General features: G+C 43.7%; 3 protein-coding genes across 3 annotated transcripts in view; 1 reads left to right on the top strand and 2 right to left on the bottom strand.

The window, feature by feature from the left end:
* The window catches only part of LOC137645682 (ubiquitin-protein ligase E3B), a 210,052-nt gene extending 173,567 nt beyond the window's left edge, over window positions 1-36,485 (top strand). Inside the window, exons 18-20 of the mRNA XM_068378530.1 lie at window positions 142-306; window positions 13,304-13,403; window positions 35,167-36,485. Of these exons, the coding sequence (XP_068234631.1) occupies window positions 142-306; window positions 13,304-13,403; window positions 35,167-35,351 (450 nt within the window). The 3' untranslated portion in view covers window positions 35,352-36,485. The remainder of the gene's footprint in view (window positions 1-141; window positions 307-13,303; window positions 13,404-35,166) is intronic.
* A 10,611-nt stretch (window positions 36,486-47,096) lies between these two features.
* Cdc37 (cell division cycle protein 37) lies at window positions 47,097-134,098 on the bottom strand. The gene is made up of 7 exons (XM_068378529.1): window positions 133,943-134,098; window positions 127,068-127,201; window positions 105,257-105,410; window positions 78,578-78,778; window positions 74,189-74,379; window positions 56,300-56,489; window positions 47,097-48,335 (listed from the first exon to the last, which is right to left on the bottom strand). Exons 1-7 carry the CDS (start codon window positions 133,973-133,975, stop codon window positions 48,192-48,194), a joined length of 1,047 nt encoding a protein of 348 aa, XP_068234630.1. The 5' UTR covers window positions 133,976-134,098; the 3' UTR covers window positions 47,097-48,191.
* Window positions 134,099-139,867: 5,769 nt separating this feature from the next.
* Window positions 139,868-144,179, bottom strand: part of LOC137644845 (arrestin homolog) — a 12,036-nt gene continuing 7,724 nt past the window's right edge. Inside the window, exon 3 of the mRNA XM_068377736.1 lies at window positions 139,868-140,863. Coding sequence (XP_068233837.1) covers window positions 140,108-140,863 — 756 coding nt within the window. The 3' untranslated portion in view covers window positions 139,868-140,107. The remainder of the gene's footprint in view (window positions 140,864-144,179) is intronic.

Raw genomic sequence — 144,179 nt, 5'->3', positions numbered from 1 at the left:
ATTTTTATCGTAGTACTGTACCTGTCAGGATTGTGCTGGATGATCTCATGCTATGATAAGGGGTTTGTATAAAAAAAATTAATTTTATTAGAAAATTATTTTTTAAACTATTAGCTGATGCTAATCTTCTTTCCTTTACAGTTTCAACGTTTGATATCTGGAGATAATGTCGCTGTAGACTTGAAAGATCTTCGCCGGCACACTCAGTATTATGGAGGATTTCATGATAAGCATCGTGTTGTATGTTGGCTGTGGGATATTCTTGAGAAGGATTTCAAGGAAGATGAAAGGGCTCTTTTCTTAAAGGTATGTTCACTGTATTCATACTAAGAACCAACTTTTTATACTATCAAAGTCCTTTTCGACGAGTCACGTACACTGTTTAATGATACATTGGTACAAAAGTGAATGCTAAAATAAAGCTTCCTTTTTTCTTAAATTCAATGTAAAGATGGCTGGAGATATGTCTATTCTAATTGACTGATGATCTGAGGCTCACTATTTCGCAAGACCAGCTAATATACTGAATACTATACAAAATATACAAAATTTAGAAAATAATTTCTTTATATTATATAACTACAATATAGTGCTGCATTAACACACATTTAGCAATTTCTATAGATACAAGAGTTCTCTAGAAGAAACATATATGTAACATTTATTATGCAGGCCTAGAAATTCATATTTTTTATGCCAGCCAGCTGGACTAGTTACCTAACAAAGTTACTATCCAATCAGAAAACTGACTAGCCAAAATTTGTCTGATTTCTGTGAGTTCAACCCTTGGTAAAAATGACACAGAAGACTATATTATACAATTATTCATAAGTAATATGCATTTATTTCAAGAGTATTTGATACTGTTGTTCAATAAAAAATTAAAACAACTTGGAGCACCAAAATAAAATAAAAAGTAATATATTGCAAAACTTAGCAAATGAATATCAAATAAAAACAAATATAATAGAGGACCAGAATTAGTCAACAGAATGACATACATTTAAATGCAGAGTCCTGTCAGTTTCATGTTGCTACAAAAATGCATTAATTAAGAAGCATATTTACTTCACTGAGGTACTTCACATTGGAGTGGAAACTTACTAAACAACAATGTAATTCTATACATAAAAATACTGTTATGATCCTAAGCACCACAATACAGTATTGAATAATTTGAAAATATTTAGTGCAAAAAATATATAATGACTGGTGGAGCAGTGATTTGTGTAGAAGACTTAAATTAATTATGTTCATCAATCTCTTCAACATCAGATTTATCCGAGTCAGACTTAAACAACTTTTTCTCTTTTCTTACTGGGCACATGTGTTGGTCTCCTTTGTGACAATGCATTGAATTCCACAGATGGATAGCCTCAGTTGGGTCATCTGTAGAAACACTAGGAAGATATAACTTGATTAACATCAGATTTGAAAGTGTATTGATTTGTTCCGTAACTGGAATAAAAACCACGCTAATTAATAGGGGTATTACTTTTGGCGTAGCTGAAATGACGAGCCATTAATTTTTAACGAGGGTTTACTACCCACACCGCTAGTTAGCGGGGGTAGGGGTGGGTAGCTTGCTACCGCCCCCTCTCACACACCTGTGCTTGAGCTCACTTTGCTCTCGGCTTGGATGGTGGTCGGACGTGTCCATTCTCATCCTCGCCGTCATTTGGCAGCCATTTAATTGCATTTGTCTTTTCTTTTTCTAGTTCTGTATATGTGAAGTTGGCCTCTGCGATCATGCGCACCTGCCCTGGGTTTCCCGACCACCCCTGTGGAAGATTCATGTCGGCAGTCGAGACTGATCCTCACGCCCTTTGTCCTTCTTGTAGGGGCCAACGGTGTGATAGCAACAAGAGGTGTACTGTAGTGAGTGTAGGGAGTGGTTTACCTCCCAGTGGGAGAGGTTTTCGTGACGACGGAAGAAGTCCAAACAGGATATTTCTCCTTCGAAGGTTGCTTCGAAAGGAGAAAAACCCAAGGCCTCTTCTTCCGTTACCCAAACCTCCTCCAAAGCTCCCACTCGGTCGAGTGGTAGTGTAGACCGATGTATTGTTAACCAACCTCGGGTCTCGAGAGATGACATTGCTTCTCCATGCGAAGCAGCTCCACCTCTCCCCCTGGGGGAAGATATGTCACAAACCTCCTTATTTCAGCTTTGGTCCTCCTTGGGGCTTAGGGGATCGCCCTCCAAGGAGGTTTTGCTTAAGTACATCCGATTGGGTGCCGCTGTCAAGCAATCGTCGTCACCATCAGAGGTTGACCCTCTGTCTCTTGTCGACGTTGTGGTGTCAGAGGTGTCCAATGCGATATCACCCATCACCTCTGCCACTCCAAACTACGGTAGCTGACGGCTTAGTTTCTCCCGTTCCTGTTCAACTACGAGGGAGAAACTAAGTCCACCGTCAGTCTCTCCTGCTAGTGTTTCTCTCCCTCGGGGGAGTTCACTTACAGAGACTCCTCTTCGGAGGACTGCAGAAGGTCAGCTTGCTGATCCAACGGCCCCCAGAGGGCGCATGCGTCGGAAGGCTCACCTTCCTCTTCGCCATAGAGGCCTTCCTTCACCTGCTGTGAGGAGGCGCCTCTTTGGTTCAACATCTTCGATGCAGTCCACCGCAGAGAAGCCTCGAGACCAATCATCCATCACTGCTCCTGCATTGTTCCTGGACCTCTCTGCAGATCGTTCACGATCTCTTTCGGTGGAAGGTCGTCTTTTTGAAGGACACGTCAACCTTCCATCCGTCAGACCTGCCGACCTGCCGTCGCCGTTTCTACATGGGCCTAACAAGGCTCCACCAAAGCACGCTATTGCGTGCCAACAACATACGCGCTACGCGCCAACGAGACCTGACGAACGCTCCTTAGTAGCTCGTCAGGCCCCGTCATTAAACCCTAACACAGGGCATCAAGGGCGTATGAGCTAACATGCACATACGCTCCAACAGGAGCACAGCTCCTTCACGTGCTATGCGCGCCCTCATGCACATATGCGCCTTCATGCACATATGCGCCCTCATGCACATATGCGCCCACGTTCTCCTGCGCGCCTGGTCTTGCCTGCGCAAACTGCGCCCACGCGCCAACATCCTCCGACGCGCCCGCGCCCAGCTGCGCGCCAACACTCACCTGCGCACCATCAACTTCTTGCGCAACGGCGCTCTCCCACGCGCATACGCGCCCTACATTCAACTCTCCTGTGCGCCATGCAGCGCATCATCATACGCGCCAGGTAAAACCTGCGCGCCAACGATCTACTGAAAGCAGTACTTCTGGAAAGTCAGCAAAGCTGACTTCTCCCACTCGCCAACCAGTACCAACGCGCCCTGCGCACACTCGCCCATCCTCTCCAAAGGATACGCGCCAACATTCTCCCGCGCTCCCACGCGCCCCACATGATTCAACTGCGCACCCACGTGCTAGAGATCTTTCTCCCCCTCGCGCACGCCCTACGGCTGGCATAGATGCACGCGAACTCTCTCCCGCACACTCGACGTGATCATAATGCGTGTGCGAATACACTCCCCCGCGCGCGCCAACAGTCTCCCGTGCGCGAGCCCCGATATTCTCCCTCGCGCGAGCGCCATTATTCTCCCTCGCGTGAATGTCAATATCCTCCCGCGCGAGACTACTGAACGACCCACGGTAAGGTCGACATCGCCTCATTCCTCTCCCCGCAAGCGCATACCACCGCACATTGTGGGAGAAGGGAAACATCCAGAGGGGTCCAGGATCCCAAAGCCACCACAGGCAAACCCACCAGTGATGGTGACTCCTCCCAGGGATCCTTCAATCCCTGTTCCTTCAAAGGGTATGTCTGACAGCGCGACTGTCAGCCAACAGCCTTGGTTCGGTGCACTGATCAGAGCAGTAATGCAGGCTTTCAAGCCTGTCTTCTCTGAATTGGGACACAGAACTATGGCTTCTTCTACCCCTTTGAAGAGAAAAAGAGGAGTTCCAGACGCGGTCACTTCCCCAAGGGCGAAACTGACTCCACGCAGACCTTCGAGGCAGGTTCCTTCCTTTCCTCAGACTGCCTCTCCTTCCCTTTCGGACGAAGATTTCCCGTCCCCATGGGAATCACGCGAAGAGAGACTTTCCCCCATCGCACCAATGGGGGAAACCTCTCCTCACGCCGAGGGGTCTACTCAGTCGGCGATTGAAAGGAACATGCCACCCTCGTCAATGTTAGAGTCCTACATCCTTTCCAGGAAGGAATCTAAGGACTCCAAAACATTGCCGAAGTCCTCTACCAGGACTAGGATGGAGCCAGCTAGCCACTCAGGATGTCCGCGACTCTCCCCAAGAAGAGCCTTTGGAGATAGAAGGAGACTTCACTGCAAGTCCTACAGCAAGAGGACACCAGCAAGAGTCAGAACATGCGTTTTGGCAAGTTCTGACTCTAATGAGGGCTCTCAACCGGTTTTCCGACCCAGAGATCCCTCCTCGAGAGGGCAAGAACACGGTCTTGGACCGTGTCTTTGGTACTCAGAAACCCCCCAAGACCAGTGCAGCACTGCCCTGGTCTCAAGGGGTTAAGAGTACCAGGGACAAGATCTCACAACAGCTCTCCAAGATGTCCTCCTTCAACCGTTCCGGTGCCACCAACAAGCTCCTCCCACCTCCTCGCGTACAGCAGAGGAGCTACTTCGAGATCCTGGAGGAGCCTTGTTTAGCTCTTCCTCTTCACCACTCACTGGAAGAGCTAACCAGGGAAGTCCCTCTTGAGAGACTCTCCAACCGGCAGGTCTCATTCTTGGCAGCCGAGATCCTCAACCAAGAGAAAGTTGCGAAGTGTGCTATGCAAGCCACTTCATGGCTCGATATCTGGTTGGGGACCTTAGGTATCCTGATACGTTCTGAGGACTTCTCCAAAGAACGTACCAGGAAAGCTATGGAAACCTTCCTTCTCTCAGGTACTGGCACGATCGAATTTGTGGCCCACCAAGTCTCGAACTTGTGGGCAAATACCATCCTGAAACATCGGGATGCAGTAGCTGAGAGATTCCATCAAAAGGTCCCTGGCACCGTGATCATTAGGTTCAGACATTCCTCCCTGGAGGGATCAGTCTTGTTCAAGCCTAAGGATGTGGAACATGCCGCTGAGAGGTGGAGGAAGTCTCATCAAGACTCCCTCCTTCATAGGGCTTTAACATCCAAGCCCTATAAGCCTCCAGCACCACAGCAGTCCCGTCCAGTCAAGACCACTACGACGACAACAGCAGCGAAGACCTTGGTGTCTAAGCCCTTTCCTGTCAAAGAAAGGAAAGGCAAAAAGTCCTCCTGGGGAGGCAAGAATCCTAGAGGGAGCAGCCGAGGCCGCAAATGCTAGGATAGGCAGTCCCCCTGCATGTCCACCAGTAGGGGAATGTCTACAAAGTTGCTCAAACAGGTGGAAGCAACTCGGGGCCGATTCCTGGACAATCTCCGTGATCAGTCTGGGATATCGCGTCCCGTTCATAACATCTCTACCTCCCCTGATGACGAATCCAGTGTCATTGAACTCCCTTGCCATGGGATCGGCAAGGGGGCAAGCCCTTCGGGCAGAAGTCCAGACCCTGATGAAGAAGGGCGCTCTCCAAGAGGTCCTCGACGAATCCCCAGGCTTCTTCAGTCGACTCTTTCTTGTAAAGAAGGCGTCTGGAGGCTGGAGACCAGTCATCGACCTCTCGGCTCTGAACAAGTTTGTCAAACAAAGTCCGTTCAGCATGGAGACGGCGGACACGGTCAGACTAGCAGTAAGACTGCACACTGGACCTAAAGGACCCGTACTTCCAGATCCCAGTCCATCCGTCTTCAAGGAAGTACTTAAGATTCTGCCTAGACAACAGAAAGTACCATTTCAAGGTGCTGTGCTTCGGTCTCTCCACAGCACCACAAGTCTTCACTAGAGTGTTCACCCTAGTATCATCTTGGGCACACAAATTTGGCATCCGTCTCCTCCGTTATCTGGACGACGGGTTAATCCTAGCAGACTCGGTGTCAACCCTTCTTCAACACCGAGACAAACTTCTGAGACTTTGCCAAGATCTGGGGATCATGGTAAATCTCGAGAAGTCTTCACTGCTTCCCACTCCTGCGGTAGTGTCTTAGGATAAGTGTACAGCCTTGGAGATCCTATGGGGAGCTCCCGAATGCAGTTCACTACCCATCACCCTACCCTGGTCGAGACAGGCTGCTCGAGCATTGGACCGAGTGAGTGACCAGATCGCAGGACCTGGTGACTCGCTTAGGAGCCAAGGTTCGAACAAGCTTCTCCCTCAACCACTCCAGCGACAGAGGAGGTACTGTACTACGTCACAGAGTCTTCTGTGCCTTGTCCTCTCCCTCTCGACCCCGAGGTGGAGTCGCCGTTCCTAGAGGTCATTAACCTCGTGTGAGATTAATGTCCTCAGGGCTCCTCTTGCGGTAGTGTCTGAGGATAAATGTACAGCCTTGGAGATCCTATGGGGAGCTCCCGAATGCAGTTCACGGCCCATCACCCTACCCTGGTCGAGACAGGCTGCTCGAGCATTGGTCCAAGTGAGTGACAAGATCGCAGGACCTGGTGACTCGCTTAGGAGCCAAGGTTCGAACAAGCTTCTCCCTCAACCACTCCAGCGACAGAAGAAGTACTACGTCACAGAGTCTTCTGTGCCTTGTCCTCTCCCTCTCGACCCCGTGGTCAGAGCGCTTGCTGGGGGTTCCTCAGTCGAGAGTTTGAAATCCCAGAGTGTCTCCTTCTCGGCCTCTGAGATTTCAACTATGGAGTCCATCTCTGTAGTTGCTCTCCATGCTGCTTCGTGGCTCAACCACTGGTGTGGTACGGCCACATTGTTCGCGTGGGACACCAAGCTCGCCACCCCCGAACACATGGGGCAGTACAGGAATCTAGCTTTGTCTTGTGGAAAAGCTGTTGCTTTTCTCTTGGACCAGCCTGCTACCCAGTAAGCCAATCTGATCCTCAAAAAGTGCGAAGCAGTAGCCGCTCGTTTGGGCTTGACAGATTGATTCAGGAGAGGCCCTGGCACTTAGAATGCTCCTATTAGAGCTGCAACTTCTCTCTTTCCACCAGAGAAAGTTTGGGCCGCGCGGGATAAATGGCGCCTCGACTCACAGGACTCCATTATTCACCAGGTGCAGGCTGCGAGTTTCAAGGGACCAGGTCGAGTCAGGCCAAGCCCACGGGAAGTAGCAAGGGTACCGCTGGTCGTGCTCCAGCCGCTCCTGTGGGGCCGAGACCTGCTCCTGTTTAGAAGGGTTCTGCCCCCAAACAGACCTTTCAGCCTCCCTCGGGAGCTCCTTCACTTCTGGGAAAGAACAGGGGCAAGTGAGGGAAAGAGAAACACTGAAATTGGCTTTCCCCTTCCCATGCTGCCAAAGATAGGGGGATGCCTATCGTGCCATTAGGCGATGTGGCAGCCCTGTGTTGACCCTTTGCGAAGGGTACAAGCTCCCATTCGTGCTTCATCGGCCCCCCCTATCCTCCACTCCAATAGCATTCCACACGTACGCTCCAACATCTCCGAAGGGCCTGGCCTTGGAGGCGGAGGTCCAGGAAATGTTGGAGAAGGATGCGCTAGAAGTCGTACAAGATCAGTTGCCAGGGTTCTACTGTCGTCTTTTCCTGGTCGCGAAGGCGACAGGAGGTTGGAGACTGATCATCGACCTTTTGCCATTGAACAAGTTTGTTCAGCAAACTGCGTTCAAGATGCTGACAGTTCACACTGTGCTGTTAGCTATCAGGCAGTACGACTTCATGCTTTCGATAGACTTGAAGGATGCATACTTTCAAGTACCAGTTCATCTGTCGTCTCAAAAGTACCTCAGATTCACCTTCCAGGGCGCGGTGTACCAGTTCAAAGTCCTGTGCTTCGGATTGTGCACAGCTCCCCAAGTGTTCACCCGAGTGTTCATGATGATAGCAGCTTGGGCCCACTCGAGGGACATCCGCCTACTGATGTACCTCGACAACTGGCTGATTTTCGCTCCCTCGCAGGAGCAGTTGATTTAGGACCGAGACTTGCTTCTGGCAGTTTTTCGCGATCTGGGGATCATGGTGAACTACGAGAAGTCGAACCTCATTCCCAAGCAGAAGGTGAAGTATCTGGGAATGCTGATCGACTTGGCAGCAGCTCGCATTCTTCCCTCAGAATAACAGATCAGCAGACTCAGAGAGGTTGCGCAGCCATTCCTGTCCCAGGAACAACCTCCAGCCCTCCAGCGGCAAGCTCTTCTAGGTCACCTCTCCTCGGTGGAGAAGCTCGTTCCTTTCGGGCGTAGCCATCTTCGCTCCCTTCAGTGGTGTCTGAAGGAGTAGTGGTCGGTAGCCACCGATCCTCCCTCTCGTCCGGTCCTTGTGAAACACAAGGTAAGGGAGGATCTCCTTTGGTGGCTAAACGAGGAGAATCTCAAAAGAGGGTTTCTCATAAACCCTCCTCCACCTCAGTTCCGTCTGTTCACAGACGCGTCCACGGAAGGTCGGGGTGCACACCTGGACGACTTAGTCGTGTCAGGTGTGTTGTCGGAAGAGGAGAAACACCTGCACATCAACGTGCTGGAAATGATGGCAGTCTCGACAGCACTCATTCATTTCCAGGCCCGTTTTAGAGAGCACTCGGTAGTGCTGATGAGCGACAACACCTCCGTGGTCATGTATGTCAACAAGCAAGGGGGCACGCTCTCACGTCCCTTGCAGCAGTTGATGAGGCAGGTGTTTCTATGGGCAGAGAGTCAACACGTAACCTTGTCAGCCAGGTATATTCCAGGCAAGAGAAATATTCTGGCAGATGCCTTAAGTTGCAGAAACCAGGTAATAGGGCCAGAATGGTCTCTTCACCCTTGGGTAGCGAGTCGAGTACTGGACCTCTGGGGAGAATCATGCATCGACCTAATCGCAACACGGCACAACGCCAAGCTTCCCGCGTTTTGCTCTCCAGTACCAGATCCCGCGACTGCGTTCGAGGACGCACTGCAACATCCTTGGGATCGACTGGATTGCTATGCGTTTCCCCCCTTTTGCTTGCCTTGCGCAGTCCTGTCCTGGGTCCTAGTAACCCCAGGACTCAGGATGACTCTCATTGCTCCACTGGGGCCACACTTGGAGTGGTTTCCCGATCTGTTGTCACTCCTGGCCGAGGCACCGAGAGAGCTACCACTCTGGCCCAATCTCCTTCAGTAACCCTTGTCGAGCAGGTATCACCAGGCAGTGCAGTCGCTTAGACTTCACGCATGGAAACTATCCAGCATCTCCTCAGAACGCGAGGCTTTTCGTGACTCGGTGCGAGAGAGATGTCAGGGTACCTTAGAAGATCCTCCTCCTCAGTCTACCAGGGGAATTGGTTGGTGTAGTGGAAGGGGTATCTCTCCGGTCGGAGCCTCTCTGACTCAGATCGCAGACTTCCTAGTCTTTCTTCGCAGAGATAAGCTCCTTTCGGTTTCTGCCATTAAGGGATACAGGTCTGCCCTTGCAATGGTGTTCCATCTGAAGGGCATAGATATCTCCAATGCCCTGGAGATTTCTATGCTCATTAAGAGCTTTGAACAGTCGTGTCCCCCGAGGGAACTTCGAGTTCCCAAGAGGGATGTCACTCTAGTTCTTGGGTCTCTTACTCGTGCTCCGTACAAACCCTTGAGCCGTGCCTCAGACAGACACTTGATTCTTAAGACTGTTTTTCTGCTAGCCTTAACATCGGCGAAGAGAGTCGGGGAGTTACACGGCCTCTCTTATAATGTCACTCACGCAGAGGGTTGGAAGGATATCTTGAGTTTTGTGCCAGAGTTCGTGTTCAAGACTCAGAACCCAGCGATCCACGATCCCAGGTTCGAGGCCTTCACTATTCCTTCCTTACCGGATGCGGCGAGTGGCGGTTCAGATGAGAGGCTTCTCTGTCCCGTCAGGTGTCTCCGGCGCTATCTTAAGCGAACTCTGCATCTCAAACCTGAATGTCGACGACTCTTCGTTAGCACCGGCAGAGCCAAGAGGGAGGTGTCGAGGAACACGATATCCTTCTGGATCCGTGAAACCATCCGTAAGGCGTATGAGACTTCCTCATGAGTCCAAACACCAGCGAGGCTTAAAGCTCACGAGATCAGGGGCATTGCCCCCACACTTTCTTTCAAGAGAAATCTTGCAGTGAGCCAAGTGCTGAAAGCTGGCGTTTGGAAACGCCAGACCACCTTTACAGCCTTTTACTTGAGAGAGTTTACGCACAAGTCCTTGGACACCTTTGTTCTTGGCTCTATGGTAGCGGCTCAAGCTATTGTCTGACCTCTCCAGTTCCTCCTGGACAGGGAAGTCTCTTGTCTTGATTTTTATGTTATGTTTGGCAGTGTGAAAGCAGTCTGCATGTGATCCGCCTTTCTCTCTGTCTCCTCCTTTAGAGTTCCATACATCAAGACAAATCTTCCCAGGTAAGATTGATAGAGTTTGTTTACAGGCATTCTCCCCCCCCCCATCTTCTGCTAGGCAGGGAAGACGGTGGATGTATAAACCCTTTGCCTTTTGGTTATGGAGGTTCTTCCAGTCACTGAGGTTCATCCAGTCACTGTGACCCCAGGGTCGAGTGTCTCTTACATTCACGCTCTCAGGTCGCGCAATACTCTTACCCATCACGCGACCCGGCTCCCAGTCTCTCAGACCCCACCATCATCATGTCGGGTCAAGAGACAGGGGTAGGTGGATTTAGTCCTCTGCTCTCATTCGAGACCATGTCTATATCTGGGCAGTTAGCTGTCCACAAGCAGCAAAGGCAGACCTCCCACCAACCAGTGAGTCTTCCTATATTAAATGATTACGAGGTTTGTATATTGCATCGGAACAAATGACAATTTGTCCTAAATTGTATTTTTCCTAGCTATACAAACCCATAATCATTTAATATAAATGCCCGCCTCTACCACCCCTCTCATGTTCCACATTGAGCCTAAAGCGTTTGAATGAGGAAAGCGGGCTGGCGGTGGGGGTGTGGCGGAGCTAAGCTCCGCCCCATACTGCCAGCCAACCAATCAGCACAACTGCCTGGTTTTCTTTCTCTTCGGCTGTTTCAGCTGAGCTGAAGCGAATTCCTATATTAAATGATTACGGGTTTGTATAGCTAGGAAAAATACAATTTAGGACAAATTGTCATATCTTATCTCTGGTTTTATTAACTCTTCAACCCTCACTAGCTCCCTTTTACATCCTTTCACTCTTTTACTACAACTAATTTCCCTTCCACCAAAATATGATCAGACATACTGTTAGCCATACTCCTAAACACACGCACGTCTTTCAATCTTCCAAACATTCTTTTAGTTATCAACACATAATCCATTAACGCTCTTTCTACCACTCTTCCATTTGCCACTCTTACCCGTGTATACTTGTTTTTATCTTTCTTTTTGAAAAAGCTAGAACTTATCACCATCTCCTGCTCAACACATATCTACTAGTCTCTCACCACTCTCATTTTCACCTGGTAGGCCATACTTCCCAATGGCACTTTATATATGACATATCTGTTTTTGACGCTGTTAATAGTTTATGTAGGACATAAATGTTTTGATGTTGTTACTGTTTTTAGAATGATTTATTGTTAATTTATTCTCATCATTTATTTATTTCCTTATTTCCTTTCCTCACTGGGCTATTTTTCCCTATTGGAGCCCTTGGGCTTATAGCATCTTGCTTTTCCAACTAGGGTTGTAGCTTGGCTAGTAATAATAATAATAATAATAATAATAATAATAATAATAATAATAATAATAATAATAATAATACCTCTCCAGCACCCACTCTAGCATTTAAGTCATCCATGACAACTACATAATTCCTTCTACCCAATCCTTCTACACACCTAGTTAATTCATTCCAAAACTCATTCCGCTCTTCTTCACTTTTCTCACAACCTGGCCCGTATGCAGTAACAAAAGCCCAACATTACCAAATGTGTTAACTGCATTTTTGGTGTTTTATCAAAACTTTTTAACAAATTATGAATTGATACTTTTCTTTTGGTAAGACTCTTCTTAAAGATTTTTTTTTGTAAAAATACATGTACAGCACATGTTTTTTTATAGGAGTTGGGTGAGAGCATGTGTAAATAAAGTAACAAAGGAAAGTTACTACCTTGTTTGGTAAAACTATTCCAGTGCAGTTAAACAAAAATGGAACCAGCACAATACATGGGATGTATCATAAAATCATTGATTGGCATCAAAATTTTAAAGTTTGCATGGTATTGGAGGTTATGTATGTTACCATGTATAACAATACACAAGGTGGTCTTAAAAGTCAGTGCTCTTATATGCAACACAGCTTACAACACTGAAATTAGTCTGAGATAATTGTGTTGGCATTTAGTGGGAACTGTGCGATTGTTTACTTATGTTACATGCCAGATCCATACTGTGATATGAAGTTATATGACCTGCTGGGATTTCCCTTAGCAATTACTTAGTGAATTATTGCTTTAAAATAATTGCATCACAAATTAGAGGAACAGTTTCAAAGAATTATTGAAATAAAAGAATATTAGCTTCATGCCAGAAAAATCAGAAATATGGTAACCTTAAAAAATGTCACATGTGGGAGAGGTACCATGCAAATAAAAAGATGTCATACAGTACATATATTATATTTGTGGGTATTGGAAAGTTATTGCACAACTAGTGTGCTTGTGATACTAAGTTACATGTTGTCCTTTCCAAAGTGATACTAACTATTTATAGCAAGGTGTGAGTTCCATGCCCTTTCCCAAGTTTTTTGCATATTATTTGACTTTTTTAAATAAGAAGTATTAAGATACAGTATATTGTATAGTGATCTAGTTCATACATAAGATGTTACCATCTCACATTCAGTTTGACACAATTTTGATTGAGCGTTCTATGATATACAAAAAAATGTCAAACCTCAAAATTCAGATAACTCAATTGAAATTTCCTTAAATCAGAGTCAGATAGATAAACTTTACTGAAATTACTGTAATGGAAAAAACAATTTTGCTTCATTTTAGTGAATTCTTAATTGAGTGGCCCTCTAAATTGACCCCTTATGGTGGTAAGGACATTAGTGTACCTCTTGTGGTGCACTGAAGACATTGCTCAAGTTCTTTTCAGCATCTTCCCAGTCCTTATCTGCACCCATAATTAGCCTTCTACTTTAACTTCACTCCCTCTTTTTCTTCATCTTGCTATCAAGGCTCTTTAACTTTTACCTTATGTGGAAATTGGTGTTGGGTGCTGAAAGCCCTCCCTGGCCAAGCAGTTGGCTGTATATATCAATATCATATCAAAGCATAATCATACAGTGAGCCAAAGCTTTCTTGTTTTCCAGTTTGTAACCAGTTGCTCAAAACCTCCACTGCTGGGATTTACACACTTGGAGCCACCTTTTTCTATTCGTTGTGTAGAAGTTGGTGATGATGAAGACACAGGTAAGAACAGAAATATATTATTGGTGTACTTATAAGGGAAGGGATTAATTGCTCAAAGTCAAATTTTACCATCATATTTTAATACTGTACAACACATTATTTACGTTTAAATGACCACTCTGGAGAGAAGTGCACCTTTAGGACAATTACTTTATTAAAAGGAGTATATTTCATCTAGGATTAAAATCCATTTGATATTCATTGTTCTGACACAAATACAAACCTTTGTTATTTACATAGGTGATAGAAAATAGGGCAAGCTTGGAACAAGTCCATAAAATCCTTTAACAAGGTGTCAACAGATAGCGGGAAAGCACCCCCCAGCTCACTCACAAACACCCCACTTTGATTTTGTCTGTGGTTGAGAGTGGATGTTCTCTTCCATTTTCCTGAAACTGACTTTCTTAATAATGAGTTTAATCAATTTCCTTTTTCTCTTTCAGAAGTAAGTGGTTAACCTTGAGGCTGCTGACATGCAGGTGTGTTCTGGCATAGCGAATCCTCACTGACTTTGACCTTCATGCAGAGGACACACCTGCACAGATGCGTCTCCATGTGCTGATTATCGGGAGTGGTCATCCTTCCAGTGAGAGTGGTATGGCAGGAGGAGGTATAAGAAGTCTACAAGGGATTCTTTACCTTCTGGATCTTCCTTAAAGTCCAAGAAATCTTGACAAGTTCTCCCACTCATGGTACCCTCCCCTCTGCTTTTTCTTGTTCGGCCTCCTCTAGTGGTTGATCGAACAAGAGTGGTGACCCTTTAACTTTCGGGCCAGGGAGCTCTTCCCGTTTCCCCTAGTGAGACGGTGAAAGTTTCCTTCCCTGGGAAGTCTACAGCGCAAGATGCCTTGCGTCTGCTCTGACCTTCACTGGGACTTTCAAGTTCCCATTGAAGAACAGGTTTCTGCAGGGATTGGTTTGTGGGAAGCAGGACAGTTCATCTGTTCCTACTAGGGTAGGCTTCAGCATTTCCCCCTCCAGAGCCAACAGGAGGGAGTCCCTTCTGCTCGCTCTCTTGCTCCCCCTGGACCTTCATCGACGGTAGCATATCTTCTCCCATCAGAGGGTCTGCGAGTTAGAGCTTGCTTGCCCTCTCAAGGGTAGCACTCAGGCAAGCATTCCCTCAATGTTCGCACCCCTCAGGGCGAGTTCGCATGAGGGGTGACGCTCAGGCAAGTGTTGCCACAGCTCGCTCACCACTTGGGGTGGATTTGCACACTGAGCTTCCTCAGCGTGAGGACGGGCTTGACCATCCTCCCCTTTCCAAACGCGCCAACCCTTAAGGGAACTTAGTGCCCTTAGCAAGTGCAAGAGATTGACCCTACCTGGAAGTCCATCTACCCAGGTAGTTCGGAAGTGCCAGTGCGATTTGTCGCATAAGCGCTATAGCCTTTTGCCTCTAATCTATTTGGAGCTCGCTGATGATTCCTTTAGCAATCATCCAGCAAACAGGTGTTTCGTCCAGTGCAACTAGGCTGTTTCGCAAGATTCGCCGAGTCTTCAGTGCACACAGCACTAGGTGCATTCACCATTGCATTGCACTCACTTGGATGGGTCTAGAGCACCAGATACTGTACACCTATCTGTGCCTCGCACTTGCTCTCAACATTTTAATAGCCTTTGCCTGTTCAGTCAGTGCACGATTTTCACCCGTGCGCTCCTGCACAAGGGTGTCCAAAGAGTAGCTCTTAATGCAGGAGATCTTTAAAGTGCCTTCTGCAAGCATGCCAGCTTTAAGAGATCCTATAATCCTTTCTAACTTGATAAAGACATGGGCACATCCTGGGTAGGGTACAGTGTCCTCCCAAGTCTCAGAGGCTTCTGACCTAAGGTTTCGCCACTGCGAAGGGATCAGAGTTACTTCTGTGAGCAGTTCCAGGTCTATTCCCCTTCAAGAGCCAGTCCTTCCGGTTCCAGTGCACGAACATGCTCCTGTGAAGGACGTTTTCTGGCTGCAACATCACCTGGAAATGCAGAGGCTCAAAACAATAGCCCACAAGCTTGAACCTTTTTGGGAAAACCTATGGGTTTATCCCATTAAGTTAAACCCAAAACATCGGAATAAGAGGCAAGTCATGCCTCTTATGCGAGACACCTTTTACCCCAGGACCCACTGGGATTGAAATCTCTAAGGGAAGTCTCTTTTGTCTACTCTTACAGGCTTACACCAATCGAGATTGTAGAGAGGGCTCCTCCCTCAGGAGTGTTACAAATGAAGCCCAGTCCAGTTCAAGCCCCTGCTAAGCCTTTTGAGACTAAGGGTCAGAAGGAAGATACCAGCATTGTTTCTTCCTTTATGGGTAAGGCTCACAAGAGGAAAGACGTGAACATGCTTCCGAAGAATTGAGCAAGGCCCCAGTCTTCAGAAGAGAGTTCAACAGGCAGTAGCCTCTCTTTTATATCGATAGACAAAAATCAATTCACTCAGGCCTCATTCCCTTGTAGCTACAACTGAACGCGACGACACCCCATCTTGGTCTCAACTGGGTTCGAGTCTAGTGATTGAAGATTTTGAATCAGACGATTCTGTTGGTGAGCTATCAACTCCGGTCAGTCCAAAGGCTCCTGACACGCAGGAGGTCGAGTCAGAATCTACATTTTTGCAAGTTCTAGTATGCATGAGGAGAGTTAACAGTCTTGGTGAAGTCTTTTATTCCCCTCCTAAGAAGAAAGATGCTATTATAGCTGTCATATGCATGCTCCCAAGACCAGTAGACCAACTTTAGAACTACCACAGTCTAAGTTTGTTGCCAGTGCAATTGCAAAGATAGACTTAAAGATTTCTGCAAGGAAAGACTCCCTAAAGGTTGGGCCCTACTATTCTAGCTATGAAAGAGGTATCCACCAGAAGGGCAGGCATACCTAGTCCAAGTGGCTCGGTACCCTGCATAGTTGAACCCTGACCTGGATCAGACCTAGGCAGAGGCGTGGTCATTGAGCTATCCCCTGAGGGATATTTCTCCGAACATACCTAGTCCAAGTGGCTCGGTACCCTGCATAGTAGAACCCTGACCTGGATCAGACCTAGGCAGAGGCGTGGTCATTGAGCTATCCCCTGAGGGATATTTCTCCGAACAAGCTATGGGCTCCTCTGCAGACCCCAAAAGGAAAGTTTCCTCCTCTGCAGGGTCTTAGTTAACCTCAGATCCAAAGTCAACAACCTAGATAGGGGCCCAGTGCACTAGGGCCACATTTCCAAAACCCCTAACTGCTGAATTTGGTATATCAATACCAAGTAGAGCTCTGAGGTCCTTGTGGAGTAAATACTTGGTAGATCCCGCAATCTTAGAAAATCCTTTCACCCACCTAGAAAGGAAGAAAATAGTCTTGGCTTTGCTATGTTTTGCCTCAGGATCCAAATTCTGAGCAGCACTAACCCAGTCCAAACAAATGAAACATCTCTTAGGGTTCCAAGCCCTGCCCCAAACAGAACAACCACTATGAACCCGACAATACTTGTGATCCCAATTAGGGTTATCTGGGTTATCATATCCTACGTGGATGCAGTTAGGCTTAATTTCATTCATCTGTAATAGAAATAAATGAAAACACATGAAAACTCGGTTGAGTCCCTTGTCAGGCTGGGAGGAACATAGAGAGGAGACGTCCCCTTTTTTGTTTCATTTGTTTGATGTCGGCTACCTCCCAAAATTGGGGGACGTGCCTTGGTATATGTATGTATGTACATTATATCAGGACAACATACCGCATTACCGGTGACAGTCCGTAGACCCCTCATATAACCACGATCACCAAGCTGTGGGATGAAGGTCCTACACAAGTAAACCTAATCAGGCTTAAAACGGAAAATTATGTACTGTGATACTACCAATGGCAAAAAAATGAGATCTGACTGATTTCAATAACTACAGTGGCATCACGCTTATGTCAGTTGTCATGAAAATTTATAGTTTGCTTATTCTAAAGAGGCTAGAGAGAAAGATTTATGAAAAGCTGAGAGATGAACAAGCAGGATTTAGAAAAGGTAGAAATTGTACTGAAGAAATTTTCATTTTAAGACATGATGTACAGAAATGTGTAGAGTATAGGAATCCACTGTTGATGGCATTTGTGGTCTATGAGAAAGCCTTTGATAGTGTGCACTGGCCAATTTTTTGGTGTGTCCTGCGTTATTATGAAGTTCCTCTTAAATATATAAATTTGATTAAGTCTGTTCTTGAGCATAGTAAGTGCAAAGTTAATGTTAGTGGAGTCCTATCAAATTAATTTCCAGTGAACAGTAGAGTACTCCAAGGGAATGTGTTGTCACCTATGTTGTTTATCCTCTTCAGGAATTTTGTAATGCATAGAACAGTTGGAGATGGTGGAAAAGTATTGGACTGGATTGGTAATAGGAAGTTAGCTTACCTAGAGTATGCTGATGACGCTGTCCTTATTAGCAGAACACCACAGGATTTGCAATCCATGCTTACCAGAATGCATGAAATATCACAGGAGGTTGGGCTCAAGATAAATAGAAGAAAGGCAGAGATGATGAGAACGTAATGTGCAATGGAAGATGAAATATCATTGGAAGGAGAAAGGATTTATGAGGTAGAATCATTTAAATATTTAGGAACTATGATCTCTAATACAGGGTCTTTAGAATTAGAGTTTAATGAAAGATTGAAAAAGCAAATCAGACAATGGCTAGGTTAAATAAAACTTGGAAAACAAATTGCCTGAAATTATACAAAAAAAAATCAGGCTATATATCAGTTTAGTGATATCAGTGTTACTGTATGGACATGAGTCATGGTATGACAAGGAGACAATATCCAACAGGTTTTGTAGATTTGAGAACAAAGCCCTCAGAAGAATATTTGGAGTTGAATGGCAGGACAGGATTAGAAATGAAACAATAAGAGAGATTACTGAATTGCCAGGAGAAGGACACTCCAAAATCAAACCATTGTTCTCTATTCCTGGGTAGTGCCATAGCCTCTGTACCATGGTCTTACACTGCCTTGGGTTAGAGTTCTCTTGCTTGAGGGTACACTTGGGCACACTTTTCTATCTAGTTTCTCTTCCTCTTGTTCTGTTAAAGTTTTTATATTTTAAATAGGAAATATTTATTTTAATATTGTTACTATTCCTAAAATGTTCTATTTTTCCTTATCTCCTTATTTCCTTTCCTCACTGGGCTATTTTCCCTGTTGGGGCCCCTGGGCTTATAGCATCCTGCTTTTCCAACTAGGGTTGTAGCTTAGCATTTAATAATAATAATAATAATAATAATATGTGGATGAGATAATGATGAGGGGCAGATGGAGGTGGTTTGGGCATGTTCTTTGCACTCCCCAAGAGAGATTATTGTAGTTCACCAGACTTTCAACTGGGCTCCACAAGGCACTAGAAGAGTTGGAAGACCCAGACCTATAAGGCTGAGGACTATGAAGTGTGAAGTAGGAGATGACGAATGCAGAAGTATTGATATAAAAGGTCAAGATAGAGACACCTGGCAAAATCTAACTGAGGCCCTTTGCATCAATAGGCATAGGAGGAGATGATGATGATACTACCAAATCTGTCTAGACTTAACTTTGGCAGAATAATATAACATACAAGGCTATCTAAACCGCCAGACTCCTTCCAACACCCTTATCAGATGAATGTGGAAGGGAGAAGCACAAAGAAAGGCAGACTACCCAGTCAGACTTCCTTACATCAACATTCACTGTAGGAAGGCGGGACCTCATATCTAGTCTTAAAATAGGACAAAATACATAACATGTGGCTATGGCATATGTGGAGCTATCTAACTCTCCATACTTCTTCCAATGCCCACATCAGACAAGTATGGAAGAATAAAACACAAAGAAGGCTGACTACCCAGTCAAACTATCTCCTCCTCCTCCTCCTCCTCCTCCCCCTCCCCCTCCCCCCCGGGTAGGAGGGTCGGCATGCCTATCGCGTTTTGAAATAGGGAAAGTTTACATAACATGTGGCTTTGACTAACCTCGTACTATGAGGTGTGTTGTGATACCCATCAATAGTGGAGCCAACCTCGACTGTGATTCTATGGTTGCTTCCTTAACCCTGGAAAGGTATGATGGGTCGTATGGGACCCCTACAGCATTTTCAAAACCTGTTTTTTCCCTATAAATCATCAGCTGTCTCGAATATGGAAGTGATCGACCTGCAAGGGGTGACTATTCTACATGCCATTGTCTGCTTTAGTACTGATTTTCATCTAACTTCCCTCCTTCCCCGTTTTTTTTACCCCCCCCCCAGGGGTCGACCTCGACCCTGACATACCTTTATAGGGGTAAGTGATCAAACAGCAAAGTTATTACATAATTATAAATTGTCGAACAGTGTTGATACTTTTTTGGTTCTTTATAGTTGGAAAGTGTGGATGCATGGTGTGTCTACCACTTGCATGACATTGGTTTTGGCTTAGATGCCATATATTACCATGAGGTCCATTTTCCCTCAAATGCTAATTTCTGAATTTTTTTTATTTTTTGCAATTTTGATTTTTTTCTATTTATTTTGAATTTATCTTCAATAATGGCGAGCAGGCAGTATTCCCTCGGCATGAATGTCATCAACACACTTCTAATGGAGTTAAAAAGAGATGTTGATGATAATATGGAGTTTGCAACCCCATTCTTCATTTCAAGTGGTAGATTGGGCTGTAAGAGTTTTTGCGGTCTGCGGCCATTTTGTTGACATACCCGAAAGGTAAGTTGGCATATCTCTATATATTCTTGTTCTGTATAGAATTCGTGATATTTTGGTATATTTTAATGCATAAATATCATATATTATAGGATATACAATGATTTTCATAAGAAATTTACATTGTGAAACTAGGCCGTCAAAAAATGACCTTTAGATTTCGCCCCTGATATAACAGTAAATTACATCTTAGTGCACATTTTATTATGTATTTCTGTTCTAGGATAATATGAGTTTATTCTATAAAAAAATTAGCCTCTTCCTATTACATATGGGTACCCCAAAAAATTCATGAAATTTGGACAAATTTTTTTGGCCAAAAAAAGTTACCCTTTTTTTCTCATTTCAGATCTTGACTTCTATGGGTCCAACTCATTTCCAGCAATTACACGCTGTTGCTTTGCCATCTAAGAAGGTGTCCCTAAAGGGATTTATGTGTATATGTATATTTCTATTTTTTGTGAATATTTACGTCAAGTCTTTTTTTTTTTGTATACTTAAATTTTTAATATATTTCCAATAAATAGTTATTTTGTAGATGGGTATCATTTATATTTTCAGTAGTTTTTAGCATTCTTTGAAGTATTTTTAGCAAGTCAAACAATACAGATTGATGCATAATTAAATTTTTCCTGAATTTTTTTCGGAGTCGGGGTCGCGCGCGACCGAGTATACCCTTAAAGGGGTGTCCGAGGAGCATACCTATCCAGGGTTAAGTCCATCTTACTCGCAAATAATTTCAATGACTTTCATCAAGGCGAAACCCAACTCCAGATTCTCTTAACACTTTAGGTTCCTGCTCACGTCCCTTGAAAATTAGTCAGTCTGCCCGTAGGATTGTTCTTACTCCCTTAAACTTTTTTGTACTCTCGAGAGCCAAAACTGGATGGTACCACAAAGGTTTCCAATCAATATCCAAACAGTCCTTGGCATTGCCGGCCAATAGAGAAATAGGATAGGTGTCAGGAACCCTTCCTTCTGGCAAACGGTTGTGCATATCCAGCCTTGCTGGATGCTTGTAAACACCTTGGACTGGGGAAAGGTTATGCAGAGGCCTGGAAATTTTTCACCTTCCCCCCATACAAGCAGAGGGCGGTTAGAAATTAGACAGTGCCAGTAAATGCCACAATGTGGAGAATGGGCAGCCATCGTGACAGGGATGGAGGAAGGTGGCGCCCAATTTTAACTGGTCTACTCTACTGTTGCAACAGTTGGGTTGGCTCGCACTCCACTTAACTGACTCCAATATTACCAGTCAATGGATGAGCTCCATTACTCACTCTAGGAGGGGAGATCCAATGGGACATTCTTGTGAGTTGTTCTTTACCTTTTTCATAAGAAGCTTTTAAGGAAGAGAAGGAGAGGCTGGTAAGAGAGGAAGAAAAGTGAGGAAACACTACTCTTTTCCACTTTGCTACCACCAGAGGTATTAAGAGGTTTCAGTGGCTGACAATGATGGCGCTCATATGGAGGAGGAAACTAAAAGAGGTTGTGTGCCAGTAGAAGGAACTATAATACAGGAAGATACTATTACAACAAACACTCACCGACGCTGGTACCACATCACACAGCACAGGGTTCATCATAGAGAACACACTGTCAACTGCCAGGTGTGATTTCAGAGCACTGACAGATGGAGTTCTTGGAATAACTAGAGTCACCGTTTCCTGACTTTTCATCTAACGGACATTTCGTCCAACAGCCGTTTTGTCGAAAGGGCATTTAGTTGAAAGAGTATTTTCATATTAAAAATTTATATTGTTAACAATCAATCAGGTTTTTAAAAAGTAAGTTTACCATTAAAATAAAATGCATTAAATAAAACTAATAAAGATTTTTATTTTTGAGGATTAACAATACAGTAATAGAATACAGAAATTAATAAAATAAAATTCAGTAAAAAATGGAATAAAATAGATTTCTAGCTTTTACAGGCCATTTAAAAATCCATCCGAATGTCATTAAAACTCACAAATTATATGCAATGGATTTTAAGTACATTACTGTGGTCTTATCTAAGTTTTCATAGTCATCAGAGAGTTTTTTAACCTTTCATTAACCTTGCAGAATATAATTTATTGTTTTGAGTTGCCTTTCACATCTTCCTCTTCCTTCTCATATCCAGTGTGTAATGTCATCCCTTCTTTAGGTATCTGTATAAGCATACCCATTGTGAAGTAGCTTCCTTCCACCACGTTGAGTAACAGTAAACTCCATGGGCTCTATATAAAAATTTACGTAATATAAAACTCTATAATTTCATGATTTTATCAACAAACACGAAGATATGCGGTAATTAATATTATATTCATAATAATGAATTGTGAACTCTTACCTTAAGAAAAAATGCAGTCCTTTACAGTTTGAATCTCTTCACTCTTACAAATTCTTTGATGAATAAATATGACAAACTCTTAAGTAATTACTGTACCTGGTTGACTATTAACAATATAAATTTTTCATTCAACACTTTTTTAAGTACAGTCATACCTCTATTCACGGAAGACTGCTTACGAAATTTTCAAGCTACGAAACAAGATGCGATTATTTATATGACTCACTTTACAAAAAATGTTTCACTTTAAGAAAAGAGATTTGCCAGCCAGGCCTAGAATAAAATAGTCACCCATCACAGAATTGAAGAAAATGAGTTCAGACAGAAAATGTAGTTGTAGTCTATAATAGGGGTAACTATATTAGTACAGTATTGTACTGTATGTATTGTATTATTTTCCATTTATTATTACATTGTTGTAATGACTACTTAATTTACAGGTAATAACATTCAGTTTAGGTATATTGAATGGTTCAAATGTATTTGGCTGTACAGTATTTCATTATGATTATACTGTAGCTTTATAATGAGACTTAATGTGGTGTTTTGTAGGGTTTGGAACAAATTAGGCAATTTGCATGTGAAATGTGACTCACAACACGAAAAAATCACTTTACGAAAGCCACTCCAGAACGAATTAATTTCGTGTTGTGAAGCATTACTGTAATTACCTACTTGACTGTTAATAATATAAATTTTCATATAACAATACTCTTTCGACAAAACGGTTGTTGGACGAAATATCATTTGACGAACTGCCCGGGGACCAATTGTACAGGGACGAAAAGTCTGAGTACCAGTCACAAGTCTTCAGGGTGCGGGACACAGACACAGTTATAGGCAAAACTTGGGGCTGAACAGGGGTAAATCATTTCCTGGGGGAGAAAACTACCAGATTGAGGGAGTAAGGAACATTGAGTTAAGTAGGGAGTAAGGATCTGACAAGGTCTTTCATAACAGTGGAGGGATACTCACACCAACTTTATGGGAGAATGCCTCCTAGGCTTCTTCCAACTCTTCCTGAACTTCCTACCCCCTGCTGTTAAGAAGAACACAAAAAATACTTGTCACAGAGTAAGATGAACAATCATGGCACATTACTATTACGATTCACAGAAATCGAACATAAACCTACCCCTTACATTTTAAGGCAGTATTGCATGTCACAAATGAGTATGTGTTAATAAAAAACAAACACTCAAAACAAACCAAAGTAAAAATAAATATCGAACAGCAAAAATGAAAGATGAAGAGCAAGAGCAACGCATCCTTTAACATAGTGGGTAAAATCAAAAGTGGCTTGACTCAGATCAATGGAGATATTGGAAGGAATGGGCACTCAGACCTCAGTGTCTAAGGAAGGTTTCACTCCAAATCAAATAGGAAGTTCTTGTTAAATTCCAGAGAAGAACTTGGCTATTCCCATACAGGTAGACTTCTCAAGGTGCACCCCAATGTTGGCACTTCACTTGGCCTAAATCAAAGTGGAAATTATTCCTTTTTACTGGTGTTTAGCAGCCATGAAACCTCTTTCATAGCTGTGTTCTAGGTAATATAGGTAGAACAGTGAGCTATTGTAATAGACCTTACCAATTTCATGGGGCTAAGATTTACAGAGATCATGGTGAAGTATGATAGGCTAATTCTGACTGGAGGAGGGCATCAGACAGCGTGGGCTAATTTGTTCTAAAGAGGCGGGAAGACCTCAAATTGCACTTGACACATTAGCCTAGAGTAGTATTGTGACTCTGCTGAACAGATAAAATACTGGATTCCCTGATATTTCCGAAGGGAGACGATGTTGGTTACTTCATTGTTTACTTCAATGTTCCTAAGCAGTAGCTCTTCATTACATTTATCTTCACTTAAATCACCTTTCCTATGCTTAGCATCCCAAGTTTTAATACAAATTTCTACAAACTTAAGCTACTCAGATACCTGCTTATTAGAAAAACTAGATAGTTGGTGACAGGAAATCTTTGTCATGACGAAAAGAGCAAATGTGCTTCCATTAACTCCAAATATAACTTCACTGCTTTGCCTTTCACAGACAATATCAAAGTTTATTAGGTGAAGTAATGTACATTAATCTCATTTACTAAAGCAAAAGCAAATTGTGTATTGGATGAGCAATCATTTGTTAAAAACTATGATTATGGCAAAAGACAAGATGTGCAATGTTGCTGCTGTTTTAACCAAATTGAAACTGATTTCATGATTTTTTTCTTCAAGTATATGCTTTTCAAGTGTCTAGCCAGTTGGTGTATGACATAGGTAGTGTGGGATGGGAAGGAGGACGTAGAGATATACAGTGATACCTCTACATACGATCTTAATTCGTTCCAGAAACTGCTAAGTATGTTAAAACGACCGTATGTTGGAGCAAATATTCCCATAAGAATACATGGTAATTTATTTAATTCGTTCCTCAGCCTAAAAACCCATAATAACTCCTTAATAAATGGCTACACATAATTACACATAACATTAGTACAATATAATAATACATAAAAATCTAAAAAAAGAATAATAATGAAGAAATAATAAATAAAAAAGGGGTTTTAATGTAACACTTTACCTTAGCGACAGGCCAGCGCAGGTGTAGGGACTGCTAGGCAGGAGGAGACGGAAGATCAGCGAGGAGGTAGGGACAGCGACTTTGTACGATAACATGTACGATAACTTACACTAAATTACACTACGTGAACTTTAACTTAACTTAGCTTATTTTTTTTTTCATTTTTATAATTTTAAATTTTTTTTAAATTTATTTTTCTTTTCTTATTTTTAATTTTCATCACTTTCACTCGATTCAGTCTTCCTTTTTTTTGCTTCACTTTCTTTCCTTTCATCATGATCACTAGACCGTTTTATAGATTTTTTAAAGAAACTATCGAGTGAAAGTTGCTTGGTACGGCTTTTGAGGATTTTTCTGAAATGAGTTAAGCAAACCTCATCGAACTGCGCAACAACACGGCAAACCTGAAGTTTCTGTGGGTGATGCTTGCCGATGAAATAAACCACGTGTTGATGATATGCCAACATCTGTTTTATTTCCGCCGTACCTAAGATTTGGCCTACCTCCTCGGTCTCCTCCGACTCACTCAACTGCGCTTAGAACTCATCATGCTGCATGGCTTGCAGCTCCTCGAGTTCCTCGGTGGTGAGCTCTTCATGATGCTCATCAACGAGTTCGGTGATGTCATCTTCATCCACCTCCAGACCCATGGACTTGCCAAGGGATACAATCTCTTCAACGTCTCCCTCGGCAGCAAGCACAAGTTCATTCTCAGGGCCAAAACCTTCAAAATCTCTGGGAGCAACAGCATCAGGCCAAAGCTTCTTCCAAGCTAAATTCAGTGTCCGACGAGTTACTCCCTCCCAAGCCTGATCAATGATCTTTAAGCATTGCACGATATTAAAGTGGGTCCTCCAAAATTCATGCAAAGTTAAGTTGGTGCTTTGCGTGACATTAAAGCACTGCTTAAATAAGTGCTTGGTGTACAGCTTCTTAAAATTAGAGATGACTTGCTGGCCCATGGGCTGGAGGAAAGGGGTGGTATTCAGTGGAAGATACAAGACTTTGATGAATTTGTATTCGTCGATGATATCATCTTCGAGTCCGGGGAGGTGAGCGGGTGCATTGTCCAAAGAAAGCAAGCACTTCAAAGGCAAATTCCTCTCCTGAAGGTACTTCTTGACAGCAGGGCCGAAAACTACGTTTACCCATTCCACAAAGATATGCCTAGTAACCCAAGCCTTAGAATTAGAACGCCATAGAACATGTAGCAGGTCTTTATTAATTCTATGTGCTTTAAATGCCCTAGGGTTTTCGGAATGGTAAACTAATAAAGGCTTAATTTTGCAGTCCCCGCTGGCATTGGCACAAAGCGCCAGAGTCAACCGATCCTTCATTGGCTTATGTCCAGGCATTTTCTTCTCTTCGGCGGTAATGTACGTTCGACTAGGCATCTTTTTCCAAAACAGACCGGTTTCATCACAGTTGAACACCTGCTGCTCTACGTAGCCTTCCTCCGCCATGATGCTTTCGAACTTTTTAAGAAAGTCTTTAGCAGCCTTGGTGTCCGAACTCGAAGCTTCTCCATGTATGCCGAACAACTGAATGAATCCCGGTCCGTTTCCTAAATTTTTCGAACCAACCTCGAGACGCCTTGAATTCCTCCGTCGTAGGATCGGCTGACCTCTCCCCTGCGTCACCCCCAGAGCCCGCCGCCTTCAAGTCACAGTAGATAGCGCTGGCCTTCTCATAAATGATCGTTTCCGTGATCGTATCGCCAACAATCTCCTTGTCCTTGATCCATATTAACAAAAGGCGTTCCATCTCTTCAAGGGTAGGGTTACGACGTTTGGAAATAATCGTGATCCCCTTCAAAGGTTTCACTGCTTTAATGGCGGCCTTCTGTTTTATGATCATCGAGATCGTAGACATATTCCGGCCATATTGTTTAGCCAGATCGCTAACACGTACACCTCGCTCATGCTTTTCTATTATTTCTTGCTTTAGTTCTAATAAAAGCATTGACTTCTTCCTTTTCTCACCACTACTACTACTACTTCCTGAACCGAAACTAAGCTTTTTAGGATCCATGATTACGAAACACAGAAAACAACACGTGAAAAAGGAAGATAAAAAACACTGTTAATAACTGAGCGAATAGAGGACAACCACACGATGCGCACGAGATGAGAGGACTGATCAAGGTGACGCTCGATTGGCTACTTTCCGATGTGCTGGCGTCTAGCGGCGTCAACAACTAACCACGCTGGACGCTTTCGAGAAAATTCCACGCGTACGCGTAATATTTACTTCGTATGTTGGAGCAACACTTCGGGTGTCGAGACAGAAATTTGGTCGAATTTTACTTCGGATGTTGGAAAATTCGTATGTTAGGACATTCGTAAGTAGAGGTTCCACTGTAGGTCTTTAAGTCGGTGCTTCTAAGTTAATAATTTATGATTCAAAGGTAAGATTCTTGGAATTAATATATCTCAAGTTGAAAGTTTTAGGATGAAGTAAATTTAACTTCCAAATGAGTAATACTTTATATGGCAAAGACAGATTTTCTCCCTGGTAAAATAGCAAAATGTAAACCAGTGAAAGATGTTGAAATTTAGTTTAATTCATTTAATCCTTTTTATAAATGTGATTTTTTTAAATCCTTGAAATAAATAATTACATTATTCATCATAATGTTTTCCAACACCGATAATTGTTCCGACACAAAAACAAACCTTCGCTATTTATAATAGGGGTATTACTCTCGGCGCAGCTGAAAGACGAGCCATGATAATTTTAGTGAGGGACAACTACCCCATCTGCTAGTTAGCGGGTGGGGTAGACTGGCTACCCGGCTCACTCACACCTCTCGGCTGAGTAACCACTTTTACTTTTATGCTCGGTAGAGGACGGACATGCTGCCCTTCTCTCCCGCAAAGACTTGCCTTGATGTTTTTTGTTTATTGTTTATTTTTATTTTTTGTTTTTCTTGTGTGTTTTCTTTTATCTTACATATATAGAGTGTATATATGTATAAATGGAAATATACGTTGTTAGATACGTGTAACTTTAATTGCTGTTGACATTGTATCCAACTGCCTCCGCCGTAGGGAGTTGTCATTGCCGCCTTTCCCTGCGACTGTTGGTCAGTAGGTTCTCAACACTGCCGTGTGTTTGTTTAATTCCAGAATTAAAGTGTATAACAGTTCTGCTCCCTTTTGAGGAATTATCTTACAAGGAGGTGACTTATTCCCCGAATAGTGTATTTTGTGCAACGGAGCATGAATTGTAATTGATAACAACTTCCTTTTTTCACAGGTAACAGCGACGTAGAACACAAGGCCGAGTGCTACGGCCGCCCTGTTTGTTATCCTGCGCTCTAATGTGGTAGCTCGTGAGCTGCCCTCATTACGAGGTAGCATTCACTGTCAACCTTCAACTTGATGTTCCTCCTCTGAGGGGAACTTCTCTCTCTCTCTCTCTCTCTCTCTGTCGTGAGAGAGAGAGAGAGTGATTTTTGTCTACTGTACGCCTTGCTTTTTTCCCATAGAACTTGGAGAAAGCTTTACTTAGGCTATGTCCTCTTGCGGGAGGACTTCTCTCTCGTTCGCGAGAGAGATTTTTACTCCTACGCTTTTTTTCCCATAGAGCTTGGAGAAAGCTTGCCTTAGGCGATGTCCTCCTTCGGGAGGACTTCTCTCTCGTTCGCGAGAGAGAGTTTCTTACGCCTGCGCTTTTTTCCCATAGAGCTGGGAGGAAACTTGTTTTAGGTGATGTCCTTCTTCGGGAGGACTTCACTCTCGTTCGCGAGAGAGAGACTATTAAGCCTATGCTTTTTTCCCATAGAGCTGGGAGAAAGCTTGTCTTTGGCGATGTCCTCCTTCGGGAGGACTTCTCCCTTGTTCGCGAGAGAGATGTTTCACGCCTACGCTTTATTCCCATAGAGCTGGGAGAAAGCTTGTCTTAGGCGATCTCCGTCGGGAGAACTTCCCTCTCGTTCACGAGAAATAACTTGTAGGAGCTTGCTGATCCACCAGGGGCGGTGGCAGAGCTTTCTCCGAAGCAGGTTATCCCTTCGGGGGAACAAGTCTCTCGTCCTCGAGAGAAGACCGCCTCTGGGCATCGGCGGTCCCCCGTTACGCTTATGGTTTTCCTTCAGGGGCAGAGCGAGAGCCTTCTCCTAAGCGACATTCTCCTTCGGGAGAACAAACCTCTTATGCGGAGGTGTTATAGGAGTCCTTCGGGACTCCGCTCAAAACCTCCGGGTTTCAATTACGCTGAACCTTCGGGCTCTCGTAACGATGGTAACGTTGAGCCTTCGGGAACTTGTGCCATCAATCACGTTGACCTTCGGGCTCTCGTGACAGAGGAACCTCGGTTCCTCGTTACACTGATCCTTCGGGGTCTCGTAACATTAGTTATGCATAACCCTTGGGCTCTCGTAACTTTAGTCACTCTGACACTTCGGTGTTTTGTGACAGGGAAACTTCGGTTTCTCGTTGCGCTGACCCTTCGGGGTCTCGTAACATTAGTTACGCTGAACCCTTGGGCTCTCGTAACTTTAGTCACTCTAACACTCTGGTGTGTTGTGACAGGGAAACTGCGGTTTCTCGTTACGCTGACCCTTCGGGGTCTCGTAACATCAGTTACGTTGAACCCTAGGGCTCTCGTAACTTAGTCACTGACACTTAGGTGTTTTGTGACAGGGAAACTTCGGTTTTCGTTACGCTGACCCTTCGAGGTCTCGTAACATTAGTTACGCAGAACCCTTGGGCTCTTGTAACTTTAGTCACTCCAACACTTCGGTGTTCAGTGACGGGAAAACTTCGGTTTCTCGTTGCGCTGACCCTTGGGGTTCTCGCAACACAGTTCATGCTGAACTTTCAGGTTCTCGTGACCTAAGTCATTCTTTTTATGACAGATGACAGAGAGTTTTCAAACTCTCGTTGTGTTGATCGTTCGAGCTCACACAACACAAGCTATCGTGAACCTTCGGGTGAGCGTAGCAGTGAGTTCTCTCACCAACCTGAGATCTCTCGCGCGCACGATCTAGTTGGCGTGCACGACTGACTTGGTGCGCACGACCATGTTGGGGCGCACAAGCAAAATGGCGATCATGGTGCGCAGCTTCATCCTTTGGCGCGCCATATGCGCGAACATCCTGTTGCTCGCCATGCTCGCGAACATCCTGTGGCGCGCCATGCACGCGAACAACACAATGCACGCCGTGCGCGCGAGCAACCTCATGCGCGCCAGGTGAGCGAACAACCTCGCGCTCCACGAGCGCGGAAAAGGTGCGCGCAATCATGAAGGGCGCGTGCACGAGCTCCCTTCCGCCTACTAACAGTTCGGCGCAAGAGCGCACGACCATATTGGCGTGCGCACACGATCGGATTGGAGCGCACGACTGTATTGGCGCGCGCACACGACCATATTGGCTCGCACGCACGACCAACTTGGCGCGCACAAACAACGAGGTGCACGCAATCGGTTGAAGTGTGCAAACAACTCTTATGACCCTTCGGGGTCTCACAACGCAGTTCACGCTGAACCTTTGGGTTCTCGTGATCATAGCCATACTTATATGACAGAGTGTTCACGAGTGCACAAGAGTTTTACTCTCATGACAGAGTTTTCGAACTCTTGTCCCGTGAATTGTTCGCGCGCGCCCATCGTCATCAAGAGTTTTACTCTGATGACAGAGAAATTCCATCAGGAATCAGCGACAGAGTTCCTGCGGGTGCGGGTTCTCGGCACAACATCCCTTAGGTCGTGAGAAAGGAATTCACTAATAGATTCTGAACCCCTAGGTTCTCATCTGAATCTCTCTGTTTCCGCGATCCAGAGTTTTCTGAAAACTCTATAGTTGACCCCCCCCCCCCTCTACGGGATGGGTCTTCCAAAGGTGTGACGATACGTCACTCTACACTCCCAGCTGATTACTATATCAGCTGGTCTGGTTTCACCAGCACCGATCCTTTCGTTTTCGAACGAACCACCGTCATCTTTCCTCCACCTTCCCACTTCGAGTGGTTTGGTTAGCAGATGGAAATGAGCGGGGAATGAAAAATTTCTTTACATTGCAGTTCATTTCGATGGCAACCCCTTTAGGTAAGCGGTCGATGGCAACCCCTTTAGGTAAGCGGTCGATGGCAACCCCTTTAGGTAAGCGGTCGATGGCAACCCCTTTAGGTAAGCGGTCGATGGCAACCCCTTTAGGTAAGCGGTCTATGGCAATTATGTCTGGCCTTCTTGAAGCAAACCCCCACATACGAGACTTCACCTTTTTTCGGGAGACTCGTGCCTGAGAAGTTTTTACAAAACTTCAATGGGTGTTAAAACTTCATGAAGGTCGTAAGCCTTCCCGGACCATGCACTCTAGCCAAGACAAAACCGCGAGGTTATGGTCTTAAACTCAGTTCTACCTTTTGATGGAGGCAGCCTCCCCCGTCATTGTACCCTGGGTATAACGACTTGCCTTTTTTTACACGATAGTCTTCCGAGACTTTTATTCTATCCTTACAGGGTTATTGTTTTGAACAATTAGTCCCAAAGGAACATTGTTAGCTGACGTTAAAAGAACGATAGCAACAGCGTGGGCATTTTTTCATTACGTTACGAACGTTTCAAATCCCGCCCACAGGTAAACAGACATCCGTTTCCAGTGTAATGAACACTGGCTAGCCTCTCATATAAAGAGGAGGGGTAAACCAAAGGGGAAATGATCGCCTCTATAACTGTATATTTTGTGAGAACATGTTCGCTCTCATTCAAGAAAATATTACAGTTAGTCAACGATCAAAATTCTTTCGGCAATAATGTTGCGATTCGTCACACATACAATATTCCCACAACCGGATTCGTTGCAAACGTTTCCTGGAGGCAGAGAATACGCATGTGCTAGCGCAAATGTACAAGCACATATATGCGTGCAAGCGATCTTTCTGCCAATAAGGGCTATATACATCTTCCAATTAGAACTCCGTTCTATTAAGTTGTATATTTATATCCCTTACTGAAACCAGGTTATTTAGTACATTCTTGGCTACTTTCCTGTAACCAGACATATGGTATTTACGTTCTGCCTCCTTATGGGCATTTTTTCCTTTCCCCCGATCGGAAGTCGTAGTCTCCTACAAAGGCTTTGGCTGGAAACTTCTCATAAGCATATTGTTCCCTAGTAGGGAACATTTAATATAAATGTTAGTTTACCGATCGCAGACGGAGAAGTACGAACGTTTTTTGTCCTAAGAAGGAGAAACCTCCGTTACGAATGTTTCCAACATTCTCCAATAGTTCCAGATACGACTTTTAAGTCGAACTACGCATGTATGCTTGTCATGCGCACAGTTCGGTGTTACTACTCCGTAGTAGACTTATGCTCTTTACCCACCCAACAATAGGTTGAAGATACGTCTCAATCCCCTCTTGGGTTTGGTTGGAGGCGTTCGGTGATTACCGTACAGTCTCTTGTCCGGAAAGCAATCTCTATGGAGACTCGCTATTATAACATAAGCTGTACTGATTAACTGGTTTACCGTTTGGTATCGGTCTTATTCGGCCAAACACACTGGATTAGTGGCAGTTAGAGGCAGAACAGGCTGTTCCCCTTCGTTGCAAGAACGTGCAATTGGTTATACGTCTCGACATCATCTCGAGGTGTGTTTATTGCTATGCACTCCCCCCCCCCCCCTCACCGCTGGACAATCCGCGGATGATGGGTGGCATACGAAAGCTTCTGCAAAGAGGCCTGTCTTCTCGTCTTCCCTCTGGACCGGATGCTCTCTATAATGCATCAAAAGAGAGGGGGGGGGGGCATATGCCATACCATTCCATCCTCGTCTGTTGGCCCGATTCAGAAAGGTACCAGCATTCACCTCTATTAGAGAACCATCTAGCAGCACGAAGCCTTAGATGGACAGAGGACAACTAGTTGCCCGTATCTGCTCGCGTCATTCCTGGTATAGGAATGTGCTTGCAAAACCACCCAGATAGTGTGCTCCTAGTGTCTTGGAATCATGTTGTATCCAACAAAGTCTGAACTTTGTGGGGTCCCCGACTGTGGTTATGCTCGCAGCTGCCCTGATCTTCAGGCTCCCACTCGACCGTTCCCCAGGCCCTCAAACAAGATGTATTCCAAGATCGGTGGGGCGGCCTAGAGGTTTGCCTTGTTTCCCCCCCCCCCCCCATTCGGTCTGGTGAAAAAGTCCTCGGCCAAGTCAGGATAAGCAGGATCAGATCAATGACTCCAATGGCTTCGCTATGGCATCCCACAGAATGGTTCCCAGACCTTCTGCAACCCCTGACGGAGCTCCAATAACTTTGCTATGGCAACCTGCAGAATGGTTCCCGGATCTTCTTCAGCTCCCGACGGAGTTCCGAGAGATCTTCCTCCATGACACGATCTTCCAAGCAGCCACATGCTAACACTTTCCTAAGCCGTAGCTTTGCTTCGACTTCTCGCCTAGGATGATCCTACACCACCCCTCTCAGAGTGGCCTTTCGCATCAGGTTACGGAAAAGATGTCTAGGCACCTCAGACACTTTTCAGCATCGGTCTTCCAGGCGAAGTGTTCGGTCCTTTGTGACTGATGTCGTGGAAGGGGATTCTCTCCCATCGATGCCTTTACTTATGCAAGTGTGAGATAACTTGTCCCCCGTCGGATCTCAACCTCCTCCTGGGAACGCGGTTCGGGTCCCTCAGTCTCTGAAGGCCCCTCGCTACGAACCGTAAGCCCAGCAGCAGATCGCTTCCTTACACGCAAGACGCCCTTTCTACTCACTTGGGCTTTTGACCAAGACAGTTAGTGTGTTGTATGATCCAACCTCTGATGTCTCCTACCCTAGGAGACGGGGAGAAGTAATCCTCAGCGGCGTCCCTGAGTGGATTGCCAAGACTCAAATCCGAGTGTGCTGTACCCTAGGTGCAGCCCATTTTGAATAAAGAGTCTTCGTTCGGTAACCGGAAACCCATCAACTGGGGTTTTACCCAGTAAGGAGTCTGTGGGGTTACCTTAAAAGAACGATACCAGCTCGCCCCCGTGTGTCGGCACTGTTGACCAGCATGGGGAAGGTTAAGAGGAGGACCTCAAGGATTTCCTTCCCCTCTGGGATCGGAAGGCAATTGAGGTTACTCTTAATCTAGACTCTCCTCCATCCTAAGACCCAGAGCTCGTAACGTCACTGGCATTGCTACGTCCCTGGCGTTCAAGAAACTACTCTGTGGTGCAGATTCTTTAAGTGGGCATATGGAAGCGTCAGTCGACCTTCACGGCCCACTACCTGCAAAGACGTAACCCACAAGAACATGGAGACCTTTTCCATTGGTCCTGTGGTGGTCGCACAACAAATGGTCTAAATACCTCAGGCTCCTTGATGGACAAGTAGCAGAGGGTACCCGGATTAGTCTGGGGGAATAAGTAAGAATGTCTGGCTCCTTTCTTCCTTTCACCTTCTCCCCTCTGGGGAAAACAGCTCCGCAAGTCTCAGCATAGCTGACCTCACCTCGCTGAAGGTAAGACCCATTTCCCTTGTGCCTCCTAAGTATAGAAGAATACTTTGTTACATCCCCAATACCTTTTAGAGGGAGGGTATTGGGTAAGTCTTTAAGAACAATAGGGTCTCTACTCGAGTTCCTATGTTAAAGACAAGCCACACTGTTAGTTCCACTCACACACAAGCTTCTGCAGGCCGCTATCAGTGCATTACCTCATATCGGCACTTGATTTTAGGGTCCCTCCTACTATCGATCACATATCAAAATAGAGAGGACCCCGGGTCATGACCAAGGCCAGTTGGTGAGGACTTCCTCCCTCCTAAGAGTAAGTCACCCTATTATAAATAGCAAAGGTTTGTATTTGTGTCGGAAAAAATAACAAATTTGGAAATAATTTGTATTTTTCCTAACATACAAACCTGGAGCTATTTATACAAATTGGCCCGCCACCCTGTCCCCCGAGAAGTCCTGCCATAAAGCAAAGTGGTTACTCAGCCTAGAGGTGTGAGTGAGCGGGGTAGCCAGTCTACCCCACCCCCCACCCGCTAACTAGCGGATGGGGTAGTTATCCCTCACTAAAATTATCATGGCTCGTCTTTCAGCTGCGCCGAAAGTAATACCCCTATTATAAATAGCTCCAGGTTTGTATGTTAGGAAAAATACAAATTATTTCCAAATTTGTTATTTTTCTATACTACAAGAAAAAGATGAAAAAGTCTTTCTCTTACAGGGGATACCATCGGCAGTGTCATCCGCGGCTTTTTTGCCATTAGAAAACGAGATCCAGTGAATCGTCTTCCAACCTCTTCAACTTGTTTTAATTTACTTAAGTTACCAAATTATCAAAAGAAAAGTACGCTTAGGGAAAAACTGAGATATGCCATTACCAGCAATACAGGGTTTGAATTATCTTAGGATGCTGAACATAGATTATGCTGTACAGTTGTAGTATTGTTGAAAAGGCCTTTATATTTGTGATTTATTTTACTTGCTAATTATTAATATGGTTTGCTGCATTCCTTATTTTATTCAATATTAATTATTCCCATAAGTTTCAGTGAGCTACTTAAACTCTTTGTGGTATTTATATATATAAATAATTTCAGGAGTAAATCCTGTTATCTACATGATAACTGATAATGATACATGTAGTTTGCTGAAGACCAAAGTGCTGTGATGCATCATCTTTTGTTTTATGATAAATGTACATTATTTAGTATATTATATTGTATAATCAAATTGTTCAAACACTTTTATTCCCTTACAATTGACATACCTTCATAGTAATTGATTAATCTATTAGATAAATACATTGTAAATAAATAAGTTTATTGTACAGTACTAGTTACTTTACAATAGTGTTATGTGAGCCCATTTAAATAACTGCCATGTTGGTTTATACCATACACTATTTAAGCTTACTCTAGAAAATGAGGTAAGTGGAATGCTGTTTTTCATATATAGTTTACTTATGGTAAATATGAATTAAAAATTTCTTGGAATTGGGTATGATAGGAATTGGAGGCTTCTAGAAATTTAAGTGAAATTCTATATCTAGACATCTTTGGATAAAATTTTTCAGGTATTCATGAATATTGACTTTCTCCTATGGTATTCAAATACAGTATATAATATTTATGTTGTTATAAATTTTATTATATACAGCAGATGCTCCATTCATTGATAGGTTTAAATATGATGACTGATATTTCTACAGTACTGTATATCATGATTTCAGTAAGGTCACATCCAAGGTACAATATTTGATGCTTAAGTTTTTAGTCAAAAAGTTTTGGGGGATTACAAATTATACATTTGCATATTAATTATTTACTAATTATTTTTATCTAGTATGCAGTTCATTGAATTGGAAAATTGGAGTTCCAGATAAATCCAGGATAAAATTGGCTAGATGGGGATTTTTCTCTATTGATTCTTTGAAATTGAATATGAGAATGTACTAATTCTAATTTTCTGTAATGTTTACTTTAATTCTCTGTATGATTTTACTGCCCATTATTTTTTTGTTGGTAAAGTATGCTTTCTTTAGTTGTTGTTTGTGTAGCCAAAATTGTTACCTATAGAAGAATTTTTTTTCTTATTTACAGAGGTATCAGCATTTGCACAGTGAATATAAATTTTCCGCTGCAGAAGTGAAGGATACACCTCATTCCACTTAGAATGCAAATGATAGAATATTAAGTAAACAAGAGAAGCTGACATTCACAAATTAATTTGCTTGGGTACAAAGCTTTTCATATAAAAGGTCATTACTGATTAAAAGATGTGATCAAAACTCACTTTATTTGCCATTACTAAGTAAAATTATTATTTAAATCTTGCTGTTTCCTAGATCTAAAAGTGACTAAGCCTCAGCAGGATTTACTTACACAAGCTAGCCTGTTTGCAAACAGGATCCACCATTGGTACCAATATTGCAGCAATTTTGATACAGTATGGTATATTTGTATTCCAGTAAACACGAGGATTCGTGTATTGAAAAGCATAAACAATTTCTTGACACTCCAGGTAATAATATGCAAAGTTCTATCAGAAGTTTAGTCTCTTTTACTCCATTAGGTGAAGATCACCATCTTGGTCATGCTTTATCTTGCAAACTACCAGAAAATTGTCATTTAGACCTGAACCACCATGCTCACTTGCAAAAACTCCTGTCCTACTTTGAATGACTTACTCTTTATGTGTGTATATTTAATTGAATAAAAAGTGTACTGCAATACCTAAATGGATACTGTACAAGGATTGAGATATACTATCATCAGCTCAGAGTAGGTAACATTAATTTACTCTTACAGTGTCTAGCAGTCCATAATTATTATAATTTTTGTAGGAAGTAGGTTGGCCAGGGCACCAGCCACCCGTTGAGATACTACCACTAGAGAATTATTGGGTCCTTTGACTTGCCAGACAGTTATACATTGGACCCGTCTCTCTGGTTACGACTAATTTTTCTTTGCCTACATGTACACAGAATAGTCTGGCGTATTCTTTACACATTCTCCTGTGTCCTCATACACTTTACAACACTGAGATTACTAAACAATTCTTCTTCACTCAAGAGATTAACTACAGCACTATAAGTGTTCAATGAATACTCTCCTATTGGGAAGGGTATAAGTGACTCCTTAGCTATTGTAAGCAGCTCTTCTAGGACACTCCTAAATTAAACCATTGTTTTCTAGTCTTTGGTTGTCCCATAGCCTCCATTGTTTTCTAGTCTTTGGTAGTGCCATAGCCTCTGTAACATGGTCTTCCATTGTCTTGGATTAGATAGGGTTCTTTTGCTTGAGGGTACACTCTGCACACTGTTCTATCTTACTTTTTTCTTCCTTTTGTATTTTTGAAATGGTTTGTTTGGTAGGATTAATAGAAGGGTCATGGATGCCTTGGGGTTTATCAAAAGGTTGTCTTTTCTTTATCTGTTTCTGTATCTTTTCAAAACCATCTTTATTGTCCTCCCTTCAGTTGAAGTGGCTATCCTGGAGGGTATTTGGCCTTGCATGGTATATCGCCTCTGCCATGTTGATCAGTTTTTCCAACTTTTTGTCTAGATTCTATGGGTTTTATCAGTAACTTTTTTATATTTCAATACTTATTGTTATCATTATTGTAAATTTAGTTTTTGAGTATAATGGAATCTTTTTTTAATTGCCATTTATTCTTATCCTGTTTGGAGACATGAAGCAAAATTTAGGACCAGTATATCCTAGATTTTGTCAGTGTCATCTACTGTATTGTAATATTTGTGGTCTGCATGCAAATATTCAAGACCTTACAGTTGTGTCCAGACAGCATGATATTCTCGATACCACTATCGGCACGCTTCATTGGAGGCAATAGGAATGTGCTCACCGACAAACTGAGCAGAGCATTTCATATAGTAAGTACCGAGTGGTCTTTGGATCATTTAGTAGCCAACAAAGTCCTGACTTCATGGGGTTCTTCAATGGTGGATGCCTAAGCAACAGCCCTGAACTTTAGGCTCCTGTTGTATTGCTCCCCAGTCCCAGACCCCAAGGCTCTCTGGCAAGATGCATTCTAACAACTGTTGGACAACATCCGACGTTTACGACTTTCCCGCGTTCTGTCTGATGGGAAGGGTACTCAACAAGGCCAGAACATCAGTTAACCTCTTAATGACCCTCATAGCTCCATTATGGCATCATGCAGAATGGTTTCTGAAACTTCTGCAACTCCTGACAGTCTTCAAGAGAACTTCCTCCATGACACAATCTACTCAGACAACCATATGCCAACATCTTCCACTAAGCCGTAGCTTCGCTACAACTTCACACTGGGAGACTATCCAGCATCTCCTCACTCAGAGAGGATTTTCACAAGTTGCGAACAGGATATCTGGATACCTGCGGAAGTCATCAGAAGCATTCTACTAGGCAAAGTGGAACGTTTTCTGCGGTTGGTGTCATAGAAGGAGTATCTCTCCTCTTGATGCCATTATTTCAGCGATAGCAGAGTTCTTTGTGTATTTGCGTGAAGAAATGTGCCTTTCAGTCTCGGCGATAAAAGGCTATCGCTCAGCCTTAAGCGTTGCCCTTAGACTGAATATAATGGACATTTCCTCATCGCTAGAACTTTCCTTACTCTTACGGAGTTATATACTTACCTGTCCTCAGTCAGAAGTGTGACCTCCTCCATGGAACGTGGTTCAAGTTCTCCGGTCTCTAAAGAGACCTTCCTACGAACCATTACGCTAGGCAACAGATTGCCACCTGACTTGGAAGACAGTGTTATTGCTCGCTTTGGCTTCGGCCAAACAAGTCGGCGAACTTCATGGTCTCTCATACGACATCACCCATTCAAGGGGATGGGGAGAGGTAACGTTCAGCTTCATCCCTGAGTTTGTTGCCAAGACTCGGAATCCGGGGGTGGTGGATCCCCGATTCAACTCCTTCCAGATTTCGAGTCTCCGCTCTAACAGACGACTCTGATCATCTCTTACTCTGCTCTGCGAGGAGTTTGAGGCTTTACCTCAAAAAAAAAGGCAGCAGCCCATCCCTGTTTGCCTTTACTTTCCGTCAGCACAGGGAGAAACAAAAGGAGGATCACCAAAAATACCATCTCTGCTTGGATTCCCAAGGTCATAGACCATTTCCTGAATCCAGATCCTACTAATTTACGTCGCCCCAGAGCCCACAATGTCAGAGGTGTAGCTACGTCCCTGGCCTTCAAAAGAAAATTTTCAGTGACACAGGTTCTACAGGCTGGGGTGCGGAAACATCAAACTACGTTCACAGCCCACTACCTGCAAGACGTGACCAACAGGAGGCTCACTATGTTCTCTATCGGCCCTGTGGTGGATGCACAACTGATATACCTCAAGCTCCTTATTGGACAAGTAGCAGAAGGTTGAGGGTACTGTTACCCGGTTTTAGTCTGCGTAAATGAAAAGGTATGACTGGCTCTTATTCTTTCCATTATCCTCCCCTCTCTTGGGGAAAGTAGCAGCCCGAGTTCTCTGCAAAAGCTGACCTCAAACCACTGCAGGTAAACCATGCTTCCTTGTGTACCTAGCATTGTGCCAATACTGTCGCGTCCCCATACCTTGGCGAGGTGGTATTGAGAAGTCTCGGTTACAACAGTTTCTCATAACCAAAACTCGGAATAACTTTACCTTGAGAGTCGCATTTCTTATCTCGACACACACCTTGCGTAGGCCGTAGACCTTGCATAACAAGGTTTAGCGAGGTATATGGACACTTTATTTTTGGTACCTCCCTATTCAAAATAAGGAGACCCAGGTAAGCCAAAAAGCCAATTTGGCAGGGACGTCTACCCTCCTAATGGGTGAGTCACCCCCAATAAATAGCATAGGTTTGTATTCCAGATAGGGAACAAATAACAAATTTGGATGTAATTTGTATTTTTCCTTACGATACAAACCTTTAGCTATTTATACAAACTTACCCGCCTACCCTATCCCCCCTGAAGTCCTACCTCCTAGCAAAGTGAGCTCAATCACAGGTGTGTGAGTGGGAGAGGTAGCAAGCTACCCCCCTTAACCCCCGCTAACTAGCGAGATAGGTAGTTAACCCTCGCTAAATTTTAATGGCTCGTCCTTTCAGCTTCGCCAAAAGTAATACTTCTGATAAATAGCTAAAGGTTTGTATCGTTAGGAAAAATACAAAATTATCTCTGAATTTGCCATATTTTGCAGGTAATAGATTGTAAAGGTGTTCTGCCAATGTCATAAGTCCTGAACCACAGAGAAGTTTCATATGAATGTTAGGGGCATGCTCAAGTCCCATAACTTAGGGAGCTCTGGGTCTGCATTCGTGATGAGAGACGGTTTACCAAGCCCAGACGATGATATGGTAAATCCCTGTTGAGATCATCTTTTAGGGATTCTCTTGTTGACCCTGCCCAATTTTACAATCAGGCATCCGATGCATGGGCAAGCTCCAGTTGTTTGTCTGAGATCATGCCTCAATATTCTTGAAAGATACAGGAAACATTGAAAAGAGGGTCACTTGATAAACAACGGAGACTCCCCCTTTGTAGAGTCCCTAAATTAGGGTCCCTCGAGGATTCAGAATTCGCAACAAACTCAGTGACCCTTAGAACAGACTTAGGGTCAAGTCATGACCTAAAGACTGACAAGTAGTAAGAAACCGCTCTTTTACGAGCGTGTGTTACAGGAACTACGCCCCCAAAGTGGTCTGCCTTCCGACTGGGGGACCAGTAATCTTGACAATTTGTGAGGGGAGAAAATTTCATCATGAGGGAAACGTAAACTCTGTTCCTTCTAAAGACAAGGCTCAAGGCTGTGCTGTAGTCTATCACTGCTGCAACTGAGCCAGGTCTTTCTTCCCTGAGGTATAGAAAGAACTCCGCTATCCTTGGGGAAAGATATCGAGCAGCGCGAGGCCTCCTTCCATGACATTAACCCTAGAGGATAGACCACTTCGCTTGATAGGCAACAAAAGATGACCTACGGGGCTGTCCATCCATCCTTTTCGCTATTGCTTGCGAAAAGCCTCTCTGAGAGCAGAGATCTTGGAAAACCTAAAGGTGTGAAGTTGTAGGAACGCGACTGATTGTGGTCAATCTGTGTAAGGATATATGAGCGGGTCGGGAAAGGCTCTCTCTCAATATCTCTAGGCAGGAGTAGAAGGTTTGGGTACTATTCTGTTTTCTGCCACTGCGGACCTATCAGGGTAAGCTCCTCATTATCATTGTTGACCATTAACCAGCCTAGAGAGTTAAACGAGTATCGAAACTAAGCAACACTCCCGCTCTCAGGGGGAAGAATTGCCCAAGACGCAAGTGTTCACGGGCAGAACCAGTACCTCAAGTAAAGTCAGTCTAGGAACCCCAGTCTTACGGAAGAGATCAGCCACAAAAGAGGCAAAAAGAGGGTGTCCACTTCCAAGGTACCTACTGGAGGCAAAGTCTGTGATGGGTCCTCCACGTCAGACCTAAGATCTGGAGATGGCACGAATGGTCCATTACGCCCTAACATGATCGGTGAAAATCGATAGAAGTTCATAAACAAAACTTTTTCTCTGGTGAAAGGTATCCCTTAGAAAAAAGGCAAATCCTGTCTCGCATCTCTCTGTTTCCTGATCAGAATAACTTGAATAAGATCTGGTTGTTTCCCCCAAGGGAACAGACTTGCTTTGCGAAGTCTTAGATTATAAATTCTTAAGATAGTTATATGTATGACACGGAGATTAAGGAGGATCACGGGTATAAAAGAGGAACCCGCTTGACTGCAGAATTCCTATACCTAGGATCTACAGGGAGGTAGAAGCTCCTTGGAGAACCTGACTCCACTCAAGGATATGACCATCGGCTGAGAAAGACGGCCATTGGTGGACTGTAAAAGGGTTCCAAACTGCCTGATTTCCCGGCTTCAATTGGCTAAACCCACGTGCGTCCTTTGATTACAAAGATATGTCAGCAGATTCATTATGGAGTAATAACTAGCATTTGCGACTCCTCATGAGTATGCATATGCGTGAAATAGCACATGCAGTAGGAGCTCACTAGCCACCTTGCGGGCAGAATACTGTAGATGTGCGAGCATCAATGCACAACTTCACTGCCCGAAAGAAAGTGATTGTTCACGAACCGTAGCATTGTGAACATGTTTGTGAGCGTGTATGACTGCATGGTAGCACATGCAGCTGGTGAAGTGATTAGATTTTTTCAGCAGTGGGCAAGATATATGCGTGTACGTTAATGCTCAACTTCATTGCTCAAAAGGAAGTGATCATTCACGAGCCATATCACCGTGAACATGTTTGTGGGTGTGCGTGTGCCCGGGGGGGGAGCGCATGCAGCTGACATAGCAATCAAACCTTCGTCGGCAGTGCCTTATCGCGCACCTGTAAGCGAAGCTACCTTGTGCACTATCGAATGGACACAAGCGAGGCAAAGCGGCTTGTCTCCGAACAAACACTGCTATTGCTCATGAACGTCAGAATAAGAGAGTAGAGAACTGAAGCAATAATCCCAAAGGGTTATGTCTTACAAGACTAGTTGTGCCCTGGATGCACGATGGCAAGAAAAATGACCGCAAGCAGTCCGCCGGCATCGTCATCTGAGTGTTCCGAAGACTTCAACTCCCAAGAGCTGGAGCGAGGCAAAGATGAGTCTAATGCCCTCTAACAAGGAACTCAAGTGGGAGACCACTCAAGAGAAGCCCTTTACCATTGTCAAGAAGGGCGACTCAACTCATAGGGTGGAGGATCAGTACAATCGCGTTTCTCCTGCTGAGGGAACTCAGGTCGCTGAGTGCGCCCAGCATACTGAGCAAACACAGCTGGCTGACCAAGATCAGATGCCATGCTCATCCCTGGGGGTCCCAAATCTAGCTGGCTAATTTTAAGCAATTAGTTGGAAACGATTGAAATTCAGAAAGTCATTACTCTGGTTACCAAGTTAGTTGGAAATCATGGTTATTTTGAAGAAATCTCTCCTGGTTCCGACTTGAATGATTCTCTATTTGGGAATGATTATAGTGAAGGTTCCTTTTCAAGCAAAGAAAAGGATTTAGTCACTACTACTTTTGTTGCAGAAGTTCTAGATGTTGAATCCCATGTCAATAGTGATCCAACGGGTATGTGAAAAATGGTCACATGTGGTTGTCGGAGTAGGACGTGTTGTCGTGGAGGGAGTCCTCTTTGGACTTCCATCAGCAGCTGAAGAAGGTCCGGAAACCATTCCGCATGATGCAATAGCAGAGCTTTGAGGGTCATTACTAGGTTTGCACATGATCTTGCCACCTTGCTGAGCACCCTTCTCATCAGGCAGAACGGGGGGAAAGTCGTTAACATCGATGTAGTCTCACAGTTGCTGGAAAGCATCCTGCCAGAGGGCCTAGGGATCTGGGACTGGTGAATAGGTAGAGCAGGTGCTTGTTGTTCAGGAACATCACAAACAGGTCCACTATTGGAGGTCTGACTGTGTCAGCTGTCTCCATGCCAAACGGTGTTTGTAGAATAAATTTGATCAGGGACGAGAGGTCAATGACGGGTCTCTAGCCTCCCCGCTTTTTTCACAAGAAAGAGTCGACTGGAGAAGCCTGGGGACTCATCGAGGACCTCCTGGAGAGTGCCCTTCTCCAACATGGTCAGAACTTCGACCTGGAAGGTCAGCTCCTTCACGGATCCCTTTGTGTAAGAGCTCGATAAAGCTGAGGGACAGATTGCGTGATTGGGACGCGATACCCTCAACGAATGATGGAGACTGTCCAGGGTTCAGACCCATGCTGCAGCCACCTCTGGCACCGGTGTTTCAGGCATCCCTCCATTGGTGGACAAGTGAGAGGATTGCCCTCCCTAACGGGAGCAGGCTCGACCGCTACCTCTTCGGTCTTGGCCTACTCGTTTGGATTTACTACCCTTATGTTGTTCCCGGGGAGGAAAGGGCTTCTTAGACGAACTTTTGGATGAGCCTGCACTGTTGTTGTTTGTGGGCTAGACGTTTTGAGGTTTCCTCGGTGGAGTTGCTCCTTAAGACCTGGATGTCATGGCCCTCAGAAGGAGAGACTTGGTTAGACTTTCTGCAACGATCAACCACCCTTTCAACGTCGTCCACACTGAAGAGGGAGGGGGCCTCCAATATTCCTTGGATGTAGCTGGACCCTCATACATGCGCCTCGGGTCATACAGCGGAGAAGAGGTCTTCGAAAAGATCGATTTCTCCAACAGGAGCCAGGGAGTATTGGTGAATGCTGCTGATAACTGCTTACCTGTGGGTGCAGCGCTGGATACCGCCAAACTCGCTGCTTTCACCAAAGCATCGAACCAGGGGACGCCCTTCTCAAAGGATAGACCTGAGGACATCTCGCTGGGAAGGCTATAGGCTGGTGAACAGCTCCTGGGAGACCGAGGTTTCAGCATCTGAAAGGGGGAGAGAAGTCTCTTTACCTGTCCATAAGGGGCCGGCATAGCCTCTCGTTCTGGCTTGCAAGATCGAGTCTGAAAATGCAAAGGTCTTGACAAATGCTCAACTGGATCATGCGTTGCACTCTTCAGGGAAGCTGTGGAAGCGTAAGGGGCTGAACATCTGCATACTACTGGCCGATCTCTTGCTGTGCGACTTTCGGGTGGTACCTGGCAATCACGCTCCAATGGATGACCGCGCTGACGGGTGTCAGGTTGAGGAAGAATTGCCAGCAAAGAATCGTGAGCAGGCACCGGTTCACAAGCTGCTACTGCAGGTTTAGAAGATCGAGCGTCATGAACGTACATAGGTGGGCGCTCACGCGCAGACAGAACATCACAATCAGGTAGCCTGGATCGTGAGGAATCACGAGACGCGTAGTGATAAGATGGCTAGGGGTCATGCACGCTCACGAGCAGGGGGTCGGTCGTGTTCTGGCAGGCGATGGTGAGCAGATGAGTCTCGCGTTGCCTGGGTACACGCTTGGGCTGGTCATGCGCTGAAACACTCCTGGACCTGGAACAAGAGATTTCCCTGGATCACGGAGGTCGTCTTGGGCGATCCTCCTGTCTGCAATGCGTGACAAGGGTGGAGAGCGCTGAGTGGCGAGGCGTGGTCTGAGCTCTGGTTTGGGTTCCCCAAGGGAACAGCAAGCACTGCTGGACTCGGCAACAGGAAGAGCATGAGGCGAGGCTAGCATGCGTCAAACCCGTGAACGGGAAAGGTGATCCCCTAAGAGAAACAGGAACATGCCTCGGACTTTGCCCCCCTCCACAGGCTGAGTGTACTCAGAACAAGGGAGAGCACACGTTGGCTGCAGGAGCTGCGGCAGGCAAAGGTGGCGAACTCAGGGTCTGGCAACGCAGCAATGGACGTGAAAGCAGGGAACTCCTCGAGCAAGAAGCCTTTGCAACCCTTTGGAGGAGGATCCAGTTCCACCTCCGAGGAAGCCGGTGTAAGCTTTCCCTCCGCTCCCAACTGCAACAACTTGAAGAGCCCTTCCTTCGACGAAGAACCAGCAACACCAAGGGAAGGACAAATCTGCAATAAATCATCAGCTGAAATACTCCCTTGTAGAGAATAGCAGCAACGTCCTTCAAACCTAAGGATTGTCCTGCGGTCAAAGGGTCAACACTCTTCAATCGATCCCCTCGGGGGGGACCGAGCTGGGAGGAGCTTCGAGAGGAGATTAAGGGGTTGAAAAAGTATCAGGTATCTTAGACTTCAAGGATGACCCCCGAAGGAGAAGTCCCTCTTCAACTTCTTATGCCACCGTCCAAATCTCTCCCACTGGGAGGAAGAACACTCCCAACACTCCTCACAGGTGTCATCCTGAGTATTAGGTCGTCCTGTGCAGGCCTGACGCAACGAATGGGGTCGGTCTACACCGAGGACATGAAGGTGCCACATTTGCTCCCTTCAGGTCCTGGACAAGTTGGCATAATAACCAGAAGAATTGAATTAAATATAAAATTTAGGCCTTAATCCAAGCACCAGGGTATCAAAGGCCATTCAGCGCTGTGTAATGCAAATCAATCAACCATACTCGTACTCACAACATTTGGTATCATTTTAACTAATAAAATTAATCGCACAACTTTCATACAATATCATCTAAATGCAAAATAAGAAGGGATTAACAAAATAAGGGATTAAAAGGATAAAAAAATAAGTTAATAAAATTAAAGCTTATGATATAAACCAATACTCTGTGTAAGTAACACTCAAACCTGGAAAGAGGAAACAAAATAAGATTGGTCAATATGGCATTCATTGTGGGATAGAGAGAAATGAATGTCCACTCTCAGCCAAGTCCAAAGAAAATGTGATGAAACAACACTAGTTTGTGAGAGTATGGTAGCTGGTACTAAACCCCTTACCCAACGCTTCCTAGCGGTGGGATAGTTACACAACTAAATGTCTTATGGCTAGTCTTCCAGCTTTGCCTAATAAAGAGTGAAAGGGTTTGTATTTAATGTCAGAACAAAGGGCAATTATATACATCAGAGCTTATGAAAAGGATACTGTATTGGAAAATTCCTAAGAATGCTAAAGAATGTACATATATTTACTCATCACAGGAAGTCCAAGCTATGAAAACAAGACAAAATATTTGAGTGCTTAGCAGAGAGAAAAATAAAATAAAGATTACTTAGATCTCAAAATGTGATTAGTAAAAAAAAAGTATACGTACATATATACATACTGTGTATATAATTAAATCAAAACTGCACAATAAAAGTATATTTCATAAAAGGTTGCACAATTACATATAAGAAATAAACAAAAATTTATAAGTTCACTTATACACTATATATGTACAAATATTCAACAGCTATAATAGGTCTCTCCACACACAATGACAAAAACTGGTAAGGTAAGGCAAGTGAACATATAGTACACCACATTGTGAAGAACTACTCAAGAAAGAGTAATTTATAGTAATGGTAGTGTTATTTGACTCAAAATTAACCAAAGCCCAAAAGATTAGTAGCTATTCAATAATCTAAAGCTCCAAACCTCAAGATATGCAAAACAAATTCTGTGGCTGTTCAATTCAGAAAAAAAATATGCGAGAAATTTAGATAGGAAAAACTAAATATTTTACTATTAGATATAAATTTCTAAAATTCATAAGATGAAAATTGAGAAAATATTTAGTGTACACTCCATGGTACAATAATAACATGATGAAACCAAAAATGCAATCAATTACCATATAAAAGGCTGTTTATCACAAGAACAGAAACTGATCAATTTATGACATTCAGCAAATGTAACAAAATGTTTTAAACTAAGTTATGAAAAATTATAAACCATAGGGAAACATGAGACATGGAATGAATATTAAAAGGTACTATACGAAAAGAAAACTTGGAAAATTTTTGAGATAAAATGTCTTGACCATCCTAAGCCTTGCTATAACTTCCGTCTCAAAATACTCAAAACAAGATGTCAACAAAGAAGAAAATTATTAATCATAAGACCTTGCAGAATGCTACAATGCATAGTTACAAAAAAAGGAATTTCTTAAGATACCAGAAAGTGTCCTTAATTTCTGAACTAAATCTTATCGAGTAAAAAAGTTTATTTGGTCAAAAACCTGCTAAAATAATTGTCCAATATTTATTGCACATGGATATTAAACATTAAAATTATTAAAAACTACGGCTTGGTCGAAAAAACGGGTGCAGTTTTTGAGAATAGCGAACACAATGACAACAAGCTGTAGATCCATTATGCTTGACTAGGCTTATAGTACATACTACCAGGCTTTTGGTTAATTATAGATGGTCAAAGATGAGAAATTAAAATATCAAGCAGCTACTCTGCATTCTTTGCTTCAGGAACCCATAATCCAGAATCAACACAACGTTTCATATGATAGGCTGCATCCTCAGGACTCATCTTTGCTATTGTTGTCTTTAGTAAGTCTATGTTTTGACTTTCAAAACATGCTTTAAGTTCCTGAAAGTAAAAAATTCACATGCTTAAATATAAAAAATGCTGCAATAGCCTTATACATGATCATGGCACATTTGCAACTTTTAGTAAGATGAAGTTCCAAAACATTTATTAACTAAATTTTATTATTTTTATGCTTACCTTTGAATTATAAGCTACAGTATTTAACCTAAGAGCTGTCAGCTCGACTTCAATTATGCTTAGAATCTGAAGTAGGTTAAATACAATTACTCAAAGAACCATAACAACAGAGAAAATTGGAATGAAAAGTTTTATGATTTGAAGACGAGACTAATTATAGATTTTAGTCATCATATAATCATGAACCTTGCTTTTGAATCATATCATGAAGAAAGGAATAACAACTTTCAACTATTAAACAAGGAACAGTAGTTACAATACCAATCTTATCTTTCAACAACACAATCAACTAGAAGGGTGTATAACTAAAACCATGCCACCTTCAAAATGGACATAAAGAAATAGCACCTTGCCTATGTCCTAATACATGGCTGACCCTGAATCATGGTTGTGGGATAAAAATTACTCAATGTCATTTATTTTGATGCGCCTTAATGTAAATTATATACAGGGTCCTTGGCTGTTGGGACCATGTCCAATAGCTTTATGTGGCTATGAGCTGTTGTAGTGAAAAGTAGTGGGTCTGGGTGGTCTTTACCTCGGTGCATTCTTGAAAAATATATACAAAGTTTTTTCTTGCTACCGTATGTACTCGCGTAACATGCAAGTTTTGAAGACTAATTTTGAAGCTAAATTCAAGGAGGGTCACATCATTACACAGGATATAAAATTAACATATGCACTCTTGAACTGGGATACGTCGTCGTTCAAACTGTATATCCATTTACTGTGGTAAAAAAAAATACACCTATATTGGAAATAAACTGGATTTTGATTAAATTGGTGTTATTCTTAACTGTATCCAATAATAATGCATGTAAATATTCACATTGTAGTATCGTATTTATAAATAAATCCATAGCGAATTATAAGAAATTATTTATATGGTGTTATAACAAAACTCTATTCTCTGTTTTCAGACACTTTGTAACTTTATCTTCCAAATCTGGCTTTTACATTCAATTACGCAATTTGCAAATTCCAAGTTTCCCACTAAATGTCCCTTTTGTTTCCTCCAGTTTCGGACACAACTTTCCAAGATACAAAACAGAATAGCAGCTATGAATATTGTTTGTTTTCTCACCTTCATTTACAGCTTGTTAGTTTATATTTGACAGTATATTTTCTTGATCTTTTCTCCTTAGTGAATGAGGGTACAGTATACTATAATGTAAAAATGTCAGTCTTATGCTACTGTACTTTGTTTGCTATCATTCGATATCAATATGCAAGCAAATCAGCTGCTATCTGATTTGAGTGTTCATAACAAAACAAGTTTTTTTTGTTCTGTTGTTATTGTGGTTGTAAGCTATTACGCAATGATTATAACATTACTAACGATACTTTTAACCCTATCTTTTAATTTTCTAACCCAATTAAATAAAAGATGGGATAAAGAAATGAAGTAAAAATTTTAGTCTATTGTAATCTGGTTTCTCAAAAAATAACTAGCATGATACAAGAGATATAAGATAAAATCATATTGTATGGGTGAAAATTTGAGGGTCGCATAATACGCGAGATTTGCTGTTACACGAATATATACGGTAGCTTTTTCCATTCATAATTTTTCTTTTATAAATGGCAGTATTACCTTCCACGAATCTGTGAACTCTTTTAAAAAAATCCATTTTCTCAAATCAGTTTAAATTGAATTGAGCTTTTATAATGCTTTAGCCATTTCCTTTACAATGAATCTTCTTGGCTCCAGTTCTGGTTCTGCACTTTCAAGCTTGTCTTCTTCTAATGCAGACTCGAAGGCAAAAAGATCAGCATTACTCAGCTCTTCATTATGAGACTCGACATTCTCTTAATTCACTTCTAAATCCAATTCTTTGACGAATTTAACAATTTTACCTCGTACTTATTCAAACAATTCATCATTCTCAAATCCAACTAAATCAAACTAAGGCCATAAATGTTTCCATACATTTTTCATGCAAATTTCAGTAACATCATCCCATGATTTGATAATGTTAGTTATTGCATTTTGGTAAACAATATAGCATTATGAAAAGTAAAATTCTGCTTTCTCTAAAAAGAAAAGTATTTCATCAGATGGTCCTACCAGTAATAACTTATGCATTATAAACTTGGAGCCTTAGAACATAAGGTAGTTATCATTATTATTATTATTATTATTATTAACTGCTCAACTACAACCCTAATTGGAAAAGCAGAATTCTATAAGCCCAAGGGCTCCAACAAGGAAAATAGCCAGTGAGGAAAGGAAACTAGGAAAGAAAATATTTTAAGAACAATAACATTAAAATAAATATCTCCTATATAAACTATAAAAACTTAAACAAAACAAGAGGAAGAGAAAGAGGATAGAATTGTGTGCCCGAATGTACCCTCAAGCAAGAGAACTCTACCAAGACAGTGGAAGACCATGGTACAGAGGCTATGGCACTACACAAGACTAGAGAACGATGGTTTGATTTTGGAGTGTCCTTTTCCTAGAAGAGCTGCTTACTATAGCTAAAGAGTCCCTTCTACCCTTACCAAGAGGAAAGTGGCCACTGAACAATTACAGTGCAGTAGTTAACACTAGGGTGAAGAAGAATTTCTTAGTAATATGATATTTTAATTATAAAATAAATTTTTGAATATACTTACCCGGTGAATATATAATAGCTGCTGCTCCAGCAGCTCGACAGAAAACACACACAAAAACTTGCGAGCGATCGCTATGAAGGTTGCGGGTGTGCCCACCAGCGCCAACTATCGGCCAGATACCAAATATACATGTAAACAGACCCAATTTTTCTCATCCCGCTGGGTCTCTATCGGGGAGGAAGGGGGGGCCTTTAATTTATATATTCACCGGGTAAGTATATTCAAAAATTTATTTTATAATTAAAATATCATTTTTAAATATTTAACTTAGCCGGTGAATATATAATAGCTGATTCACACCCATGGTGGTGGGTAGAGACCAGAGTTAATTAAGTTTACAGCGTATATGCTTAGAGTTTTTGACAGTTATATCATAACAAAACCCAAATATATAAAGGTACCTGGTAAGGAAGTTGACTTAGACGATTACTCTGCCTTATTAGTCTGTCTTCCTCACGAAGCCCAGCGATCCTCTTAGGATGCTGAAAGACTCCCAGGAGCTGAAGTATTAAGGGCTGCAACCCATACAACAGGACCTCATCAAACCCCTAATCTGGGCGCTCTCAAGAAATGACTTTGACCACCCGCCAAATCAACCAGGATGCGAAAGGCTTCTTAGCCTTCCGTACAACCCATAAAACAATATTAAAAAACATTTCAAGAGACAGATTAAAAAGGATATTGGAATTAGGGTAATGTAGTGGTAGAACCCTCACCCACTACTGCACTCGCTGCAACGAATGGACCCAGTGTGTAGCAGTCCTCGTAAAGAGTCTGGACATCTTTTAAGTAAAATGACGCGAACACTGACTTGCTTCTCCAAAAAGTCGCGTCCATAATACTTTGCAGAGATTTATTTTGCTTGAAGGCCACGGAGGTTGCTATAGCTCTAACTTCGTGCGTCTTAACCTTAAGCAAACATCGGTCTTTCTCATTCAAGTGAGAATGAGCTTCTCGTATTAAAAAATCTGATAAAATATGACAAAGCATTCTTTGACATAGGCAATGATGGTTTCTTAACTGAGCACCATAATGCCTCAGATTTACTTCGTAATGACTTAGTACGAGCTAAATAGAACTTAAGAGCTCTAACAGGACATAATACTCTTTCCAGTTCGTTGCCTACGATCTCTGATAAGCAAGGAATATCAAAAGATTTAGGCCAAGGACGAGAAGGCAGTTCATTTTTTGGCCAGAAAACCAAGTTGAAGTGAACAAGTGGCTTTTTCTGTAGAAAAAACCGATGTTCTTACTGAAGGCATGAAGTTCACTGACCCTTTTAGTCGAAGCCAAGCACACTAGGAAAAGTGTCTTGAGGGTGAGATCCTTCAGGGAGGCTGAATGTAATGGCTCAAACCTGTCTGACATGAGGAACCTTATGACCACGTCTAAGTTCCATCCAGGAGTTGCCAAACGACGTTCCTTAGAGGTCTCGAAAGACTTAAGGAGATCTTGGAGATCTTTATTGTTGGAAAGATCTAAGCCTCTATGTCGAAAGACCGAAGCCAACATGCTCCTGTAGCCCTTAATCGTGGGAGCTGAAAGGGAGCGAACCTTTCTCAGATGTAAAAGAAAATCTGCGATTTGGGCTACAGAGGTACTGGACGAGGACACAGATGCTGACTTGCACCAGTCTCGAAAGACTTCCCACTTCGACTGGTATACTCTAATGGTAGAAGCTCTCCTCGCTCTTGCAATCGCACTGGCTGCCTCCTTCGAAAAGCCTCGAGCTCTTGAGTGTCTTTCGATAGTCTGAAGGAAGTCAGACGAAGAGCGGGGAGGCTTTGATGGACATTCTTTACGTGGGGCTGACGTAACAGATCTACCCTTAGAGGAAGACTTCTTGGAAAGTCTACCAGCCATTGAAGTACCTCGGTGAACCACTCTCTCGCGGGCCAGAGGGTAGCAACCAACGTCAACCTTGTCCCTTCGTGAGAGGCGAACTTCTGCAGTACCTTGTTGACTATCTTGAATGGTGGGAATGCCAAGATAAAGTCCAGAAGAGACCAATCCAGTAGAAACGCGTCTATGTGGATTGCTTCTGTATCTAGGACTGGAGAGCAATAGATTGGTAACCTTTTGGTCAACGAGGAGGCAAAGAGGTCTATGGTGGGTTGACCCCAAGTAGCCCAAAGACTCTTGCCCACGTCCTTGTGGAGGGTCCATTCCGTGGGTATCACCTTCCACGGTTTCTTATGCGAAAAGCCTTCGGATGACGAGGAGAAAATCGTCTCTCTCGCCTTATGGTAGGGGCGATCTTGGTGAGATACGCCTGATACCATAGAGGGAACGTCTGTTCGCTGATCAAGGCCTCTCGAACCCATAAGTCGTACGACATTACTTCTCCCCTGGGCTTGGGAGCTTGCAAGAGGTCTCGGACTAGGCGAACGACAGGCACGAACAGACGAACCCTCGGTCGCAACACTGATAACACTTTGCGCAATTATCACTTTATCACTACAATTTTCTGTTTTGCACTTATTTCACTGAAATCGAATTTTCTAACAATTCACATTAGGTATGAATAAAACTGATTTCTACCTGAAGCACGCAATTCTACCCTCATCAAAAGGTTATAATTGCGAAATCAGTCGTATAATGTAAGCACATTAATACAAGCAAAAAACAGTAAACATATTTTAAGATAAAAAGATCAGTGGCTGGGAAAGAGACTAAACACTAGTTCATTCAAAACTACGTTTTCAATCTATCACCGTACAGTGCCTTGGGACGAGAATAAAAACTAAAAACGTTTTATCGTTTCTCCCCGTACAGAGACTAGGGACGAGAGTAACTCGAGAACAACGTTACTCGCTTGGGACGAGAATAAAGATCGGAACGTTCTCTCTCCTCTCTCTCTCTCCGTCTCTATCTCTCTCTCTCTCTCTCTCTTGATTTCGCACCGAAGAGAAGAGCCCACTTACGTTTCGTCAATAAACAGGTTATTTGACCAAAGGAAAAAACTGAAAGGTTTTTCAATTAAAAAGTTCCTTTAAAATAAAATTTAAAACATTTAAGCTTTGAAAGAAGAATGAACAAAAACGTCAGAATCGATTTACTCTTTCTGCAAAGTGAAACCGTGATACTCTCTCTCTCTATCGTAACGATAGAGCGCAAACTGCGTAGCATAAATAAACTAAACGTTAGTTCATCTTTGAAACAGTACGAAGACTATTCAAAGAAAATCTTTCATAAAATATCTACTAAAAAATATTAATTTAATAAGTTTTAAATAATTTGCTCTGTAAAAGTTATTTACGATTGAAAGGGCTCAACGTTGTTTAACTTCGGTTTCCAAGTTAGGACCGCCTACTCTCAGGAAAGGTCGCATATAAACAAATCATTAAAATTTATCTTGATGTTTATTATAAATGGAAAGCTAATCGAAGAGGCCTAATAAAGGCGGTTGAGATATAAAATATATAGAGGAAAATCTATAATTAATTTATAACGTGATAAGATAATTGCTAAAAGCCTAAAACACACTTCCGTACTAAGGGAAGGGTCGGCCATTTAAAAGACAAAGAAAGTCCAAAAAACAATCCAAAGTCATCAAAAATTAAATCTATCCAAAAACGAGTTCAAGATTTAAGTTGAAGATAAAACACCTGCACTGCGAAAGCTCAAACCAAAAGGAAGTACTTCAGGTTATACAGCGAGTATTGATACGTCTTGTCGTTAAGGCCGACAGAGAAAAAATTGGGTCTGTTTACATGTATATTCGGTATCTGGCCGATAGTTGGCGCTGGTGGGCACACCCGCAACCTTCATAGCGATCGCTCGCGAGTTTTTGTGTGTGTTTTCTGTCGAGCCGCTGGAGCAGCAGCTATTATATATTCACCGGCTAAGTTAAATATTTAAAACTCAGTGTTGTCAGGTGTACAAGGACAGAGGAGAATATGTTAAGAATAGGTCAGACTAGTGTGTGTGTGTGTGTGTGTGTGTGTGTGTGTGTGCACAGATAAAGGGAAAATGAACCATAACCAGAGAAGGACCCAATGTAGAACTGTCTGGCCAGCCAAAGGATCCCACAACTCTCTAGCTGTAATATCTCAACAGGTGGTTGGTGCCCTGGCCAACCTACTACCATAACTCAAAAGAGTTATGGGAAGAATAATGGTAGGAATAAGACTGAAGCAGAAAAAGAGCAACTTGAATATGAAACTAAACTAAAGTATAAAAAAGAAATGGAAAATAACAGACAATAGGTCATCTAAAACAACAAAATGGGTTCCTAGAGATTGCAAAAGGAGCAGGAGAAGGAAGAGAAGACAATGGATTGATTAACTAAGAAAATTTGAAGATACAGACAGGCATAGAAAGACTATATGCAAAACGTGAGTGGAAGAACATATCTATGGCCTTTGTCCTGCAGTGGACTAGTTAAGGCTGATAACGATGATGATGATGATGACATATACATTAGCGATACAAGATATTCTGTAAGAATTCAAGTTTTTCATAAACTCTAAATCAATGAGTGTTCTCATCTTAGTGCTCTAATCCCACTTCCTCTTAAACATTTTCCTCTACGACGAGTAACTAGTCGCAACATAACTTAAGAATCCAGAGGATGCATGAATAGCAAAACTATACAATCTTTAATCTAACAAGCATGACTGGTGAATGTATTATATGAGCATTGTGGCATGCATAAAGATATATATACTGTATAAAATCAACAAGTCTGGAAAATAATGGTTAAAAATGCATCTTTGGTTAACTAACTTGATCACATCTACTGTACATTTATTTTTGTAGTCATGGAAAATTTGAATATTTAACTCTGGTAAAACAACACCACAATCATTAATAGATTTTTATCATCCCTATACATCATTTCTAAATCTTTATTATTCTAACTGATTTTAATTGTTTTTTTTATAATTAATACATAATTGCTTCCTTCTGTATGATGGCTCCAAAAATATGGCTAAATTCTTGTAGACCAGTTAAAAATACAAATTACCGAGCCAAGAAGTAACTGTAAACAGACTAGGCCAGGACACCATACTACACAACCCAATCAACACAATACCAGATTCAAGGTACAGTAATTACACAATGGATCAAAGATCAACTTTTTGGCAAAATCGTGAGCTAAAAATAAGAAAGATGAAAATAAGATATATGAAATTCATTTTGGTGCTCTAACCAGAATGTTATAGCTTTGCGATAAATTGCCCTAAGTGATTGAAATAACTAACCTCTGGAAGTGTCTCTAAAACTTCAAGGGGATCAAGTCCACCTGGTCCAAGGCGGGCTTGGCGTTCCTCTTCTTCAGCCTCCTTCATCAAATCCTGAAGTTTCTGTTCTGCTCGTTTTCTTACTCTGTCTTTAAAAGCTTCTAATTCATCTGTGAATGCTTTCTTGTATTCTGCCTCAGCTTGCTGAATTCTATTTTATGAAAAAAAAAAAAAATATGCAAAAATGTAAAAACCTTAGAATCAAAATTACCTCAAATTAAAAGAGTATTTAATAGCACATGGTAATTTCTTTTAAGAAATACCAAACATTTAAGAATTATCAACATGATAAATTCCATTTTCATACTTTGTCTCCATGATCCAAACCACTGCTTCATGATATTTAACCAAGAACCCTTGGTAATATCGACAGTGTAGTACCCAGGTAACATTATAAGCTGTAGTCCTTCATTTCATGGATTTATATACTGAATATGAATAGTACACTCTACTTCAAATTCAGCCTATATCATCACCTTCAGACTGTTTACCCACAAAAATAGATAAAATACCTACTTTTAATGGGGCTACAACAATTGGTTTGTTTTTAACATTAAAATCTGAATTATATTTAATAAATTACAGTTATCAAATGTTTTTAAATGTTAGGGTTGACCTGCATTCCCTTCCTACAAGGATGGGCATGTGGGTCTCATGAGCAAGATAAATTTGAACATGGGACAGAATCACTGAAATATACCCATCCTCAGTATGATGGATTTTATAAATGATACATAGTCATTAACTGGAATGGTTGTTTTCCTCTGGCCATAGAATTTACATCTTTGGCCAATTTTTTCATCATCATCATTATTATCTCTTCCTACAGCTATTGACGGAAAGGGCCTCATTTAGATTTCGCCAGTCGTCTCTATCTTGAGCTTTCAATTCAATACTTCTCCATTCCTTTTTTTATCAGCTTTACCAGCTTTGCAAATTTTTTTTATTTTTTTTTATACTATCATAGGCTGTGATTACTATTTTAACATTTAACCCAGATTCCTATATTTTGTGTAATGAAAACAATATTGGTTATACAGTACTAAACAATGAGACAGAGAGGAGATAAAATAAACTACAAAAGGTAAAGCTTCATGTGATGTTTATCAGCCTTAATGAATCGCAACTATGTTCAAAAGTGCCTCATGCTGCATGAAAGCTACTTTGAAATTACAATATTCCTGAATACTGAAAAAAAAGTATATTTTGCAAACCATCTATCAATACAATCCAATTCCCAGAAATTTTCACATAGTATAAAGTGGTTTGCCCCTTAAAACAAGCTTCTTGCTTATGCAGAGGATGCTGTTATCTGTATCCAACCAATCATGATATTACCAACTCTCTAAACATGGACAACTATAACTAGTGCATAAACCAAACACTGTAGTACAGTAATGAAGTTTTACTCAAAATTAGTTACCATTTGTATTTTCTTACTCCAAAATTCTAACTTGAGATGCAATTTATCACTCCAATTTTTTTGCTTCAATATTGGCAATGACAAATTTGATTAACTATTCATTGCATAATAAAATATCCCTAATCCAGAACCTTTTATACCTTCAACGATTGTTAAAAATGTTCTTTTTCATTAGTGCACTTTTTCGGCGACAGTTTCTGACAAGCGCTATTCTAACTTCATTAACAGTGAAGTCTCTGCTCCCTTGTATGGTATCATTCAAAGTAATAAAATTCCAATTAAATGCATAGCTTAAATCAGCTATGGCTATCAAAGGCAGCTGAGTAATTCTAATTTTGATCAGGGTTTTTAAGTTATCATCTGCATATGATGTAATACTGTATACCAAAGCAATAAATTAGCTTGCTTATAAACAACTCCCAACATTTCCCATGTTAATAGTTAGCATTCATCATCTACATCTATTGACGCAAAGGGCCTCTGTTAGCTTTCGCCAGCCGTCTCTATCTAGAGTTTTCAAATTAATACTTATCCATTCATCATCTCCTACTTCACGCTTCATAGTCCCCAGCCATGTAGGCCTGGGACTTCCTACTCTGGTGCCTTGTGGAGCCCAATTTAAAGTTGAACTAATCTCTTAGCATGCCCAAACCATCTCTATCTACCCCTCACCATGATCTCCATATATGGCACTCGAGTAACCTCTCTTATAGTTTATTCATCTGAGCGCTTTGTTCTCAAATCTACATAATCTGTTGGATATAGTTTCATTGCCATACCATGACTCATGTCTATACAGTAACACCGATCTCACTAAGCTGATATATAGCCTGCTTTTTATATGTAAGTAAGGCGATTTCATTTCTAAATTTTACTTAACCTACCCATTGTCTGACTTGCTTTTTCAATCTTTCATTTAACTCAAATTCTAAAGATCCTGTATTAGAGATCATAGTTCCTAAATATTTAAATAATTCAAACTCATTAATCATTTCTCCCAATGATATTTCATCTTCCATTGCCCATTCCGTTCTCATCATCTCTGTCTTTCTTCTATTTATCTTGAGCCCAACCTCATATGATATTTCATGCATTTTGGTAAACAAGCTTTGCAATCCTGTGGCATTTTGCTAATAAGAAGAGCGTCATCAGCATACTGTAGATCGGCTAATTTGCTGTTACCAATCAAGTCCAATCCTTCTCCACCATCCCCAACAGTTCTATGCATTACAAAATCCATGATAAACAATATAGGTGACAACACATTCCCTTGGAGTACTTCACTGTTCACTGGGAATTCATTTGATAGGACTCTCCTAACATTAACTTTGCACTTGCTATGCTCATGAATAGACAATCAAATTTACACATTTAAGAGGAACTCCATAATAACGTAGGAGTCTCCACAAAATTCGCTGGTACACACTATCAAAGGCTTTTTCATAGTCCATAAATGCCATCAAAAATGTTATTTTTATTAGTAAAATAAATTTTTGAATATACTTACCCGATAATCATGTAGCTGTCAACTCTGTTGCCCGACAGAATTCTATGGAGGGATACGCCAGCTATCACAATACTAGAAGGGGGTGTACTTACCAGCGCCACCTGTGGCCAGGTACTATAGTACTTCTTGTTGACACCTCCTCAATTTTTCCTCGGTCCACTGGTTCTCTATGGGGAGGAAGGGAGGGTCAATTAAATCATGATTATCGGGTAAGTATATTCAAAAATTTATTTTACTAATAAAAATAACATTTTTCAATATTAAACTTACCCGATAATCATGTAGCTGATTCACACCCAGGGGGGTGGGTGAAAACCAGTGTACAAGATTAAAGGATAGCTAAGTATCCCATATTTCATATAACAGTTATCTCAAATAACAATGAAATAATAAGTACCTGGTAAGGAAGTCGAATTGAACCGTTACTCTGCCTCTTTTTTAAGTTCGTCTTCCTTACTGAGCGCAGCGTTCCTCTTGGAGGCTGAATCAACTCAAAGGTGCTAAAGTATATAGGGCTGCAACCCCTACTAAAGGACCTCTACACAACCTCTAACCCAGGCGCTTCTCAAGAATGAATTGACCACCCGCCAAATCAAAAGGATGCGGAAGGCTTCTTAGCCTACCGTAACAACCATAAAAACAACAATAAAAGCATTCAAGAGAAAGGTTAAAAAAGGTTATGGGATTAAGGGAATGTAGTGGCTGAGCCCTCACCTACTACTGCACTCGCTGCTACGAATGGTCCCAGGGTGTAGCAGTTCTCGTAAAGAGACTGGACATCTTTAAGATAAAATGATGCAAACACTGACTTGCTCCTCCAATAGGTTGCATCCATTATGCTCTGCAGAGAACGGTTTTTATTAAAGGCCATCGAAGTAGCTACGGCTCTTACTTCGTGGGTCCTTACCTTCAGCAATGCAAGGTCTTCCTCCTTTAAGTGAGAATGGGCTTCTCTAATCAGAAGCCTTATATAATACGAAACCCCATTCTTGGACATGGGCCTCGAAGGTTTCTTGATGGCACACCATAAGGCTTCTGACTGTCCTCGAATAGGTTTAGACCTATTAAGATAATACTTGAGAGCTCTGACAGGGCAAAGAACTCTCTCTAGTTCGTTACCTACCATGTTGGAGAGGCTAGGTATTTCAAACGATCTAGGCCAAGGACGTGAAGGAAGTTCGTTCTTTGCTAGGAATCCGAGCTGAAAAGAACATGTTGCAGATTCGGTCGTGAAACCAATGTTCTTGCTGAAGGCATGAACCTCACTGACTCTCTTAGCTGTTGCAAGGCAGACGAGGAAAAGAGTCTTGAGGGTAAGGTCCTTGAAGGAAGCTGACTGGAGAGGTTCGAACCTAGGTGACATAAGGAACCTTAAGACTACGTCTAGGTTCCAGCCTGGAGTGGATAGACGACCCTCTTTAGAAGTCTCAAAAGACTTAAGGATGTCTTGAAGGTCCTTGTTGGAAGAAAGGTCCAAACCTCTGTGGCGGAGAACTGAAGCCAACATACTCCTGTACCCTTTAATCGTAGGGGCTGAAAGGGATCTCTCATTCCTAAGATGTAATAGGAAGTCAGCTATTTGGGTCACAGAGGTATTGGTAGAGGATACTGAATTGGCTCTACACCAGCTCCGGAAGACTTCCCACTTAGATTGGTAGACTCTACGAGTGGAAACCCTTCTAGCTCTGGCAATCGCACTGGCTGCCTCCTTCGAAAAGCCTCTAGCTCTAGCGAATCTTTCGACAGTCTGAAGGCAGTCAGCCGAAGAGCGTGGAGGTTTGGATGCAACCTGTCTACGTGAGGTTGACGTAGAAGGTCCACTCTTAGAGGTAGAGTCCTGGGGATGTCGACTAGCCATTGAAGTACCTCTGTGAACCATTCTCTTGCAGGCCAAAGGGGAGCAACCAGCGTCAGCCGTGTCCCTTCGTGCGAGATGAATTTCTGCAGGACTTTGTTGATTATCTTGAACGGTGGGAATGCGTAAAGGTCGAGATGGGACCAGTTCAGCAGAAAAGCATCCACATGAACTGCTGCAGGGTCTGGAACTGGGGAACAGTACAGCGGAAGTCTCTTGGTCATGGAGGTGGCAAACAGATCTATGGTAGGTTGACCCCACAAGGTCCAAAGTCTGTTGCACACACTCTTGTGGAGGGTCCATTCCGTGGGAATGACCTGATTCCTTCTGCTTAGGCGATCTGCTGAGACGTTCATGTTGCCCTGAATGAACCTCGTGACCAAAGTGAGGTTTTGACTTCTTGACCAAATGAGGAGGTCCCTTGCGATCTCGTATAGGCTCCTCGAATGGGTCCCTCCTTGCTTGGAGATGTAAGCCAAGGCTGTGGTGTTGTCTGAGTTCACCTCCACCACTTTGCCTAGCAGGAGGGACTTGAAGTTCAGCAGGGCTAAATGAACTGCTAGTAGCTCCTTGCAGTTGATGTGGAGCGTTCCCTGTTCCTCGTTCCACGTTCCCGAGCATTCCCGTCCGTTCAAGGTCGCACCCCAGCCCGAGTCCGATGCATCTGAGAAGAGATGAAGATTGGGGGTCTGAATAGCCAACGATAGGCCCTCCCTGAGAAGGAGATTGGTCTTCCACCACAAGAGAGTGGTCTTCATCTCTTTGGTGACTGGGATAGAGACTGCTTCGAGAGTCAAACCCTTGTCCCAATGAGCTGCAAGATGGAATTGAAGAGGGCGGAGGTGGAGTCTCCCTAGCTCGACGAACAGGGCCAGTGATGAAAGGGTCCCTGTGAGACTCATCCACTGTCTCACCGAGCAACTGCTCCTCTTCAGCATGCTCATGATGCAATCTAGGGCTTGGCTTATCCTTGGGGCCGATGGAAAAGCCCGAAAATCCTGACTCCGAATCTCCATTCCCAGGTACACAATGGATTGGGAGGGAATGAGCTGAGACTTTTCTATGTTGACTAACAGACCCAGTTCTCTGATTAAGTCCAAAGTCCAGTTGAGACTCTCCAGACAGCGACGACTCGTGGAGGCTCTCAACAGCCAGTCGTCTAAGTAGAGGGAGGCTCTGATGTCCGATAAGTGGAGGAATTTTGCTATATTCCTCATCAGATGCGTGAACACCATAGGAGCTGTGCTTAGGCCAAAACACAGGGCTTGGAATTGGTAGACAACCTTTCCAAAAACGAATCTCAGGAAAGGTTGGGAGTCTGGATGAATAGGAACGTGAAAGTAGGCATCTTTCAAGTCCAACGAGACCATCCAGTCCTCCTGCCTGACCGCTGCTAGGACCGACTTCGTCGTCTCCATCATGAACGTCTGCTTGGTGACATACGCATTGAGCGCGCTGACGTCCAGCACCGGTCTCCAACCTCCTGTCTTCTTGGCCACCTGAAAGAGACGGTTGTAGAAGCCCGGGGATTGATGGTCCCGGACTATAACCACTGCCTTCTTCTGCACAAGCAGCGACACCTCCTGGTGCAACGCTAGCCTCTTGTCCTCTTCTTTGTAGTTGGGAGAGAGGTTGATGGGAGATGTGGTCAGAGGGGGTTTGAGGCAGAATGGAATCCTGTAACCCTCCCTCAGCCAACTGACAGACTGTGCGTCTGCACCTCTCTTTTCCCAGGCTTGCCAGAAGCTCTTGAGTCTGGCTCCTACTGCTGTCTGGAGATGCGGAGAGTCAGTTTTTTCCTTTAGAGGCCTTGGAACCTTTCCTAGACTTGCTCCTGGAAGAGTCTGGACGGGAGCTTCCTCGGCTGGGGGCTCTACCACGAAAGGGCGGTATGAACCTCGTAGCAGGAGTATCAGCCACTGGGGTGCGATAAGTCCTAGGGACTGAGGTAGCAACCTTAGTCTTACGAGCCGATGAGGCTACAAGATCATGTGTGTCCTTTTGTATCAGGGCAGCAGACAAGTCCTTAACCAGCTCTTCGGGGAAGAGGAACTTCGAGAGCGGAGCGAAAAGGAGTTGAGACCTTTGACAAGGTGTAATGCTGGAGGAAAGGAAGGTACAAAGCTGTTCCCTTTTCTTAAGAACCCCTGATACAAACATCGACGCAAGCTCGCCAGATCCATCTCTAATGGCCTTATCCATGCAGGACATTAATAGCATGGCAGAATCCTTGTCCGCAGGGGAGGTCTTCTTGCTGAGGGCCCCCAGGCACCAGTCTAGGAAGTTGAACATCTCAAATGCTCTAAAAACACCCTTCAGGAAGTGATCAAGGTCTGAGAAGGTCCAGCAAACCTTAGAGCGCCTCATTGCAGTTCTACGAGGCGAGTCTACCAGACTTGAGAAGTCAGCCTGGGCAGAGGCAGGTACTCCCAAGCCTGGTTCCTCTCCTGTGGCATACCAAACGCCCGCTTTAGAAGTGAGCTTAGTCGGAGGAAACATGAACAAAGTCTTGCCAAGGTGCTGCTTAGTCTGCAACCACTCCCCTAAGATCCTTAACGCTCTCTTAGAGGACCTTGCTAGGACTAGCTTAGTATAGGTAGACTTAGCTGGCTGCATGCCCAGCGAAAACTCAGATGGTGGAGAGCGGGGAATAGCAGAGACAAAGTGGTCTGGGTATACCTCCCTAAACAGAGCCAAGACCTTACGAAAGTCAATAGAAGGCGGAGAAGACTTGGATTCATCCACGTCTGATGAGGGATCCAGGTGTGCCGCCTCATCATCAGACGCCTCATCACCAGAGTGTAGCGAAGAGATCGGAAAGGTATGCTGAACAGCAGAGTCAGTACGAGCTGGAACATCAATATTAGTGGTTTCCTCTTCAAGACTCTGTTGAGGGAACACCTGAGGCTCAGACTGCAAAGGCTGAACAAAAGAAGAAGCAGAGGGTAGGCGCATGGGTGGAGGAGGCTGACTCCTGGCATGAGTGGCTGAACTCAAGGGTTGCGCTTGCTGAGAGGTTGGCGGAAGCGGAGTAGCAAGTTCCTGTTCCTGCGGTGTGAGCGGAGAGCGATGAGGTAGAGGCTGCGCAGAACGAAGTAAATGTCTCGCCAGTTGAGGCTCCTGAGGCGCAAGGCTAAGGTGTTGTGGTGCTTGCCTAGAGGAGGGTTGAGCTCGCTGCAGCGAGAGCTGAGGAGACTGAGTCATGGTTGGGAGAGGTTGTTGTACCTCAACCGAGTGTTGCATCACTGGTGGAGCAGCAAGTGGAAGCGGAGGAAGAGAGGTATAAGCCTCCTGATCCCATTGCTGAGGTTGCCTTAAGGAAGGCGGAGGCTGAACACCACTGGGAACAGTAAACTCAGAACGTGGCTCAACATCGTACGCCTGGCAGGCGGTACCGCGGTCAGGCGGAGCGAGCGCAGGCGGAGCGAGCGCAGGCGGAGCGAGTGCAGGCGGAGGCGGAGGCGCAACCTTCTCAGCCCGACACTCACGCATCAAGACCGAAAGTTGTGACTGCATGGACTGCAGAAGAGTCAACTTGGGGTCGGCAGACACTACGGTCTGCTGAGGCAAAGCCTGAACAGCAGAGATCTGTTGCGGCAGAACCTTACTCCTCTTGGGCGGAGTGCAGTCGACTGATGACTGTGGCGAGTCGGAGCTGAGCCAATGACTGCAGCCCGGTTGAGCACTCGCGGACTGGACTCTGCGTTTGAGTGGTCTAGAGACCTGAGTCCAGCGTTTCTTCCCTGACAATTGATCAGCGGACGAGTAAAAGACGGGCTCAATCGTCTGCATGTGGGAGTGACGGTCTCTGGAAGACACGCCCGCAACCACCGAGGATACTTCTGTGCGCCGATCAAGGCCTGCCGAACCCTTTTGCCCTTCGACATTGCTTCTCCCCTGGGCTTGGGAGCTTGCAAGAGGTCCCGGACTGGGAGGACGACTGGCACGCACAGAAGTATCCTCACGCACCACACTGACACTGACACTAGCACTTGGCACTGCACTGACACTAGCACTCGTCACAGCACTGGCACTAATACCACCCACTGCACTCTTGACCTTAAGTTCCTTGACTTCGGCCATAAGAGACTTATGATCGCTAACCACTGACTCTACTTTATCGCCTAAGGCCTGAATAGCACGCAAAACAACAGACATATCAGGCTGAGGGCAAATAGTAGGTTCGGGGGTAGCCACTACAGGGGTAGGAAAAGGTAGGGGATCATGAGGTGAGGAAAAAAGTGAAGAGTGAGAAGAACTCCTCCTAACTCTGCCTCTCTCTAACTTGGTTGAATACTTCAAAAGACGGACAAAATCAAGTTCCGAAAGTCCGGCGCATTCCTCACATCGATTTTCTAACTGACAGGGCATTTCCCTACAGTCAGAACAAGCGGTGTGAGGATCTACCGAGGCCTTCGGAATACGCCTATTACAAGACCTACATCGTCTATGGGTGGGGGCTTGTGAAATGTCAGACATCTTGAATCCAAAGAGTTAGCCAAGTGGGGTTTCAAAATCAAGCAAAAGATCGTTAACCGTTAATCAGGACTATATAAAAGCTATCTAAGCTAATATAAGAAGGTTTCCAGTAAAGCGACAGCCGAAATCAAAGAGAAATACTTCACCAAAGCCGTGAAAATACTCCAAGAACATAAGCGTATCCCAGAACGTCTTGCCGGAAGCACGACAGAGGAAAAATTGAGGAGGTGTCAACAAGAAGTACTATAGTACCTGGCCACAGGTGGCGCTGGTAAGTACACCCCCTTCTAGTATTGTGATAGCTGGCGTATCCCTCCATAGAATTCTGTCGGGCAACGGAGTTGACAGCTACATGATTATCGGGTAAGTTTAATATTGAAAATTGGGATTTCTATATTCTACACACTGCTATACCATGTCTTAAAATGAAAATTATATCAGTACAACATCTACTTTTCCTAAATCCTGCTTGTTCATCTCTCAGCTTTTCATCAATCTTTCTCTCTAGTCTCTTTAGAATGACCTTACTATATAGTTTCATGACAACTGAAGTGTGATGCCTTTGAAATTATTCCAATCAGTCAGGTCTCCTTTATTTGACATTTTCACCAACACTCCTAGCTCCCATTCATCAGGTTTTGCCTCTTCAAGCCATATTCTACCGAATAATCTTGTAAGTACTCTGGGGGTCACTCTATTTTCATCCAATATCATCTCAGCAGTTATTCCAGCATATCCTCTCCATGATTATTCAACAGGTTTTCAGCTCAAAAATGGCCGAATTACCATCTAAACTTCCTCAAAGTGTAGGGTAGACCAGTTGTTTTGGTGCAGTGCACAAAAGAAATTATTCAATTGGTGTTTTTTTTTATAGCATTCGAATATTTTCTGTCAATCCCCCATGGAACCATAACTGATAGGCATCAATGACCTTAGATGTCAGGATGTCAGAAAACCTCAAATTAATCAATCAATCCATAACTGATATGTTAACATTAGGGTAGATTATACAGATTTAGCCTAAATTACATTACTTACAGGATAAAATACATTAACCATTTGGCATTTATGCCCTTACAAAAGTTGGGTTGAAGTACAGCGCATATGCCCTTGGCTGAAAAATGACTTTCGAAAACAAAAATGTTCTTTTTTTTTAAATCGGTTCGTCCAGACTATAACAGATTGAGGCTTCTGGTTTGTTACATTATATTGGCAAAAGATTAAAATTTGTACTAATGTAAAAAAATATCATAATTGGAAGGATAAAAATTAATAAAAAATGTATGTTGAACATGAAACCAAAAAAAAATTATATATTTTTTATAGAAATTCACGAAAAATATAATAATTATGTTTGACAATTTTTTACAATATTCAAATTGTGTAATTATTCAGATCTTTTATGTGGATGCAACCTCTTTCCAATATATGTATTAGTAAGTGAGGTGTAAATGAATAAAAAAGCTTTACTTTTCTGATGAAAAATTCAAGATTTTCCGACCTACTTATGTTGCCGGTTTTCATTGCTACGACGTAACAAATAAAGATAAGGGAATATTAAAGACATCATTGTAAATCTGATTAAATTTCCAAATAATTAATGAATAAAAAAATATTGAATGATTGACCATTAGAAAATGGAGTAAGTTTTGCAATTTTGCTGTAACTGTTTTCACGATAAAATTTTATGTAAAGAAGCATTAATACTTTTATATAGTTTTATATAACTTAAAATATACAAAGAATGGGCTTTCTAATCATGTATGAGACATGTATATTGCAGTTATTTACATAAGCACAAACCTGCCTAAAAAAAAAAAAGATTTTAACTAGCGTAAAATGATATTTTAATTATAAAATAAATTTTTGAATATACTTACCCGGTGAATATATAATAGCTGCAACTCTGTTGCTCGACAGACACATACAGTAAAAACTCGCCAGCGATCGCTATACAGGTTGCGGGTGTGCCCACCAGCGCCAACTGTCGGCCAGATACCACTCTCGATGTAAACAAAGACTCAATTTCTTCTCATCCCACTGCGTCTCTATTGGGGAGGAAGGGAGGGTCATTTAATTTATATATTCACCGGGTAAGTATATTCAAAAATTTATTTTATAATTAAAATATCATTTTTAAATATTTAACTTAGCCGGTGAATATATAATAGCTGATTCACACCCAAGGAGGTGGGTAGAGACCAGTTAATTATGTTTACATCGTATAAGCTAAGAGTTTTTATTTCATTTTGACAGTTATCAATAAAACAAAACCAAAATAAATAGGTACCTGGTAAGGAAGTCGACTTAGACGATTACTCTGCCTTGTAAGTACGTCTTCCTTACGGAGCCCAGCGATCCTCTTAGGATGCTGACAGACCCCCAGGAGCTGAAGTATCAAGGGCTGCAACCCATACAACAGGACCTCATCAAACCCCTAATCTGGGCGCTCTCAAGAAATGACTTTGACCACCCGCCAAATCAACCAGGATGCGAAAGGCTTCTTAGCCTTCCGGACAACCCATAAAAACAACATTAAAAACATTTCAAGAGACAGATTAAAAGGATATGGAATTAGGGAATTGTAGTGGTAGAACCCTCACCCACTACTGCACTCGCTGCTACGAATGGTCCCAGTGTGTAGCAGTTCTCTTAAAGAGACTGGACATCTTTCAAGTAAAATGACGCGAACACTGACTTGCTTCTCCAATAGGTTGCGTCCATGATACTTTGCAGAGATCTATTTTGCTTAAAGGCCACGGAAGTTGCTACAGCTCTAACCTCGTGCGTCTTAACCTTAAGCAAAGATCGGTCTTCCTCACTCAAGTGTGAATGAGCTTCTCGTATTAACAATCTGATAAAGTATGACAAAGCATTCTTTGACATGGGCAAGGATGGTTTCTTAACCGAACACCATAAAGCTTCAGATTGGCCTCGTAAAGGTTTAGTACGAGCTAAGTAGAACTTAAGAGCTCTAACAGGGCATAAGACTTTCTAGTTCATTGCCTACGATCTCCGATAAGCTGGGAATATCGAAAGATTTAGGCCAAGGACGAGAAGGTAGCTCATTTTTGGCTAGAAAACCAAGTTGCAGAGAACAAGTAGCTTTTTCTGACGAAAATCCGATGTTCTTGCTGAAGGCATGAAGCTCACTGACTCTTTTAGCCGAGGCCAAGCATACCAGGAAAAGAGTCTTAAGAGTGAGATCTTTCAGGGAGGCTGACTGTAAAGGCTCAAACCTGTCTGACATGAGGAATCTTAGGACCACGTCTAAATTCCACCCAGGAGTAGCCAAACGACGCTCCTTAGTGGTCTCGAAAGACTTAAGGAGGTCTTGCAGATCTTTATTGTTGGAAAGATCTAAGCCTCTATGCCGGAAGACCGAGGCCAACATGCTTCTGTAGCCCTTGATAGTGGGAGCTGAAAGGGATCGTCCTTTTCTCAGGTATAAGAGAAAATCAGCTATTTGGGCTACAGAGGTACTGGTCGAGGATACGGAAACTGACTTGCACCAGTCTCGGAAGACTTCCCACTTCGATTGGTAGACTCTAATGGTAGACGCTCTCCTTGCTCTAGCAATCGCACTGGCTGCCTCCTTCGAAAAGCCTCTAGCTCTCGAGAGTCTTTCGATAGTCTGATGGCAGTCAGACGAAGAACGTGGAGGCTTTGGTGTACCTTCTTTACGTGTGGCTGACGTAGAAGGTCTACTCTTAGAGGAAGCCTTCTGGGAACGTCTACTAACCATCGAAGTACCTCGGTGAACCATTCTCTCGCGGGCCAGAGGGGAGCAACTAACGTCAACCTTGTCCCTTCGTGAGAGGCGAATTTCTGCAGTACCTTGTTGACAATCTTGAATGGTGGGAATGCGTAAAGATCCAGATGTGACCAATCTAGGAGGAAGGCATCTATATGTATTGCTGCTGGGTCCGGGACTGGAGAGCAATAGATTGGAAGCCTCTTGGTCAGCGAGGTTGCAAAGAGATCTATGGTGGGTTGACCCCAAGTCGCCCAAAGTCTCTTGCACACATCCTTGTGGAGGGTCCATTCGGTTGGAATTACTTGACCTTTCCGACTGAGACAATCTGCTAGGACGTTTAAGTCGCCCTGGATGAACCTCGTTACTAGGGAGATGCCTCGATCTTTTGACCAGATGAGCAGGTCCCTTGCGATCTCGTACAACGTCAGTGAGTGGGTACCTCCCTGTTTGGAAATGTACGCCAAGGCCGTGGTGTTGTCCGAGTTTACTTCCACCACTTTGCCTCGAAGGAGATACTCGAAGCTTATCAAGGCCAGATGAACCGCCAAAAGCTCCTTGCTGTTGATATGCATGCTCCTCTGACTCGAGTTCCACAGACCTGAGCATTCCCGACCGTCCACCGTCGCGCCCCAGCCCAAGTCCGACGCGTCCGAGAAGAGAACGTGGTTGGGTATCTGAACAGCCAGGGGAAGACCCTCTCGTAGGCTGATATTGTCCTTCCACCAAGTCAGACAAGACTTTATCTTTTCGGAAATCGGGATCGAGACCGCCTCTAGCGTCTTGTCCTTTTTCCAGTGAAAAGCCAGATGGAATTGAAGAGGACGGAGGTGTAGCCTTCCTAGTGAGACAAATTGCTCCAGGGATGACAGCGTCCCTACCAGACTCATCCACAGCCTGACTGAGCAGCGTTCTTTCTTCAGCATCTTCTGGATGGAGAGCAGGGCTTGATCTATTCTGGGGGCCGACGGAAAAGCCCGAAAAGCTTGACTGTGAATCTCCATCCCTAAATACAGAATAGTTTGGGATGGGACCAGCTGCGACTTTTCCAAATTGACTAGGAGTCCCAATTCCTTGGTCAGATCTAGAGTCCAATTGAGATCCTTCAGACAGCGACGACTGGAAGAGGCTCTGAGAAGCCAGTCGTCCAAATAAAGGGAGGCTCGGATGTCCGATAAGTGGAGGAATTTCGCCACATTCCTCATAAGCCTCGTAAACACGAGAGGAGCTGTGCTTAGGCCAAAGCACAGGGCCCGAAACTGGTACACCACATCTTGGAAGACGAATCTCAGAAAGGGTTGGGAGTCTGAGTGAATGGGGATGTGGAAGTAGGCGTCCCTTAGGTCTAGAGAGACCATCCAGTCTTCCTTTCTGACCGCTGCTAAGACTGACTTTGTGGTCTCCATGGTAAACTTCGTCTTTGTGACAAAGACATTCAGAGCACTGACGTCTAGCACCGGTCTCCAACCTCCTGTCTTCTTTGATACTAGGAAGAGACGGTTGTAAAACCCCGGTGATTGAAGGTCCGAGACTTTGACAACCGCTCCCTTCTCTAGCAAAAGAGACACTTCCAGTTTCAGGGCTTGTCTCTTTTCTTCCTCTCTGTACCTGGGAGAGAGATCGATGGGGGACGTCGCTAGAGGGGGTTTGCGTACAAAAGGGATTTTGTACCCCTCTCTGAGCAACCTCACAGATTGTTGATCTGCGCCTCTCTTCTCCCAGGCTTGCCAGAAGTTCTTGAGTCTGGCTCCTACTGCTGTCTGAAGTTGCGGGCAGTCAGACTCTGCCCTTAGAGGACTTGGATCCTTTCCTCTTCCCTCGCTTCCCTTCGGCACGAGCACCTCCCCTGCTGGAGGCTCTGCCACGAAAGGGCGGGATAAACTGAGACGCTGGAGTGTCTATCCTAGGTCTAGCAGACAATGTAGGCAAAGGGGGAGCTTTGCGAGCCGAGGACGCAACTAGATCGTGGGTGTCCTTCTGCACTAAAGACAAGGCAATTTCCTTAACCAAGACTTCAGGAAACAGGCACTTGGACAAGGGCGCAAAGAGTAGCTCAGATCTTTGGCATGGCGTCACTCCAGCAGACAGGAAAGAACATAGAGACTCTCGTTTCTTCAGGACTCCGGACGTGAATGAAGCGGCAAGTTCGTTGGACCCATCACGGACGGCCTTGTCCATGCAGGACATAATGAGTAAGGAAACATCCTTATCAGCAGAAGAGATTTTCCTACTCAGGGCTCCTAAACACCAGTCTAGGAAGTTAAAGACTTCGAACGCCCTAATTATACCTTTAAGAAGGTGGTCCAGGTCCGATGGTGACCAACAAATCTTCGAGCGTCTCATGGCAAGGCGGCGGGGAGAGTCTACAAGACTTGAGAAGTCGCCCTGGGCAGAGGCAGGAACTCCCAAGCCGAGAACTTCTCCCGTGGCATACCAGACGCTCAATCTAGACGAGAGTTTAGATGGGGGGAAGGCAAATGCTGTCTTCCCTAAACTCTTCTTGGTCTCTAACCAATCGCCCAACAGCCGCAAAGCTCTCTTGGATGAGCGAGAGAGAACGAGTTTAGTAAAGGCAGGCACGGTAGCAGGAACGCCTAAGACAAACTCCGACGGCGGCGAGCGAGGAGCCACAGAAACAAAGTGGTCAGGGAACAACTCCTTAAACACAGCCATGACTTTTCTAAAGTCCAAGGATGGTTGAACTGCTTTAGGCTCATCAAGTTCTGAAGGTTGATCCTCAGGATGTGGTTCAGCAACGTCCTCATCTGACAGTTCCTCATCCGATAACTGATGAGAAAACGGCAAAGGTGTGGGCAACGTTTGACTCGCCGAGTCCGGTCGCACTGGTGCATACGTGACGGAGCCGGACGCAGCGTCATGGAACTGTTGAACAGTCTGGAAACTGTCAACAACCACAGGTGCGTGAGGACGCACAGCGTCCCCCCGAGACTGTTTAGACCGTCTGGGTTGTGCAGTCAACACCATACCGGGTTGCGGAGGTTGACGCACCGCGTCAAAACAAGTCACCTCTGATGGTTGATGAACGTCCTGAACGTCACCAACCACATCCGTGCGTTGCCTAACGTCAACGTGCGGCTGGAAATCCACACTGGGTCGCATCGGTGGAGGTACAACCCCAACTGGTTGACGCGAGAAAGCTACCTCAACGTCAACAGGACGCACAACAGACCGCTTGGATGGTTGCTGGCCAGTAGGTACAGCGGCAACCTTCTCCGCATTGTAGTCCCCCATCAAGGACGCAAGCTTGGACTGCATGTCTTGCAGTAACACCCATTTAGGGTCTACGGAAGCAGGTGCGGTAACAGACGGGGTGAGCGACTGAGACGGCACAACTTTGCCTCTCTTAGGCGGCGAGCAGTCATCAGATGACGGCAACGGGTCCGAACTGTCCCAGTGGCTACATCCGGGACGTTGGACTTGTCCTGAAGGGACCGACTGACGCTTTAAAGGTCTGGAGACCTTGGTCCAAGGTTTCTTACGAGAAACACCTTCGGACGACGAGGTAAAAATGGGCTCTCTCGTCTTACGTTGGTAGGGGCGATCTTGGAGAGATACGCCTGATACCATAGAGGGAACGTCTGTTCGCTGATCAAGGCCTCTCGAACCCATGAGTCGTACGACATTGCTTCTCCCCTGGGCTTGGGAGCTTGCAAGAGGTCCCGGACTAGGAGGACGACAGGCACGAACAGACGAACCCTCGAGCGCAACACTGTTCACAACACTTTGCGTAACACTAGGCACTTTGACACTATCCTTCGTGGCACTTTGGCACTTGAGTTCCTTAACGTCCGCCATGAGTTGATTTCGGTCACTTGCTAAAGACTCAACTCTCTCCCCCAAGGCATGAATAGCACGCATCATGTCTGCCATCGACGGTTCCTGAGTGCTAGGAGGGGGGTTAGGAACAACCACTACAGGGGAAGGATTAGGTTCAGGGGCATGTGGAGAGGAAAAATCTACCGACCTAGAAGAACTTCTCCTTACCCTATCTCTCTCTAGTCTGCGTGTATATTTCTCAAATTCGAGAAAATCGAATTCCGAAAGGCCCACGCATTCCTCACACCGATCTTCCAATTGACAGGTTTTACCCCGACAATTGGAACAAACAGTGTGAGGGTCGAGAGAAGCCTTTGGAAGACGCCTATGACAATCCCTAGCATTACATTTTCTGAACTTGGGAACTTGTGAAGGGTCAGCCATTTTGAATTAGTCAAGGGAAAATTCCAAAAAACGATCTAAGTCATCAACAATTAATCCGATCCAAAAAAGAGTTCAAGGATTTATTTAAAGAAAAACACCTGTACTGCGAAAGCTCAAACCAAATTAAAGTACTTCACCAAATATGATGGGAAAAACTCCAGGTTCAACAGCGAGTAAAGTACGTCTTGTCGACACGTCGACAGAGAAGAAATTGAGTCTTTGTTTACATCGAGAGTGGTATCTGGCCGACAGTTGGCGCTGGTGGGCACACCCGCAACCTGTATAGCGATCGCTGGCGAGTTTTTACTATATGTGTCTGTCGAGCAACAGAGTTGCAGCTATTATATATTCACCGGCTAAGTTAAATATTTAAAATTGAAAAAAAATTAGGTCACATTGGAAATCAGCATAGGACTGCCACACATTTGTTGCTATTACCCGTTTTCTTTTAAGCTCACATGTCCCTCAACCATCGGCCCACTTGTTTAAAAAGATAAAATATTTCTACTACTTTAGAAATCAGAAAAATTATAGCATTTGCTAAATCATGGCTCAGTATATTGATAGTAAAAGGAAGATGAGCTTTAATAACAAAAGGAACATAAACTTACCTATGGAAAAATGCAGAAATACACGACCTTGGGTCCCTCTCTAATTGTTTGGCTAACTCTAAAATAAACTGCATACATATGGTCTGATGAGCAACATGGGACATCAAATCATGCTTTTCTTCCATCTCCAAGTTGATACACCAAATAACAAGATAATTAGCAGTGTCTTCACAGGCTAGTTCTGGATTTTCCTGAAAGTATAATCAATAAAAATATGAATCCCTTAAACTAACAAACCAAGCATTTTTTTCTGATACAAATATATATTGGAATATGGCATTTTATACCTCAATGATAACTTAATCCTTTAACAACTTCATAAAAAAAAAAATCTTGCTGAATCCCATGACAGAGATTTAGTTGAAAGTAATGCTTGGTGCAGATTACGGGGCATGAAGTCGAACAGTAACCAAACACAAGGTATAATTGTAAGTAGGTCAAAGACCATGGCTCTTGTGCATTGATATTGGTTTTTTGATTTCATACAACTTTAGTTTTGAGAAACTCATTTGGTTTGTTTTTTCTTCAATTGCACAAAACAATAAATGCTGGAAATGATGGATGAAAATAAATGTGGTATTTCAATATTACTTGATCTTTGTGCTGCTTTTAATACAGTTGTGATAGAACTGCTACTAAATGATCTACATTCCATCGATATTGAAGATCAAGCTTTCGAATACCTAAAAGACTACTAGGTTAAAAAAAAATACTGTGTGCAAACTGTCAACTCATTCATCATATGAACCTTTAAACAGAGGGGTACCTCAGGGGAGTTTACTAGGCACAATCTTTTTCTGTATCTATACTATTGGCCTGACAAAAATACTAGAAAGGCATGGAGTGAAGTTCAACTTATTTGCAGACAATTTACTTCTCCATAAATGATATAGATGTCACTACTGAAACTCTAAACCGAATTCTTGCCAGTGTTTGTGAATGAATGACAATCAAACTAAAATTAAAAGAAAATAAAACTGAGTTTAAAATGGTTGGCAAGAAAAACTGTAAGAAACTTGTGCAATATTAAAATAAACATAAATAACAGTTTTGCCCCAATATTCAGTAAAGTTCCCGATCTAGGCATATATCTTGACTGTAACATGTCTTTCAATGTCCAAATAAATAATGTAGAAAAAAACAGATGGTTATCATCTTATATAAAAAAAGTCCCTGGATGAACATTCTGTAAAGAACCTTGTGATAAACTGAATTATTACCAGGATTGACTACTGCAACTCCATCTACTACAATTTACCAAAAGTACAACTCAAGAAATTACAAAACATATCAAACATAGGAACAAGACTGATAAAAAGTGTTCCACCTAGAGAGAGGATCACTCTTATACTAATTGATTTACGGTAGCTGACTATTAAAGTGAAAATTGAATTTAAAATATGTACAATAACCCATCAAGTTATCAGAACTGGATGTCCAAAACCTCTGAGAGAATTGCTACATATTGTAAATCAAACAAGTAGTGTTGACACGAGAATAGTTACAGATGGTTTAAAATAATTGGAACCTACATATATCTCTACTGTAGGCTCAAGAGCCTTTATATATGCGGCCCCAAAACTAGAATAAGCTCCCACTAGACATTTGAAAGACTGTAGAACTTTAAACTTTCAAGAGGAAACTGAAGATTTTTTTGTTCTCTAAGTGCTTTGATAGTGTCAATTTGACAATAAACAAGCATTATGCGGTGTGAAATGTTGAATGCTTTCAAACGAACATGATAAAATGACAGTGGAAGTCCTGTAAAGAGTAGAGTTCCCCTGCTGTATAGGACCAGAAAAGCAGCCCTTAAAGTATTTACTCATACAACAGAAAAAAAATTCCCCTGGCCTGGAACTACAGTTGAATATCACAATAACAGACTAAATGAGGAAGGGGTATCCGTTACCGTTGTATCCAAAATATATTTCCTGAAGTATAAAATCAATCAAAATTATACATACATATAACAAGGCACTTCCCCCAATTTTGGGGATAGCCGACATCAAACAAATGAAAAAAATGGGGACCTTTCCTCTCTACGCTCCTCTCATCCTGACCAGGGACTCAACTGAGTTCGGCATGTACTGCTAGGGTGCCACACCCCACCCTCTCCCGCTATCCACCACAGATGAAGCTTCATAACGCCTAGTCCCCTACAGCTGCTACTTCCGCGGTCATCCAAGGCGACAGGAGGAAGCAGCAGGGACTAACGGCACTACGTCGCAATCGCTTGCCATTCATTCCTATTTCTAGCACGCTCTCTTGCCTCCCTCACATCTATCCTCATATCATCCAAAGCTTTCTTCACTCCATCCATCCACCAAAACCTTGCCCTTCCTCTTGTACTTCTCCTACCAACTCTTGCATTCATCACCTTCTTTAGCAGACAGCCATTTTCCATTCTCTCAACATGGCCAAACCACCTCAACACATTCATATCCACTCTAGCTGCTAACTCATTTTTTACAACCGTTCTCCACCTCACTACTTCGTTCCTAACCCTAACTACTCCAGATACACCAGCCATACTCCTCAGACACTTCATCTCAAACACATTCAATTTCTGTCTCTCCGTCACTTTCATTCCCCACAACTCCGATCCATACATCACAGTTGATGATCTACCTCTTGTAATGTACCAAGTTTTTGGGCCACTGAGTGGTTTTTGCGGAACGCTAAGGTTGTGGCAAGGCCACAAATGTCATGTGCTCAAGGGGGACCCTGAAAAGTTTCCCTTGAGGATTAATTTGTTCTCATAATAGTTCCTAACAACCAAAATAAAATAGTATTCTAAGTGATCTTCTTTTTGGAGTCAGTACACATGAACAGATTAGGAATTTTAGGTCTGAGAGGGGATGTCCTCTTCAGGTATTTCCTGAATGCTCTTACGGGACAGATTGAAAGATTATTCAGATCAGGTAACCTCTTTGAGAGATGACATATCAAATCTAGAGTCAAGTATAGCCGGATTTTGGGTTTTAGCCACAAATTCAGGAACAAAAGAGAAGGATAATTCTCTCCAACCCTTGGAATGTTAAGATAGAATATCCCATGTGATTCGCTTATCCTCTTGACTGAGGCTAGGGCAAAAAGGAAGATAGTCTTTAGGGCAAGATCCCTGTCTAGAGATTTATGTAAACATTCGTAAAGAGCTATCTTAAGGGAACTAAGAACCTTCATTACATTCCACGAGGGAGGTTCAAATTCCTGAGGAGGGCAGGTCTTGTTCAAAACTCCTGATGAGAGCAGAGAGTTCCAATGAAGAGGAGAGATTGAGACCCTTCAGTTTAAATATCTGGCTCACGGCTGAGTGGTAACCATTAACCACAGTGACTGAGAGGGACTTCTCATTCCTCAGGAACACTAAAAAGTCAGCAATCAGAAGATTAGTGGCTTTAAGTGGAGTAATATTCCCCCTATGACACCATTCAAAGAAAAGATGACCATTTGGCCTGGTAGACCGCTGCAGAAGACTTTCAGAGGTATTCGGAAAGTTGTTTTGCAGTCTATCATGAAGAGCCTCTTTCAGAGATGCTAGACAACTTCCAGTCATGAAGAGATAGGCAGTGGACTGCATGGAACTTTCAAACGTGCGGTTGGCGAAGTAGGTTTGGCCATTTTGGAAGTTCTCTCGATATTTCGGCAAAAAGGTGAGGCAAGTTTGTATGCCACTCCACCTGCAACCACTTTTGGGCTACTTACCCTGACTTCTCGGGACAGGCATATTCTGTTCAGCACCTAACGAATCAGACAGAATCGAGGGACGGCGTAGAAGTCTAACCAGTCTCATGTGTGTTGGAAGGCGTCTACCATCACCACTGCTGGCCAATCCAAGAGGTAGCTTCTTCATCGAAGACCCTTTTGTCAGCTTAAAAATACCATTGATTAGAAAAGGGGTGGGTGAACTGTCTTCCATGACATAGAATCTACCCAGTCAGGAGAGGGCAAGAAGTAGAACCTAGTTCGACTGACTCAAACGCAGAGTTCTTAGGTCCTAAGATCTGAAGGTCTCTCTTATTCAACGCCTCCTGAGCAAGCCTGGTTCACTGTAGTTCAAGGCTAGGGTGAGAAACCTAGGGAGCACCGTAGCATGCACAATCAAGGCAAGACCTCCTTCAATGAAACTTCTCCAAGTTTGTCTTGAGGCATTCATATATTAAAAGGAAATAAAATAAGTAATTTTTTAATCGTAAGGGGTAACATCGATATAACCAAGCTTCTAAAGATGAAAGTAATATAAACATTAGGGGAGGTTCAAAGAAATAATAAAGACTTCAGGGCAAACTGCAATATTTAAGAAAAAACATTGAAACGTAAAACTTGAACAATACATTGATATCCTGGTTCATTGAAATATCAATGATCTACAAAATCATAACTACTTACCATGAGGAACCTCCGAGAATCATCAAAATTTCTAAACATGCCATACTTCTTGATATTTACTTCATTTTTCTTTACAAATTCTTTCATTCGTTTCTCCCTCTCCTCATCACTTAACTCTTCTTCATTTCCTTTTCCCGTCTTGTTAATAATAGTCTTGCTAAATCCGTCAGCGCTAATTGTATCAACATTCCATGGTTCTAGCTGTAAAACAAATATGTTAGTACCTATACCATATTAGAAAAATGATATTTTAATTATAAAATAAATTTTTGAATATACTTACCCGGTGAATATATAATAGCTGCAACTCTGCGGCTCGACAGAAAACACACTCAAAAAACTCGCGAGCGATCGCTATGAAGGTTGCGGGTGTGCCCACCAGCGCCAACTGTCGGCCAGATACCACTCTTGTATGTAAACAAAACCTTCAATTCTTCTCGTCCCACTGCGTCTCTATTGGGGAGGAAGGGAGGGTCATTTAATTTATATATTCACCGGGTAAGTATATTCAAAAATTTATTTTATAATTAAAATATCATTTTTAAATATTTAACTTAGCCGGTGAATATATAATAGCTGATTCACACCCAAGGAGGTGGGTAGAGACCAGAGTTAATTATGTTTACAGCGTATAAGCTAAGAGTTTTTTCATTTTGACAGTTATCAATATAACAAAACCAAAATATATAGGTACCTGGTAAGGAAGTTGACTTAGACGATTACTCTGCCTTGTAAGTCTGTCTTCCTCACGGAGCCCAGCGATCCTCTTAGGATGCTGAAAGACTCCCAGGAGCTGAAGTATCAAGGGTTGCAACCCATACAACAGGACCTCATCAAACCCCTGATCTGGGCGCTCTCAAGAAATGACTTTGACCACCCGCCAAATCAACCCGGATGCGAAAGGCTTCTTAGCCTTCCGAACAACCCATAAAACAATATTAAAAACATTTCAAGAGACAGATTAAAAGGATATTGGAATTAGGGAAGTGTAGTGGTAGAACCCTCACCCACTACTGCACTCGCTGCAACGAATGGACCCAGTGTGTAGCAGTCCTCGTAAAGAGTCTGGACATCTTTTAAGTAAAATGACGCGAACACTGACTTGCTTCTCCAAAAAGTCGCGTCCATAATACTTTGCAGAGATTTATTTTGCTTGAAGGCCACGGAGGTTGCTATATCTCTAACTTCGTGCGTCTTAACCTTAAGCAAACATCGGTCTTTCTCATTCAAGTGAGAATGAGCTTCTCGTATTAAAAAAATCTGATAAAATATGACAAAGCATTCTTTGACATAGGCAATGAAGGTTTCTTAACTGAGCACCATAATGCCTCAGATTTCCCTCGTAATGACTTAGTACGAGCTAAATCGAACTTAAGAGCTCTAACAGGACATAATACTCTTTCCAGTTCGTTGCCTACGATCTCTGGTAAGCAAGGAATATCAAAAGATTTAGGCCAAGGACGAGAAGGCAGTTCATTTTGGCCAGGAAACCAAGTTGAAGTGAACAAGTGGCTTTTTTCTGTAGAAAAGCCGATGTTCTTACTGAAGGCATGAAGTTCATTGACCCTTTTAACCGAAGCCAAGAACACTAGGAAAAGTGTCTTGAGGGTGAGATCCTTCAGGGAGGCTGAATGTAATGGCTCAAACCTGTCTGACATGAGGAACCTTAGGACCACGTCTAAGTTCCATCCAGGAGTTGCCAAACGACGTTCCTTAGAGGTCTCGAAAGACTTAAGGAGATCTTGGAGATCTTTATTGTTGGAAAGATCTAAGCCTCTATGTCGAAAGACCGAAGCCAACATGCTCCTGTAGCCCTTAATCGTGGGAGCTGAAAGGGAGTGAACCTTTCTCAGATGTAAAAGAAAATCTGCGATTTGGGCCACAGAGGTACTGGACGAGGACACAGATGCTGACTTGCACCAGTCTCGAAAGACTTCCCACTTCGACTGGTATACTCTAATGGTAGAAGCTCTCCTAGCTCTTGCAATCGCACTGGCTGCCTCCTTCGAAAAGCCTCTAGCTCTTGAGAGTCTTTCGATAGTCTGAAGGAAGTCAGACGAAGAGCGGGGAGGCTTTGATGGACATTCTTTACGTGGGGCTGACGTAACAGATCTACCGTTAGAGGAAGACTTCTTGGAAAGTCTACCAGCCATTGAAGTACCTTGGTGCACCACTCTCTCGCGGGCCAGAGGGTAGCAACCAACGTCAACCTTGTCCCTTCGTGAGAGGCGAACTTCTGCAGTACCTTGTTGACTATCTTGAATGGTGGGAATGCATATAAGTCCAGAAAAGACCAATCCAGTAGAAACGCGTCTATGTAGATTGCTTCTGTATCTAGGACTGGAGAGCAATAGATTGGTAACCTTTTGGTCAACGAGGAGGCAAAGAGGTCTATGGTGGGTTGACCCCAAGTAGCCCAAAGACTCTTGCCCACGTCATTGTGGAGGGTCCATTCCGTGGGTATCACCTGACCCCTCCGACTGAGACAGTCTGCCAAGACGTTCAAGTCCCCCTGGATGAATCTCGTCAACAGGGAGATGCCTCAAATTCTTGACCATAAGAGAAGGTCCCTTGCGATCTCGAGCAGCGTGAAGGAGTGTGTGCCTCCTTGCTTGGAGATGTACGCCAAAGTTGTGGTGTTGACTGAGTTGCCTCTACCACTAAGTTTCGAAGAAGCCTTCTAATATCATCAAGGCCAAGTGGACTGCTAATAGCTCCTTGCCGTTGATGTGCATGCTCTTCTGACTTGAGGTCCACAGACCCGAGCATTCCCGACTGTCCAGGGTCGCACCCCAACCCAAATCCGACGCGTCTGAGGACAACACGTGGTTTGGGTTCTTGACTGCTAGGGATAGTCCCTCTCTCAGACTGATATTGCTGTCCCACCATTTCAGGCATGCCTTTACTGGTTCGGAGACTGGGAATGATACCGTCTCTAATGTCTTGTCCTAGTTCCAGTGAAAGGCTAGATGGAACCGGAGAGGCAGAAGGTGTAGTCTCCCTTGTGAGACAAACTGCTCCAGGGATGAGAGAGTCCCTACGAGACTGTTCCAACTCCTGACTGAATAAACGTTTCGTTTCAGCATTAGTTGGACTTCGAGCAGGGCTTGACTGCGAATCTCCATCCCCAAACATAGAATAATCTGGGATGGGATCAGTTGGGACTTTTAGGTTGACCAAAAGTCCCAACTCCCTGGCCAGACTCAACGTCCAATGTAGATCCTGCAGACAGTGAAGACTGGACGATGCTCTGAGAAGCCAGTCGTCCAAGTACAGGGAGGCTCGGATCCCCGATAGATGGAGGGATTTTGCCACATTCCTCATGAGCCTCGTAAACACGAGAGGCGCAGGACTGAGGCCAAAGCACAGGGTTCGAAACTGGTACCCCACATTCCTGTAAACAAACCTCAGAAACGGTTGTGAATCCGGGTGTATAGGAATGTGGAAGTATGCCTCCTGAAGGTCGAGAGAGACCATCCAGTCGCCTTCCATAAATGCTGTCAAGACAGCCTGGTAGACTTCATCGTGAAGTTTGTCTTGACAATGAACACATTGAGCGCACTTGCCTCTTACGTACTCCTGCAGTGAACATGGCTGCCAAATCATGGAGCCATCCCTGAGGGACTTGTTCCTGCAGAGAACGTGGCTGTCAGATCATGGAGCCATCCCTGAAAGCCTTGTTTATGCATGACATAATTGTACAGCAAAACTTCAAAGGCTCGAAAACAGCTTTGAAGTCGACCTGTAAAATCTTGGAGCGTCTCATGGCCAGGCGCCAGGGAGAGTCTATGAGGTTTGAGAAGTCTATCTGGGCAGAGGCATGAACTCCCAAGCCGAGAACTTCTCTCGTGTCATATCAGACTCTCGCTCTATAAGCCAGTTTAAAAGAAGGGAAAGCAAAGGCTGTCTCCCCCAAACTCCTCCTGGTGATAAACCAGTCGCCTAGCAAACGTAAAGCTCTCTTAGAAGAGCGAGAGAGCACTAGCTTATAAAACAACGGCTTCGAAGTAGCTAGGCCTAGTGTAAGCTCCGACGTTTAGGCGAACGAGGAGCAGCAGTTACAAAAAGATCCGGACAAAGATCCTTAAAAATCAGCATGATTTATTTAAAGTTCATAGAGGGCTAAGCAGCTTTAGGCTCCTCTCCGTCTGACAGAGTCCTCAAGGGAATATCAGTAGGAGGGGGAACAGCAACTTCCTCATCTGAAGGAACCTTGTCCGATAATAGCTGAGTCTCAAGCAAGGGAGAGACCTACCGTGGTGGCAATGCTTTACAAGCAGAGTCCACACGCACTGGTGCATTAGTAGCGGACCAGGACGCAACGTCATGTAACTGCTTGACAGTCTGTGAACTGTCAACAACAACAGGTGCGTGAGACCAGGACGCAACGTCATGTAACTGCTTGACAGTCTGTGAACTGTCAACAACAACAGGTGCGTGAGGACGCACAGCGTCCACTCGAGACTGCTTTGACCGCCTAGACTGAGCAGTCAAAACAACTCTAGAATGCGGAGGTTGACGCTCAGCGTCAAAACAAGTCAACTCCGATTGTTAGCGAACGTCCTGAACGTCAACAGGAGCATCAGCAAGTGGCCTAACGTCCAGATGTGGCTGAAAATCCACACGAGACCGCATCGAGTGTGGTTCTAAACAACCTGACTGACGTGACTTGGCTACCCCAACGTCAACAGGACGCACAAAGGAACGTTAGGGTGGCTGAAAGCCAGGATCTCGATGAGATAAACGGCTAGGCTCAACGGACTTATCGGCAGAATAGTCTTCCATAAGGGACGCAAGCTTATACTGCATGTCTTGCCGTACAACCCATTTAGGATCAACGGGAATGGTTGCGGTAAGAGACGAGGGTAACGTCTGTGACCGCAAAACCTTGCCTATAAAAAGACTCTCGGAGTCTGTGTTACGCTTTTGTTAGGCGGCGAGCAGTCTTCCGATGACTGCATAGGGTCAGAGCTGTCCTAATGGTTAAAACCAGGACGCTGGACCTGTCCTGAAAGGACTGACTTTCGCTTAAAGGGCCTCGAAACCTTGTTCCACGGTTTCTTATGCGAAAAGCCTTCGGATGACGAGGAGAAAATCGTCTCTCTCGCCTTATGGTAGGGGTGATCTTGGTAAGATACACCCGATACCATAGAGGGAACGTCTGTTCGCTGATCAAGGCCTCTCGAACCCATAAGTCGTACGACATTACTTCTCCCCTGGGCTTGGGAGCTTGCAAGAGGTCCCGGACTAGGCGAACGACAGGCACGAACAGACGAACCCTCGGTCGCAACACTGATAACACTTTGCGCAATATCACTTTATCACTACGATTTTCTGTTTTGCACTTATTTCACTGAAATCGAATTTTTTAACAATTCACATTAGGTATGAATAAAACTGATTTCTACCTGAAGCACGCAATTCTACCCTCATCAAAAGGTTGTAATTGCGAAATCAGTCGTATAATGCAAGCACATTAATACCAGCAAAAAACAGTAAACATATTTTAAGATAAAAAAAATCAGTGGCTGGGGAAGAGACTAAACACTAGTTCATTCAAAACTACGTTTTCAATCTCTCACCGTACATTGCCTTGGGACGAGAATAAAAAACTAAAAACGTTTTATCCTTTCTCCCCGTACAGAGACTAGGGACGAGAGTAACTCGAGAACAACGTTACCCGCTTGGGACGAGATAAAGATCGGAAAGTTTTCTCTCCTCTCTCTCCCTCCGTCTCTATCTCTCTCTCTCTCTCTCTCTTGATTTCGCACCTAAGAGAAGAGCCCACTTACGTTTCGTCAAAAAAACAGGTTATTTGACCAAAGGAAATTAAAAAGTTCCTTTAAAATAGAATTTAAAACATTTAAGCTTTGAAAGAAGAATGAACAAAACGTCAGAATCGATTTACTCTTTCTGCAAAGTGAAACCGTGATACTCTCTCTCTCTATCGTAACGATAGAGCGCAAACTGCGTAGCATAAATAAACTAAACGTTAGTTCATCTTTGAAACAGTACGAAGACTATTCAAAGAAAATCTTTCATAAAATATCTATTAAAAAAAATTCATTTAATAAGTTTTAAATCATTAGCTCTTTAAAAGCTATTTACGATTGAAAGGGCTCAACGTTGTTTAACTTCGGTTTCCAAGTTAGGACCGCCTACTCTCAGGAAAGGTCGCATATAAACAAATCATTAAAATTTATTTTGATGTTTATTATAAATGGAAAGCTAATCGAAGAGGCCTAATAAAGGCGGTTGAGATATAAAATATATAGAGGAAAATCTATAATTAATTTATAACGTGATAAGATAATTGCTAAAAGCCTAAACACACTTCCGTACTGAGGGAAGGGTCGGCCATTTAAAAGTCAAGGAAAGTCCAAAAAACAATCCAAAGTCATCAAAAATTAAATCTATCCAAAAACGAGCTCAAGATTTAAGTTGAAGATAAAACACCTGTACTGCGAAAGCTCAATCCAAAATGAAGTACTTCACCAAATATGTTAAGAAAACTCCAGGTTCTACAGCAAGTATGAATACGTCTTGTCGTCAACGTCGACAGAGAAGAATTGAAGGTTTTGTTTACATACAAGAGTGGTATCTGGCCGACAGTTGGCGCTGGTGGGCACACCCGCAACCTTCATAGCGATCGCTCGCGAGTTTTTTGAGTGTGTTTTCTGTCGAGCCGCAGAGTTGCAGCTATTATATATTCACCGGCTAAGTTAAATATTTAAAATGAAAAAATAATGCTTTACATATAAAATACTAAACCGAAAAACCCATTAATAGTGTATACAGTACAGTATTTATTAGACAAATATTGGACCAACCTAATCTCTGACATTTTAATCATTGATAAAAGAGAAAATACAAGAAAAAGAAAATGCAGCTTGCTATAGTCCTACTTAGCCAAAGAAAATTGAAAGCTGCATTCAAAAAAAAAAAAAAAAAAAAAAAAAAAAAAAAAAAAAAAAAAAAACAGTATAGGCCTACAGTATACAATAACCCTTCAAATCCGATTTTTTTACCAACTATAAAAGTATTTTTGATGAAGGAAATAACCAAGTGGTCTCCCTATACGAGGCTACACAGCACCTCCCCAAAAATAGGTTTTTCTCCTTAGCCATGACCACTTTTTTCAGTTAAGGTGCTGAGTGGTCTCTATAGACTAATATCACGGCAATAACTGTTTACAACTAACGAAATAACTCTTACATGTATTTATAGGTGAGAAGAAAAACTAACTACTCTTACCCTCACATAAGGGTAAACTCTGGAGAAAAAGCTCTTTACCTGTACTGTAATTATGATTCTGTTAAAGGGCCTCGATGATGTGGCCCTTTTTCTATCCAGTTTCCCCTCAAAGGAGCCATGAACAATCAGAGTACAGTACCACACATGCATGTTGCACTCCTTGGATTAGTTTCAGGTAGTGTCTTACAATGATTACACTTGACCCTCTGTTATAGAGCATTCCGCTTTAGCATTCCATTACTATCGCACATACACATACTTAAAAAGCCGCCCAAATACCTTTATCGCAGCCTAAATGACCGCTATAGCTCAACCTGGTTGGTAAAGAAATTCAAATATTGCGGGCTCCATCAATGAGAAGCTAAATAAGATAATGGCCTATTATGTTTTGTTTCTATCATTTATTCAATATTTCTTTACCTCATCTTCCACTATGATAGGTTAGAAAATTACAAGATAATGATAAAAGAATCGTTAGTAACATTATAATCATTGCATAAACGCATACAGTCATAATAAGAACAGAACATCACAGCCGTTTTGTTATGAATAATTGAATCGGATAGTTGCTGTTTGCTTCTATTTCAATCATTGTACGAAAGTAAACAAAGTACCGTATCATAACACTGACATTTTTACATGATACCCTTATTTACTATGGAGAAAAGATTATCGATAAAATATATTGCCAATTTAAATTAGCAAGCTGTAAATAATGGCAAAAAAACAAACTATATTTATAGACACTATCCTGCTTGCAATCGGGGAAAGCTGTGTTCGAAACCAGAGGAAACAAAATGGAAATTCAGTGGGAACCTATGAATGTGAAAATCGCGTACTTAAATGTAAATGTCGGATTTAGAGGATAGCATTACAAAGTTTCTGAAAAGAACTAAAACCGATAAATTATTTAGCATCTATAACATGAATGAAACTCCGGTTAATTTCTACATGCGATTCAATTAGACAGTAAACGAAATATGAGAGGGGTTTCAAATAAAACTGAAAAGTATGCTGATTGGAAAATGAGATCAAGTAATAATGATTTCTTTTAGGAAATATGAAATATCCTTCAGTAGTTTGCCTTAATCAGCTGGTTTGGAAAGCATAGACAAGTGTCGATCGACTTATAAACGTAAACAATTGAAAAGATTATAATTCACTGTCTCTATTCATAAATACGATACTAAAATGTGAATATTACTTGCATTAATATTGGATACAGTTAAGTGAGACACCAGTTTAATAAAAATCAGGTTTATTTCAAATATATCTGTAATTCTTTACTACAGTAAAGAGAGTGAATATGCTTATTCTTTTATCTCCTGTATGATGCAACCCCCTTGAATTTAGCTTCAAAACTCTCATGTTACACGAATATATATGTTATTTTTTTGGTTTGTAATTAAAGTAATTTTATTAAAAAGGTAAAAATAGGGTAAATTAGGAGGCTTGATGCTTTTGACTAAAAACAGAAGACCCCCAGTCAGAATTAGGAATGGACAGTGCAAGTTCAACAACTCTTACACCTGTGGATAAAGTTACCTAAAATGTTATTTTCCTTAGTAAAATAAATTTTTGAATATACTTACCCGATGATCATGTAGCTGTCAACTCCGTTGCCCGACAGAAATCTAAGGTCGGGATACGCCAGCGATCGCTATACAGGTGGGGGTGTACACAACAGCGCCATCTGTGAGCAGGTACTCAAGTACTTCTTGTCAACAAGAACTCAATTTTCTCCTCGGTCCACTGGTTCTCTATGGGGAGGAAGGGAGGGTCCTTAAATTCATGATCATCGGGTAAGTATATTCAAAAATTTATTTTACTAAGGAAAATAACATTTTTCAATATTAATCTTACCCGATGATCATGTAGCTGATTCACACCCAGGGTGGTGGGTGGAGACCAGCATACATGTTAACATTAGAAGCTAAGTATCCCGTATTTCATTTTAGCAGTTATTCAAAATAACAAACATAAAATAAATAAGTACCTGGTAAGGAAGTCGACTTGAACCATTACTCTGCCTTTTTTAAGTACGTCTTCCTTACTGAGCCTAGCGATCCTCTTAGGATGCTGAGCGACTCCTAGGTGCTGAAGTATGAAGGGCTGCAACCCATACTAAAGGACCTCATCACAACCTCTAATCTAGGCGCTTCTCAAGAAAGAATTTGACCACCCGCCAAATCAACCAGGATGCGGAAGGCTTCTTAGCCTTCCGTACAACCCAAAAACAACAATAAAAAGCATTTCAAGAGAAAGATTAAAAAAGGTTATGGGATTATGGGAATGTAGTGGCTGAGCCCTCACCTACTACTGCACTCGCTGCTACGAATGGTCCCAGGGTGTAGCAGTTCTCGTAAAGAGACTGGACATCTTTGAGGTAAAATGATGCGAACACTGACTTGCTTCTCCAATAGGTTGCATCCATAACACTCTGCAGAGAACGGTTCTGTTTGAAGGCCACTGAAGTAGCGACAGCCCTAACTTCATGTGTCCTTACCTTCAGCAAAGCAAGGTCTTCTTCCTTCAGATGAGAATGGGCCTCTCTAATCAAAAGCCTGATGTAGTAAGAAACTGCGTTCTTAGACATCGGTAAAGCAGGTTTCTTGATAGAACACCATAAAGCTTCTGATTGTCCTCGTAATGGCTTTGTACGTCTAAAATAGTACTTAAGAGCTCTTACTGGGCAAAGTACTCTCTCTAATTCGTTCCCCACCAAGTTGGACAGGCTTGGGATCTCGAACGACTTGGGCCAAGGACGAGAAGGAAGCTCGTTTTTAGCCAAAAAACCGAGCTGCAAGGAACACGTAGCCGTTTCAGATGTAAAACCTATGTTCCTGCTGAAGGCGTGGATCTCACTGACTCTTTTAGCTGTTGCTAAGCAAACGAGGAAAAGTGTCTTTAATGTGAGATCCTTAAAAGAGGCTGATTGAAGCGGTTCGAATCTTGCTGACATCAGGAACCTTAAAACCACGTCTAGGTTCCAGCCTGGTGTGGACAACCGACGTTCCTTTGAGGTCTCAAAAGACCTAAGGAGGTCCTGTAGATCTTTGTTGGTGGAAAGATCTAAGCCTCTGTGGCGGAAGACCGCTGCCAACATGCTTCTGTAACCCTTGATCGTAGGAGCTGATAGGGATCTTACATTCCTTAGATGTAACAGGAAGTCAGCTATCTGCGTTACAGAGGTACTGGTTGAGGAAACTGCATTCGCCTTGCACCAGCTTCGGAAGACTTCCCATTTTGACTGATAGACTCTGAGAGTGGATGTCCTCCTTGCTCTGGCAATCGCTCTGGCTGCCTCCTTCGAAAAGCCTCTAGCTCTTGAGAGTCTTTCGATAGTCTGAAGGCAGTCAGACGAAGAGCGTGGAGGTTTGGGTGTACCTTCTTTACGTGTGGCTGACGCAGAAGGTCCACTCTTAGAGGAAGAGTCCTGGGAACGTCCACTAGCCATTGCAGTACCTCGGTGAACCATTCTCTCGCGGGCCAGAGGGGAGCAACCAACGTCAACCGTGTCCCTTCGTGAGAGGCGAACTTCTGAAGTACCCTGTTGACAATCTTGAACGGAGGGAACGCATACAGGTCTAGATGGGACCAATCCAGCAGAAAGGCATCCACGTGAACTGCTGCTGGGTCTGGAATCGGAGAACAATACATCGGGAGCCTCTTGGTCATCGAGGTAGCGAATAGATCTATGGTGGGCTGACCCCACAGGGCCCATAGTCTGCTGCAAACATTCTTGTGAAGGGTCCACTCTGTGGGGATGACCTGACCCTTCCGGCTGAGGCGATCTGCCATGACATTCATGTCGCCCTGAATGAACCTCGTTACCAGCGAAATCTTTCGATCTTTTGACCAAATGAGGAGGTCCCTTGCGATCTCGAACAACTTCCTCGAATGAGTCCCTCCTTGCTTGGAGATGTACGCCAAGGCTGTGGTGTTGTCGGAGTTCACCTCCACCACCTTGTTTAGCTGGAGGGACTTGAAGTTTATCAAGGCCAGATGAACTGCCAAAAGCTCCTTGCAGTTGATGTGAAGTGTCCTTTGCTCCTGATTCCACGTGCCCGAGCATTCCTGTCCGTCCAGTGTCGCACCCCAGCCCGTGTCCGATGCGTCCGAGAAGAGACGGTGGTCGGGGGTCTGAACAGCCAATGGTAGACCTTCCTTGAGAAGAATGCTGTTCTTCCACCACGTCAGTGTAGACCTCATCTCTTCGGAAATAGGCACTGAGACCGCCTCTAGCGTCATGTCCTTTCTCCAGTGAGCAGCTAGATGATACTGAAGGGGGCGGAGGTGGAGTCTCCCTAACTCGATGAACTGGGCCAGCGATGAAAGTGTCCCTGTTAGACTCATCCACTGCCTGACTGAACATCGGTTCCTTCTCAGCATGCTCTGGATGCATTCTAGGGCTTGACTGATCCTTGGGGCCGACGGAAAAGCCCGAAAAGCTCGACTCTGAATCTCCATACCTAGATAGACAATGGTTTGGGATGGGACGAGTTGGGACTTCTCTATATTGACCAGGAGGCCCAATTCCTTGGTCAGATCCATAGTCCATCTGAGATTCTCCAGACAGCGACGACTTGACGGAGCTCTTAAAAGCCAGTCGTCCAAATAGAGGGAGGCTCTGATGTCTGCCATGTGAAGGAATTTGGCAATATTCCTCATCAGTTTGGTAAACACAAGAGGTGCCGTGCTTAGGCCAAAGCACAGGGCTTGGAACTGGTACACGACCTTTCCAAAGACGAACCTTAGGAAAGGTTGGGAGTCTGGATGGATGGGGACATGAAAGTACGCGTCTTTCAGGTCTAACGAGACCATCCAGTCTTCCTTCCTGACCGCTGCTAGGACCGACTTCGTCGTCTCCATCGTGAACGTCTGCTTGGTGACAAAAGCATTGAGAGCACTGACGTCCAGCACCGGTCTCCAACCTCCTGTCTTCTTCGCTACCAGGAAGAGACGGTTGTAGAAGCCCGGGGATTGATGGTCCCGGACTATGACTACCGCTCCCTTTTGTAGCAAGAGCGACACCTCTTGTTGCAACGCTAGCCTCTTGTCCTTCTCCTTGTAGTTGGGAGAGAGGTTGATGGGAGACGTTGCTAGAGGGGGACTGCGGCAGAACGGAATTCTGTACCCCTCCCTTAGCAACTTCACAGACTGAGCGTCTGCACCTCTGCTCTCCCAAGCTTGCCAGAAGTTCTTGAGCCTGGCTCCCACTGCTGTCTGGAGAGGAAGGCAGTCAGATTCTGCCTTTTGCGGACTTGGAACCCTTCTTCGATTTGCCACGGTGACTGTCGGCACGGGTACCTCCTCTGCTGGAGGTTCTGCCACGAAAGGGCGGGATGAACCTAGTTGCTGGTGTGTCCACTGCTGCAGAACGGAAAGGTCTAGGCACGGAAGGTAAAGCTTTAGCCTTACGTGCGGAAGATGCCATCAGGTCATGGGTATCGTTCTGGATCAACGAGGCAGCCATCCCCTTGATCAGCTCCTCCGGAAAGAGACACTTGGAGAGAGGAGCAAACAACAACTCCGACTTCTGGCAAGGAGTGATCCCAGACGACAAGAAGGAGCAAAGATGTTCTCTCTTCTTAAGCACTCCCGACACGTACGAAGCTGCAAGCTCACCAGACCCATCCCGAATGGCTTTGTCCATGCTAGACATGATAAGCATGGCAGAGTCCTTATCCGAAGGGGAAGTGTTTCTGCTTAACGCTCCCAAACACCAATCGAGGAAGTTAAAGATCTCAAAAGCACGAAAGACTCCCTTCAACAGATGATCCATGTCAGAAAAGGACCAGCAAATCTTAGATCGTCTCATAGCCAGCCTGCGGGGAGAGTCAACCAGACTTGAGAAGTCGCCCTGGGCAGAGGCAGGAACTCCCAAGCCGGGTTCCTCTCCCGTGGCATACCAGACGCTAGATTTGGAAGCAAGCTTGGTAGGCGGAAAGATGAAAGCAGTCTTTCCCAGTTGCTTCTTGGACTGCAACCACTCTCCCATAACCCTCAAAGCTCTCTTGGATGAGCGTGCGAGGACAAGTTTGGTGAAGGCAGGAGCTGCTGACTGCATGCCCAGAGCAAACTCGGAGGGAGGAGAGCGAGGGGTTGCAGACACAAACTGTTCCGGATACAAGTCCCTGAACAAGGCAAGGACTTTCCGAAAGTCCAAGGAGGGAGGCGTAGACTTGGGTCCTTCTAAGTCGGAGTGCGGTTCGTCTAAATGTGCAGCTTCGTCATCCGATACTCCATCATCCGAAAGCTGAGTAGGAAGTGGCAAAGGTGGAGCAGAAAGCTGAACGGCTGAATCCGGCAGCACGGGTGCATACGTAGCTGCTGCGGATCCAACATCATGCCGCTGCTGGTCCGTCTGCGAGCTGGCAACAACAAAAGCAGAGTGCTGGTGCGTGGGAGGGACTGCCGTGGGTTGCGGAGCATGCCGTATGGGATGCGGAGCATGCCGCATGGGTTGCGGAGCATGCCGCATTGTGTCAAAACACGGCAGCTCTACAGCACCTTCCCACTGCTGATGCGGTAGCTCACGCATGTCAACGGAGGGTGCAGCATGAACATGCGTCTGGCAGGGTGGACTGCGCATCGGAGGTGGAGCTCTCACAGGTGGAGTGTGGGAGCAGGCAGCCGCAGTATCTGCTGAGCGCACAACCGTGGCAGGTTGTAGGTTAACTGGTGCCGTGTCAACCTTCTCAGCACGATACTCCTGCATAAAGGAAGCAAGCTGAGACTGCATAGTCTGCAGCATGGACCACTTAGGATCTACCGTGGTTGGTGCGGCAACAGACGGAGTAGTTGCCTGCTGCGGAACCACTCTACCTCTCTTGGGAGGTGTGCAGTCTTCGGAAGACTGCGGCGAGTCCGAACTGACCCAGTGGCTACACCTGGGCCGTTGGACTCGCTCGGAAGGGACCTTACGCTTGAGAGGTCGTGAGACCTTGGTCCAACGTTTCTTCCTCGAAACTTCTTCCACAGACGAGGAATGATAGGGCTCATTCGTCTGTTTGTGGATGGGACGATCTCTGACAGATACGTCCGCAACCACTGAGGGTACATCCGTACGCTGATCAAGGCCTGCCGAACCCTTTGGTCCTTCGACATTGCTTCTCCCCTGGGCTTGGGAGCTTGCAAGAGGTCCCGGACTGGGAGGACGACTGGCACGAACAGATGTACCCTCATGCGCAACACTGACACTGACACTTTTCACTTCACTTGCACTCACAACACTTCCCACTGCACTTTGCGCTTTCAGCTCTTTGACATCTGCCAAAAGCTGATTACGGTCATTAGCCAATGACTCCACTCTGTCACCAAGAGCCTGAATGGCACGCATCATATCCGCCATGGAGGGCTGAGCACTAGTAGCAGGGTCGGGAGTCACCACTACAGGGGAAGGAATAGGTTGAGGGGCATGGGGAGAGGAAAAATCAAAAGAGCGAGAAGAACTCCTCCTGATCCTATCCTTCTCTAGCCTACGTGCATTTTTAAGGAATTCGTTAAAATCGAATTCCGAAAGCCCAGCGCATTCCTCACATCGATCTTCCAATTGACAGGATTTACCCCTACAATTGGAACAAACGGTGTGAGGATCTATGGAGGCCTTCGGAAGACGCCTAGTACAAGCCCTAACACTACACTGCCTGTACTTAGGGACTTGAGACTGGTCAGACATCTTGAATTGTAGAAATAGTCAAGGGGGAATTCCAAAATCTAGCAAAGTTCGTTAACAATTAATCCAAATTAAATCAAAAAGCTTGCTAAGCTAATGATAAAGATTCCTGAATAGCGAAGGCTAAAATCTAGAGCAAATACATCACCAAAATCGTGAAAAACAACTCCAGAATCAACAGCGTATCCAAGTAGGTCTTGCCGGTGGCACGACAGAGGAAAAATTGAGTTCTTGTTGACAAGAAGTACTTGAGTACCTGCTCACAGATGGCGCTGTTGTGTACACCCCCACCTGTATAGCGATCGCTGGCGTATCCCGACCTTAGATTTCTGTCGGGCAACGGAGTTGACAGCTACATGATCATCGGGTAAGATTAATATTGAAAAAATAGCTTTCTGTAATAACTTTTTAAGGGAAACAGGAATTTCCTAAATTTGCCAAAACTTAAGCACACTATCAAGATACCAGGATACTGAAGGAATTGATGAAGTATGTCAGTCTAAATCTATGGCCAAACCTCACTCGAGAGATTCTGCAAATACAGATTTGATTGACAGAGCCGTTGTTGGTTTAAGGTTCCTATCCTCAAAGCCAATTTGTATGGTCGTATTCAAAGATATTTGTAACCCACAGTACTTATGTATCAAATAAATATGGGGAGGAGGAGGATCCATGCACATATGGAGAAAAGCTAAATGCTAGTCCCTTCCCCTCAATTCAAGTGAATATACTAAATAAAACAGGATAATAAAATTAGTGCTTTATTAATTTACCCATTATCATTCCTCTCTCACCAATATAAAAGTCACAAGATTATAAAACTGCCATTTAAAAGGCTAGGGAAACATCTTTTCTAAATCCTGCCTAACCTAGACTGTTACTGTGGAGAAAGTTGGCGAGTGCCAATGGCAGAAACCTCAGGGGATATCCTTGAGGTTTGGCGAGGGGCAGCAGTCGCACAGCCAGGTGAATGATGGCCTGCAGCAGCGCGTTGTCTGGGCAAACGGTGCTTTGCAAGAGCTTGGCGCGCTGGCGAATGACGTGTTGGTCAGCGGGCACGCAATGAGCAGGATCCTCTTCATGAGTTGGAGAGGAACGCGCAGGTAAATGGCGCACAGAAGAAAGACGAACAGGCAAATGTCGCGTCAAAGAATAGCGTGCAGGTGAATGACGCGTTGGCGATTGGCGCGCGAGGTTGACGTGCGGGCGATTAGTGCGTAGGCAGACGGCGAGATGGAGGAGACAGGACAGGACAGGAGACAGATGGGTAGGTGACCAGTGAGTGGTAGGACGCTGAGTAGAAGGTTGGGGCATAGGATGTCAAGCTGGTAAGAGGATGCGTCCTTCAGAAGGATGAATATCTTCTGAAGAGGATCGTGCGCAATTCTCAGGGGGAGAGTCCAGAGTCATGACGACTGCAATCAGAGTGACACAAGGCAGGGGCAGCAAGTGCTAATGTTTCTCAAAATTAAGGGACAACTCTCAGCACGTATCCCTCTCCACTCTCCTTGGAAAGAAAGCGAGAGAACGTTCACAAAATGAGAAAGAAGGGCAGCCACATCACTACCTTTATATCCCGACCAGTAGAGCGCACTCAGCTTGAAAGAGTTCCGAGTGTCAATGTTTCTTCTCACTAAGGGACAGCTCTCGGCACTCCCTCCCTCTGGTACGAGACCGAGCACAGGTAAAAGGAGTGTGAACAACCATACCAAGCACTCAGATAACTCACTCAAGAAGGGAGGTACCTGGTAGAGTACTGCCTCTCTCAAAAGGAGAGAAACGGTAGAAATCACAGACACGAATCCTATCAATGGGTCTTCCTGGACTTCTTCAATGACGTCCTCTACACATTCTTCTACAAGAACAGTGATTCTTAAACTTTACTGACATGCACCCACATCTCCTATGCATCATTGTTTAGATATGTGCCCCCACCTTGAAAATTTTGCCAACCTTATACCATAAAAAATATGTATACTATTACACTTCATTACTTACTGTATATGAATAACATTGAATAATAGATTTTTGTTTCATCACTGTTAGATTTTCATAAGCCTGTTGAGTACTACACTGTATTTATATGGAATAAACAATGTTCATATAAAACAGATGAAAGAAATATATGACAATAAAACTTCCTCTTAATCCTTTTTCAAACAGTTTCAGCATAATACGGATTATATTAATTGAAAATATTAGCAAAATACTAATCACTACAAAATTAAAAATTACTTTCACTACTAATACAATTATTCAAGGATTATGACCATATAAAAAATGATTACACATCTTCCTTATTGATTTATTTATCCATACTTATGAAATATTAAAAAACAAGAGACACTAACGACAATAAAACCATATTAATTTAAATGTTTTGACATTGTTACTACTTTGACTGTGTGTAATAATAGTAATGTATTAGTGGATGGGTGTTATTTATGGATGCAATGACAGTATTTTAGGCTATTTCAAATTTAAAATAAGTGGAAAAAATATTAGGCACTACTGTATTTGACAACCCTGCTTGCAGCCCCTTAGAAGCTTCTGCCCCCCACCCCCCCAGTTTAAAAATCACTTCTAGAAATAACAGCAAAGACCGTCTAATGTAAATGAAGAAGCAAGGGAGGAGAAGGAGGAGGAACTTTAACTTCACCTACGAAGGAAGCCTCCCAGCTGATGACGTCACTCCAATGGGGAAAGAGATCACAACCATGTTAAACGTCCTTAGCGACTTTTTGGCGACCCTTCCCTTCACTCTCATGAACAGGATAACCTTCCTCTGATGGAGACAACAATATCTAAGGAATGGAAACCTCCTCAGGGTTACGTTATTTCACCGTCCCCAGGCCAGACTCACGAGGGAATAAACAGCAAACATGAATGCTGTCTAACATGAAGAAGAATGCGGGTATTGGCAGGCTGAAGAGACAACTGTCATTCAGTTACAGTTATCAGTAAACAGCTATAAATCCTCCCTTCTTCCTTACTATACCTCACATGACAATCTGCTAATAATTTCATTTACAAGAATAAGATTAAACAGCCAATAGAAGATTTCAGAAGTACATCTGTATTATCAGGCAGGTCATAAAATAAAGAGTTCACTCATCCTGTTGGGTGGCCAGGGCTTACTTGTCATTATTCCTCCAGCTAAACTACTGCCACCTAGTTAAGTTTTAACAGCTGTATTTAGCTGGGCTAAATGCATACTCCTATCAAAGGACAAAGGTTTGTATTCATGTAGGAACAAAAATGACAAATTCGGAGATAATTTGTATTTTTCCTAACCATACAAACCTTAGCTATTTACATTGGGTTTACCTTTCGGCGTAGCTGAAATGACGAGCCAATAGTTTTTAACGAGGGTTAACTACCCCCGCGCTAGTTAGCGGGGGTAGGGGAAGGGGTAGCTTGCTACCCCTCCCCCCCACACACCGGTGATCTGCTTCACTTCACTTAGAGGTAGGACTTGACTTGGGGGCCAGGGCTGGCGGGCAAATATGTGTAAATAGCTAAGGTTTGTATGGTTAGGAAAAATACAAATTATCTCCGAATTTGTCATTTGTTCCGTAACCGAAATACAAACTACGCTATTTACATTGGGTGACTTACCCCTTAGGAAGGGTGGAAAGTCCCCAGCCTTACTGACTTTGGCTTTGCCCGGGGGCTCCGCCTCCCAGTGAGTAGCACTTGAGAAAAGGAGCCCCTGCACCTCACAAGTTCCTTGCTTCGCTAGGAACGAATGGCCTACATAAGTTGTGTGTGGAGGAAAGCGTGACTCGTCCTATGAAGTTGACCTTGAGACCTTTAGATAGGAATCTAGGATAGGACGTTCCCAATACCACCTCGTCAGGGTATGGGGGACGCGACAGTATTAAACTTAATACTAGGAGCACAAGGAAGCATGGGTTACCTGCAGAGGTTGAGGTCAGCTATGCGAAGACCAGGATACTGCTTCCCCAAGAGAGGGGAGATTGAAGAAAGAAGTAAGGGTCAGACATACCCTTTCATTCACGCAGACTAAAACCGGGTAACAACGCCCTCAACCTACTGCTACTCGTCCATAAAGGAGCCTGAGATTAGACCAGCTGTTGTGCAGTCACCACAGGGCCGACAGAAAACGTATCGAGGCTCCTGTGGGTCACATCCTGCAGGTAGTGGGCTGTGAAGGTCATTTAACGCTTCCAGACCCCAGCTTGAAGCACCTGCGTCACAGAGAAGTTTCTCTTGAAGGCCAGGGACGTAGCAACGCCCCTGACGTCATGTGCCCTAGGGCGACGTGACGGAGGATGGTCTGGATTCAAGGCGTGGTAGATAACCCTTCGAATCCAAGCCGAGATGGTATTCTTGGTGACCCTCCTGCCTGTGCTTACAAACAATGCCCGCACTTGGGGACGAACTGCAGCTGTTCTCTTCAAGTAATACCTCAGACACCTCACTGGACATAGTAGCAGCTGGTCTGGGTCACTTGTTACAGAACGGAGACTCGCGATCCTGAAAGAGTCGAACCGTGGATCTGGCACTCCAGGATTCTGAGTCTTGGCAACAAACTCAGGGACGAACCTGAACGTTACCTCCCCCCATCCCCGTGAATGGGCGATGTCGTACGAGAGACCATGAAGTTCACTAACTCGCTTGGCCGAAGCCAAAGCGAGCAGGAAAGCTGTCTTCCAAGACAGGTGGCGATCAGAGGCCTGGCGTAATGGTTCGAAGGGAGGTCTCTTAAGAGCACTGAGAACCCGAACCACGTTCCAAGGAGGAGGTCTCACTTCCAACTGGGGGCAGGTAAGCTCATAGCTACGTATGAGTAGAGAGAGTTCTAGCGAAGAAGAAATGTCCACACCTTTCAGCCTGAAAGCCAAGCTTAAGGCTGAGCGATAGCCTTTCACTGCCGAGACAGAAAGGCGCATTTCCTCCCGCAGATATACGAGGAACTCCACTATTGCTGGAATAGTGGCATCGAGTGGAGAGATACCCCTCCCACGACACCAACCACAAAAGACTCTCCACTTTGCCTGGTAGACTCCCTCAGAGGACTTTCGCAGGTGCCGAGACATTCTCTCCGCAACCTGTTGCGAAAAGCCCTTCTCCGTGAGGAGACGCTGGACAGTCTCCAGGCGTGAAGCCAAAGCGAGGCCACAGCCTTGTGAGGGATGTTGGAGTGGGGTTGTCTGAGTAGCTCGCGTCGTGGGGGAAGTTCTCTCGGGAGCTCCGTCAGGAGCTGCATAAGGTCCGGGAACCATTCCGCGTGATGCCATGGCGGAGGTATCAGAGTCATCGAACAGTTGACCGATAGTCTGGTCCTGTTGAGCACCCTTCTCATCAGACAGAACAGTGGGAAGGCGTACACATCGATGTTGTCCCACCGTTGCTGGAAAGCATCTTGCCAGAGAGCCTTGGGGTCTGGGACTGGGGAGCAGTACAGAGGTAGCTTGAAATTCAACGCTGTCGCGAACAGGTCCACGGTCGGGGAACCCCACAAAGTCAAGACTTTGTTGGCTATCTGAGGATCCAAAGACCACTCGGTACTCACTATCTGCGAAGCCCTGCTCAGACTGTCGGCGAGCACATTCCTCTTGCCAGGAATGAAGCGAGCTGATAGTGTTATCGAGTGGACTTCGGTCAGCCTCAGAATCTCTACTGCAAGATGGGATAGCTGCTGCGAAAAAGTACCTCCCTGCTTGTTGATATAAGCCACTACCGTGGTGTTGTCGCTCATCACCACCACGGAGTGACCCGCCACGGTCCGTTGGAACTGTTGAAGAGCCAGAAAGACGGCCTTCAACTCTAGCAGGTTGATGTGCAGGTACTTTTCTGATTCTGACCAAAGGCCTGAGGTCCTCTGGTTCAGAACGTGCGCCCCCCACCCTTCTTTTGACGCGTCCGAAAACAGTGTCAATTCCGGGGGAAGGACAAGAAGATTCACTCCCTTTCGCAGGTTCTCGTCGACCAGCCACCACAGCAGGTCCGTCCGTTCCAAAGATCCTATCGGGACCTGTACGTCCGGGGAATCGGATCCTTGATTCCACCGGGACTTGAGCCGCCACTGCAGGGATCTCATCCTGAGGCGGCCCTTTGGAACCAGACGAGCCAGGGAGGACAGGTGACCTAAGAGATGCAACCACGGTTGGGCGGGAAGCTCTTCTCGCCTGAGGAAGGGTTCCGCCACCCTCCTCTGATGGAAAGGCTTTGTGGAGATTGGTGTCTAACAACATACCTAGATAAACCAGTCGTTGGGACGGCTGCAGAGAGGACTTCTCGAGGTTTACCACGATCAACAGATCCTGGCAAAGACTCAGAAGCCTGTCTCGGTGTCGAAGAAGGGTCGACTCCGAGTCTGCTAGGATCAGCCAGTCGTCCAGATAACGAAGGAGACGGATGCCGTTCCTGTGCGCCCAAGATGAAATCAGGGTGAACACTCTGGTGAACACCTGAGGTGCTGTGGAGAGACCGAAACACAGCACCTTGAACTGGTAGGTCTTGTTGTCTAGGCTGAATCTCAAGTACTTCCTGGAAGACGGATGGATTGGGATCTGGAAGTACGCGTCCTTTAGATCCAGCGTGGACATGAAGTCTAGAGGTCTCACCGCAAGTCTGATCATGTCCGCTGTCTCCATGCTGAACGGAGTTTGCTTGACAAACCCGTTCAGAGTCGAGAGGTCGATGACAGGTCTCCAGCCTCCAGACGCCTTCTTTACAAGAAAGAGTCGACTGAAGAAGCCTGGGGAGCCGTCGACGACCTCCTGGAGAGCATCCTTCTTGAGCATGGTCTTGACTTCTGCCCGAAGGGCTAGCCCCTTTACCGATCCCATGGCATAGGAGCTCAACGACACTGGATTCGCTGTCAGGGGAGGTTGAGATGTAATGAACGGGACACGATAGCCTTGGCCGATCACAGAAGTCGTCCAAGCATCGGCCCCGTGTTGCTGCCACCTGTGCACGCAACGTCGAAGGCATCTCCCCACAGGTGGACTGCCACTCCTAGTGTTTGTGGCCGCGGCCGCTCCCTCTAGGAGTCTTGCCTCCCCTGGAGGACTTACCGCCCCTTTTGACCTTGGCTGGAAAGGGCTGGGGCTTAGACACCACTTTCTTAGCTGCCAGTGCCTGCTTTGGTGTCTTGTGAGGCTGCTGCTGCTGTTGCTGCGGAGCTGGAGGCTTATAGGGCCGAGCTGTAAGGGCCCTATGGAGGAGGGAGTCCTGGCTAGACTTCCTCTATCTCTCAGCCGTTCGTTCCATATCCTGGGGCTCCAACAGATTCTCCCCCAAGGAGAGAAGCATGTCTGAGCCAACAGACATCCACGGCGGGGACCTTCGGGTGGAACTTCTCGGTCACCGCATCACGCCGCTTCAATACCGAGTTGGCCCACAGGGTGGTAACCTAGTGTGCCAGGAACTCGATGGAGCGGGTGCCCGAGAGTAAGAAGGTCTCCAGGGCCTTCCTATTGGTCTCCTTAAACAAGTCCTCGGAGCGCAATAAGATGCCCAGAGTCCCTAGCCATATATCCAGCCATGAAGTGGCCTGCATGGCGCACTTCGCGACCTTCTCATGGCTCAGGATCTCCGACGCCGAGAACGTCACCTGCTGGGCGGAGAGCTTCTCGAGAGGAACTCCCTTAGCAAGTTCTTCTACGGAATGATGGAGAGGAAGAGCGAGACTAGACTCCCCCAAGATCTCAAAATACCTCCTCTGCTGGAGACGAGGAGGTGGGAGGAGCTTGTTCCTGGCAGAGGAACGACTGGAGGAAGCAAGAGTTGCGAGTTGGGCATTGGCCCTGGCTCTGGCACTCTTCAACCCCTGAGACCAGGGCAGAGCCGCACTGGTCTTAGGGGGCTTCCGAGTACCAAACACCTGGTCCAGGACCGCGTCCTTGCCTTCTAGGGGGCGATCACGGGGTCCATGAACCCATTGAGTTGCCTCATCAGGCTCAGGACCTGCCAGAAGGCATGTTCAGACTCCTGCTGGTCTCCTCCTTGCGGACTGGCAGCTAAGTCTCCCGTCCCCGGAATCTCTTCCTGGGGAGATGCGTGGACGTTCTCCCGGGGCACAGCTGGTTCCTGACGAATCCTAGAAGACGACTTCGGGATTGTCTTGGAGTCCTTGGGTTCCCTCCTTGGCGGGATACACGACCCCAACAAAGAGGTTCGGAAAGCGCCCTCCGCGCGAGACGATTCTCCTCCATGAGGAGACGACTCCCCCCTTGATGCCGAGGGGGAGACTATCACCTCACTGGATTCACCCGAGGACGGAAAAGCCTCGTCCTCGGGAGAAGAAGAAAGCGCCTGCGAAGGGGATGGAGCCTTCCTGACAGATCTCTTAGGAACCAACTTCTTCCTTGGGGAAGTCACCACGAAGTCCACTCCTCTCCTTCTCTTCAGCGGGGGCGAGGCAGCCGTTGGCTTGTGTCCTTGATCGGCGAGTGCCGGCTTCATAGCCTTCACTAACGCCCGCATCAGAGGACCAAACCAAGTCTGTCGCGACACGGACACAGAGTCCGAAATTCCCGCTGGAGGGAAGGGGATCGGGCGATCCTTCGGAGTGGACACCACTGGACCTGCCTGAAAAGGAAGGGGGAAAAAAGTTGTACTGACCTCTCTGATGTGTCTTCCCTATCCTGCACAAGAGTCTGCGCTTCGGCGGAGGCGATCCTGAGTGCGGTCTGGCGACACGCGTTCCTGCTGCTGTCACGGGCAGGCGAGTGGGCGCAAGGGCGCACAGGCGAATGAGCGAGTGGGCACGAGGGCGCACATGCGAACGAGCGAGTGGGCGAGCTGGCGATCGAGCACGTTGGCGCGTCGGCAAGGGAGCGTGTTGACGCGTGGGCGAGCGAGATCGCTCCGATGACAGCTGACGATGTTGTTCAGGAGACCTGTAGCGAGTGGGAGAGCGATGGCGAGCAGGCGATTGGCGGCGCGCTGGTGAACGCTGGCGCGTAGGCGAGCGATGGCGCACTGGCGCATGGTGGCGCGATGGCGAGCGATAGCACGTAGACCGCATAGGCGAACGACCGCGCGAGGACGAGCTGACAGAAGGCGACCCATGTCCCTCCAGATCCTCTGGGCGACAGCGCGTTGGAGAACGCTTGCGCGCAGGCGATAGGTCACGCGGGCAGTCTGGAGATCGCCGATGTTCAGGTGATCGCTGACGCGCTGGAGACCGTTGACGCGCAGGAGATCGCTGACGAGAAGGCGAATGTTGATGCGTCTCTGATCGCTGGCGAGCAAGAGGGCGACGTGTGGAATCCTGTGAGAGAACTGCCGGTGCAGGGCGCAGAGGCGATCGCTCACGAACGGGCTCAGGAACAGGAGGCGCGTGGGCGTACAGGCATTTTGGAAGTACGCGCTGGAGACATCGAGCGTTGTTGCGCTGGAACAGGCTGACGAGCAGGATCGCGAGGGCAAGGAGAAGAGTCCTTGGCCAAGACCTGAACCGAAGTTCTAGGTCGCGCGGGCAAACATGGGCGCGTATCAGGAACTGGAAGCGCAGGTGCGCTCTGATGGGCAGGAGAACTAGAGCGCTCAGGGCGCACAACAGTAACAGCAGGATGTTCGGAGTCCTCAGGAGAGCGCTGGCGAGCAGTGGGGCGATGGTCATCAGAAGCGCGCTGACGATCAGGAGAGCGCCTGTGCGCTAACACTGCAGAAGGGCGCGCAGGGGAACGCTGGCGCACCGGGCGCTCAACAGGAAACAGGCTGAAGGATGTCCTATGGAGAGCACTGGCGAGAAGAGGGGCGATCATCAGGACAGCGCTGGCGAACCAGAGAACGCCGACGAGCAGGGGAGCGCCTGTGCGCTAACACTGCAGAAGGGCGCGCAGAGGAACCCTGACGCGCAAGGGAAGAATCCCTTTGCCCCGAAGGGACCGTTGCCCGTCGGGTGACGAGGTCAGGCTGCTGAACATCTGCACCAGAAGCTGAAGGTCTGGAAGGCAAAGGAGACCGATCCCCAGAGAGGTCTAAGGAAGCTGGAGCTGCAGGCTGCTTACGGCGAGGAGAGTCCCCCTCGGAGGAAGGAGGACGAAGATTCAAAAAGGCGCCTCTTAGCACCCTTATAGGGAGACGGGAGGCCCTTGCGGCGCAGCGGACGGTGAGCCTTACGGCGAAGGCGGCCACGAGGAAGATCGTCAGGACCATCAGTCCTCCGAAGGGGAGTCTCAGTCAAAGCACTCCCCTTAAAGGGAGGCTTGGCAGCAGAAGAGCCCGCGGGACTCCCTTCCCCCTTCGAAGGATGTACGGAAGGAGGAGGAGAGCCTTCAGCACCATCATCCACAACAGTACCTGCAGAGGATTGACCCGACCCGTCGGAAGCCTCTGCAACCACGACGTCGACGATAGACAGAGGATCTACCTCTGCTATCACCGGCGATTGCTTAACAGCGGCCCCTAACTGGACAAGGTCAATCAGGGCTTCCCTGGAGGGCAGGCCCTAAGCCCCAAGGAAGCCCAAATCTGAAAAAGATCATCATTAGACAAGGATTCATTAGCAACAACCTCCCCGCTATGGGAGGCGACGCCCTCTCCCCCAATCCAAGGTCGGGAAACAGAACTAGGACCTGCGCTCCCACTCGGCGGTCTCTCCTCAGGAGCCGAACGAGGGGGAGCTTCAGAGGAGGTTTGGGCAGCGAAAGGAGAGTCCCGAGAGCCTTCCTCCTTCAAGGCAACCCTCGAAGGAGAACGGTCTCTCTTGGACTTCTTCTTACGCCGGCGGTCAAACCTCTCCCACTGGGAGGCAGACCACTCCCTGCACTCACTACACGTATTCTCTTTGTCACACCGTCGGCCTCGACACTGCGGGTAAAGGGTGTGAGGATCTGTGTCCACCGCAGAAGACATAAAAGTACCGCAAGGGCGACCGGCAATACCAGGGCACTTGCGCATGGTGAACAATAAAGGGTGAGGCCAACTTCAAAACGCACACACACACACTGGAAGAAAAAGCAAAAAAAGATTAAGGCTGTCAACGAGGACGATGGACAGACACGTCTGTTCATCGCCGGAGCCAAAAGTGAAGTGAAGCAAATCACCGGTGTGGGGGGAAGGGGTAGCAAGCTACCCCTTCCCCTACCCCCGCTAACTAGCGCGGGGGTAGTTAACCCTCGTTAAAAACTATTGGCTCGTCATTTCAGCTACGCCGAAAGGTAAACCCAAAGTAAATAGCGTGGTTTGTATTTCGGTTACGGAACAATTGAACTTTTAACATTTAATAGTTAATTGTAAGGCAAAGATTGACAGTAATATGAGGGAGAAAAATTATAAACTACCATATCCCATAACAATAAAATACCAAAGACTTTCCCTTACCACAAATCTTTACACAATCAATTTCTATTAATGCCACAACCTCCAACATGCATGCAGAGATACAGAGGACATGTGATGTGTAAGGTAAGGCAAAACTGAACTAGCAAATCAAGCACAAGCTTAGCTATTTTGATAAACAAAAATGATTTAGCTGTAAACTAAGCACAAGCTTAACAATAATTGATAAATAAAAATTTAGCTTAATTTTCATTGATTGCAAATTCAGTTAAGGTTATTTTATGCTTTTGAATAATTTTATCATCAACTTGATTTGTGTAAAACAATGAAAAAATAGTTATATATAACATTACTTAATAATAGTAAAATGCAAATAATTTATTGACTTTACATAAAAGCTAATACAATTTACATCTCATAAAACCACAGAATGAAGTAATTTTATACAGACAAGATAAAAATTGTGTTGACTGGTAGTCACTAACCTTTTCTTTCTTTTCTAAATCTTTTTGTTTTTTAAGAATTGTATCGCCCTTCCTTTCTAGCTCTAACAGTGCATTCTTGACATCCTCCATGTCTGTCGAGTCTCCTTTTCCCCCACCCAACTTTTGTTTCAGTTTCTTTACTTGATTCTCATATCTAGGAGAAAAGAGAATAAAAAACAATTACTTGATTCTCATATCTAGGAGAAAAGAGAATAAACAACAATTACTTGATTCTCATATCTAGGAGAAAAGAGAATAAACAACAATTACTTGATTCTCATATCTAGGAGAAAAGAGAATAAACAACAATTACTTGATTCTCATATCTAGGAGAAAAGAGAATAAACAACAATTACTTGATTCTCATATCTAGGAGAAAAGAGAATAAACAACAATTACTTGATTCTCATATCTAGGAGAAAAGAGAATAAACAACAATTACTTGATTCTCATATCTAGGAGAAAAGAGAATAAACAACAATTACTTGATTCTCATATCTAAGAGAAAAGAGAATAAATATCACTTACTACAACCCCCACATCAAGAATCAATTCAAATATTTTGATTTGATAATATACAATACACTGAAAATTAAGCGTTTAAAGAATTTTAAGGCAACAAGAGTTGATGGGAGTACCAGCAAGATGTTGAGCTACAGTGATGCAAGTGTGATTGAATAACTGACCATGGTGTTTAGGGTATGTATGCATGAGCAGAATGGTTTAGCAGGAATGAGAATAATAATGGTTCCCCTGTATAAGAGTAAAGCGAGAAAGGTGCCACCAAAAAATATAGGGAGCAGCATCATTTAGTGTACAATGGAAAAATGGTAAGGATTTATGGCAAAAGTAAAGAGTTGACAAATTTATCGGAAAGATCAATTTGGGGGAACAATTTATTATTACAAATTTGCTAGTGGAGAATTTAATGAGTAAAGGAAGAAAACTATGTGGTGATCCAAATGGAACTAGGAAAGTTTATGCTTTAAGTTACAATTGACATGCATTGTGAGAAGTGCTGAGTAAATATTGCGCTAAAAATAATTTTTGATAGATTAAAAGTTTTATGATAAAATGAAGTGCATAACCAAACTTAAGATAGTATGAGAACTGGGCATGGTGTGTACCTTGGCCTGAGACAAGGGTAAAAATATCTATATGTGTAGAAGTGATATGGAAAGTCAGAAATAGGACAAGAGTGTAGTTTATAAGGAAAGAAAAATAATCATGAACGGAGATTGGAATGGTAGGTGCAATTATGTTGTATCATTTGCATATAGTATTTATTTCTAATTTTAGAAATTAAGCTATATATTTCAATTAACAGGAGTGAATAAGGTGGTCGGATGAAAACATAACTATCAAGGGATATACCACTACTAGAGATAAAAAAGACCCTTCTAAGACTGGCCAGGCACTTTACATTGAATACTGCTCTCTGTATATCACTAGTCTTTAGCCTAAATACTGTAAAGGGTTACCACATTACAGTACAAGATTAGAAGTCCAGGTCACCTAGCATTTCTAACCATATACAGTATATAAATTCATACCTATCAGCAGACCAATACATTTAAAGAAAAAAACTTTAAAGACAACTATCACATTAGTGAAGAACATAAAGAAGGAATTTCAATTGATTATAAAGAAAACAAAAGGAAAATCATTTGGAAAATTAATAATCAATGCAAAGAATAAGAAAATAAACTAACTTAATTTTCATTTGGTGCATGTATTGTAAATAAAAAAAAAGAACTTTATATGCAAAACAATAAACTTCAATCTTCCATTATACTTTTCCGATAACTACTTTTTTCAAGAGATCCTTATTTTCTAGCACCTCCCTATAAATTCCATGTGCACTGTAAGATAGCATTGTGAGATAGCATCTACAAAAGCCACATCCAACTTGCTTCGTTCATCAGTCCATTGGATATTCATGACTGAGAATATGCCTCAACATGACAAATTTGGAAGTAATTTGTATTTTTCCTAACTACACAAACCTCAGCTTTTTACTATTGATATTGTTCGGGCATAGCTGGAAACTAGCCTTAACTTTTTATGCGAGGTATAGCCACCCACCACTAGTTAACAGGGGGGGGTGGGGGGGGGGGGTTAAACCAGCAACCCAGCTCACACACTCACCCAGTATACTGTATTACGTCACTTTTGATTGCAGGCAGGACTTACCGAGAGATAGGTGATGCCAAGACAAGTATAAGTAAAGAGCTCAGGTTTGTATACTGTAACTAGGAAAATTACAAACTGCTTCAAAATGTTATTTTCATTGGTAAAATAAATTTTTGAATATACTTACCCGATGATCATGTAGCTGTCAACTCTGTTGCCCGACAGAAATCTACGGTCGGGATACGCCAGCGATCGCTATACAGGTGGGGGTGTACACAACAGCGCCATCTGTGGTCAGGTACTCCAGTACTTCTTGTCAACACCACCTCAATTTTTTCCTCGGTCCACTGGTTCTCTATGGGGAGGAAGGGTGGGTCAATTAAATCATGATCATCGGGTAAGTATATTCAAAAATTTATTTTACTAATGAAAATAACATTTTTCAATATTAATCTTACCCGATGATCATGTAGCTGATTCACACCTAGGGTGGTGGGTGGAGACCAGCATACATGTTAACAAAGAAGCTAAGTATCCCGTATTTCATTTTATTAGTTATTCAAAAATAACAAAATAAATAAGTACCTGGTAAGGAAGACGACTTGAACCATTACTCTGCCTTTATTAAGTACGTCTTCCTTACTGAGCGTAGCGGTCCTCTTAGGATGCTGAACGACTCTTAGGTGCTGAAGTATAAAGGGCTGCAACCCATACTAAAGGACCTCATCACAACCTTTAACCTCGGCGCTTCTCAAGAAAGAATTGACCACCCGCCAAATCAACAAGGATGTGGAAGGCTTCTTAGCCGACCGTACAACCCATAAAAAGTATTCAAGAGAAAGGTTAAAAAGGTTATGGGATTATGGGAATGTAGTGGCTGAGCCCCCGCCTACTACTGCATTCGTTGCTACGAATGGTCCCAGGGTGTAGCAGTTCTCGTAAAGAGACTGGACATCTTTGAGATAGAATGATGCGAACACTGACTTGCTTCTCCAATAGGTTGCATCCATAACACTCTGCAGAGAACGGTTCTGTTTGAAGGCCACTGAAGTAGCCACAGCTCTCACTTCATGTGTCCTTACCTTCAGCAAAGCAAGGTCTTCTTCCTTCAGATGAGAATGTGCTTCCCTAATCAGAAGCCTGATTAGTAAGAAACTGAGTTCTTAGACCTTGGAAGAGAAGGCTTCTTGATAGCACACCATAAGGCTTCTGATTGTCCTCGTAAAGGTTATGACCTTTTTAGATAGTACCTAAGAGCTCTAACTGGGCAAAGTACTCTCTCCAGTTCGTTCCCCACCAAGTTGGACAGGCTTGGGATCTCGAACGACTTAGGCCAAGGACGAGAAGGAAGCTCGTTTTAGCAAAAAACCGAGCTGCAAGGAACATGTAGCCGTTTCAGATGTGAAAACTATGTTCCTGCTGAAGGCGTGGATCTCACTTACTCTTTTAGCTGTTGCCAAGCACACGAGGGAAAGAGTTTTTAATGTGAGGTCCTTAAAAGAGGCTGATTGGAGAGGTTCAAATCTTGATGACATAAGGAACCTTAGGACCACGTCTAGATTCCAGCCTGGAGTGGACAACCGACGTTCCTTTGAGGTCTCAAAAGACCTAAGGAGGTCCTGTAGATCTTTGTTGGTGGAAAGATCCAAGCCTCTGTGGCGGAAAACCGCTGCCAACATACTTCTGTAACCCTTGATCGTAGGAGCTGAAAGGGATCTTACGTTCCTTAGATGTAACAGGAAGTCAGCAATCTGGGTTACAGTGGTACTGGTTGAGGAAACTGGATTGGCCTTGTACCAGCTTCGGAAGACTTCCCCTTTAGACTGATAGACTCTGAGAGTGGATGTCCTCCTTGCACTGGCAATCGCTCTGGCTGCCTCCTTCGAAAAGCCCCTAGCTCTTGAGAGTCTTTCGATAGTCTGAAGGCAGTCAGACGAAGAGCGTGGAGGATTGGGTGAACCTTCTTTACGTGAGGTTGACGTAGAAGGTCCACTCCTAGAGGAAGAGTCCTGGGAACGTCGACCAGCCATTGCAGTACCTCTATGAACCATTCTCTCGCGGGCCAGAGGGGAGCAACCAACGTCAGCCGTGTCCCTTTGAGAGAGGCGAACTTCTGAAGTACCCTGTTGACAATCTTGAACGGCGGGAATGCATACAGGTCGAGATGGGACCAATCCAGCAGAAAAGCATCCACGTGAACTGCTGCTGGGTCTGGAATCGGAGAACAATACAACGGGAGCCTCTAGGTTATCGAGGTAGCGAACAGATCTATGGTTGGCTGACCCCACAGGGCCCAAAGTCTGCTGCAAACATTCTTGTGAAGGGTCCACTCTGTGGGGATGACCTGACCCTTCCGGCTGAGGCGATCTGCCATGACATTCATATCGCCCTGAATGAACCTCGTTACCAGCGTGAGCTTTCGATCTTTTGACCAGATGAGGAGGTCCCTTGCGATCTAGAACAACTTCCACGAATGAGTCCCTCCCTGCTTGGAGATGTAAGCCAAGGCTGTGGTGTTGTCAGAGTCCACCTCCACCACCTTGTTAAGCTGGAGGGACTTGAAGTTTATCAAGGCCAGATGAACCGCCAACAACTCCTTGCAATTGATGTGAAGTGTCCTTTGCTCCTGATTCCATGTTCCCGAGCATTCCTGTCCGTCCAAAGTCGCACCCCAGCCCGTGTCTGATGCGTCCGAGAAGAGACGGCGGTCGGGTTTCTGAACAGCCAAAGGTAGACCTTCCTTGAGAAGAAAGCTGTTCTTTCACCACGTTAGAGTAGACCTCCTCTCTTCGGAAACAGGAACTGAGACCGTCTCTAGCGTCATGTCCTTTATCCAGTGAGCAGCTAGATGATACTGAAGGGGGCGGAGGAGGAGTCTCCCTAACTCGATGAACAGGGCCAGCGATGAAAGTGTCCCTGTTAGACTCATCCACTACCTGACTGAGCATCGGTTCCTTCTCAGCATGCTCTGGATGCATTCTAGGGCTTGGTAGATTCTTGGGGCCGACGGAAAAGCCCGAAAAGCTCGACTCTGAAGCTCCATACCCAGGTAGACAAAGGTCTGGGATGGGACGAGCTGGGACTCCTCTAAATTGACCAGGAGGCCCAGTTCCTTGGTCAGATCCATAGTCCATCTGAGATTCTCCAGACAGCGACGACTTGTGGGAGCTCTTAAAAGCCAGTCGTCTGACGGAGCCGGACACAAGGTCATGGTACTGCTGCACAGTCTGTGAACTGTCAACCATGGGGAAGCGAGGAAGTACAGCGACAACCCGAAACTGTCTAGACTGTCTGGGTAGTACAGACAACTCCTTATCGGGTTGCTGAGGTTGCCGCACTGCGTCACAACAAGTCCCCTCTGCTGGTTGTTGAACGTCTTCCCAGTGACACACTGACTCCGTAAACAAAAAATCCTCTAACAAGGACTAAGCTTGGACTGCATGTCTTGCAACAAAGCTCAAGGTCTATGGGAGCAGGTGTGGCAACAGACGGGGTTAGCGACTGAAGCGGAACCATTACCCTCCCTGGAAGCATGTTATGCTTAAATAAAAGTCCATAGGAGGCTAAGCAGCTTAAGGCTCCTCTCCAAATGACAGAGTCCTCAAGGGAATATCAGAAGGAGGGAGAATAGCACTTTCTCATCTACAGGAACCATATCCGAGAAAAGCTAAGTTCTCTCAGTGAGGGTTTCACTGGTGCAAAAGCAGCAGACCAGAACGTTATGAAACTGCTTGACAGTCTTGTGAGTTGGCAACAACCAAAGATGTGTGACTGAGGAGCATGCGGTAAGGTATGCAGAGCATGCTGTAAGGTATGCAGAGCATGCTGTAAGGAATGCAGAGCATGTTGTAAGGTATGCAGAGCATAGTATGCAGAGCATGCTGTAAGGTATGCAGAGCATGCTGTAAGGAATGCAGAGCATGCTGTATGCAGAGCATGCTGTAAGGTATGCAGAGCATGCTGTAAGGTATGCAGAGCATGCTGTAAGGTATGCAGAGCATGCTGTAAGGAATGCAGAGCATGCTGTATGTAGAGCATGCTGTAAGGTATGCAGAGCATGTTGCATGGCATGCGGCTTATGCTGCATGGGATGAGGCTCATGCTGCATGGGATGAGGCTCATGCTGCATGGAATGAGGCTCATGCTGCATGGGATGAGGCTCATGCTGCAAGGGATGAGGCTCAGGCCGCATGGGTTGAGGAGGATGCCGCATAGTATGAGGCTCCTGCCTCATGGGTTGAGGAGGTTGCCGCATAGCATGAGGCTCCTGCCTCATGGGTAGAGGAGGATGCCGCATAGCATGAGGCTCCTCATAGCATGAGGCTCCTGCCTCATGGGTTGAGGAGGATGTCGCAAAGCATGAGGCTCCTCATAGCATGAGGCTCCTGCCTCATGGGTTGAGGAGGATGCCGCATAGCATGAGGCTCCTCATAGCATGAGGCTCCTGCCTCATGGGTTGAGGAGGATGTCGCATAGCATGAGGCTCCTCATAGCATGAGGCTCCTGCCTCATGGGTTGAGGAGGATGCCGCATAGCATGAGGCTCCTCATAGCATGAGGCTCCTCATAGCATGAGGCTCCTGCCTCATGGATTGAGGAGGATGCCGCATAGCATGAGGCTCCTGCCTCATGGGTAGAGGAGGTTGCCGCATAGCATGAGGCTCCTGCCTCATGGGTTGAGGAGGATGCCGCATAGCATGAGGCTCCTGCTTCATGGGTTGAGGAGGTTGCCTCATAGTGCTGGAACCCGGCAACTCCCGATGCGGCAACTCACGTATGAAAGCAGGAGGCGCAGCAAGAACATGCGTCTGGCAGGGTGGACTGCGCATCGGAGGTGGAGCTCTCACAGGTGGAGGGAGGGAGCAGGCAGCCGCAGTATCTGCTGAGCGCACAACCTCGGCGGGTTGTAGGCTAACAGGCTGCATTGTCAACCTTCCAGCATGATACTCCTGTATGAAGGAGCAAGCTGAGACTGTATAGTCTGCAGCATGGACCACTAGGGTCTATAAAAGACAACAACAAACGGAGCTACTGTCCGTTGAGACTGAGGGTCTAAAACAGCTGGTGCGGCAACAGACGAAGTTACTGCCTGTTGCGGTACCACCTTGCCTCTCTGGGAGGTGTGCAGTTGTCGTACTGCAGCAAGTCCGAACTGACCCAGTGGCAGTGGCTACACCTAGGAGTTGGACTTGCGCGGAAGGGACCGACTTGCACTTAAAAGCTGCAAGATTTGGTCCATGGTTTCTGCGAGAAACCTCTTCCGCAGACGAGGAATAAATGGGCTCTCTCGTCTTTGTGTGGGTGGGGTGATCACGTCGGCTACGTGAGTGGATACACCCGAAACCACGGAGGGAAACGTCTGTTCGTCGATCAAGGCCTGATGAACCCATAAGTCCTTCGACATTACTTCTCCCCTGGGCTTGGGAGCTTGTAAGAGGTCCCAGACTAGGCGAACAACTGGCACGAACAGACGAACCCTCGAACGCAACACTGTAACACTTTGCGCTTATCACTTTATCACTTTTGATTTTCTGTTTGCACTTATTTCACTGAACTCGAAACTTTAAGTGGTTTGTACCTGAAACACGCAATTCTATCCTTCATTAAAAGTTAGTAATTGCGAAAACAGTATTACAATGTAACAGAAAAACATAATGAAAGATAAAGTATTCAGTGGCTGGAAAAGAGACTAAACACTAGATCAAATAAACTACGTTTAAAATCTCTCACCGCATAAAGCCTGGGAACAAGAATAAAACTCTAGAAACGTTTACCTTCTTCCCCTAAAGAGACTAGGGAGAAGAGCAAAAACGATAACAACGTTACCCGCTTGAACGAAACGTTTATCCTCCTCTCTCTCCCTCCGTCTCTATCTCTCTCTCTCTTGACTTAGAACCTGAGAGATGAGCCCAATTATATATATCGTTAAAACATATTATTGTTAAAGGAAAAAAACTGAAAGATTTCCCAAATAAAAAGTTCCTTTATTAGAATTAAAACCATTTAAGCTAAGAAAGAATGAACAAAACGCTAGAATCGGTTTACTCTTACTGCAACGTGAAACCGTGAATACTCTCTCTCTATCGTAACGATAGAGCGCAAGTTGAACGTTCTGAACGTCAACAACTGCGGAGACAAAACAAAACGTTAGTTCAACTTTGAAAACAGTACGAGACTATCAAAGAAATTCTTTCAAAAACATTAAAATTAAAATAGCATAAAATCTTAACAGGTAAAAACGATATGACGGGCTCAATGTTAATTAACTTCGGTTCCAAGAAAAGACCGCCTACTAAGGAAAGGTCGCATATAAACAAACATAAAAATTAATTTTTATAAGTTTATAATAAAAGGAAGTTAATCGAAAAGGCCTATAAAAGGCGGAGAGATATAAAATAAATCTATAACTTTGTTAAGCAAAATTAAGAAAGAGAGTCTATACTCTCTTCGACACCAACACTTCCGTCTAAGGGAAGGGTCGGCCATTTAAAAGTGAAAGAGAGTTCATACTCTCTTCGTCACCAAAATTAAATCAAATTAATTCCAAAAACTTGCTAGGCTAATGTTAAAGCTTCCTGAATAGCGAAGGCTAAACTCTAGAGCAAATACATCACCAAATCGTGAACAATAACTCCAGAATCAACAGCGTATCCAAGTAGGTCTAGCCGGTGGCACGACAGAGGAAAAATTGAGGTGGTGTTGACAAGAAGTACTGGAGTACCTGACCACAGATGGCGCTGTTGTGTACACCCCCACCTGTATAGCGATCGCTGGCGTATCCCGACCGTAGATTTCTGTCGGGCAACAGAGTTGACAGCTACATGATCATCGGGTAAGATTAATATTGAAAAAAACCCTATATTCCAGGGATAAAAAAGTAAGAAAAAAATATGAAACAAAAATGGGAAAAAAGGGCTCTATTTTATCCTTCTATAAAGTCTTTCTAATTATATACTAAATTTCAATGCTATATCTTTAAAACTAAGAGAAAAGATAAAATTTGAAGGTCAATAAATATAGTTTTGAGATACGGCCTTCAAAGTTTTTCTTTTTGTTTTTACAAAAAGAATATTAATAAATTAATGATTATTATGAACTTTATGTTCCTTTTTGGATATTAATAAATGAAAACAAAAGTTATTTATGATAATCTAATCATAAATGAAGATCCCTTTGCTCAATATCTTGCTTCTTTAAGGGAGACGGTTGCTCCTTCATTATCTCTCTCCTTCACTAACTATGCTAATTTTGCCGATATTACCCACTTCTGAACTCTTATTAAAGCAAATTTTCTTCTTCCTTATGTTAGCGAGATTTTAAAATTGTCTTTTCCTCTTTGAAATGATGAAAACAAGAAAAACAAGACATAAAAATAAGTGAATGTCAGAGGTCAAACTCAAACATATGCTCTCTATGAGGTATGTGGTACGACTGAAGGGCAAAGGGTGTAATTTACTGTGTAATACATAGTCTTGTGACTTGTGGAATGTATACAGATGCCATTGCTCACAATTTGTTTCATATCAAAATGTAATAATTATCAAAATTTACGATAACAGAAGAAATACAGTACTGCATTTTCCTGAAGGGAACAATGTTTTTGGTTTAATCATTTACTTTTACTAATTACCCTGTAACTATGAAAAGTATGATATTTTGATTATAAAATAAATTTTTGAATATACTTACCCGGTGAATATATAATAGCTGACGTCTCCGACGGCTCGACAGAATTCAAAAACTCGCGAGCGATCGCCATGAAGGTAGCGGGTGTGCCCACCAGCGCCGACTATCGGCCAGATACCGCATATACATGTAAACAGCTCCAGTTCTTCTCATCTCGCTGGGTCTCTATCGGGGAGGAAGGGGGGCCTTTAATTTATATATTCACCGGGTAAGTATATTCAAAAATTTATTTTATAATCAAAATATCATTTTTAAATATTAAACTTAGCCGGTGAATATATAATAGCTGATTCACACCCATGGTGGTGGGTAGAGACCAGTCTTAATACAGTTTACGGCGTATATGCTTAGAGTTTTTGACAGTTATATAACAAAACCCAAATAAATATAGGTACCTGGTAAGGAAGCTGACTCTAACGATTACTCTGCCTTGTTAGTCCGCTTTCCTCACGAAGCCCAGCCATCCTCTTAGGATGCTGAAAGACTCCCAGGAGCTGAAGTATCCAGGGCGACAACCCATACAACAGGACCTCATCAAAACCCTTAATCTGGGCGCTCTCAAGAAATGACATTTGACCACCCGCCAAATCAAAAAGGATGCGAAAGGCTTCTTAGCCTTCCGTACAACCCAATTAAAAACATTTCAAGAGAAGATTAAAAGGATATTGGAATTAAGGGAATGTAGTGGTAGAACCCTTACCCACTACTGCACTCGCTGCAACGAATGGACCCAGTGTGTAGCAGTCCTCATAAAGAGTCTGGACATCTTTTAAGTAAAATGACGCGAATACCGACTTGCTTCTCCAAACGGTCGCGTCCATAATACTTCGCAGAGATCTGTTTTGCTTAAAGGCCACGGAAGTTGCTATAGCTCTTACTTCGTGCGTCTTAACCTTAAGCAAGCAACGATCTTTTTCACTCAAGTGAGAATGAGCCTCTCGGATTAAAAATCTAATAAAATATGACAAAGCATTCTTTGACATAGGCAATGAAGGCTTCTTAATTGAGCACCACAAGGCCTCAGATCCACCTCGTAAGGATTTAGTCCGAGCTAAATAAAACTTCAGAGCTCTAACTGGACACAGCACTCTTTCAAGCTCGTTGCCTACGATCTCTGACAGGCAAGGTATATCAAATGACTTAGGCCAAGGACGAGAAGGCAGTTCATTTTTGGCCAAGAAAACCAAGCTGAAGTGAACATGTGGCTTTATCTGTAGAAAAGCCGATGTTCCTACTGAAGGCATGGATCTCACTGACCCTTTTAGCCGAAGCCAAGCACACTAAGAAAAGCGTCTTGAGGGTGAGATCCTTCAGGGAGGCTGAATGTAATGGCTCAAACCTGTCGGACATTAGGAACCTTAGGACCACGTCTAAGTTCCATCCAGGAGTTGCCATACGACGCTCTTTAGAGGTCTCGAAGGACTTAAGGAGATCTTGGAGATCTTTATTATTGGACAGATCTAAGCCTCTATGTCTGAACACAGACGCCAACATGCTCCTGTAGCCCTTAATAGTGGGCGCTGAGAGGGAGCGAACATTTCTCAGATGTAGGAGAAAGTCTGCAATTTGGGCTACAAAGGTACTGGAAGAGGAAATGGATGATGACTTGCACCAGTCTCTAAAGACTTCCCACTTCGACTGATAGACCTTGATGGTAGATGCTCTCCTAGCTCTCGCAATCGTTCTGGCTGCCTCCTTCGAAAATCCTCGAGCTCTTGAGAGTCTTTCGATAGTCTGAAGGCAGTCAGACGAAGCGCGGGGAGGCTTTGATGAAGACTCCTTACGTGGGGCTGCCGTAAGAGATCCATCCTTAAAGGTAGACTCCTTGGAACGTCTACCAGCCATTGAAGTACCTCTGTGACCCACTCTCTCGCGGGCCAGAGTGGAGCAACCAATGTCAACCTGGTCCCTTCGTGAGAGGTGAACTTCTGCAGCACCTTGTCTAGGATCTTGAAAGGTGGAAAGGCATAAACGTCCAGGTGAGACCAGTCCAGCAGGAAAGCGTCTATGTGAGCTGCCTCTGGATCTGGAACTGGAAAGCAGTAAGTCGAGAGCCTCTTTGTCAGAGAGAGTAGCAAAAAGATCTATGGTGGGTAGACCCCATGTCATCCATAGCTTCTCGCACACAGTCTTATGCAACGTCCACTCCATGGAGATGACTTGTCCTCTTCTGCTGAGGCCGTCCGCCAAGACATACATTTCTGCACAAATCTCGCCAAAGGAGAGATGTTACTGCCTTAAATGGAGTTCCTTCTGATCCGTGGATCAAAGAACCGAGCCTTCCAGACTGTCCAGTGGAGCTCCCTAACCCAAATCCGCTGCATCTGAAAACAACACATGGTTTGGGTTCTTGATCGCAAGAGAAAGACCTTCTCGAAGTCTGATGTTGCTGTCCCACCAAGTCAGACATGTCTAGACTGAGTTGGAGATTGGGAAAGAGATACTAAGCCCTTCTCCTTGTTCCAATGTTTTAGGTGAAATAGGAAAGGGCATAGGTTGAGTCTCCCCAGAGAGATAAACTACTCCAGCGATGAAAGAGTTCCCACGAGGCTAGTTCAAACTCTTACAAAGCAACTGTTTTTCTCTTGCAAGTGAAGGACTTTTAACAGAGCTTGTTCCATTCTTGCGGGAGACGAAAAGGGCCGAAAAATCAGACACTGTATCTCCATTCCCAAAAAAAGAATAGTCTGGGATGGGATACTGTAAGTTACGACTTCTCTACGTTCACTATGAGACCTAGCTCCTTGGTTAGGTCTAATGTCCATTAGAGGCTCTCCAGACAGCGATATAATGACGACGCCCTGATTAGCCAGTCGTCAAAATAAAGGGAGGCTCTGAATCCTCAAAAAATGTAGAAAGCTTGCTACATTTTGCAAGGGCCTTGTAAAAACAAGAGGAGCAGGAATGAGGTCGGAGTACAGTGCTCGACAGTGGTACATTACTTTCCCGTCCACAAACCTCAGATGTAGTTGAAAGTTTGGATGAATCGGGATGTGGAAGTATGCATCCTGAAGGTCGAGAGAGACCATCCAGTCGCCTTCCCTTAATGCTGTCAAGACAGCTTGGTAGTCTTCATCGTGAAGTTTGTCTTGACAATGAACACATTGAGCGCACTTACATCTTAAGTACTCCTGCAGTGAACGTGGCTGCCAGATCATTGGAGCCATCCCTGATAGTCTTGTTCCTGCAGAGAACGTGGCTGTCAGATCATTGGAGCCATCCCTGATAGCCTTGTTTATGCATGACATAATTGTACAGCAAAACTTCAAACGCTCGAAAAACTCCTAACAGGAGATGGTCTAGCTCTGAAGCCGACCATAAAATCTTGGAGCGTCTCATGGCCAGGCGCCGGGGAGAGTCTATGAGGCTTGAGAAGTCTCTCTGGGCAGAGGCAGGAACTCCCAAGCCGAGAACTTCTCCCGTGTCATACCAGACGCTCGCTCTATAAGCCAGTTTAAAAGGAGGGAAAGCAAAGGCTGTCTCCCCCAAACTCCTCCTGGTGATCAACCAGTCGCCTAGCAAACGTAAAGCTCTCTTAGAAGAGCGAGAGAGCACTAGCTTAGAAAACAACGGCTTCGAAGTAGCTAGGCCTAGTGTAATTTCTCACGTTTAGGCGAACGAGGAGCAGCAGTTACAAAATGGTCCGGACAAAGATCCTTAAAAATCAGCATGATTTATTTAAAGTCCATAGAGGGCTGAGCAGCTTTAGGCTCCTCTCCGTCTGACAAAGTCCCCAAGGGAATATCAGTAGGAGGGGGATCAGCAACTTCCTCATCTGAAGGAACCTCGTCCGACAATTGCCGAGTCTCAAGCAAGGGAGAGACCTGCCGTGGTGGCAATGCTTGACAAGCAGAGTCCACACGCAAAGGAGCATCAGTAGCAGTCAAGGACGCTACGTCATGTAACTGCTTAAAGGACTGACCAGCAACAACAACAGGTGCGGGAGGATGCTCGACGTCAAGTCGAGACTGCCTTGACTGCCTAGATAGAGCAGTTAAAACAACTCTTGACTGCGGAGCTTGACGTTCAACGTCAAAACAAGGCAACTGAGCTGGTTGGCGAACGTCCTGAACGTCAACACGAGACTGCGGCAGCGGCTGAACGTCAACACGAGGCTGCGGCAGCGGCTGAAAGTCAACACGGGACTGCAGCGAGTGAGGATCCAAGTCACGTGACTGACGTGACAAACTACCGACATCACGTTTCATAACGTCAAAAGGACGAGTAAATGCTCATTTGGGCGGCTGACGGCCAGAGTCTCGTTTAGTGTAACGGCGACTCGAAAGCGAAGGTTCATCGTGAACCTGCTCAACGTCATACTTCTCCATAAGGGAGGCAAGCTTAGTCTGCATGTCCTGCAGGACAACCCATTTAGGATCAACAGGAGTCGGAACGGGCCGAGACGACGGTAACGTCTGTGTTGGCAAAACATTGCCTTTACCGCGACCCTCGGACCCCGTGTTACGCTTGCGTTTAATAGGCGAACCGTCTTCCGACGACTGCAAAGGGTCAGAGCTGTCCCCATGGCTACAGCCAGGACGCTGGACCTGTCCTGAAGGGACTGACTTCCGCTTTAAGGGTCTAGAAACTTTGCTCCAAGGTTTCTTTTGCGAGAAGTCTTCGGATGACGAGGAGAAAAACAGCCTCGCTCGTCTTATGGTAGGGGCGATCTTGCTAGACACGCCCGATACCATAGAGGGAACGTTTGTTCGTTGGTTAAAGCCTCTCGTCCCCATAAGTCCTACGACATTACTTCTCCCTGGTAGCATGGGAGCCTGAAAGAGGTCTCGGACTAGGTGAACGACAAGCACGAACAGACGAACCCTCGGTCGCAACACTAAAAAACACTTTGCGCAATTATCACTTTATCACTACGATTTTCTGTTTTGCACTTACTTCACTGAAATCGTATTTTTCAATAATTTCACATTAGGCATGAATAAAACTGATTTCTACCTGAAGCACGCAATTCTCCCCTACATCAAAAGGTTATAATTGCGAAATGAGTCGTATAATGTAAGCACATTAGTACAAGCAAAAATCAGTAAACATATATATCGAATAAAACGGAAATATATAAAGTTAAAAGGATCAGTGACTGGGGAGGAGACTAAACACTAGTTCATTAAAAACTACGTTTTCAATCTCTCACCGTACAGTGCCTTGGGACGAGAATAAAAACTAAAAACGTTTTATCCTTTCTCCCCGTACAGAGACTTGGGACGAGAGTAAAAAAACTGAATCGAGAACAACGTTACTCGCTTGGGACGAGAATAAAGATCGGAACGTTCTCTCTTCCTCTCTCTCTCTCTCTTGATTTCACACAGAAGAGAAATGCCCACTCACCCTTCGTCAATAAACAGGTTATTTGACCAAAGGAAAAAACTGAAAGGACTAAGAAATTGAAAATTAACAAGTTCCTTTAAATTAGTATTTAAAACACTTCAGTTTGAAAGAAGAATGTCAAAACGTCAAAATCGATTTACTCTTTCTGCAAAGTGAAACCGTGATTCTCTCTTTCTCTATCGTAAAGATAGAGCGCAAACTGCGTAGCATAAATAAACCAAACGTTAGTTCATCTTTGAAACTGCACGAAGACTATTCAAAGAAAATCTTTCATAAAATATCTACTAAAAAATATTCATTTCATAACTCTTACAGAGCAAATGATTTAATCTTAACGAAAATAAAAGTTGAATGGGCTCAACGTTGTTTAACTTCGGTTTCCAAGTCAGGACCGCCTACTCTCGGACTAGGGGAGGAATAGGTAAGGCCGCATATACAGTATTCAAAACATAAAATTTATCTTGATGTTTAGTATAAATGGAAAGCTAATCGAAGAGGCCTAATAAAGGCGGGTGAGATATAAAATATATAGAGGAAAATCTATAATTAACAACAACAATTTATAACGTGATAAGATAATTGCTAAAAGCCTAAAACACACTTCCGTACACTAAGGGAAGGGTCGGCCATCTTTACTCTATGGAAAAAACCAGAGATAAAAGAGCAAGGGCAAAACACTTTTACTCTCCTTTCAAAAGCATTTCTTTTGAGGATAGTATTGAATAATCCAACACGGCGAAAGCAATAAAACCAAAACCAAGTACTTCACCAATTCGGTAGAAAACTTGAGATCATAATAGCGAGTGGAATCGACTTGTCGATGAAACCGACAGAGAAGAACTGGAGCTGTTTACATGTATATGCGGTATCTGGCCGATAGTCGGCGCTGGTGGGCACACCCGCTACCTTCATGGCGATCGCTCGCGAGTTTTTGAATTCTGTCGAGCCGTCGGAGACGTCAGCTATTATATATTCACCGGCTAAGTTTAATATTTAAAAAAGAGGAATTTTGACAAAATATTTTGTATACGCATTCTCCATTGCCATACGAAGCTTAGTAAATTTTTTCAGGATTTTGTTTTTCTTCCTATACCCCCTTATATTGGCACTCTGGCCGGGCCCTTTAAATGCAGTATCATTGTATACATATTGTACAGTACAGAATTACAGTAACGTATAGCACTGTTTATTAGCTATAACATACAATACTGTATGTAAATTACTACATGTACTGTACAATATGTAAATGTAAGCTACATGTACAACAAGTTGTCAAATAGTGCAAGTCATACTAACACCAATAGCGAACACTTACAGTACAATTAAGCTGTACTGTAGTGATAGTACAGTACATATATTACAGGAATATACACTAGATAGGAACAACAGTGTTTTGTTGTTATAAGTGTCCCGATGACTACTGTAGTGGTTAGTACTGTACTGTACCGTAGCCTTACCATGTCCAATACATAGTGTGCACGTGTGCACATGTACTATATACTTACTAAAATTTCTTCATTCAATTGCAAAATACTTATACTGTGATAGAAACCAAGTAATAGCAATATTAGGTAGTACCTAATGTGTTAATCTACCACAAATAGGCAATAGGCATCGAGTTACAAGTTAGTCTCTGTTACCTAAGCACTATGAAGAGCAAGCTGCTGGGAAAAAATACCTCGCTGTTTGATTAGATACGCAACTAACATCATATTGTCATTCATCAACACTACGTTGTGTCCTGAAATGACCTGTTGGAAATGCTTGCGATCCAGTAAAGCTGCTCAAATTTCTAGGAAGGTTATGTGGCACTGCCGATTGGAGTCAAATCATAACCCAGAGACCAAGTGTTGCAACAGGCGAGCACCAACCCTTCATTTGAAGCATCCATGAAGAACATCAACTCTGGGGAGGTGAGAAGTCTACTCCCCTGGAGGTTGGTATCCTCTACACTCCAGCTCAGATCTCTGTTTTGCTCTAATCCTATCGGAACTCGGAATTCCAAAAGAACCTTGTGCTGAAACCTTCAGATGCCACAAGAGAATGAAAGCGTAGACAGTTGTTGTGGACCAGACATTCCCATGGTCAGGTGCCTTAACAGGCATGGCAATAGGTGAGCTAATAGCAAGTCTCTCTTCTGTCTTGGGGCAGAAAAACCTTGCCTAATAGGGAGTCTATTTGCATCCTAAGATATACCAGACAGTTGTAGCGAGCACTTCTTGTGATTTATGACAATCCCCATATCATGAAAAAATGCGAGGAGCCTGTCTCATTGTAGAAGAAGGGTCTCCAACAAGTCTGCTAGGATCAACCAATTGTCTAGGTAATGAAAAGAAGAATGCCGTTGGCATAGGCCCAAGTTGATAACAGAATGAACACTCTCGTGAACACTTGTGGAGGCTGTGGACAGGATGAAGCATAGCACCTTGAACTGGTATATTTTCTCATGAAGAATGGACCTTAGATACTGGATGGACTGGGATCTGGAAGTACTAGTCTCTGAGATCCAGCATTATCAGGAAGTCCTTGGTCTGACCATATATATCATCTCCATCTTGAAAGGGGGTTTTTAACACAAATTTGTTCAAGGCAGAGAGGTAGATGACTGGTCTCCAGCCTCCAAACACCTTTACAAGAACAAGTTGACTGTAGAAGTCTTGAGAACCTTCTAAGACCTCTTAAAAAGCATCCTGCTCCAACATGGTTTGGACTTCTGAAGGGCAAGGTCCTTCACAAAGAAACACAACATCACTAGATGAGAAGTCAATGGAGGGAGAGAGAGAATGAACCGGACGTGATACCCTGCACAGCAGACAGAGACCGTCCAAGGTTTGGCCCCACTGAACTCCAATCTCTGCCACCTCTGCACAAACTTTTATTTTTTTTTTAATGCCCGCAACCTTACCATCCCTGTGAGCTAAGGATAGGGGGTTTGGGATAGCCTATCAGTCTACCTGCTGAAATGTCAGCAGCCATTACCTAGACTTCCCTGATCCTAGTTTGGGTGGAGAGGGGGCTTGGCCATTAATTGTATGATATATGGTCAATCTCTAGGGTACTGTCCTGCTTGCTAGGCCAATGTTAAAGAGTCCCTTGCCTCTACTATTCACGAGCGACCTTTAAACCTGTGCTTCATGTATCCTCTCTCCGGTGGACGGCCGGGAGGAACGTTCCTAACCTAGCGGGAGCGACCACATATTCTACTTCTGCCTCCTCTCACCCTTGCCATAAAAAGGTTACTTTGGGGCTTCTTTCTTAGCACTGAACTCCTTTAAAACTGTTGATCCTTTCTTATGTCCTTGTCTCTTGATGGGGAAGACCTCAGTGCAGGTGGTGCCGATAAGTAAAGGGTGAGATGTAACTGCACTATGGAGAAGGAAGTCAATGACTTTGCCTTCCTTCAGTGCTCTGAAACTGCGTCAATGTCTTCGGAGTTAAAGAGGAAAGGGCCTTCCAATAATGAGTTGTGTAACTTAACCACCTCTCTCTTTGGCACTGGCCTCTGGAATCTAGAGACGACAGAGTCAGTCATTCTCAAGATCCAATTCGTCCAATGGTTGGCCAGATTGTGGGCGAAAAACTCGACTGCCTTCACTCCTGAAAGCAAGGTGTTCAGCCAGATTCTCATAGGCATTCAGATAGCCTACTGAACAAAACCAGTAGTCAATCCACGAAGTGGCTCGCAAAGTAGCCTTTCCATACAGCTCCATGTTCGCGGCCTCTGCAGCCGAGAACATCATCTGCTGTGCTGCCAACTTATTGAGTGACACTATGAGTCAGAGCTTGAATTGCCGGGTTCAAGACAACAGGGAGGAATCATCATCAAGGATCTCACAGCACTTCCTCTTCCGCACAAACAGGGATGGAAGTAGGCAAGGTAAGTTCCCTGCAATAAGAGAGTTCCAAGTCTCAGCTATCTGAGATGACCATCTTTTTAGCTTCCTGCACCATCCTAAACCAGGGAAACTATCTTGGTCTTGCCAGTTCTGTGGGCCTGGCAGAAGAAATCCAGGACCATGTCTTTCCCCTTCGGAAGGAAATAGGAGAGATCGCCAAAATTATTTATTTTCCTTATGCAGGTTAACACCTGCATGAAGGAGAGCTCCGACTCTCTCTCCTACGATGCTGACTCTTTAGAACTAGCAGGCATGGGCAACACACCGTCAGAGTGAACTGGGACATAGTCTTAAGACCCCTCCAGACCCAAATGCACACCTACAGGAGACCAAGCTGGTTTCAAGTTAGTCAACGGGGTGGTTTGCGGGGTCCTGAGACCTAGAGGGGAGGTTCTGTTCTGCCAGTAAAACTGAGGATGAAATCAAACCAAAATTGCTCTTCAGCTGACCTGGAGTTCATAGGAAGGGTTTTCATGTCCTTCTGCTCCCAGAGCTTGGCCGAGAAGGAGGTAAGGAGTGAAGAAGCCTCCACTATCTGTGAGGCCTCTGGAGGGTCAACCAGGACCGACGGGGGCTTCAAAGGAGGTGTCTCCTGCCTGTGACCCTTCCTCCTCTTGACTGATTTTACTGGGAGGATTCCCAGTTTCCCCAAATTGGATCAGTGCCGGTATAGGAGGCCTTAGAGTCTAGGTACTTTGGTACCTGGATAATAGCTCAGGAGGAGAAGGATGGCTTAATGCGGAAGGAGGAGTATGATGCCTAGAGGCAGTACTGTTCAGTACTCCACTGCCTAGGGTTCACAGGTGGATCAAAATTCCAAGGAGATCCTGACACCAAAAGGGGGATAGAGACTGGCTGAGAAGAGGCCTTTGATGGTGGAGACCAGTTCACTAACCCCCTTTACAAACTCAAGAAACCATGACGCATCCTTCGCAAGTGAAGGGACAGACATAGGAGCCCCAAGAGACAAGCGACAATCATGTGCAGCCCTTCATCAACAAGAGGAGATTGCCTGCCCACCTCGCAAGCACATGGTTGGCAATTGCTCAGCGACGAGCAAGACTCTCCCATCCAACTAGATCATGTTCGTCCATGTGCCATAGCAGTGTGAACAGGTGCACAAACACCCATCAGAGAACCTACAGGAGGTTGATGAGGAATCTAGCGCACTCCAACAGGAGGAGGCGCATGCTCAGAAGGAACCAAACAAGGCTGAGGGAGCTTGCCTGCGAATGGGCACTGCCATCACTTGCAGACATCAGAACAAGCGGGTCCTTCCCCATATGGGATTGTAGCCCTTGACAATGACCCGAAGGACCTGACCTCATGAGACTCGTTGTGCCCTAGCGACATGATGGCGAGGGGCTGAGATTGCAGGCAGTCGGCGATCGCCCCTATCAGGATGCTCCAAAGAGCTCAGCTCTGAAATCTAATGCCCATTTGCAAGGTACGCGAGGGGGAGACCATTCGAGCAAGGATACCCTTTCTCACTGGCGAGGACGATCTACCTCAGAAGGTGGAGGAACAAACTACTTCTCCAGTTATGGGAACTGAGCACACACTGTATGCTAAGCAAGTTCAGCTGGCATGCTCACTGGGGGGATCACAAGCGTGGCCGGGACCTCGGGGAGACCTATCATTACTGTACTTCTCAAGAGGACGAGAAGTTGCAAAGGGCACGAGACCTTCTGGAGGAATTTCCACTTCAAAAGCTCGGGGGAGGGGGGGGGGGGGAGCAATGGCCAACCCCTGCGGAAGGAGATGTACACTCTTTGCTTAAGCAACTCCAAAAGCCGTTCCTTAAAGGGGAAACCGAAAGCCCCAAGGAAGGCCAAAGTTGACACATAGCTTCAAAAGAGATATTCACCACTTCGGTCATGGTAACTGCAGCTTCGCTAGGGGACGCGACGGGATCCTCCGCACCCGATGGTTGTCCGGGGGTCAAATAGTCATCACTAATGCTCGTCCATCCTCCAGAGTAGACCGAACAAGCAGAGTAAGAGGGCAAGAAACAAGGCGCCGGAGAAAGCAGTCTAGACTTCTTGGACCTCAAGGGAGAAAAAACGCTTTTTGACTTCTTCCGTTGCCTACCGTACCATTTACACTGGGAGGATGACCAGGGCAAACCTATATATTGACAGCCCTAAAAAGAACAGAAACACCTACAAAGAGAGAGAAAGCAAAGTGAGATCACAGCCGCAAAGTGCGATCACAGCCAATTTATCTTTTTAGGTTTATAGAAGAGATGGAACAGAAAGTCTTCACTCCGAGCCAACAACTAAAGTGACATAATACACTGGGTGAGTGTGTGAGCAGGGTGGCTGGTCTACCCTGGGTGAAAGGTTTTTGTCTTGTTTTCAGTTACGCCCAAACAATATATCCATAGTAAAAAACGAGGGGTTTGTATGTGTATAGGAACAAACTACTGTTTTCTTTTTAACCATCATCTTACACCTTACTTCTTTCAGTGTGGATTTCCTTTGGTTTAAACTTAATTTTTGTTTTCTTCTACTAGTTTTCTTCGGACTTGAGCTATATAAATAAAGACACTGGCTTTCAAAAAGAATCAACTACAGTAACTACCAATATTAATCCAATAGAAACCCATGGAACCAAATTTCTCCCATCCAATCCCCTCTCTTACTCCTAAAAATAAAAAAAAAAAATAAGAAAATAAAAAATTAAATTAAAAATACAATGCTTATAGGAAATTAACTTAATCAGGCAAGTTTTAAAATATACTGTACTTACTCTTCTTTCTCTTTCTTCAACCTTATCATTTCTTGCTCCTTCTCAGCCATTCGTTCTAATCTGGCTTGATGACGCCATCGAAATAGTGATGGAGTGTCAATATTTGGGTGTGTGTCATCTTCATCATCTGAAATCTGAAATACAAAGTACAGTATATAATTGAGAGGTAAATTTCCCATTTATACACAAACTACATAAAAGTGATAACACTGGTATCAAAATCATTTCCATTAGTTTATGTAACATGTGTAAACTATTAAGTAAAGTATTGTGCAAAGAAGAAAAAGTTACACAAAATTTAAAGTAATATGACAAATTTCGAAATAATTTTTCTTTTTTTCCTAACCAGACAAACCTGAAGCACTTTACTATTGATATATATTTTGGCAACAGCTGAAACCAGTCAAAAGTGTTTTAGCAAGGTATAACTACCCACCGCTAGTTAGCATGGGGGATTAGGGCATACCACCCCGCTCACACATGCACTAACGATAAGCCACTTGGCTATTGCGGGCAGGACTTCAAGGGGTAGGTGATGGCAGGCCAGTATGTGTAAAGAGCGTCAGGTATGTATGGTAAGACACTGCCGACAGGTGTCGCGACAGGGAAAGCCCCCCCCCCCCCATCTTTCAAAACATCCCCTAAGGGCATCGAACATGGGGAAAAAGAGAGGCCTATTTCCCCAAGGAGGTTGGTAACCTGTACCTTCCAACTCAGGGGAGGCTCTTTTACCCAGATCCTAACGAGAATTCTTGTTAACATTGAAAGGATCAGCTGCACCTAGAGGAGACAAGCTATGACTTTCACCAGGACTAAAACACTTGAAAGTTCAGGTGCCCCAGCAGGCACAGCCATCAGTGTACCTGTACCTGTAAGAAGTCTCACTTGAAGACGAGACATGGCACTTCCCAGAGTCTTTTATCACAACATTGGTGACACACCCCATTCTACCTGTACCCGCTGTCACACCACCTGCCTGTAGTGCGCTGGAGAGCATGCTAGCAAGGTAGTGCTCACCTGTGGCGCAAGCGTAGTGTATACTTGGCATGCAGGTGAAATCACCACCTGCGCGTAGCGCACCTGTGACAGCGCATATAGGTAAGGGTCTAACTGTTCTTGCTGTCTAGCCGGCTGCGCATGGCGCGCTAGCGATGTGGCGCTTACTTGTGGAGTGCGGAAAGGCCAAACTTGGCGAGAAAACTTACTAAGGTGAGCATGGCGCCCGGTTGGAAAAGCACGCAGGCCCCTGTCATGGAGAAGAGCTCGCCCGCCCACCTTGCTAGGTAGTTGGGTGTACAACAGTGAGCAAGACTCGTCCACAAGACCAGGATCAGTGTCTTGACCCCTGTGTCTCGTCGAACTAGTGAATTCTAGAGAAAACAATCTTGCTCATCCTTTCTCCCATAAGAAACCAGCAAGCTGCCTTCATCTCTCTTACGCGCACCAAGATGCGAAGAAGGATGGGTTGTTGCTGCACGTTAACGCGTAGGCAGAACAGTAGGTTCTTCCTTGATCGGAAGTCAGGTCTATGCTTCTACATACTGAAACGGCACGGCCAAAGCACTACTGTTCGTCATGTGTCCCGTGGGAGGTTGGGGCCTAGCCTTGTGCACTCCCAGAGGAGGACTTCACTCATAAAGAGAGAAAGGCTGAGGAAGACCAGTTGTACCAGGAACCCATTCAGGAGAAACTATTCTTCCCTTCTGAGTTATCGGATACTGGGACAGATTCTGGGATACCAGGCCAGCCAGCACCACATAGGTACTGTGTCTGTTGACCAAAACCAAGGGTTGGAGGGTTCAAATGAGAGGAATGAGGAACATTTGACTCTTAAGTGAAATAACACCTCTCATCGGGGTAACTGAGGGGCCGAGAGGATGCTTAGCAAGTAACCATTCCAAATTGATTGCTGTCGAGTCATGCAATGTGTTGCAAGCAACTGTCTATCTGGGTGAACCTTGTCCTCCTATTGTCTTCATTCCCATGGGGGGGCTGTTGCATATATCCACTTTCAAATGGCAACACCAGAGTGGCTCGTACTCTCTAGCGGAAAAATGGCATTAAAGCATATCCCATAGTTGATCGCTCTCAAGCAAACGAATGATTGCACAAAACTAATTCCACAAGACAAGATTGAAACGTATCTCCATCATTTAATCTCACAGGTAGTTGTACTATAAGTTCAAATCCAGCTATGGACCAGTCACACAGACAGAAAATTCCTATTTGAAGGCATTTTTCTTCAGATCTTATTACAGGAATACTGAGGCAGAATGAAGATTCGGGTGCAGTCCAAAGATTCATTACATCCAACAGTCAAACGAAGTACATCAAATATTTGGCAAAGGAGACCTCCTCTTTTCAACATAAACAGCTAATGTTTCACGTTTCTCCATTAGTATCCATAACTCACTTATGCAAAGTTTCAGAGTCTAAGTGCTTTCAATAATTCGAAGACGAACGGTCCGAGGATGTTAGGGAGAATCAGGACTGGAATGAAGGTGGAGTTTACTAGACTGCAGACTACTGTACCTTTGTTTATTTATGGGAGGGTAGGATGGTTATAAATAATCTAACTTTCCCCAATGAATACAACCATCAAATTAGGAAGAGATCTAATGATTTATTAGAACAAGGTTCCAAATTTTATGATGGCACATACTACGTAGACCTTACTATCCCTAAGGGGAATGCATCCGCCGCCCACGGAGCTCATGGAGTCGCTTGCAGAAATAATGTGCGAGACGAAGCACAACATTAATGCTTGAAGGATACAATCCTAGCATTGTGAACGTGTTCATGAACTGCGAGTGCCCACGAAAGGTACATGCAGCTAGCGACACGATTGGGCCTTCGTCGGTGTTTGCCCACCCGTCTTGTGGGTGAGACAAACCTTCATGTAAGTAAATAAAGGAATGACCTTGAAGGGTTATGTCTCATAAGACCATTGTGCCTTGAGGGCATGACAGGGGGAAGCGGAGATCAAATGCTGATGAGCTCTCTAATTTGTGGGGAGAAAAAATCCAAGATAAAACCTAGAGGGATTACATTTCCCCAAGAATAATTGTCTTCTGAACAATGGTGGCCGCAAGTGGTCGGAAAACATTCTTATCTGTGGCAAAAACCAGGCAGGACTACTGTATATCTAACGAGACTCGTGGCTTGCGGCAGCTGCAAGCGGTTGGCATGCATATACATTTGCAGCAACAACCCACGAGTGTTTTGCCTTATTAAACTCGTTTTCAGTCCCAGGCTTTTTATCTTCCTGACTAGGTCTGGCGGTTGCATAGGCAAAAGTGCATGCACAACCAAAGCAGCTCTTGTTAGCCCCTTACTATGGCGGTGTTAATGAGCCCCTGTAGTTACGCAGAGATCGTCAGAGAGGGAAACACACCCGTGCACCTAGCTCACGATTTGTGCCAGGTGGGTTCTCTTTCACGACAACAAATAACAGTCTCTAAAGTAAGGGTTATTCACCTAAGCAAGCAAAGAACACAAAACAATTAACAGGATCCCAGAGGAGGTTGACAAGTAAGGACTTGCTCACTCATTGTTTGGTGAGGTGAGCTATAGGTAATGTCAGCCAGGTGAAAGCTGGCAAACGCTGGCGAACGTTGGCAAGCACTAGCAATGTGATCACTGGGAACATTGGCGAGTGCTGGCAAGGCAAGCGTTAACTCGGCCCTGTAAATATAGGTGCAGGTTAGGTGGCAAGCAACTGTGGGTGCGCACTCGCAATGAATACAAAGAGGAGCAACATGGGTTGCTCACAGACTAGTCACAGACCTTCATCAGGCAGAGGAGTTCGCCCACCCACCTTGCTATCACTTAGTGGATAGGTGCGCAAAATTACGCAAGACTTATCTGCCCGACTAGGGTCTTTGCGAACATGCGCTAAAGCACCCCTGCTCATCATAAATGATCCAGAGGTATTCGTTTGCAGGGAAACAAATAAGGTTGTTGAACTTATAGAACAGCTATCGACAGACATCACCATCTGCAGCAATGATCCCAAAGGAAAAATTGCTCAAGACTCCTCGTGTCCTGGGGGCAGAATGAGAGAAGTAGCTTGCAGTCACCAGGCATCACCATCTGCTGCAATGACCCCAAAAGGAAATTGCTAACGAGACTTGTTGTGCGGAAGCTCCGGAGGAGCGGGGACCACATTGGTGAAGGGCACCTTTCCCGCGAACGGGATAGTCGTCTGACACCTGTAGAAGGGGAAAGGAGAACTCCCACAAAGGAACGCAGGCCTAAACCTGATGTTGACAAAGGGCAACCTTCCCCGGAAACGGGATGGTTGCAAATCCTGGAGGCGAACCTCCTAACAGAGCCTCTGCTACCAGTCATCACTCAAGTTGAAGGTAGGCATCAAGTGCTGCCTGGGAAATGTAACTGAAGCTAGTTTCAGGGTTCACCCCGACTAGAAAACCTCAAGGGGAACCAGTCTGCAACTGTCCTCGTTCCTAACCCAGAGCTGCAGGAACGAAGGCGAGCAGAAGCAGAGAGCTGCAGCTAAAGGCATGAGAACTCTATTGGTACATTACCTCCAGAGTCTTGGTGGAGGAGACCATGGTCAACCCACATGGAGGTCACGAACACTCCCGCAGTGCCCTGAAAGTCATTCCTTAGACAGTGAGACCCGAAAATGTACCCGAGAAGGCAGGAGTTGCGGCAACGAGATAAAACTTCCCCGGTCGATGGCACCGCTGCTTCACTAGAAGCAACGGTATCCGCACCAAACGGAAATCCAGTCAATTGATCATAGTTTTACTCGTTTGTCCTCCCACAAAGGAAGGCAGGCCTAACCTGCTGTTGACAAAGGGCAACCTTCCCCGGAAATGGGATGGTTGCAAATCCTGGAGGCGAGCCTCCGCTACCAGTCATCACTCAAGTGGAAGGTAGGCATCAAGCGCTGCCTGGGAAATGTAGCTAAAGCTAGTTTCAGGGTTCACCCCGACTAGAAAACCCCAAGGGGAACCAGTCTGCAACTGTCCTCGTTCCTACGCCAGAGGTGCAAGAACGAAGGCGAGCAGAAGCAGAGAGCTGCAGCTAAAGGCATGAGAACTCTATTGGTGCATTACCTCCAGAGTCTTGGTGGAGGAGACCATGGTCAACCCACATGGAGGTCACGAGCACTCCCGCAGTGCCCTGAAAGTCATTCCTTAGACGGTGAGACCCCTTCGGTCGTGGGCGGCACCGCCTCACTAGTGAAAACAGCCGGGCCCTCCAGAACCAAGGGTTACCCTAGGATAAGCGATCAACATATACTCGTTCGACCTCCTAAGCAGACAGAATAAGCAGAGGCTGCAGGGAGGGAATGAGGCGCCGTAGAATTAAGTTGGGAATTCTTCTCTGCCGGGAAAACCCCGGGGGAGACAAATCCCTTTAGGATTTATTCTTCCTTAGCCTACCAACCCTGTCACCCAAGAATACTTATTATTGCTGCAAATCACTATTTTTTTTGTATTTCTCAAACCAAAACCTGTTTCCAACTGGGGTCCCCCATTACAGTCATAACGGGATTGTGGTAAAATTTATCAATGGATGGTTTGCCCCCAATATTCCTGGTCAGAAATGGAAAAAAACAAGATATTATGTATGGAAAACATGTTCTCATTATTTGGTTAGAAATTGAAGGAAGCCCTTGTAGCCTATATCAGCGGCCAGTTCTTTCTGTTTAGAGACAATGGGATTCATAAGATGTGGCTGCTGTACTACAAAAACTGTGTCCATTTTCTGCAACACCTCTACCCAACAACACCACCTAACCTAAACTTCCACACCTAACCTAACCTAGAAGCTGTGTCCTTACCTACTTACCTAATGAGGGGGGTAATGGGCTCCCCTGCAAACCCCCTTACACTGACGTACATAAAGGTGGCCGCAATCATACATACATCTCAATTAAAGTACCATATAGCTTATTTACCAAAACAGTTACTCTAAGATTTATAGTGTGGAGCTTTTGTGTATCAGCAGCCAGTTCCTTATGCACAGATTAAAAATGGACATCAACTAACCTAAATTTTCCCCCCCTAACCTAATCTACAAGCTGTGACCTTACCTACATACCTAACGGGAGGGCTAACGCCCCCTGCAACACCCCCCTTATACAGCAGTATTCTAAGTTAGCTATAATAATACATACAGTTGGCCGCTATCATGCATACACCCCCATTTTGGGCTTATAACATGCTGCTTTTCCATGTAGGGTTGTAGCTTATTTAGTAACAATAATTATATTAACGTTAATAAGAGGTTAAACCAATCTTTTAAAGTGTCGAGAAGGTAGGTTTAAGACTACTAACGTTAGAATAGAAATTCTAGCCATACCTCACACCCTGAAGATTTTAATAATTTAGTTTTCTGATTGTTAGCTTTTGAAATTTTTTAGATTGTGAAGCAGCTTATAACTTTGGCAACGTAAGCTATCTGCACCAAAAGTCCAATAAGCATTGACGATAAGAATGGTTATTTTAGCCACTAAGCGGACATTATCGTTAGTACGTTGTCGAATAGACAAAACTACCCCCAAATGCTCCAACAGGGAAAAAATAGCCCAGTGAGGAAAGGAAATAAACTACAGAAGGAATGAACATGAATAAATATATTTCCAGTTACAACTACATGGTCAAAACGATATTAGATCTCAATTTATCCATAGCCAGTGGATAAAATATACGACCCTGACGGACTAGACTTAACAGCCATTCGCGTTATTAAATGGCTTACGGTAAGCACCGCCATGAAACTTCCTTCCAGTGCCTTTGATCAATTCATCAAAACTGCGTGTATATTTTTTACTCTTTAACCAATGCACAGCATAATAAAAACCACAACTTCACCATTGATAAAGTAACAAATGTGCTTACTTCGATATCTTTCCACTTGCTGTAGTCCACCATGTTTACAACACTAGGTCTAGGAGAAACGTTGGTATTCTACGAGACTGTAAAACGACTCCTGCTCAGGGTTGCCATTTCTGATTTTGAAAACGCGCCGGAAACGCGCTAAATCCTTTCTTAAAATTGCTGTATTGGATTAGTAACCTCATTAACAGAAATAATATTTTGACTTGACTGTAGGACTCAACAACATAGTTTGAGAACAGAGAGAGAGAGAGAGAGAGAGAGAGAGAGAGAGAGAGAGAGAGAGAGAGAGAGAGAGAGAGAGAGAGAGAGAGAGAGAGAGAGAGCAGAGTCTTGTAACATATCTGATAGAGCGGAAATTGATACAATACAGTATGTCAAAAGATAGAAAAATGCAGTCCGTTTATCATATACTTTATCAGATGGAAAAGCGCTGTTTCGCGCTAGATTTAATAAAAAGCGTCAAATACCGCGGTCGCGCTGAGAAAAATCACGCTAAACTTACGAGAAACGCGCCAAATCTAGCGCGAAAAGCGCTAAAATGGCAACTATGCTCCTGCTCGAATCTCGAATTCTCGATTTTGAACGCATTCTACGTCATTCTAGAATTTACGTGGGTATCATACCAGAGAGGGTAGCTAACGTTCTTTTTAGTCGATTATTTATAATTGTAAGTTTAAACTTTCGTAGTTTAATAAAACTCTTAAAAGTTCATTCATATTTTTTCACTATTTCAGTGAATTACCTATAGGAGGGATTGGTGCGCTTCATATGCTATTTTGTGACACACCTATTAATTCGCTAATAAGAATCACAATAATCTATTATTCCGTTTCTGTTAGAATTCCTCTTTTTTTATATTTCCCGTTATCTATGTAGGAGTCTTTTCCGTGACTTTAATTGACAAACATAGGAAGTTCGATCTAATTTAGGCCTATTAAAACCCATGGTCCGATTTACTTTTGGTGTAATTACTTTCATTCGGAACTGACTCGTTATTATCTTGAATTAATCTAGGGAAATCCCACAAATCACTGATTAGTTCTATATGTTAGAAGAAACTTGAGTGATTTGATGTTTTTAAACAGTTTAATAACAGGGACAGTTCTCCCAACTCACAGTGCAGCTTCAGTATTTATACTCGAATTCTTGAATAGCTTAATAAAAAAAAAAAAAGGTAATAACAATAGTAGTTCTTAGTTGTGCTAGGAATCTTTTATAGTTTAAGCAAACTTTAATCAATGGGGTACTATAAAAGCACAGGGTAACGTAGTTCCTATTTTATTTGGAGTCATACATATATCTTTAAAAAAAGTTTCAATAAAATGGATAGCTCTCCTCTCAATTCTAATGTAGTTTTTAATTGTACAAGGAATCTTATATAGTTTGAAAGGGGTAGTTCTCTCAAATTCCAGTTTATCTCATATTTGCACTACAAATCCTACGTTTCAAAAAACTTACAAATCAGTGTAGCTCCTATTTGTATCAAATCTTATATGATCTAAAGAAATCTTCAATGAAAGGGGTAGGCCTCACTAGCCTTAAAAATCTGTAGCTCCTCTTTATACTAAGAATCTTATATAGATAAAAAAAATCAGTAGAAAGGGCAGTTATATTTTCAAGTTGCAGTGTAGCCTAGCTCCCATTCCTACTAGGAATCTTATATAGTTTTTGAAAAAAAATCTATGAAAGGTGTAGTTTTACTCACAAATCATAATGCAGGTTGTGTGAATCTTATAGTTGATAATGCTCCAGTAAAATGGTTATTTCTACTCTCAACTCCCATTGTAGCTCTTATTTTGTACTAAGAATCATATATAATTTTAAAAAGCTTTAGTGTAAGGGGTCGTTCTCCTCTCAAGTTACATTTTAGCCTCTATTTGTACCAAGGAACTTGAAAAGTTTTAAAAAGTTTCAATGAAAGGGATCCTATTACAGATCTCACATGTACTGTAGTTTTAAAATCCCTAATGAAAGGAATAGCTCTATCAAATTATCGTGTAGCTTCTATTAGTACGAGGAATCTTATATAGTTGAAAAAAAAAAGCTTCAATAAAGGGACAGTTCTCCCCTCAAATAACGGTACTAGGAATCTTAAATGATTCAGAGAAATAGCTTTAATGAAAAGGGTAGCCTGCTTCTCTCAAATCACAGCGTAGCTTCTATCTGTACGAAGAATCTTAATTGTTTAGACAAACCAATAAAGGAAAATTTTTCATCTCAAATAACAGTAGACTATAGCTTTTAGCTGTACTAGGAATCTCGAATATTTGAAAAAAATGCAATTATGAAAGGGGTATTTATCCTCTCCAATCGCAATTTAGCTTCTAGTTGTACAAGGAATCTCATATAGTTTAGATAACATTCAATAAGAGGACAGTTATCCTCTTAGATCACAGTATAGCCACTATCTGTACTAGGAATATAGAGTAGTGTATTAAAAAAAAAAAAACTAACGAAAGAGGTAGTTCTTTTCTCAAACAAAGCACAGTGTAGCTACTATTTTTATTAGGAATATCATGTAGTCTATGAAAATATCATTAATGAGAGTGGTAGCTCTCCTTTTAAAATTGAGGTCTTATAGAATACCATGTCACATTGTAGCGTCATATGAATATTCTAAATCGAAAAAGATTCTAACATGGGTTACTAAAATGCAAAAGCCCGAAATATATATTGTTCCAAGCAGACTAGCTCATCTGATGTTGAATGTATATTTCTTAAACTGCATTGAGTTACGGATAGATAACTAGGCCTATTACACTCTAGATACCACATACAGAAGAATATTTATAATCTTCATCACGATCTTACAAAGATAGATGGTTAACGCAACCCTTGGTACCTGGTGGAAACGCACAAGCTGCTCTCTCCTGTTTTAATGAAATGTAGGATTCCCAACATTTCCCAGTTATGTGGGAGGTATGTTAAACATAATCTCAATTCATGATACTTAGATTATTTATTTTGCATAAACATAATTGATAATTGTATATGAGACTTCATCTGAGAAAACAGCAGCTATTTTAGCATTTTCTAAACCCACTTCAAAATCTGCCGTGGAAAAGATTATTTTGCAAGGTTATTGCCTGTATCGAGTTGATTCAATTGTGTTCTGTTCTTCTATATGGTGATATTTTGGCAAGAGTGTCAGGCATTTCCTGTGGATCAGCACTATCTTTTTTTTTTTTTTTTTTTTTTTTTTTTTGCCTTCCTGTACTGGTGGTGTTTTGGGAAAAAATGAACTGTTATTTATCAGTCTTATTTTTCCAACCAAAGAGATAGAAGTTTTTGTATTAACAGTTTTAGAAATACATAGACCAACATCATTTACAAAATTCTTTTATTCAAAGTATGAACGATGCTCTAGCTTTGATGTATTCCACCGGTAATGATCACATACATAGCGTTATAGTTGTTTGAGATTGCTTGGCACTGTAGGATTGGCTTGGGCCCTTACTATTTAACAACCCATAAGTAAAGATTTATATCGTAATTCGGTTTCTAAGAGCCTAGGGGGGGGGGGGGGGCCTTCAAAAGGACAACATTTGGGAACCTTAAAAGAAATGAGTGTTTTTCTTATATGACTGTTGCTCTTGTTATTATGTAAGTCGCAGGGCATTCAGAATCACGTCATAGCATGGATCACTAAACAAACATTTGCACAATTCTTATACTAAACTGAAGACCAGCTGTAAAAGTTGTTTTTTATAAATCCCCGGGATCTGATGTGAAAGGGAACGGACTAGCAATACCATCTATTTATGTTTTTTTTCTTTTTCAGATATAAAGGCCTATAAGAGTTTACGTAATCCCCATAGCACACTGGCAGCCCTGGATTTCTAAGCTTTAGATTCGGAAGTGGATACTTGTTTATCTATCGTTCATCATATTCCAGCTAAAATCAATAGTCTGGTCTTCATTATATTAGTTGGTTCTACCATACTTTGTATTCTAATGGTTCGAAAAAGAAGATATGATATCCTACTTGGTTACGGATAACATCACCCCAGAGAGGGCTATGGACATATATTCCCCAAAAAGAGAAATGTTTAGAGAGCTCGATAATTAAAGACATTTCAGCACTTTAGTAGCCTCTTGATTGGAGGACTTTTAGAAACATTGTTGATTTTTTAAAGTGACCATTAGTGTACAGTTCATTCGTTATCTCCCACATAAAATCAATGACAGTGTCTCAACTACAGAGAGAATTCAATAGCCGATACTGTAATATTCTGGATATGAAAAGGAGTTTGTTCTCCTGTATCAAATGTTCACATGTTTAATGTTTCAATCATGAAATATGTGTGATTTCCGTGTTGATTGTCAATTAATTATCATCTCAAAAGAACAATGATGAAGAGAGGTCATTGATTATAGACATAAAATCCTCCGCAGGAGAGGAACAGCAAAAAGCAAGAGAAGATACGCTTAAACCAAAAGGAAGATGAAAGGTAAATAGGAACTAAAATACAAAGAGCTTATGAAGTAAAAATGTGTTAGGAGAAACCAAAAGGACAAAGAGAAGAGGTTGAAATACAGGGCTTATAAAGAGAAAATACTTTAAGAAACAAGAGAAGAGGCTGGAAAATAGATGTAAAATAGTGAAAAAATTCAATGCAGGCAATGGCAATGGAACTTTTGTGGGTCACAGAAGCAGAGCCTAAGTTACCTAGATTTGATGAGAAATATGATGATAAACTTTCATTTTAAGATAATATAAGTTTGCTTCGAGGCAAAGTTGACGTAGTGATGAGTGGGCCATTTTTCTCAGTTGATCACAGACAGGTAATGATCTTTAAGTATTTTTAGTAAGCATCTGGATGAAGCTCTGAACTATTTCAATCCAATAAGAGCACTTTTGAAGAGATAAGAGATATATGGAGCATAGTTTAGGAAAAAATCCACGATATTCAGCCAGAAGGTGAAGCTGCAGCATACCAGTTTATGGGTACGCTTCACAGAAGGCCTGAAATGACTATGTAGCAAAGCGATTGGTGAATTAACAGACTCATATAACAAAAAAAATGGCAATACTTGTTTAACCGAGATGGCAGTATGTCATTGGTGATATAGTGAAGCTTGCTGATTGCTACTTAGAAGCTCAATAGATTAGCATAATATATTGCCAGAAACCAAAAAAGTTTAATGGAGTTTATTAGAAACCATAGAACTACAAACAGATACAGGTTAACGAGACTGAATGAAGATGCTTTGCATGTTACAACCAAGGACACTTATCATTGAACTATATTTAACTAAGAAGCCAAAAACCAAAAAAAAATAAAAAAATAGAAAATTAGTCAGTCTTACCCTAGTGAAAGAATCATGGTTTGAAAGGAAGTAGATTTACAGTATCAAATTCCCATGGTAGAATGCACTAAACATAGAAAACTAATGCTGGCATAGGAAGATGAACTATTATATAACTGTTATGATGGGAGTATGTTTTGCAAAGCAGAAAAAAGCGCTGATTTACAAGTTAGTGAAGGCTGTGTAAGCAAGGAAGAGTTGACAGTACATGGCATTGGTTGCACAAGCATAGTTATGAAATCATGTATGGCAACTTAGGACTAAATGACTGATAAGAAATTGGTCTATGACCAGATCGGCATAGTATGCACTGATATTTCTTTGCTAGAATTATTATGAGTACATATTTCTTCATAGGAGAATTGTATGATGTGAGCCTAGATTACTCTACTTTTGATCTTATTCTTAGAAAATTTCACGCTTAAAGGATCTTAAGAAATTGGATAAAATTAATGCGACTGAGCGTAGCTTTCTGGAAACAATTTCTTTTTCAACCAATATAAATGCTACATGATCTAGATTTCGCCATAAAATATTGTTTTTTGGGTGTTGTATATAGATAGCAGAAAGGGTGGTAAAGAAATTCTTTTACAAATGGAAAAATATCTTTATTGTACTAAATCATGTTCAAAACCAGGTTTTAAAATAGTGACAAAGAAAATACTATGCAATTAAAATGAGCTTATGTTAAACATGACAACGTTAATCTAACGTTTACAAAAATTGATTTAGAAATACCTACATTGTACATATGTATATGAATGAAAATCAGTTCTTGATAATGGTTTTAATTACAACTTTATATTTTTACTGTTATTGGCAGTGTGAAGAATCATAACGGGTAAACCAAAAACTTTAATTTTGATCATCTGCCATGGAGAAACTTCGTCGCAGACGGGCAAACTCTTCAAACTCAATTTTATCTATGGACCGAGACTTCCGCAAAGGGAACTTGTGAGCAGCAGGATTCGGGTGCATGAGCTTGAAGGGGAGATCAGCCGAGAGTTCTCCACCGATAGCACCGCAGCTGAGCTTTACCTTAACAGAATACGAGACAATGATACCCAAAGCATCGTTAGCGGGTTTGCCCATTGGGACTAAAGTAGAGGATGCCAAGTTAACGTCCTGATCCTTTGTATGGCCTTCAAAGGCAATTCCATAACGTCTCTTATTCGTGGAAACCAACGGGGTGACAATGTAGGTTTTGGTAAAGTTGTTTCCAGGGGTGATTGGACAACCCTCCTTCGACTCGAGAGAAGCCACAACTCGATTGAACTGGCAGCTAATCATCGTAACTTCAACATGCTGAATCACTTCAACCATTATGCTTTTTACGGTCTTCTTTGAGCCGTTGTTGACAGATATATGAGCCTCGATTGGTTGTCCATGATTGTAAATTTCTCTGCCTAAACTGAGCTCTAAGTTCAACCTGCCAGATGAGAGAGTGAAACCCCTGCTGACTAACGTATGCGGGCGACGAGAGGCGATTTCCAGAGGGGCGAACTGGACTCGCCTTACGGCAAAATTGACAGAATTCCGTTTGTGAGGACGTTCTTCCTTCTTCTCGGAGACATAGAGGCGTAGTTCGTAGGTAACGCCCATTGGCTGACTCTGAAAGTATAAAAAGGATATTATAGAAACTTGGTTTAAAAACTTTAAAGGCCACTAATGGATGGTAGAGGCAAGGGACAGCGACATTGCCCTAACAAGCAGGACAATGCCCTAGAACCTGACCATATTTACATATGATCAGTGACCAATCTGACTCTCCACCTAAGCTAGAACCAGGAAGGGGCAGGCAATGGCTGCTGATGACTCAACAGGTAGACCTGTAGACTTCCCCAAAACCCCTATCCTTAGCTCACACTGAAAATATATTTGAGAGAAAATTGTTACATTTAGAATAATTATAACTGCTTTTCCCTGTAAATGGAAATTGCATCATAAGTATCTAAATTATTATCACCTTGATTATTAATTAATGTAACTATTGTAACATCTAAATTCTGTGAGGAAATCATAACGAATTTTATAAGCAACAATAAGGAATAAGGATGCTTCATTAACATTTTTGAATGGAAAATATCAACTAGACAGACATAAAAGAAAAAATAATAATACAGGAACCCAAGAGACGAATATTGTACCAAATTATTTATGAAAGAATTCAGAAATTGTGCAATACTTTCATTTAATTATAATCTATTCCTTTAATAAGAGATCCATCAAATGATTATGGCGAATTATTAAAATGAATGTTACTGATTCTTGACAAATATACCTAGCATAATACAATAAAGATTACGCACAGTTACTAAACAGATTTGCATAACATGAACATTTTTTTCCAAAGAATTTGATAATGAAATACGAGTAAGGGAAAGAAAGGTTTATAAAGTGAATTGTCTTTCACTAAATTTCTAATTTCTCTTTTATTACACCTAACTATTAATTTTTCACTTATAAGGTGTATTCACTGAAAAGATATATTCACAATAGAATAAAATACACACACACACACACACACACACACACACACACACACACACATATATATATATATATATATATATATATATATATATATATATATATATATAAATATATATATATTGTATGTGTGTTTGGTTATGAGGATGGATGGCTGTTGATTTGTTAACATCAAGCCAACTGTATGGTTGTATGAGTTCTTGCCCAAAGGCATAATTACTGTAAGTAGACAGAGTTACAGCGACTAATAGCTTCATGTGGTACTCTAAACTTGGCCCAGTTCACTGAAATGTATCACTATGAGGCTAATAAGTCTATCCAGTTTGTGGAAATTAATGAGAGGTTACAAAATATAGTTTGAAATATTACAACTGTCTTTTAGAAGCTCTTCATTGCCTGGCTGGCATTTGACAAGCTGAAGTAAGAAAAATGACTGCAGTGGTTAAGGGTATATATTTATGTATTCTTGATGATTGTTAAGCATCTGGAAAATAGCGCAAAATATCTTGAGGTTGTCGTTCCTAAGGGTGTGTGACTAGGGAGGTGGTCCAAATCAGTTGCTTACAAAAGTGTTTTATAGATACTTGTGAGAAGATAAAATGTCACATATGATTAAGGTAAGGTTTGTCATCCCAGACAACCTACTAAAAATAGAAGATGAAGAAGAAGACGAAGGCTTGTCATTAAAAATATAAAGTACCATAGCGATGTAACTGTGATGTCTAAAGCAGTTTTCCTCTCCTTCCATATTGGTATGGTGCTATGTCATTCCTTGTAATGCTTTTTGATCATATCTTAAACATGTCACAAAATAATTTTGGAGAAATGCATGTTAGTCACGTTTATGAAAATGGTGAGACATCATCAAACACGTGATCAGCATGGTAGACCCTGTTCATATTCTTGGGGACATCAAGATAGGTGGACCTTAGAATTTTTTACTGAAAGCTTTAATGTATTCCAAATCTTGTGGTGCATTATGATAGTTGTGGTCTTCTGGTGTAACCGATTTTAATATGTTCTATAATGACTTCTCATATGCCGCGTTCCTCCACTTGGTATTCGAAGCACATACGAACACACTGATAAATTTGATAGATATCCTTTCCTGGATGGTTGGACATACTGTTCATTTTAGATATTATGATATGAGCACTGCTGGTCATTTGTGAGTATTTATATGGGGGATAAAGGAGATTCTAACAACTCTTAAGAAAAAGAAATGGACATAGGCAGGACATATAATTAGGACAGATGATAAATGGACATTAGGAATAACAGAATGGATCCATAGAGATTGCAAAAGAAGCTGGGGAAAGAAAAGAAGACGATGGATTGACGATCTAAGAAAATTTAAGGGTATACCCTGTCATAGAAAGACGATAAACTGACGGAGGTGGAAGGACATATCTGAGACCTTTGTCCTGCAGTGGACTAGTTACGGCTGATGATGATATGGGTACTAGTGGGAGTCCTCCAAGTAATAACTTATCATACATTCATCCTTTTCTGCAATGCATCCACAAACAGTCTAACATCCAGGACTTAATATTTTATTGTTCTTCGATTAGTTTTTTTTAAATCCTTGTACTATGCCATTTGGTCTTTTTCACATCGCACAAATTGATGAATAGCTATGATATTCATGTAAGTGAAAATAGAAGGGAAATAGTTTACAAGATTATGTACTAGTACATAGTAGCGGGATGAACAAGTTTACAGCTTTAATGGTAAAAAGATGAGTTTCTAGACGTATAATTGATCATAGAAAAAAATATTTGAGAGGAAATTGGAAAAGTCCATAAACGTGATTACAGCAAGTAACCTTAAGAAAAGGCTAAGTGAGATAATTATCCAAGAAGAAGGATGGAAAGTTATTTCGACTAAAACTCATGAAATAGTTGAAAGTAAATTATGATTATTGAAATCTAATAATGTGGCCACAGTCAAGAAGAGTTGTTTGTGGCACATTACGGTAGAGGTAGAGAAAATGGATGAAATTAGACAGTTTGTACAGGAAAAAGGGAAATTGACGTGCACTTAAATAGAAAAACAGATGATTATGTGATGATGTACAAGAATATTTATAAGGCAGTAAGTACAAAATAATAGAAAAAAAAGTTGGGATATGTTAGAAAATTAAAAACTAAATCTGGTATAATACATAAAAAGTTATTCTTGTGAAAACAAATTCAGGAAGAAAAGTTAAATCACAAATAGATCTTGGAAAAAAAGATGCAATCAGTGAGATACAGTTTGAAGTGAAAAATATTCCTCTGCTGATATAATAAATATTTTGAAGATTTGTTGAAGTTAGAGAACAGAAGAAAGGTAGGCTTAGATTGTGCAATAGTAAAAGATTGTTAGCGTTGGTTTGTAAATGTGTATAGAACTGGTGGCTGAGGATGCAATCAAATGGTTAAACAATTATATATCC

This window comes from Palaemon carinicauda, chromosome 8 (genome assembly GCF_036898095.1).
Source record: "Palaemon carinicauda isolate YSFRI2023 chromosome 8, ASM3689809v2, whole genome shotgun sequence".
Lineage (NCBI taxonomy): Eukaryota > Metazoa > Arthropoda > Malacostraca > Decapoda > Palaemonidae > Palaemon > Palaemon carinicauda.
Note: the sequence above shows the minus strand (reverse complement) of the source record. Positions and strands in the feature narration are given on the sequence as shown.

What these genes read in the sequence shown, in the direction of transcription:
- Cdc37 (XM_068378529.1), bottom strand. Translation starts at nt 133,975, where the DNA reads ATGGTGGACTACAGCAAGTGGAAAGATATCGAA. An exon ending in TTGAAGAAAGAGAAAGAAGA is followed by an intron (nt 105,411 to 127,067) that starts GTAAGTACAGTA and finishes CTTTTCTCCTAG; the next exon opens with ATATGAGAATCAAGTAAAGA. An exon ending in ATTTAGAAAAGAAAGAAAAG is followed by an intron (nt 78,779 to 105,256) that starts GTTAGTGACTAC and finishes TTTGTTTTACAG; the next exon opens with CTAGAACCATGGAATGTTGA.